This window comes from Solea solea, chromosome 20 (assembly GCF_958295425.1).
Source record: "Solea solea chromosome 20, fSolSol10.1, whole genome shotgun sequence".
Lineage (NCBI taxonomy): Eukaryota > Metazoa > Chordata > Actinopteri > Pleuronectiformes > Soleidae > Solea > Solea solea.
In genome coordinates, this window is record NC_081153.1 from 22264832 (window position 1) to 22401265 (window position 136434).

The 136434-nt window shown below is 44.5% G+C and overlaps 18 protein-coding genes and 3 long non-coding RNA genes across 38 annotated transcripts in view; 7 read left to right on the forward strand and 14 right to left on the reverse strand.

Moving 5' to 3' along the window:
* The first annotated feature begins 8928 nt into the window (after positions 1 to 8928).
* On the forward strand, positions 8929 to 9910 carry cart4 (cocaine- and amphetamine-regulated transcript 4). The gene is made up of 3 exons (XM_058619534.1): positions 8929 to 9235; positions 9366 to 9446; positions 9681 to 9910. Exons 1-3 carry the CDS (start codon positions 9092 to 9094, stop codon positions 9786 to 9788), a joined length of 333 nt encoding a protein of 110 aa, XP_058475517.1. The 5' UTR covers positions 8929 to 9091; the 3' UTR covers positions 9789 to 9910.
* Positions 9911 to 18293: 8383 nt separating this feature from the next.
* LOC131447478 (zinc finger protein 436-like) lies at positions 18294 to 20187 on the forward strand. The gene is made up of 2 exons (XM_058619293.1): positions 18294 to 18542; positions 18897 to 20187. Exons 1-2 carry the CDS (start codon positions 18371 to 18373, stop codon positions 19787 to 19789), a joined length of 1065 nt encoding a protein of 354 aa, XP_058475276.1. The 5' UTR covers positions 18294 to 18370; the 3' UTR covers positions 19790 to 20187.
* Positions 20188 to 21123: 936 nt separating this feature from the next.
* On the forward strand, positions 21124 to 24401 carry LOC131447476 (zinc finger protein 135-like). Its single transcript, XM_058619291.1, has 3 exons — positions 21124 to 21304; positions 22118 to 22957; positions 23440 to 24401. Exons 1-3 carry the CDS (start codon positions 21157 to 21159, stop codon positions 23820 to 23822), a joined length of 1371 nt encoding a protein of 456 aa, XP_058475274.1. The 5' UTR covers positions 21124 to 21156; the 3' UTR covers positions 23823 to 24401.
* Positions 24402 to 25399: 998 nt separating this feature from the next.
* On the forward strand, positions 25400 to 35972 carry LOC131447881 (zinc finger protein 850-like). Its single transcript, XM_058619957.1, has 7 exons — positions 25400 to 26043; positions 26606 to 26945; positions 27246 to 28413; positions 32031 to 32595; positions 33520 to 33544; positions 33620 to 33838; positions 34129 to 35972. The coding sequence occupies exons 2-7, from the start codon at positions 26699 to 26701 to the stop codon at positions 35697 to 35699; spliced, it is 3795 nt and encodes a 1264-aa protein (XP_058475940.1). The 5' UTR covers positions 25400 to 26043; positions 26606 to 26698; the 3' UTR covers positions 35700 to 35972.
* Positions 29822 to 32952, reverse strand: LOC131447481 (uncharacterized). Its single transcript, XR_009234046.1, has 3 exons — positions 32825 to 32952; positions 30629 to 30739; positions 29822 to 30216 (listed from the first exon to the last, which is right to left on the reverse strand). It is a non-coding gene; the product is annotated as an uncharacterized LOC131447481 (long non-coding RNA).
* Positions 35973 to 36523: 551 nt separating the features above from the next.
* On the reverse strand, positions 36524 to 41098 carry LOC131447467 (zinc finger protein 260-like). The gene is made up of 2 exons (XM_058619281.1): positions 40776 to 41098; positions 36524 to 39242 (listed from the first exon to the last, which is right to left on the reverse strand). Exons 1-2 carry the CDS (start codon positions 40780 to 40782, stop codon positions 36814 to 36816), a joined length of 2436 nt encoding a protein of 811 aa, XP_058475264.1. The 5' UTR covers positions 40783 to 41098; the 3' UTR covers positions 36524 to 36813.
* A 939-nt stretch (positions 41099 to 42037) lies between these two features.
* On the reverse strand, positions 42038 to 44104 carry LOC131447474 (gastrula zinc finger protein XlCGF57.1-like). Its single transcript, XM_058619290.1, has 2 exons — positions 43650 to 44104; positions 42038 to 43262 (listed from the first exon to the last, which is right to left on the reverse strand). The coding sequence occupies exons 1-2, from the start codon at positions 43936 to 43938 to the stop codon at positions 42169 to 42171; spliced, it is 1383 nt and encodes a 460-aa protein (XP_058475273.1). The 5' UTR covers positions 43939 to 44104; the 3' UTR covers positions 42038 to 42168.
* Positions 44105 to 44736: 632 nt separating this feature from the next.
* On the reverse strand, positions 44737 to 50828 carry cct3 (chaperonin containing TCP1, subunit 3 (gamma)). The gene is made up of 14 exons (XM_058619287.1): positions 50729 to 50828; positions 49574 to 49635; positions 49440 to 49490; positions 49282 to 49344; positions 49094 to 49190; positions 48756 to 48873; positions 48347 to 48533; positions 48043 to 48192; positions 47841 to 47973; positions 47669 to 47750; positions 47160 to 47340; positions 46819 to 47064; positions 46612 to 46743; positions 44737 to 44985 (listed from the first exon to the last, which is right to left on the reverse strand). Exons 1-14 carry the CDS (start codon positions 50754 to 50756, stop codon positions 44893 to 44895), a joined length of 1623 nt encoding a protein of 540 aa, XP_058475270.1. The 5' UTR covers positions 50757 to 50828; the 3' UTR covers positions 44737 to 44892.
* A 963-nt stretch (positions 50829 to 51791) lies between these two features.
* LOC131447472 (protein disulfide-isomerase A3-like) lies at positions 51792 to 56350 on the reverse strand. Of its 2 annotated transcripts, XM_058619288.1 has the most exons (13): positions 55898 to 56347; positions 55540 to 55618; positions 55257 to 55374; positions 55057 to 55164; positions 54839 to 54968; positions 54606 to 54719; positions 54407 to 54532; positions 54129 to 54311; positions 53934 to 54042; positions 53733 to 53861; positions 52453 to 52532; positions 52313 to 52370; positions 51792 to 52221 (listed from the first exon to the last, which is right to left on the reverse strand). In XM_058619288.1, exons 1-13 carry the CDS (start codon positions 56200 to 56202, stop codon positions 52138 to 52140), a joined length of 1623 nt encoding a protein of 540 aa, XP_058475271.1. In that variant the 5' UTR covers positions 56203 to 56347; the 3' UTR covers positions 51792 to 52137. The 2 variants fall into 2 exon arrangements, 1 of the variants encoding a protein (XP_058475271.1); XR_009234044.1 differs by lacking the exon at positions 51792 to 52221 and having other exon boundaries at positions 52352 to 52370; positions 53621 to 53861; positions 55898 to 56350.
* Positions 56351 to 56789: 439 nt separating this feature from the next.
* On the reverse strand, positions 56790 to 66912 carry gon4la (gon-4 like a). 3 transcript variants are annotated; one of them, XM_058619274.1, is made up of 27 exons: positions 66500 to 66807; positions 65875 to 66113; positions 65549 to 65769; positions 64898 to 64972; positions 64206 to 64256; positions 64067 to 64120; positions 63890 to 63985; positions 63529 to 63621; positions 63235 to 63396; positions 62507 to 62575; positions 62098 to 62308; positions 61873 to 61974; positions 61740 to 61780; positions 61520 to 61635; positions 61246 to 61426; positions 61062 to 61148; positions 60794 to 60971; positions 60552 to 60702; positions 60302 to 60449; positions 60090 to 60206; positions 59336 to 59968; positions 59146 to 59262; positions 58622 to 58813; positions 58321 to 58464; positions 58017 to 58234; positions 57644 to 57746; positions 56790 to 57567 (listed from the first exon to the last, which is right to left on the reverse strand). In XM_058619274.1, exons 2-27 carry the CDS (start codon positions 66086 to 66088, stop codon positions 57484 to 57486), a joined length of 3858 nt encoding a protein of 1285 aa, XP_058475257.1. In that variant the 5' UTR covers positions 66089 to 66113; positions 66500 to 66807; the 3' UTR covers positions 56790 to 57483. The 3 variants fall into 3 exon arrangements, with proteins under 3 accessions (XP_058475257.1, XP_058475256.1, XP_058475259.1); XM_058619273.1 differs by lacking the exon at positions 66500 to 66807 and adding an exon at positions 66357 to 66483; XM_058619276.1 differs by lacking the exons at positions 62507 to 62575; positions 66500 to 66807 and adding an exon at positions 66814 to 66912.
* A 416-nt stretch (positions 66913 to 67328) lies between these two features.
* On the reverse strand, positions 67329 to 80708 carry ints3 (integrator complex subunit 3). 2 transcript variants are annotated; one of them, XM_058619279.1, is made up of 29 exons: positions 80431 to 80708; positions 79672 to 79755; positions 79477 to 79560; positions 79251 to 79364; positions 77642 to 77726; positions 77489 to 77555; positions 77263 to 77404; positions 77043 to 77172; positions 76803 to 76900; positions 76517 to 76708; positions 76328 to 76415; positions 75872 to 75951; positions 75644 to 75735; positions 75433 to 75539; positions 74579 to 74698; positions 74265 to 74394; positions 74126 to 74180; positions 73578 to 73681; positions 73317 to 73481; positions 73061 to 73214; positions 72910 to 72978; positions 72132 to 72207; positions 71920 to 72033; positions 70876 to 70924; positions 70618 to 70785; positions 70268 to 70368; positions 70094 to 70166; positions 69592 to 69748; positions 67329 to 69501 (listed from the first exon to the last, which is right to left on the reverse strand). In XM_058619279.1, exons 1-29 carry the CDS (start codon positions 80512 to 80514, stop codon positions 69424 to 69426), a joined length of 3060 nt encoding a protein of 1019 aa, XP_058475262.1. In that variant the 5' UTR covers positions 80515 to 80708; the 3' UTR covers positions 67329 to 69423. The 2 variants fall into 2 exon arrangements, with proteins under 2 accessions (XP_058475262.1, XP_058475261.1); XM_058619278.1 differs by having other exon boundaries at positions 69592 to 69766; positions 80431 to 80707.
* Positions 80709 to 84599: 3891 nt separating this feature from the next.
* On the reverse strand, positions 84600 to 101805 carry npr1a (natriuretic peptide receptor 1a). The gene is made up of 22 exons (XM_058619277.1): positions 101542 to 101805; positions 99023 to 99743; positions 96676 to 96866; positions 96484 to 96597; positions 95898 to 96060; positions 94262 to 94356; positions 94039 to 94174; positions 93845 to 93929; positions 93455 to 93575; positions 93113 to 93187; positions 92383 to 92460; positions 92134 to 92238; positions 90991 to 91062; positions 90689 to 90848; positions 90114 to 90269; positions 89857 to 90025; positions 89531 to 89677; positions 87296 to 87419; positions 87102 to 87170; positions 86857 to 87031; positions 85677 to 85775; positions 84600 to 85593 (listed from the first exon to the last, which is right to left on the reverse strand). Exons 2-22 carry the CDS (start codon positions 99729 to 99731, stop codon positions 85451 to 85453), a joined length of 3186 nt encoding a protein of 1061 aa, XP_058475260.1. The 5' UTR covers positions 99732 to 99743; positions 101542 to 101805; the 3' UTR covers positions 84600 to 85450.
* A 1994-nt stretch (positions 101806 to 103799) lies between these two features.
* On the reverse strand, positions 103800 to 106625 carry LOC131447468 (oocyte zinc finger protein XlCOF6-like). Its single transcript, XM_058619282.1, has 2 exons — positions 106283 to 106625; positions 103800 to 105721 (listed from the first exon to the last, which is right to left on the reverse strand). The coding sequence occupies exons 1-2, from the start codon at positions 106569 to 106571 to the stop codon at positions 104172 to 104174; spliced, it is 1839 nt and encodes a 612-aa protein (XP_058475265.1). The 5' UTR covers positions 106572 to 106625; the 3' UTR covers positions 103800 to 104171.
* Positions 106626 to 107019: 394 nt separating this feature from the next.
* On the reverse strand, positions 107020 to 110228 carry LOC131447469 (gastrula zinc finger protein XlCGF57.1-like). Its single transcript, XM_058619284.1, has 2 exons — positions 109874 to 110228; positions 107020 to 109670 (listed from the first exon to the last, which is right to left on the reverse strand). The coding sequence occupies exons 1-2, from the start codon at positions 110121 to 110123 to the stop codon at positions 108100 to 108102; spliced, it is 1821 nt and encodes a 606-aa protein (XP_058475267.1). The 5' UTR covers positions 110124 to 110228; the 3' UTR covers positions 107020 to 108099.
* Positions 110229 to 110788: 560 nt separating this feature from the next.
* dnai2b (dynein, axonemal, intermediate chain 2b) lies at positions 110789 to 115165 on the reverse strand. Of its 2 annotated transcripts, none has more exons than XM_058619286.1 (13): positions 115081 to 115165; positions 114717 to 114972; positions 114124 to 114285; positions 113902 to 114023; positions 113466 to 113608; positions 113283 to 113396; positions 113053 to 113192; positions 112831 to 112953; positions 112520 to 112743; positions 112311 to 112446; positions 112091 to 112237; positions 111585 to 111812; positions 110789 to 110930 (listed from the first exon to the last, which is right to left on the reverse strand). In XM_058619286.1, the coding sequence occupies exons 2-13, from the start codon at positions 114897 to 114899 to the stop codon at positions 110871 to 110873; spliced, it is 1782 nt and encodes a 593-aa protein (XP_058475269.1). In that variant the 5' UTR covers positions 114900 to 114972; positions 115081 to 115165; the 3' UTR covers positions 110789 to 110870. The 2 variants fall into 2 exon arrangements, with proteins under 2 accessions (XP_058475269.1, XP_058475268.1); XM_058619285.1 differs by having other exon boundaries at positions 114717 to 114988.
* Positions 115166 to 115252: 87 nt separating this feature from the next.
* On the forward strand, positions 115253 to 117986 carry glmp (glycosylated lysosomal membrane protein). The gene is made up of 7 exons (XM_058619292.1): positions 115253 to 115402; positions 116144 to 116311; positions 116454 to 116552; positions 116634 to 116795; positions 116872 to 117090; positions 117189 to 117457; positions 117537 to 117986. Exons 1-7 carry the CDS (start codon positions 115304 to 115306, stop codon positions 117709 to 117711), a joined length of 1191 nt encoding a protein of 396 aa, XP_058475275.1. The 5' UTR covers positions 115253 to 115303; the 3' UTR covers positions 117712 to 117986.
* Positions 117987 to 118060: 74 nt separating this feature from the next.
* On the reverse strand, positions 118061 to 121811 carry jtb (jumping translocation breakpoint). The gene is made up of 6 exons (XM_058619295.1): positions 121623 to 121811; positions 120296 to 120506; positions 120065 to 120105; positions 119789 to 119874; positions 118492 to 118571; positions 118061 to 118407 (listed from the first exon to the last, which is right to left on the reverse strand). The coding sequence occupies exons 2-6, from the start codon at positions 120382 to 120384 to the stop codon at positions 118251 to 118253; spliced, it is 453 nt and encodes a 150-aa protein (XP_058475278.1). The 5' UTR covers positions 120385 to 120506; positions 121623 to 121811; the 3' UTR covers positions 118061 to 118250.
* A 1370-nt stretch (positions 121812 to 123181) lies between these two features.
* On the reverse strand, positions 123182 to 125557 carry LOC131447480 (uncharacterized). The gene is made up of 3 exons (XR_009234045.1): positions 125282 to 125557; positions 123379 to 124442; positions 123182 to 123295 (listed from the first exon to the last, which is right to left on the reverse strand). It is a non-coding gene; the product is annotated as an uncharacterized LOC131447480 (long non-coding RNA).
* A 364-nt stretch (positions 125558 to 125921) lies between these two features.
* LOC131447473 (gastrula zinc finger protein XlCGF57.1-like) lies at positions 125922 to 128148 on the forward strand. The gene is made up of 2 exons (XM_058619289.1): positions 125922 to 126160; positions 126779 to 128148. The coding sequence occupies exons 1-2, from the start codon at positions 125977 to 125979 to the stop codon at positions 128146 to 128148; spliced, it is 1554 nt and encodes a 517-aa protein (XP_058475272.1). The 5' UTR covers positions 125922 to 125976.
* A 3484-nt stretch (positions 128149 to 131632) lies between these two features.
* LOC131447460 (regulating synaptic membrane exocytosis protein 2-like) overlaps positions 131633 to 136434 on the forward strand; it is an 18138-nt gene continuing 13336 nt past the window's right edge. For 5 of the 13 annotated variants that reach the window (XM_058619264.1, XM_058619261.1, XM_058619269.1 and 2 more), the window contains exons 1-7: positions 131634 to 132509; positions 132737 to 132937; positions 133941 to 134151; positions 134255 to 134412; positions 135087 to 135267; positions 135358 to 135592; positions 135672 to 135953. In XM_058619264.1, the coding sequence (XP_058475247.1) occupies positions 132750 to 132937; positions 133941 to 134151; positions 134255 to 134412; positions 135087 to 135267; positions 135358 to 135592; positions 135672 to 135953 (1255 nt within the window). In that variant the 5' untranslated portion in view covers positions 131634 to 132509; positions 132737 to 132749. Of the gene's footprint in view, positions 132510 to 132736; positions 132938 to 133940; positions 134152 to 134254; positions 134413 to 134835; positions 134898 to 135086; positions 135268 to 135357; positions 135593 to 135671; positions 135954 to 136434 lie in introns of those variants that run through there. The other 8 variants (XM_058619268.1, XM_058619270.1, XM_058619272.1 and 5 more) reach the window with 3 other exon arrangements.
* The window catches only part of LOC131447482 (uncharacterized), a 12875-nt gene continuing 10778 nt past the window's right edge, over positions 134338 to 136434 (reverse strand). Inside the window, exon 3 of the long non-coding RNA XR_009234047.1 lies at positions 134338 to 134439. This is a non-coding gene — a long non-coding RNA (uncharacterized LOC131447482). The remainder of the gene's footprint in view (positions 134440 to 136434) is intronic.

Genomic DNA, 136434 nt, shown 5'->3' on the forward strand with positions numbered 1-136434 from the left:
AGTTATTAAACCCCTTCTCAAAAAACCCTAACCCTCTCTGTATTTAAAGTTAGACTTAAAACTTTCTGTTTTGATAAAACTTATCGTTAGCGCTGGCTCAGGGAAACCTGGACCCTCTCTTAGTTAAGCTGTTATAGACCTAGACTGCACTCTGTCACAGTCACTGTGTCACACTCAGGGTATGAATATGACTTTATTATATGTCATTAACCTTGTTCTTTCTCTCCCTATTAGTCTTTCCTTCCTTTCCTCTCATATCATAAGTTATTATTATGCTATAATTAAAAGTCAATGTTAATATCATTTTGATCAACAGTCTCCGCTGCTGCTGCTGCTGCTTCTTATATAAATGACATTGTATTTCTATAAACATGTCATCACTGACTCTAACTGTTCTGTATAAACTTGTAACTTGATACAGTTGGTGTGTATCTGCTCCTGGTCTCTCTCCTCTGTCTCTACTTCATCTCTCTCTTGTCCTTTCTGTCCCACCTTTCTGTCCCCCACCTCTCCCCGTCCCCTCCTCTTCTGTTAAAAGGGAGTTTTATTCTCTCCACTGCCCCCTAGTGTTTGCTCATTGTGTGAACGGTTGGGTTTCTCTGCCCTGAGATAATGTATGTTATGATTTGGTGCTATACAAATAATGTTGAATTGAATCTGCTGTTGATCATTGAGCAGAACATCGTCCCCAGGTTTCTGTTGTTGTTAGGATCTAAGGAGGGTCGTTATTAGTCCCTGGCTCCAGATGTCGGGACAATGTCCCCCACTCAACACCAAACTGAATCATTTCAACAGTGCCGTCTGCATATTTGATCATTTTGTTTCATATGTTTTTTTATGCTGTAGCGCCTTCATTAGTGCCTGCAGCGGTTTTGTTGGTCTTTTGTGATCGGTTCTAAGATTTGTAGTTGTTTGGAGATTTCCATTTGAGCTGGGTTAAGTGTGCTTGTACTGTACATATATTTCAAAGGGATTTGTCCAAATGTCTCCTTTTTGTAAAGTCAATTCTTCGTTGCTTCAGTTTTTCCAAGATTTATTGGAATATATCGCTTCTTCCATTTGGGTGAGTTGTGTTTTCTTTGACCTGATGGTGTGGTGATATTGTTTTTGTGTTTGTCAGTTTTGATGTCTTATCTCTATGTTTTTGGTTTGATAGTTTCCTAAGTGTTTTCTGAGGTTTTTGCATTCTGAGTCGAACCACACACACACACACACACACACGCTCACACACACACTCTCACACACACACACACACACGCTCTCACGCTGTCCTGATCCTCGTTCACAAACGTTGATCGCCCTTGTCGTTAAATATAGAAACCATGAGAACATGTCATTTTTCCCAGCATGCCCTGGGGCGAGGCAGTGACCTCCCTAAGGTCAGCTGTGATCAGCTGGGAGATGCATCATGGGACATCATGGGACACTTTGACCTCTGTTTATATTTGGTTAAATCTAATGATGCTACAGTGGTTTTGTGCTAAGCTATGCTAGTGTCTCACACATGATTATGCTAACATCTATGCTAATGCCGTTCAAAACAGATGCTAATGTTTGTTAAGAATGAAGAGTCTGATTTTCTCTATTTAAACACCTTAGTTTTCCCTTAATTTCCCCCGTCCCTGTATTTGTCCACGTCTGTCCCTGTATTTGTCCATGTGTTTGTCTCTGCATTTGTCCCTGCGTCTGTCCCTGTGCTTGTCCCTTATGTGTCCTTTGTCCTGCTCTTTGTTCTTGGGTGTGTTTCCTGTCACTGATGACATCACTCATGACATCACAGCTGGACATAAACAATGGCGTGTGAACTCCATTGTTTACTTCCAGCTGTGTCACAGGAAACTGTGCAGGTGTCATGTGATGGCAGTGACACATAAGTCAGGGGGCGGAGTCTGTTGTCAGGTGACAGTTTAAATAAAGTGGAGGGAGAGACGTCACTGTCTTCACTCATTCTATTAGAATAACTCTCTGTGTGTCTCTCTCTCTCTCTCTCTCTCTCTCTCTCTCTCTCTCTCTGTCTCTCTCTCTCTCTCTCTCTCTCTCTCTCTGTCTCTCTCTCTCTCTCTCCCTCTGCGTGTCTCTCTCTCTCTCTCTCTGTGTCTCTCTGTCTCTCTCTCTGTGTCTCTCTGTCTCTCTCTCTCTCTCTGTCTGTCTGTCTGTCTCTCTCTCTCTCTCTCTCTCTCTCTCTCTCTCTCTGTGTCTCTCTCTCTCTCTCTCTCCTCATGTTCTACATATGGGAACTAACTTGGCAGGAAAACAGAACACCCCTCCACACACACACACACACATAGACACACACACTCTCCCTCTGTCTGTTCATTCACTCATTCACAGCTCAGTCGTCCAGGACGTCTCTGTCTCTCTGTCTCTCTGTCTCTGTGTCTCTGTCAATCATGTCGTCTCTCAGTTTTCTGTCTCTTTGTGGAGCCTCAGTGATTCTGCTGCTGCTGACCACAGGTGAGTGTGTGTGTTCATCACTCACTCATTCATTCATGTGTATTGACTGTTGTTTTCTCTCAGATTCATTGTAAAGTCTTATTTTGAAAAGTGCTTTGATTAATTTTATTTTGATACAAATTAAATTAAATTTGACAGAAAGAATAAGAAACCTCCATTTAACAGTGAGAGGTGTTTAGCCCCGCCCCTTTGACAGCATCACTACCAGACAGTTAACCAGAGTGAGTCAGAAGATAACCAATGGTAAACCAGAGTGAGTCAGAAGATAACCAATGGTTAACCAGAGTGAGTTAGAAGATAACCAAGGGTTAACCAGAGTGAGTCAGAAGATAACCAATGGTTAACCAGAGTGAGTCAGAAGATAACCAAGGGTTAACCAGAGTGAGTCAGAAGATAACCAATGGTTAACCAGAGTGAGTCAGAAGATAACCAAGGGTTAACCAGAGTGAGCACAGTAAAACATTGAGCTGAAACATGAGAGATTTACATGTTTGATATTTTACTGTGTGTGTGTGTGTGTGTGTGTGGGAGAGAGAGCACAGCTGGTTTCTGTAAAGCTGGGATCATGTGACCCCCCCCCCCTTCAACAACACACACACACACACTGTAAGTGACCCCCACTGTTTTAATATCGTCCACTTCCTCTCCTCCTTGTGTCTTTCTCTGTTTCCTCTTTGTGTCCTTCTCTGTTTCCTTTCCTTCTTGTGTCCTTCTTGGGTTGCTTTCCTTCTTTCCTTTCATTCTTCCCCTCCTCCTCCTCTTTACTTTCTTCCTCCAGAGAAGAAAGACTTGTGGCTCCGCCCACACACTCACACATTGTTTTCATTTGTTTTTGTTCTCTCAAAACCTGTGTGTGTGTGTATGTGTATGTGTCCAGGTATTACTAATGCTGTGGGGACTTAAACCTGTTTACACAGTCACATTATGGGGACACAAATCAAGTCCCCACAACGTAAATGACTACATTTTAAGGTGAAGATATGTTTTAAGGTTAGGTTGAGGTTAGGGTTAGGATTAGGCCAGTAGTAATTGTGGTTTAGGTTAGGGTAAGTCTCCAGAAAATGAATGTAAGTCAATGCAATGTCCCCTCTGTCTGTGTCTATGTGAATGTGTGTCTCTGTGTGTGAATGTGTGTGTGTGTGTCACCTGGTTTTCATTTTCTCCTCTCATGTGATTGACAGGACATTCAAGTGATGACACTTCCTGTTTGGTAACAATTAAAATCCACCCCCTCAGTTCCCACTGTGTGTGTGTGTGTGTGTCTGTGTGTGTGTGTGTGTGTGTGTGTGTGTGTGTGTGTGAGAACATATGATTAATCATGTTTTTTTTCACGTTAAAACAAAGTTTGTTGGTTTTGCACGGCTCTGATGTCAAAGGTCAAAGGAACTTTGATGTTAGGAAACAGAATTATAAAGTCATGCTAACCTATGCTAACAAGCTAACTCCAAATGAATAAATGATTCACTTATTCACATATACTGTATATATGAGACTATAAGTTATAAATATATAACACTATAAGTTATAAATATAAAATGTGTAGCTAACATTAGCCTTCTAAAAGCACAAAGTCCAGGGATGTTAGCATAGTACAAAGACAAATTAGCATAACTCCGCCTTGTCTCCTACAGGTTCAGGACTGTGGGTGACTGTTGTTGTTGTAAACATCATGTGTTTTTTTAGCATCTCAATCTCAAGACTACGACTTCACGACTCCAGGCTACGACGACAACACGAGTCTCAGTGTCAGCTTCTTCAGTGAGTCAAACATCAACAACAATGTCAAACACCTAAAACACCATCAAACAACACCATCAAACATCAACAACACTGTCCAACACCAAATACACCGTTAAACACCAACAACACTGTCAAACACCAACAACACCATCAAACACCAACAACACCGTCAAACAACACCATCAAACACCAACAACACCGTCAAACAACACCATCAAACACCAACAACACTGTCAAACAACACCATCATACACCAACAACACCATCAAACACCAACAAAATTGTCAAACAATACCATCAAACACAACAACACCGTCAAACAACACCATCAAACAGCAACAACAATGTCAAACACCAACAACACCGTCAAACAACACCATCAAACACCAACGACACTGTCAAACAACACCATCTAACACCAACAACACGTCAAACACCAACAACATCGTCAAACATCAACAACACTGTCAAACAACACCATCAAACACCAACAACACCGTCAAACAAAATCATCAAACACCAACAACACTGTCAAACAACACCATCAAACACCAACAACACTGTCAAACACCAACAACACCGTCAAACGACAACAACAAAGTGTCAAACATTAACAACACTGTCAAACAACACCAACAACACTGTCAAACACCAACAACACCGTCAAACATCAACAACACTGTCAAACAAGACTGTCACATTAAACACCAACAATACCGTCAAACATCAACGACACTGACAAACACCAACAACACCGTCAAACAACACCATCAAACATCAACAACACTGTCAAACACCAACTACACCGTCAAACACGAACATCAAACACCAACACCGTAAAACACCAACAACACTGTCAAACAACACCATGAAACACCAACAACACTGTCAAACACCAACAACACCATCAAACACCAACACATTAAACAACACTGTCAAACACCAACAACACCGTCAAACATCAACAACACTGTCAAACACCAACAACACTGTCAAACAACACCGTCAAACAACACCATCAAACATCAACAACACTGTCAAACACCAACATGTTAAACAACACCATCAAACATCAACAACACTGTCAAACACCAACTACACCGTCAAACACGAACATCAAACACCAACAACACCGTCAAACACCAACAACACTGTCAAACAACACCATCAAACACCAACAACACTGTCAAATACCAACAACACCATCAAACACCAACACATTAAACTACACTGTCAAACACCAACAACACCGTCAAACATCAACAACACTGTCAAACACCAACAACACCGTCAAACATCAATAACACCATCAAACATCAACAACACTGTCAAACACCAACATGTTAAACAACACCATCAAATACCAACAACACCGTCAAATAACATCTTGTGGTTTCAGCTAACACCAGCTTTGAGGAGCTGGAGAAGCTCAGTGAACGATTCATCGATGAGGAGGAGGAGGAGGAGGATGAAGACTTGTCATATGGTGATGGATGGAAGGATGAACAGGAAGTGACTGTTACCACAGCAACCACCAGGCGAACCACAGAGAGCGGTGTGGTCGATGGTCGTAACGCTGCATCACTTCCTGTTTCTCTGGTGAGACACACAGACGGTTCAGGAGGCCTCTTTCGCCACCTAGTGTTGAGGAATCAAACCCACATCATCCAATATGATGAAGATGATGTTCTTTGTTTGCAGGAAATCTCGACGCTGGTTTGGATTCTGATGATGGTGATCAGTGTGAATCTACAGCAGCTACAACACACACTGTGAGACACACACACAGAGGAAGGTCAGAGGTCACTGACAGACTGTGAGCATTTCTGACCTCTGAACCATCTTCCTGTTTTTGTTGGTGGTGGAGAATCACCTGATTTGACCTTTGACCTCATCACAACGTGACCTTCATCATAAAGAAACCTGAGCAGGAGGAGAAAAAAATTTAAACTTAAAATAAAACTATTTTCATTTATTTGTTTAAAAAAACTGCACTTTTATTTTGTAATTTTTATATTTTTTTACACAAAAGATTCAAATATTTTTTCACAGCAGCAGATTTTTATAAAAGTAAAAACACGTTTTTTTACTGTGTGGAACGAAAGTTGGGGCATGTGTCTCTGTTGCACTTAATTAGGATCATAGTTAGCTTAGCATTAGGTTCATGAGTAGTTGTGTTAGCATTAGCTTGGTTGCGTTCACATTAACATAACCATCCAGTGACCACAGTTACGTCATTAGCGTAACTTAAAAGTTAGCGTACTGTTTGGTGTATACACACTGTGATGAAGTGTAAATAAATTCCTCATCTGCAGTTAACTCCGCCCTGGAAGTGGGCTGGAGAAGGGGAGTCTGGGGTGATGAGCCTTACACTGATTGGACAAGAGAGTGATCTAAGAGTTGTAAACATTTGAATGAATTTAAGTTTAAATTTCACTTTCAGTCAAATTTCCAAAAACTTTCAGTGAATCAAACAAATGTTTCATCTGTAATTTTCAGTTTAATAACATGTGAAACTGTGATGTCATCAGATTAAATCATGTTTGATTTGACTTGAAAAATCATCTTTTCCCTGTGTTTATTCTTTCTTTATTAAGGGAATCTTTAACACAAGAATAAAAATAAACAGAAGCAACAAAAAAGTCTTGTTTAAAATAAAACACATTTGTGTCGCACATGAGGATGGTGACGATGATGATGATGATGGTGATGGTGATGATGATGATGATAGTGGTGATGGTGAGGATGAGGATGGTGACAGTGAGGACGATGATGGTGATGGTGATGATGATGATGATGGTGAGGATGGTGATGATGATGGTGAGGATGGTGACGGTGAGGATTGTGATGATGATGATGATGATGGTGAGGATGGTGATGATGATGATGATGGTGATGATCATGATGGTGAGGATGATGATGGTGATGGTGATAGTGAGGATGATCATGATGGTGAGGATGGTGATGGTGATGATGAAGAAGATGATGGTGATGATGATGATGGTGGTGATGGTGGTGATGATGATGATGATGGTGATGATCATGATGGTGAGGATGGTGATGGTGATGGTGATGGTAATGATGAAGAAGATGATGATGATGGTGGTGATGGTGATGATGATGATGATGAACATGAGGTGACATCGCCTCCAGCTCCTGGTTATTTTAGTCCAGGAGGAAACTGCTGCCATAGCGACCAACACACAAACACGTGAGCAGCTGCTGTAACGATGAATCACCAGCAGAGGGAGACGTTCTTTCTACTGAGATTATCTGATATTTCAAAAAAAGATGATAAATATTTATCATCAGACGACGTTTCCACTGAATTTATTCTAAATATATTAAAGTTAATGTGACAGAAACTTTACATTTTCTCAGAGGACACACCCATGATTTATGTTCACTGCAGAGACACACACACAGACAGACACACACACACACAGACACGCACACACAGAGACACACACACTGTGTAAACATGTCAAAGGTGTCTCACATGTTACCACGTCAGTGATGTCGCAGACTCATTTATCTTGTGAAGGTCAGTGATGAAGAAGAGGAGGTCATCGTCTGTGAGTGTATATGTATATGTGTGTGTGTGTGTGTGTGTGTGTGTGTTTTGATGTGTTATCAGCCGACAGCAGAGTTTCACTGAAGGTCACAGACAGAGTAAAACACACCTTTAATCCTGCAGGTGTGTGTGTTTGTCTCTGTGTGTGTGTGTCTGTGTGCTTGTGTCTGTGTGTGTGTGGAGAAGTAAGGACAAGTACGGACAAGTATGGACAAGTAAGGACAAGTACGGACAAGTACGGACAAGTAAGGACAAGTACGGACAAGTAAGGACAAGTACGGACAAGTACGGACAAGTAAGGACAAGCAAGGACAAGTAAGGACAAGTACGGACAAGTAAGGACATGTACCGACAAGTACGGACAAGTAAGGACAAGTAAGGACAAGTACGGAAAAGTAAGGACAAGTAAGGACAAGTACGGACAAGTAAGGACAAGTATGGACAAGTACGGACAAGTACGGACAAGTAAGGACAAGTACGGACGGACAAGTAAGGACAAGTAAGGACAAGTACGGACAAGTAAGGACAAGTACGGACAAGTAAGGACAAGTACGGACAAGTACGGACAAGTAAGGACAAGCAAGGACAAGTAAGGACAAGTACGGACAAGTAAGGACATGTACCGACAAGTACGGACAAGTAAGGACAAGTAAGGACAAGTACGGAAAAGTAAGGACAAGTAAGGACAAGTACGGACAAGTAAGGACAAGTATGGACAAGTACGGACAAGTAAGGACAAGTACGGACAAGGATGGACAAGTAAGGACAAGTACGGACGGACAAATAAGGACAAGTACAGATAGAAATCAGAAATAGCCTCAGACAATTTAAAAACAGGGTGGTTCTTGTCTCCGCCCGCCCCTGCTCTGCTGCTGTATACACACAAACGCTCCCTCAGTCAGGTCTGACACACCCAAACAACGCGTACTAAACCTTTAACATCATCTTCATCCACTTCTCCATCATCTTCATCATCGTCATCTTCATCACCGTCATCTTTATCGTCGGCATCTTCATCGACGTCATCTTCATCGTCATCATCTTCATCGTCATCATCTTCATCGTCGTCATCTTCCTTGTTGTCATCTTCATCGTCGTCATGTGACTGAATTCATGAATAATGAGCAGTGACATCACAGCAGGAGGAGGAATATAAGAGCAGGAGGAGACGAGGAGCAGAGACAGAGACACGCAGACAGAGACACACAGAGACAGAGAGACAGACACAGAGACACACAGAGAGAGAGACACAGACAGAGAATTACGTAGCACAGCTTTAGTTCAGACGTCTTCACTGAAACTGGAGTTTATTTTTGAATAAAAATGTTCATGACGATGGAAAAAGTTCGCACCATGGTTTTTCTGTCCGTCTGTCTGTCTGTGATGACATCACTCTGTCAGGGTCAAAGGTCACCTTACAACAATCAGCTGGACGAGACCAACCTCGGACTGACAACCAGAGAGCTGGTGAGTGATTATTATTATCTTCATCATCATCATCACCATCTTCATCATCTTCATCACCATCTTAATCTGTTTCTTCATCATCATTATTATTATTATAATTGTGTGCGTCTCTGTGTTTGTGTGTGTCCAGGTGGAGGCGCTGCAGAGCGCTCTTGGTGACTCTGACACACTCAGTCTCTCTGTGGAGAAGAAAGCGAGCGTCATCCCGAGGGTGAGAACATGATTGACAGCTGTCAATCACACACACATTAAAACACAAGCCCAATTTTTAAAAATAAAAGACTACGTTTTTTGTTTGTCCATGTCTGAGCACAACTCTGCAGTTGTCAAAATAAAACTCTTAAATACTGTCTCTGTGTGTGTCTGTGTGTGTCTGTGTCTGTGTCTGTCTCTGTTTCTGTCTGTGTATTGTCTGTCTGTCTGTCTCTGTCTGTCTGTGTCTCAGTGTGACGTTGGCGAACGATGTGCGATGAAACATGGACCTCGTATCGGTCGACTGTGCGACTGTTTGAGAGGAACAGCCTGTAACACCTTCTTCCTGCGCTGCTATTGAACACACACACACACACACACACACACACACACACACACACACACACAGCTGAGTCTCTGCATGTTCCTCAGTCTGTATTTTTTATTAAATAAAGACTAAAAAATAAAAGCTGTTTGTCTCTACTTTGTCAGCTGATTCTTCATCATCATCATAACCATCATCACCATCATCTTCTTCATCATCATTATTATCATACAGGCAGCAGTGGAACAACATCTCCTGTGTGTGTGATGTTAAAATCATTGATTTTCTCTTTGGACTTTGGTTTGGGAGAGTGAGTGCTTGACAAAAGTCTGCCTAACAGTGAGATAAAGACGTGGAAGTGTGACGTAGATATCGTCAAGTGATTTCATGAGCTGAGTGTTTTTATTTTAAAATCTCGTTCAAAAAACCTCAACTATTCCTATTTTAGTTTTCTTTGCTAAGTGCTAATCTGCTAGCCCTAACCCTAACCCTAATCTGCTAGCTCCTGCTGAGCTACGTGCTCCTACACTTCTTTGTTGTCTTAGAACTTTTGACTGTTTTCATTAAATCTTGACCTAAAAAGAAGTGTACTTCATGACAGGATTTGAATTCACAACCTCAGGCATACAAGTCTTACTCTTATAGAAGAAGTCACAAAATGTCACAAAATGTGACAAAAAAGTCATACTATAAAAAAGTCATAGTATAGTATGTCGTCCAAAATCAAACAAAAAAGTCATACTATAGTATGTCGTCCAAAATCAAACAAAAAAGTCATACTTTACTATGACTTTTTTGTCACATTGTGGAAGACATACTATACAAGACTTTTTTGTCTCAATTTTAGACAAAATACTATAGTATGACTTTTTTGTCTCATTTTGGACGACATACTATACTATGACTTTTTTGTCTCATTTTGGACGACATACTATAGTGTGACTTTTTTGTCTCATTGTGGACGACATACTATAGTGTGACTTTTTTGTCTCATTGTGGACGACATACTACACTATGACTTTTTTGTCTCATTTTGGACGACATACTATAGTGTGACTTTTTTGTCTCATTGTGGACGACATACTACACTATGACTTTTTTGTCACATTTTGGACTACATACTATAGTATGACTTTTTTGTCACATTTGGACGACATACTTTACTATGACTTTTTTGTCTCATTGTGGACGACATACTAACCTATGACTTTTTTGTCACATTTTGGACGACATACTAACCTGTGACTTTTTTGTCTAATTTTGGACGACATACTTTACTATGACTTTTTTGTCACATTGTGGACTACATACTATACTATGACTTTTTTGTCTCATTTTGGACGACATACTATAGTATGACTTTTTTGTCTCATTTTGGACGACATGCTATACTATGACTTTTTTGTCTCATTTTGGACGACATACTATAGTATGACTTTTTTGTCTCATTTTGGACGACATACTATAGTATGACTTTTTTGTCACATTTTGGACTACATACTATACTATGACTTTTTCGTATCATTTTGGACGACATACTATACTATGACTTTTTTGTCACATTTTGGACGACATACTTTACTATGACTTTTTTGTCTCATTGTGGACGACATACTATAGTATGACTTTTTTGTCACATTTTGGACGACATACTTAACTATGACTTTTTTGTCTCATTGTGGACGACATACTATACTATGACTTTTGTTGTCACATTTTGGACTACATACTATAGTATGACTTTTTTGTCACATTTGGACGACATACTTTACTATGACTTTTTTGTCTCATTGTGGACGACATACTAACCTATGACTTTTTTGTCACATTTTGGACTACATACTATAGTATGACTTTTTTGTCTCATTTTGGACGACATACTATAGTGTGACTTTTTTGTCTCATTGTGGACGACATACTATAGTATGACTTTTTTGTATCATTTTGGACGACATACTATACCAGACTTTTTTGTCACATTTTGGACGACATACTTTACTATGACTTTTTTGTCTCATTGTGGACGACATACTATACTATGACTTTTGTTGTCACATTTTGGACGACATACTATAGTATGACTTTTTTGTCTCATTTGGACGACATACTTTACTATGACTTTTTTGTCTCATTGTGGACGGCATACTAACCTATGACTTTTTTGTCACATTTTGGACGACATACTAACCTATGACTTTTTTGTCTAATTTTGGACGACATACTTTACGATGACTTTTTTGTCACATTGTGGACTACATACTATACTATGACTTTTTTGTCTCATTTTGGACGACATACTATAGTATGACTTTTTTGTCTCATTTTGGACGACATGCTATACTATGACTTTTTTGTCTCATTTTGGACGACATACTATACTATGACTTTTTTGTCTCGTTTTGGACGACATACTATAGTATGACTTTTTTGTCACATTTTGGACTACATACTATACTATGACTTTTTTGTATCATTTTGGACGACATACTATACTATGACTTTTTTGTCACATTTTGGACGACATACTTTACTATGACTTTTTTGTCTCATTGTGGACGACATACTATACTATGACTTTTGTTGTCACATTTTGGACTACATACTATAGTATGACTTTTTTGTCACATTTGGACGACATACTTTACTATGACTTTTTTGTCTCATTGTGGACGACATACTAACCTATGACTTTTTTGTCACATTTTGGACGACATACTAACCTATGACTTTTTTGTCTAATTGTGGACGACATACTATACTATGACTCTTTTGTCTCATTTTGGACTACATACTATAGTATGACTTTTTTGTCACATTTTGGACTACATACTATAGTATGACTTTTTTGTCTCATTGTGGACGACATACTAACCTATGACTTTTTTGTCACATTTTGGACGACATACTAACCTATGACTTTTTTGTCTAATTTTGGACGACATACTTTACTATGACTTTTTTGTCTAATTTTGGACGACATACTTTACTATGACTTTTTTGTCTCATTTTGGACGACATACTATACTATGACTTTTTTGTCACATTTTGGACGACATACTATACTAAGACTTTTTTGTCACAATTTGGACGACATACTATACTATGACTTTTTTGTCTCATTTTGGACGACATACTATACTATGACTTTTTTGTCTCATTGTGGACGACATACTATACTATGACTTTTTTGTCTCATTGTGGAGGACATACTATAGTATGACTTTTTTGTATCATTTTGGACGACATACTATACTATGACTTTTTTGTCACATTTTGGACAACATACTTTACTATGACTTTTTTGTCTCATTGTGGACGACATACTATACTTTGACTTTTGTGTCTCATTTTGGACGACATACTATACTATGACTTTTTTGTCTCATTTTGGACGACATACTATAGTATGACTTTTTTGTCACATTTTGGACTACATACTATACTATGACTTTTTTGTATCATTTTGGACGACATACTATACTATGACTTTTTTGTCACATTTTGGACGACATACTTTACTATGACTTTTTTGTCTCATTGTGGACGACATACTATACTATGACTTTTGTTGTCACATTTTGGACTACATACTATAGTATGACTTTTTTGTCACATTTGGACGACATACTTTACTGTGACTTTTTTGTCTCATTGTGGACGACATACTAACCTATGACTTTTTTGTCACATTTTGGTAGACATACTTTACTATGACTTTTTTGTCTCATTGTGGACGACATACTATACTATGACTTTTGTTGTCACATTTTGGACTACATACTATAGTATGACTTTTTTGTCACATTTGGACGACATACTTTACTATGACTTTTTTGTCTCATTGTGGACGACATACTAACCTATGACTTTTTTGTCACATTTTGGACGACATACTAACCTATGACTTTTTTGTCTAATTTTGGACGACATACTTTACTATGACTTTTTTGTCTAATTTTGGACGACATACTATACTATGACTTTTTTGTCACATTTTGGACGACATACTATACTATGACTTTTTTGTCACATTTTGGACGACATACTATACTAAGACTTTTTTGTCACAATTTGGACGACATACTATACTATGACTTTTTTGTCTCATTTTGGACGACATACTATACTATGACTTTTTTGTCACATTTTGGACGACATACTATACTATGACTTTTTTGTCACATTTTGGACGACATACTTTACTATGACTTTTTTGTCTCATTTTGGACGACATACTATACTATGACTTTTTTGTCACATTTTGGACGACACACTATACTATGACTTTTTTGTCACATTTTGGACGACATACTATACTATGACTTTTTTGTCACATTTTGGACTACATACTATACTATGACTTTTTTGTCACATTTTGGACGACATACTATACTATGACTTTTTTGTCACATTTTGGACTACATACTATAGTATGACTTTTTTGTCTCATTTTGGACGACATACTATAGTATGACTTTTTTGTCACATTTTGGACGACATACTTTACTATGACTTTTTTGTCTCCTTGTGGACGACATACTAACCTATGACTTTTTTGTCTAATTTTGGACGACATACTTCACTATGACTTTTTTGTCACATTGTGGACTACATACTATACTATGACTTTTTTGTCTCATTTTGGACGACATACTATACTATGAGGGCCACACGGTGGTGTAGTGGTTAGCACTCTCGCCTTGCAGCGAGAAGACCCGGTTTCGAGCCCCGGTTGGAACAAGGGCCTTTCTGCATGGAGTTTGCATGTTCTCCCCGTGTGTGCGTGGGTTCTCTCCGGGTTCTCCGGCTTCCTCCCACAGTCCAAAAAAAAACATGCAATGTGGGGATAGGTAAATTGAACACTCTAAATTGACCATAGGAGTGAGTGTGAGAGTGAATGGTTGTTTGTCTCTATGTGTGTGGCCCTGCGATGGACTGGCGAACTGTCCAGGGTGTACCCCGCCTATCGCCCGATGTAGCTGAGATTGGCACAGCACCCCCCACGACCCTCTGGCAGAGGATAAAGCGGTAGATGATGACTGACTGACTGACTATAGTATGACTTTTTTGTCACATTTTGGACGACATACTATACTATGACTTTTTTCTCACATTTTGGACTACATACTATAGTATGAATTTTTTGTCTCATTTTGGACGACATACTATAGTGTGACTTTTTTGTCTCATTGTGGACGACATACTATAGTATGACTTTTTTGTATCATTTGGACGACATACTTTACTATGACTTTTTTGTCTCATTGTGGACGGCATACTAACCTATGACTTTTTTGTCACATTTTGGACGACATACTAACCTATGACTTTTTTGTCTAATTTTGGACGACATACTTTACGATGACTTTTTTGTCACATTGTGGACTACATACTATACTATGACTTTTTTGTCTCATTTTGGACGACATACTATAGTATGACTTTTTTGTCTCATTTTGGACGACATGTTTATACTATGACTTTTTTGTCTCATTTTGGACGACATACTATACTATGACTTTTTTGTCTCGTTTTGGACGACATACTATAGTATGACTTTTTTGTCACATTTTGGACGACATACTATACTATGACTTTTTTGTCTCATTTTGGACGACATACTATACTATGACTTTTTTGAGTTATTTGGACAACATACTATACTATGACTTTTTCGAGCGATTTTGGACGACATACAATACTATGACTTTTTTGACTGATTTTGGACAACATACTATACTATGACTTTTTTTTCTTATTGTGGACGACATACTATACTATGACTTTTTTGAGTGATTTTGGACGACATACTATACTACGACCTTTTTGTCTCATTTTGGACGACATACTATACTATGACTTTTTTGAGTGATTTTTGACGACATAGTATACTATGACTTTTTTGACTGATTTTGGACAAAATTAGACAAAAAAGTGAAAGAGAAATGAGAAAAAAAGTCATAGGTTAGTATGTCGTCAAAAATGTGACAAAAAAGTCATCCTATAGTATGCCGTCCAAAATGAGACAAAAAAGTCATACTATAGTATGTAGTCCAAAATGTGACAAAAAAGTAAAAGTGAAGTATGTCGTCCAAAATTAGACAAAAAAGTCATAGGTTAGTATGTCGTCCACAATGAGACAAAAAAGTCATAGTAAAGTATGTCGTCCAAACTTGGACAAAAATGTCATAGTATAGTATGTCGTCCAAAATTTGATGAAAATGTCATAGTTTAGTATGTCGTCCAAAATCGGTCAAAAACCACGCACACACGGGGAGAACATGCAAACTCCATGCAGAAAGGCCCTTGTTCCAACCGGGGCTCGAACCCGGGTCTTCTCGCTGCAAGGCGAGAGTGCTAACCACTACACCACCGTGTGGCCCTCATAGTATAGTATGTCGTCCAAAATGAGACAAAAAAGTCATAGTATAGTATGTAGTCCACAATGTGACAAAAAAGTAAAAGTGAAGTATGTCGTCCAAAATTAGACAAAAAAGTCATAGGTAAGTATGTCGTCCACAATGAGACAAAAAAGTCATAGTAAAGTATGTCGTCCAAATGTGACAAAAAAGTCATACTATAGTATGTAGTCCAAATTGTGACAACAAAAGTCATAGTATAGTATGTCGTCCACAATGAGACAAAAAAGTCATAGTAAAGTATGTCGTCCAAACTTGGACAAAAATGTCATAGTATAGTATGTCGTCCAAAATTTGATGAAAATGTCATAGTTTAGTATGTCGTCCAAAATCGGTCAAAAACGTCATAGTTTAGTATGTCGTCCAAAATTTGACGAAAATGTCATAGTTTAGTATGTTGTCCAAAATCGGTCAAAAACGTCATAGTATAGTATGTCGTCCGAAATCGGTCAAAAACGTCATAGTATAGTATGTCGTCCAAAATGAGACAAAAAAGTCATGGTATAGTATGTCGTCCAAAATGAGACAAAAAAGTCAAGTATAGTATGTCGTCCAAAATGAGACAAAAACGTCATAGTATAGTATGTCGTCCGAAATCGGTCAAAAACGTCATAGTATAGTATGTCGTCCAAAATGAGACAAAAAAGTCATAGTATAGTATGTCGTCCAAAATGAGACAAAAAAGTCATAGTATAGTATGTCGTCGAAAATGAGACAAAAAAGTCATAGTATAGTATGTCGTCCAAAATCACTCAAAAAAGTCATAGTATAGTATGTCGTCCAAAATAAGAAAAAAAAGTCATAGTATTGTATGTCGTCCAAAATCGCTCGAAAAAGTCATAGTATAGTATGTTGTCCAAATAACTCAAAAAAGTCATAGTATAGTATGTCGTCCAAAATGAGACAAAAAAGTCATAGTATAGTATGTCGTCCAAAATGAGACAAAAAAGTTATAGTATAGTATGTCGTCCAAAATCAGTCAAAAAGTCATAGTATAGTATGTCGTCAAAAATCACTCAAAAAAGTCATAGTATAGTATGTCGTCCAAAATGAGACAAAAAAGACATAGTATAGTATGTCGTCCAAAATGAGACAAAAAAGTCATATATAGTATGTCGTCCAAAATGAGACAAAAAAGTCATAGTATAGTATGTCGTCCAAAATGTGACAAAAAAGACATAGTATAGTATGTCGTCCAAAATGAGAAAAAAAAGTCATAGTATAGTATGTCGTCCAAAATCACTCAAAAAAGTCATAGTATAGTGTGTCGTCCAAAATAAGAAAAAAAAGTCATAGTATAGTATGTTGTCCAAAATCAGTCAAAAAAGTCATAGTATAGTATGTCGTCCAAAATGAGACAAAAAAGTCATAGTATAGTATGTCGTCCAAAATGAGACAAAAAAGTCATAGTATAGTATGTCGTCCAAAATGAGACAAAAAAGTTATAGTATAGTATGTCGTCCAAAATCACTCAAAAAAGTCATAGTATAGTATGTCGTCCAAAATGAGACAAAAAAGTCATAGTATAGTATGTCGTCCAAAATGAGACAAAAAAGTCATAGTATAGTATGTCTTCCAAAATGAGACAAAAAAGTCATAGTATAGTATGTCGTCCAAAATGAGACAAAAAAGTCATAGTATAGTATGTCGTCCAAAATGAGACAAAAAAGTCATAGTATAGTATGTCTTCCAAAATGAGACAAAAAAGTCATAGTATAGTATGTCGTCCAAAATGAGACAAAAAAGTCATAGTATAGTATGTCGTCCAAAATGAGACAAAAAAGTCATAGTATAGTATGTCGTCCAAAATGAGAGAAAATGATGATGATAATGATGAAGGTGATTAAGGCGATGATGATGAAGGTGATTAAGGTGATGCTGATGATGATGAAGAAGATGATGAATTATTGTTTATTACATTACATTACATTACATTACATGTCATTTAGCAGACGCTTTTATCCAAAGCGACTTACAATGGAATTGAGTGACAACCTGCCAGCATGTAGTAAAATGTGTTTGTTTTAAATGTAACTCAAAGGTTTTACAGTTTTTCTGTGTGCGTGCGTGCGTTCGTGCGTGTGTGTGTGTGTTTTTTGCAGATGTTCCCGGCGGCGGCCGCTGGGGGCGCAGCTGCAGCGGTATGCGTTGGCAGCGGCAGCGGCAGAAGGAGACGCAGGAGGCGGTTACAGTGAGAACATGGAGACGCTGAGGGCGGCGGTGAAGCAGCGTCTGTCCGCGGCCGCTGAAGACATTTTCAGCCTGTTTGAAAGAACCATCGCGGAGTTTGAGGCGGAAATGATTCGACAATTGAAGCCCGAACTCAACGCTCCCGGCCCGGGGCTTTTTGTCGTCGCTCCGCTGCTCTCAGGTCAGGTGTTCGAGTCCCGACGTCCGCGAGACAGGCCGGTCATCATGCTAGCCTCTGTTAGCCACCGTTAGCTAAGACGATGCTAGGTGGCTCCAGTTGTTGTTTAGCCGCTAACAGTTAACTTCAAAGAATAGTCTTTGATGTGTCATTTCTTTTTCTTTGTTTTTTTTAAATTACATTTAGCTACAGCTGACGCTGTTAGCTTCTGTGAACTACTGTTGTTAGCTACACTTAACAGAGGTTAGCTGCAGTGGCTACGGTTAGCGTTTTTTTTCTGGCTTAAATGTTTTCGTCAGTAAATCTAAAACATGAGACAAAGTGAATAAGAACTGTGTTTCTCTTCCTGACCTGCAGGTGTCAGAGAGGAGCAGGACGGGCCAGAGCACCATCTTATCAAAGAGGAAGAGGAAGAAGTGTGGACCAATCAGGAAGCAGCTGCTGTTTGTGATGTCACTGCTGTGACTGTGAAGATTGAAGAAGAAGAAGAAGAAGATGAGAATCCTAATTCATCTCATCCTCATGGTCAGAGTCACAGCAGGGAGAACCGAGAAGAACCAGCCAGAACTTCGGCTCCACTCATTCTTCATCATCGAGCTCCAGATCCTCACGTCTGCTCTGATTGGACGATGCACGCAGGAAATGAGTCACATGGACATGGCAGCAAGTTGTACCGCTGCTTGGAGTGTGGGAACGAGTTCAGCCAAAGCTCCAACCTGAAGACGCACATGAAGATTCACACGGGAGAGAAAGCGTTCTGCTGCTCGCTCTGCAATAAAACCTTCGTCCAGAAGATTCACCTGCTGCAGCACATGTCCACGCACACGGGCGAGAAGATGTTCAGCTGCGGCGTCTGTCACAAACGATTCACTCTGCACTATCAGCTCAGGAAACACCTGCGTCTCTGTGCCGGCCCCTCCTCCTCCTCCCATTTCCACACCCAGGAAGGGCCGGGGGGCGTGGTCATCGACGAGGGGCGGGGCAGAAAGAAGCAGGTCATCTGCCCCGAATGTGGCGACGCGTTTGGCTCCAAAGACTCGCTGAGGAGACACTTTCGGACTCACACGGGAGAGAAACCGTTTGGTTGTCCGATCTGCGGACGACACTTCAGAGACCGAGGGAACATGGGAAAGCACATGGTCATTCACACGGGAGAGAAACGCTTTGGCTGCGACGTCTGTGGACGCAGGTTCACCTGGAAAGTCCAGCTAAAGAAACACAAGTGTGACAGCGGGAGCGGCGCTCAGTGAACGCCTCGCGGCGCTCAGGCGTCGCATGACTCTGTTTGTTTTACGCCGCCATGTTGGCAGGAAAAATCAACTCCGTCTGTTAGATTTTACTGTCACTTTAAATCCACAGAGACGAGAAATACTGCCCCCTGGTGAACGTTTACATGTCGCAGTAAAAAAAACACGATAAAACACGTTTCTTGGCATCAGAGTTGTTAGCGACACTGACGTTAACATCCAGAGTCACAGCTTCCTGGTCGACATTTAAGGGAAAGTAAATGATCGTGTCCCTGACTTACCTTAAATACATTAAGACACTTTAACATTTTCCTTAAACTGGGTGCTTTGTCTATTTGAACCAGAACTTTATTGATTTCTTTTTGCACTCATGAGTTAAAATAAAACGTCTTCAGCTCTCAGTCAAATGTCCTCATGTCGTCCATGTTTCCTCACATTCATCATCAGTTATTATTATATTTGCTTCCAATCGTCTCTTTTCTTTAATATTATTCATATATTGAAACATTTGCTTCCCATGTCACATCTAAAGGTCTCAAATATCAAATATTTATATAAAAAAATGAACTTAGTCTTCATCCATTTCACATCTGTAGTTATTTATAATAAACGTTGATCTCTTAAATTAAAAAGTGACGACAGATGCTTCAAACTGTGTCTTTTGACAGTGTTACTGAATAATCATGTGTTCATTTACGTCAAAGTATGTAAACTGTTAAAGTAAATCTAAAGTGTTTTTTTAATTAAACCGTGTTAAAGACAATGTAATAATAATATAATAACAATGCATTAGACAGTTTTTCAGGACCAGAAAGTGTAAAATCTGTGTTCTCTTGAGTGTCCATCAGGGGGCGACGCCACTGGTTTTCATGTAAGTCTGAGTAAATGTCTTCTTCCATTGTTTCTGATGTATCCATGCAGTCTCATCGATGACCGTATACTAGCATCTGGTGGTGAAGCTGCATATTACAACACTTAATCCTGATGTGATGAGGAAATAAAAACTATGAACGTGTGTGTAAATGTAAATATGTAAATTCAAATGTTTGTTGTTCTGATAATTAAAAAATATTTTTACGTGAAGCAGTTTTTTTTAAGTATGAAAAACTTGAATAATAATGAAAAAACGCAATATAAATACATGTATTCCAACATATATAAACTTTGAATGGCAATATAAATACATTTAATTTATTTCAGCAAATGGGATAGAATTTATACATGTATATATTTAAATATACTGTGTACACACATACATTTGGTTCCGTGTGTCTGTGGTGGTGCTTTTATTTTGAAGAGTGACCTGGAAGTGATAGCTCGCCTCGCTCTTCCGGTGGAGCGTTAATGTCGGATACTGACGGTGGAAGAAAATGTCGGCGCTCGTGAGTCTGAAGGTTTTCGTGCGGCAGCGCCTCACCGCGGCCGTGGATGAAATCTGCGCACATTTAGACAAAAACATCGGCGACTTTGAAGAGGAGATGAAGCGGCGCGTGCTCAAAGAACTGTTCGCGGCGCGAGGTCTGTCCCTGCTAAGCTAAAGTTAGCTAACACCGGAAATGCGCACAAACTTACAGTAAATGCTACTGTTAGCAGCATTTAGCCGTTAGCTGCTAACAGCCTTTGAGTTACAGTTTTATTTATAAACAAAGTCATTAAATTCAACTCGACTTTAAGTAAAAAACAACAACACAAACAGCATCTTCTGTGAAAGTAGTCACATGTGATGCTGCTGATTGGACTTAACTGTTGCCATGGCGATAGCAGGATTTTACTTAAAAAAGGACTCTTAATTTTTAATTTTTAACTTCTGACTAACTCATCGTAAGAATGTCGCATGAATGTGGCACGAACGTCATATGAACGTCATACAAATGTCGGGCGAACGTCATACAAGCACTCATCATGTGAAGTGACCGACAGTCTTCCTGTCGCAGACATGATCGACCTCCTGTGGTCACTCGTACATTGTTGGTAAATGTTTAACTTTAAAGGTCCAGTTTGTGACTCTCTGTTAGTGCAGCGAGAGGCAGCACTTCCTGTTTGTGACCTTTGACCTTTGATGTTTGTTTGTCACATTTAAACTCAAACAAAATTAAAGTCATGAAGTTCAACAATGACCAAGTTTCAGAAAAACAAAAGATCTTTGTGACGTAAATGAGACGATGACTTAGTCAGCGTTCCCAAATATTGTCTTCCTGTTTAGTCTTCATGAGGAACGATGACTCAGCATTTCTTACTGCTACAGAATACAGGAGAACAATCGTTGGAAACGCTGAGTCAGTGCTCGTGAAGTGAACGTTGGTTTTGAAAGTGTCTGCATTTGTCCTGCAGACGTCCAGCAGCTGCAGCAGGAGTGGTGGGCGGAGCCAGAGCGTCCCCACATCAAAGAGGAAGTGGAGGAGATGTGGCCCAATCAGGAAGAGGCTGCCATAGCTGCTGTTCCTGTGAAGAGTGAAGAAGACGAGACACCCGAGTGGACACTGGTTCATCATCAGAGGCTCAGTGAGGACGACAAAGAAGAACCAGGCGGAACCTCGGGTCCAGGTTCTGAGGACGAGTTGTTCAAAGTCTCTGAGACTGAAGTCAGCGTTGATTGGACGGAGATGACACGAAAGGAGTCACATGGACGCTGTGAGAAAGTTCACCGCTGCTCTGAGTGCGGGAAACAGTTCAGCCAGAACTCAAACCTGAAGACTCACATGAGGCTTCACACGGGAGAGAAACCGTTCCGCTGCTCTGTGTGCGGGAAGAGCTTCGTTCAGAAGATTCACCTGACTCAGCACATGCCGACTCACACGGGAGAGAAACTGTTCAGCTGCAGACTTTGTCACAAACGCTTCATCCTTCATTATCAGCTACGCAAACACCTGCGCGGCTGCGGCGGCGTCTGTGGCGACGACGGCGACGACGGCGAATCGTCACAGCTTCATCAGAGTCACGACGACGAGATCAGACCGGGACCAACCGGGAGCTCCGGTCCAGACGGACATTTAGGACCGGTGAGTGAAGACGAGGCGTCTCATTGGTCGGAGGATGAGACGAACGTCAGCGACGATGACAAGGCGTCGCTCGGCTGTGATGACGTTCGCGCTCGACCGCACGGCTGCGATGTTTGTGGGAAACGTTTCATGTGGAGAATCCAGCTACGAAAACATATGAGACTTCACTCGGGTGAGAAGATTATTCACGTTTGACCAAATGTAGCTGCTATTGCTAACAGACTGACTGTAGAAGAAAAATGCTGCCCCCTGATGGTCACAGGTGAAACTCAAAATAGTCAAAGTAGAAAGATTTTTTTTGATCGCAATGTTAAAATAAAGACATGAAGTGATCGACTTTAAACAAGGAATCTAGGATTGTCGTTGTGTTAGCAGCAAAACAGTTTAACTATTTAGTTTTTTGTCTAATAAAAACAAATTTTTTCTTCACATAAAACAAAGAAATCTTTCATCATTAACAGAAAATAATCTACAGATGAATTCATTATGAAATGAATCGTTAGCTAGTTACAGGTTTACCTGAGTAACTTTAGCTCCACCTCCTCTGCTCTCCGTGTTATGGTTCGCGTGCTAATACCCAGCGTCTTTTTCCTTTTGCTCAGATTGTTTTGATCGCAATGCTCATCAGTGTCATAAATATCATCTCTTCCTCAGGTGAGAATCTTTGTGTCGGCGAACACGACTCCTCACAGCTTGGTGAAGGTCAAGGGTCACCGCCTGAAGTCACCAATGATGGCACCGTGAGAGAGGAGGGGCGGAGCAAGAAGAAACTGTTTCCCTGCTCCGAGTGCGGGAAAATCCTGCTGTACAAAGATTCTCTGAGGAAACATACGCGCACGCACACTGGAGAGAAACCGTTCGGCTGCTCCGTCTGTGGACGACACTTCAGAGACAGAGGGAACCTCGGTCAGCACATGGTCACTCACACGGGAGAGAAACGCTTCTTCTGCCACGTCTGCGGTCAGAGGTTCAGCTGGAGGAAACAGCTGAAGAAACACAATTGTGACGCTGAGAGCAGCTCACTCAACGCTCACTGAACACTCGGTCAGAGGTCAGTGAACACTCGGTCAGAGGTCAGTGAACGTTCAGTGAACGCTCAGTCAGAGGTCAGTGAACGTTCAGTCAGAGGTCAGTGAACGTTTAGTGAACGCTCAGTCAGAGGTCAGTGAACGTTTAGTGAACGCTCAGTCAGAGGTCAGTGAACGTTTAGTGAACGCTCAGTCAGAGGTCAGCGAACACTCGGTCAGAGGTCAGTGAACGCTCAGTCAGAGGTCAGTGAACGCTCGGTCAGAGGTCAGTGAACGCTCGGTCAGAGGTCAGTGAACGTTCAGTCAGAGGTCAGTGAACGCTCGGTCAGAGGTCAGTGAACGCTCAGTCAGAGGTCAGTGAACGTTCAGTCAGAGGTCAGTGAACGTTTAGTGAACGCTCAGTCAGAGGTCAGTGAACACTCGGTCAGAGGTCAGTGAACGCTCAGTCAGAGGTCAGTGAACGTTTAGTGAACGCTCAGTCAGAGGTCAGTGACCGCTCAGTCAGAGGTCAGTGAACGTTCAGTCAGAGGTCAGTGAACGTTTAGTGAACGCTCAGTCAGAGGTCAGTGAACGTTTAGTGAACGCTCAGTCAGAGGTCAGTGAACACTCGGTCAGAGGTCAGTGAACGCTCAGTCAGAGGTCAGTGAACGCTCGGTCAGAGGTCAGTGAACGCTCGGTCAGAGGTCAGTGAACGTTCAGTCAGAGGTCAGTGAACGCTCGGTCAGAGGTCAGTGAACGCTCAGTCAGAGGTCAGTGAACGTTCAGTCAGAGGTCAGTGTACGTTTTGTGAACGCTCAGTCAGAGGTCAGTGAACACTCGGTCAGAGGTCAGTGAACGTTTAGTGAACGCTCAGTCAGAGGTCAGTGAACGTTTAGTGAACGCTCAGTCAGAGGTCAGTGACCGCTCAGTCAGAGGTCAGTGAACGTTCAGTCAGAGGTCAGTGAACGTTTAGTGAACGCTCAGTCAGAGGTCAGTGAACGTTTAGTGAACGCTCAGTCAGAGGTCAGTGAACGCTCAGTCAGAGGTCAGTGAACGTTCGGTCAGAGGTCAGTGAACTTTAAACTGATTATTATTAAATGTATTAATTTGTCACTTCCTGTCATTCATTTTATTGTCTTTTATAATACGTTACTTTATTGTTTCTGTAATCTTTGATGTTTGTTCATTTATTGCACGACAGTTTAAATAAATAAAACAAAGGAATGTATTTATAAACAAAATCTTTTATTTAATGAAAAGACCAGACCACAGCTGTAGACCAGACCAGATCACACATGTAGACCAGTATGTCTGATGTGTCTCATTCTAGTTAAATTAATTTTTTTTAAAAGTGGCTCAGTTTTACTTTCACAGTCCTGTGCAGCGGACATTCAGACAAAGATGCTTGTGTGTGTTTTCAGTGGTTGTCGTCTGTGTCACACCAACATCCTGTGGGAAGCAAGGATAAGCATGTGACATGATGCACTGCACAACTTATCAATGAATAATACCACAAAGTCAAAAGATTACAGTGACGTAGACTTCCAATGGACAGTTTGACCCAGAAACTTAATACCAAGAACTGTTTTTTTTTAAAGGCCTGGTTTTAGACCTAATATAATTTGTTGCAATAATGAACTTCAATTGTAAAGAGTAACATTGTTTCATAAAATATTGATAGTTCTCCTGCAGAACTCCCCACGTGAGTTTGAGTTGCTGGATGAATGTGAAACAGGATACAGCAGCACGCTAACGTCTATTAGCTACATGTAATAGAGTGGACAAAATACACCATAAACAATGATCACGGGAAATAAGCCTCTGTTTACATCTACTCCATCGTTTCTGATCAAAAAAAATTATTAAGCAAAGAAGAAAACTGTTAACTGATGAGTCTTAAAGACGAGGATCTAATGAGTTAGTGGGAAGAGAACTATGGTCACACTCCAACAGAGTAGGTGGCGGTAACGCACCTTTAACGATAGTAGCTACCGCCATTAAACGAGAAGAAGAAGAAGAAGAAGACGAAGACGACGAAGTGGCGCAGAAAAGCAGTGAAACGTCCGCCGTGTATCAGCTGCGGGTGTCGCTACATGAGCGGATCAGAGGACACATGTGGAGACTTTCTGCTGCAGCAGGACACACAAGACACGGATCCTGTCCCCGTGTCCCCGCGCTGAGAGCTGCTCACCGAGCGGCTAACGGCGGCTAACAGCGGCTAACGGCGGAGTACGAAGACAGAGAGGAGCAGGTCAGAGCGGGTGATACGTGTGTGTGTGTTTAGATATATATACACACACACACACACACACACACATATGTGTATATATATATATATATATATACACACACACACATACATACATATGTGTATGTGTGTGTATATATGTATATAAACGCATACATACACATACATATGTGTGTGTATATATATATATATATATATATATATGTATACACACACACACACACATATTATATATGTATATATATATATATATATATATATATATATATATATATATATATATATATATATATTACACAGTAAATAACAGCATAAATATGTGAAGAAATCACATGTAACCTGAACATTGTCTTCACTGTCACAGGCAGGAGGTGGTTATATAGCTGCAGTTACCACATATCACCATTCAAACACGCCAAAGCATCATTCTCATGCCTTTTCTTTTTTTCCATGTGGCTTAAAGGAGGGCGGTGCACTATCGCCCTCTATGGGCCAGTCGCCCCTGGTCACAGGTTAAACGAACTTCATCATTTGTCTCTCTCTCTCTGTCTCTCTGTGTCTCCAGAGGTTTAAGGAGGACGAGGTTGTCAGTGAGCAGCAGCTCTGGAACCAGGAGAAGAAGTCCAGTCCGGACCAAGAGGAACCAGAGTGAGTGGAGATGAAAGAGGAAGAGGAGGAAATGTGCAGCAGTCAGGAGGAAGAGCAGCTTGTACTGAAGCAGGAGGCGGAGACTCGTGATCATGAGGAAAGTCATCACATGGAAGCAGACAGTGAGCAGCAGCTCCTCTCTCACAGCTCTCCTGTCGCTGAGAGCCAAGATCAGACAAGAAGCATGGTCCAATACGAGGAAGAGGTGAACCATCAGCCCACACTTTGTCCACCTGAAGTCAAGTTACAGCACAAAGGTGACTTCTCACTAAATACTAACATTAATATTGCAGTGATTTCACTGTTTTCTCCACACAACAATAGAGCAGCTTTAAGTTCACAGCCACACACTCAAGTGAAATCTAGAGTCCAGACCACAGCACTCTATGCACTTCACGCTGAGTCCACATCAAAGTCATCAGGTTGTTCAGGTCCAGGTCTTAGTCTCTTTTGATTTGGTGTCATTGAAATAAACCTGGTTTGGTTTGGTTTGGTTTGGTTTTCTCCAACCACTGGAAACAGGGTCTCCTTTAAAGTGTCTCTACTGTCTCCTGCAGACGTCCAGCAGCTGCTGCTGATGAAAGAAGTTCCCTCTGAGCAGCAGCTGTGCAGCTCCAGTGTGGACCAGGATGAGGCGCCAGAGCACCCCCCCATTAAAGAGGAAGAGGAGGAAGTAAGCATCAAACAGAAGGAGGAGGCTGAGATCATTGCTGTGACTGTGAAGAGTGAAGAAGATGAGGAGAAACCCGAGTCTTCACAGCTTCATCATCACAGTCTCACTGAGGTCAACAGAGACCACTGTGGACCTCCAGAACCAGAACCAGCCAGCAGCTCAGGTCCACGTGGTCCTGAGGACCAGACTGAAGACTCTTCTGAGACTGAAGACAGTGACGATGACGGGAAGGAGACGAATGAAGTGAGAGGAGATACTGGTGAGAAACACGAGAGCTCTCACTGTGAAGAGAAACCCTTTAGTTGCTCTGACTGTGGGAAAAGATGTAGACGTAAGGAGGGTTTGACCAAGCATAAAAAAATTCATGTCGGGGAAAAACCATTTGGTTGCTCTGAGTGTGGGAAAACATTTAGTTGTCAGAATAATCTGAAGGAACATGAAGGAAGTCATACTGGAAAGAAACCATTCAGTTGCTCCAAGTGTGGGAAAAGGTGTAGACGAAAGGGGGATTTGAAGAAACATGAGAAAATTCATACAGGAGAGAAACGCTTTTGTTGTTCTGTGTGCGGGAAACAGTTTCTGAAGAAGAGTAATCTGAAGATGCATCACACAGTTCATACAGGAGAGAAACCATTCAGCTGCTCTGTGTGTGGGAAAAGATTTAGGGAAAAGAGTCACTTAAAGACACATCTGCGAGTTCATACAGGAGAGAAACCGTACGGCTGCTCTGAGTGTGAGAAAAGATTTAGTCGTAAAACTAATCTGAGGGAACATGAAAAAGTTCACACGGGAGTGAAACCGTTTGGTTGCTCCGAGTGTGGGAAAAGATTTAGTCGTAAAACTAATCTGAGGGAACATGAGAAGGTTCACACGGGAGAGAAACCGTTCCATTGTTTCGTCTGCGGGAAAAGGTTTAGAAGAGGAAGTGATTTGATGACACATGAAAAATTTCATACAGGAGAGAAACCGTTCTGTTGCTCCCACTGCGGGAAAAGATTCATCAAAAAGAGTCACCTGAAGATGCATGAGAAAAGTCATTCAGGACAGAAATAGTGTCTGCCTACAGGGGGCGCTGCTGAGGAGGAAACAGTCTTCAACTCCTTGTGTTAAATATACAAATATAATCATGTGATTTTACTGCGTGTGTGTGTGTGCATACACTGTACACACACACACACACGTCATCTGCTCTGACTGAAAATAAAAGAAGAAAAATATTCAGTTTCAACGTCTTCAATAATTGTTTTTCAAGTGACTGAGAACAAGAAAAGGGTTTATTGTTTATTTACTGCCTGACTTTTAATTATGTTTACATTGAAGAGAAAGAGGTGAGACGACGATCGATGAATGAATGAATGAATGAATGAAACGTTAAGTTGATCAAACATTTACGATGTCAAGAATAATTCAAATACAACAGTTCATAAACGTACGTAAATACATTGATGGATCTTTTCCACCACAGTCACAGCAGGTTTTCTCCTCCATCTGAGATGAAACATGACGAGGTTCAGCTGATACTAACCTGTGACGTCATCAGACTGCTGCTCTCTGATTGGTCAGAGAGTGACATCACTGAAGAGTCATGAGTGCGACGTCAAAGCAACAATGTCCAACTGTAGATCAAAGTTAAACAGACTTGAAAATGCTGAAAACAGAGGAGTGTGGTGGAATAAGAGACAGCACTGCTCAAGACCACGTTCACTAGTATTTCACACCAACTGTTTTTACACTAGTCACTAGTTTGTTTGTGTTGCCGAGAAAACCATGACTCCACCCACACAGAGGAGGAGCTAAGAAGTCATGGTTATTAGAGAAAAATGTTTATTTCTTTGTTGGAATAATAAATCTTATTCTGTTGAAAAGTCGGTTTATTTCTCTTTCAAATGTCACATTTGTGAGTTTACATCAATAACAAACAATGATTCTGTTTGTTACACTGAAGAAAATAATGTATTCTTAGAACACACACACACACACACACAGGGATTGTATAGAATCAGAACATAGATCATCTCAGATGAGCTCACAGTGAGCAAACACTAGGGGGCAGTGGAGAAGAAACACACATTACCTTTACAAATGGGACTTTTCAACTATGTGATTTGTAGTATATACATATATGTGTATATATATATATATACATATGTGTATATACACATATGTATACATGTGTATATATACACACACGTGTATATATGTATGTATATATATACACACATATGTATACATACATATATGTGTATCTACACACATGTGTATATATGTATACATACATATATACACACATATATGTATGTATACATACATATATGTGTGTATATATATACACACACATATATGTATGTATACATACATATATATGTGTGTATATATATACACACACACACACACACACATATATATATATACACACATATATACACTCGTTTATCGAGTAATAACCCACAACAGGCGAAATCCGCTTGGTAGTCAGCTTTATTTTTTTTCACAACTCTTCTATATGTTTTAAGGCTGTAAAACCCGTCACCACACACTTTAGACACTTTTCTCACATTTCTCACTAGTTTAAACACTCTCAAAGTTCAAACCTTCGTAGATTTTAAAACATAAAAGTATTATAGAATGAAACCAAAAATCAAAACTTGTTTTCAGGCTCAAACATTTGTTTGAGAAATAAAAATATAAACGTTTTCCTAGCTATTAGAAATAACACATTTCATTTTAATGATCAACCTACGAGGACACAGAGATTATTAATAGTGACTCACGTGTATTTCACAGTTCCTCGGACGATGCGCGGCCTCTTCGTCCTCGTCTTTTTCAGGACACAGAACACAACGCGTGTTAGTACACTGTAAAAAAAGCATGCAAATTTGTATTAAAAAAAATTCAGCAAAACAGCGAAGCCGCGAAAGATGAACTGCGTTATATTGAGGGACCACTGTTTGTATATTCACACAATTACTCATATAATTATTATTTATTTTATTATTTTTACTTTTAAGTAATAGTTCAGTTAGATCAGTGGTTCTGCATTACAGTATTTTCTGTCATGCCCCCCCGCCCCGCCCCTCAAGGACAGAAATGTTTTCATTTAAAGCCTTGGTTTTTATATTTTAGACGGGAACTAATGTAATGTTCACGCCAGTAACATTAACGCATGACACGCCCAGCACAAGTCTTTCATTTTATACAAACTACACATGCATTCCACAAGTTTGATGATGACGTTAATATAGAGTCTGAGACAGGAACACAGGCTACCTGACGTCTTGCTTCATGCTCAGGCTGATGCAGAGTCGTCTGCAGCGTGCACTCCTTTCATGGCGAGGTCTCCCTTCATCATCCTCCTCCTCCTCCTGTATGTAGGTCCGTCTAAAAAATAAAAACCAGGACTTTAACATTCCAGAATTATCCCAGCTGATATGTTTATCATGAAAATACACAATGCGAGTGCGTGTCTGTGCAACACACACACACACACACACACACATCAAAGGTTTCTACCTCAGTTATGGCTAAACTAACTCCAAATGTGCGTCGGGGAGTCCCATCACGCTTCAGCCTTTTTCAGCTGACGCTCACATTTCACTCTTTTGTGCGATATGTGTGCAGAGACGTCTGCAGATGGCAGGCCTTGTTTTTCCATGTCTAAAATCATGTCAGAGTAAGGTTCCAAAGACATTTGAGCCTGGGTAAGGCGAACCACAGCTTTAACCACAGGTCACTTTGGACGCTCTTGCCAGAAAACGTCAACTTCTGGTCAGACAATATATGCATTTTTCCGTTTCTGTCTTCTAGTGATTCTAATGTTGTTAACTAAAAAATGAAAAACAAATCATTTTTTACATTTACTCCATTCCTTTCTGACATTAACAAAGAAAGAAGTCTTGTAATTCAATTTTAATGTTTGTATTTTAAAATGAAAATTAAATAACCACTCATTTGGTGAAGCCACCTGCGCTCCAAAAACCTCCGCCAAGGGGGAAACACTTCCAATATGATGAGCCAACTCCGTGACCACCACCCACTACTTTTCAGCGAGTGAGTCAACAAATAAAGGAAACCTAAGTTAAATGTTACCTAACGTTACTCCTGTAAAAATACATGTTATTGGGCGCGAGTAGTGAGCAGAGGACACGTACCATAGCAGAGCAAAATGTGTTTGTTTCTGTGTTTTTTTATTTTATTTTTATTCTGTGTACGACAGCCACTACTTAGTTATTATCTGACACAGAGTGAGGACCTGCGTGTGTGTGTGTGTGTGTGTGTCAGTCAGATGATAATTAATAATAATAATCATCATATAATATAAAATATTTTGTTTTAAATAAAACTTTGTTAAAAGATTTCAGTGTGTGTGTTCAGTACTTTTACCGTGAGAATATTGGTCACAATAACCGTGATATGAAAGTGTGCTTGTTATCGTTACATCTCTAGTTGTGGGGATAATTCAGGGACTGGGCCCCTCATTCAAGTCGAGGGTCGGATCAACACATTCTTCAGGATAATGTTCAAGCATCAGGGGTCGGATATTCCAACAAGACAAGAACCCTAAACACAGTCCAACTTCTACTAAGACATTCACACACAGGGAAAAGTTCAACGTTCTCAAAAGGTTGTCTCACCCCTGAACATCATTGAAAATCTATGGGATGTTTTGCAGCGGGCTGTCCATGCCTGAACTCACCTGGAGCACAGGCTACAGGAGGCGTCCTCACGGGCTACAGGAGGCGTCCTCAGAGGCTACAGGAGGCGTCCTCACAGGCTACAGGAGGTGTCCTCACGGGCTACAGGAGGCGTCCTCACACGCTACAGGAGGCGTCCTCGCAGGCTACAGGAGGCGTCCTCACAGGCTACAGGAGGCGTCCTCACACGCTACAGGAGGCGTCCTCGCAGGCTACAGGAGGCGTCCTCACGGGCTACAGGAGGCGTCCTCACGGGCTACAGGAGGAGTCCTCGCAGGCTACAGGAGGCGTCCTCGCAGGCTACAGGAGGCGTCCTCACAGGCTACAGGAGGCGTCCTCACAGGCTACAGGAGGCGTCCTCACAGGCTACAGGAGGCGTCCTCACAGGCGTCCTCGCAGGCTACAGGAGGCGTCCTCACAGGCTACAGGAGGCGTCCTTACATGTTTCCTGTTGATCCAATAAATGAAACGTTACTGTTGAATACTTGTGTTTCCCTGAGGTTTGTCATCAGTGAAAAGGAAGTTGCTTCTTTGAACATGGACGTGAGACGGAGACGCTACCGCTCTGTCTCCCATGTCTTAATGTCTTTATACAGATATTGTACATATTGTATAGCGTGTGTAAATAAGAGTGTATGAATAATGTTCATAAATATATGATATTATGTAAGGTGCACGTTACCATGACGATAAAGACACTTTGATTTGATGAGAGAGACAGAGACATGTGACAGTCACGTGACCAAGTTAGCAGCATGTAGCAGCGGCTAACCTTGTGAAGCTCGGGTTAGCTGGTGTCTCTGACGTGCTCCTCTCTGTCTTTGTCCTCCGCCTCACTGTCCGTCTCCCCCGCCATTAGCCACCGTTAGCCACCGTTAGCCACCATTAGCCACCGTTAGCCGCCGTTATCCACCGTTAGCCACCATTAGCCACCGTTAGCCGCCGTTAGCCGCCGTTAGCCGCTCGGTGAGCAGCTCTCGGCTCTCAGCGCGGGGACACGGGGACATGATCCACGTCTTGTTGTTTGTCCTCCTGCAGCAGAACGTCTTCACATGTGTCATCTGATCCGCTCATGCAGCGACACCCGCGGCTGACACACTGCGGACGTTTCACTGCTTTTCTGCGCCGTTTGTCTCTCACTGCTCGCGCAGACTTGGCCTGGCCGCGCATGCGTGAGTCGCTCCGCCATCTTGTTTGCGTGTGTTTATAATAACAAAAATGTTTTGTTTTTGTGATGGAAACACAGACCTTGTTCAAGTCCAGTTTTGTCCTCATGGAGACCAAAACCTGGTTCTAATGAATCTGTGATTAAATATAAGGTCAGACCTGAAATTTATCTCCACTGTGAAACTAACTTTGTTGTTGTCACAAGTTTAAAGTGATTGTTGTCTCTCTCTGTCTCTATGTGTCTCTCTGTCTCTATGTGTGTCTCTGTGTCTCTCTCTCTCTGTCTCTCTATGTCTCCAGAGGTTTAAGGAGGACAAGGTTGTCAGTGAGCAGCAGCTCTGAAACCAGGAGAAGAAGTCCAGTCCGGACCAAGAGGAACCAGAGTGAGTGGAGATGAAAGAGGAAGACGAGGAAGAGCAGCTTGTACTGAAGCAGGAGGCGGAGACTCGTGATCATGAGGAAAGTCATCACATGGAAGCAGACAGTGAGCAGCAGCTCCTCTCTCACAGCTCTCCTGTCGCTGAGAGCCAAGATCAGACAAGAAGCATGGTCCAATACGAGGAAGAGGTGAACCATCAGCCCACACTTTGTCCACCTGAAGTCAAGTTACAGCACAAAGGTGACTTCTCACTAAATACTAACATTAATATTGCAGTGATTTCACTGTTTTCTCCACACAACAATAGAGCAGCTTTAAGTTCACAGCCACACACTCAAGTGAAATCTAGAGTCCAGACCACAGCACTCTATGCACTTCACGCTGAGTCCACATCAAAGTCATCAGGTTGTTCAGGTCCAGGTCTTAGTCTCTTTTGATTTGGTGTCATTGAAATAAACCTGGTTTGGTTTGGTTTTCTCCAACCACTGGAAACAGAGTCTCCTTTAAAGTGTCTCTACTGTCTCCTGCAGACGTCCAGCAGCTGCTGCTGATGAAAGAAGTTCCCTCTGAGCAGCAGCTGTGCAGCTCCAGTGTGGACCAGGAGGAGGCGTCAGAGCACCCCCCCATTAAAGAGGAAGAGGAGGAAGTGAGCATCAAACAGGAGGAGGAGGCTGAGATCATTGCTGTGACTGTGAAGAGTGAAGAAGATGAGGAGAAACCTGAGTTCTCACAGCTTCATCATCACAGTCTCACTGAGGTCAACAGAGACCACTGTGGACCTCCAGAACCAGAACCAGCCAGCAGCTCAGGTCCACGGGGTCCTGAGGACCAGACTGAAGACTCTTCTGAGACTGAAGACAGTGACGATGACGGGAAGAAGACGGGTGAAGCATCCTCTTTAAGTGAAGACAGTGAGGACGATTGGACGGAGGCGAGTGAAGCACCGAGTTTAAAAACAGTTTCCAGTGAAGTGAGAGGAGACGCTGGTGAGAAACTCAGCTGTTCTCAATGTGCTGAAGGGTTTGATCATGAGTCGCCTCTGAAGACACACAAGGACTCTCATTTTAAAGAGAAACCATTTAGTTGCTCCATTTGTGGGAAAAGATTTAGTCAAAAGGGTTATTTGAGGAAACATGAGAAAATTCACACAGGAGAGAAACCGTTTCATTGCTCTGCTTGTGGTAAAGGCTTCACTGCAAAGAGCAGTTTACAGTTACATGAGAAAATTCACACGGGAGAGAAACCGTTTAGCTGCTCCGAGTGTAGTAAAAAATTTAGAAAAAAGAGCCATCTGAAGACGCATCAAAAAATTCACACAGGAGAGAAACCGTTCAGTTGTTCTGACTGTGGGAAAAGATTTAATCAAAAAAGCAATCTGAAGTTACACGAGAAGAATCACGCAGGAGAGAAACCGTTCACCTGCTCTGAGTGCGGGAAAAGATTTAGTCAAAAGGGTAATTTGAGGGAACATGAGAAAATTCACACGGGAGAGAAACCGTTTCATTGTTCTGAGTGTGGGAAGAGATGCAGACTAAAGAGTGATTTAAAGAAACATGAGAAAATCCACACAGGAGAGAAACCGTTCATTTGCTTTGAGTGTGGGAAACGTTTCAGACTCACGTGTGATCTGAGGAAACATGAAAAAAGTCACACAGGAGAGAAACCATATGGTTGCTCTGAGTGCGGCAAAAAATTTAGTCAAAAGAACAATTTGAAGAAGCATGAAAAAAGTCACACGGGAGAGAAACCGTACACATGCTCTGAGTGCGGGAACAGATTCAGTCGAAAGAACAATCTGAGGGAGCATGAGAAAATCCACACAGGCGAGAAACCGTTTCATTGCTTTGAGTGTGGGAAACGATTTAGAATCAAAAGCGATTTGAGGAAACATGAGAAAATTCACACAGGAGAGAAACCGTTTGTTTGCTCTGAGTGTGGGAAAAGATTTATAAAAAAGAGCAATCTGAAAACACATCAACAAATCCACACAGGAGAGAAACTGTTTGTTTGCTCCGACTGTGGACAAAGATTTAGACAAAAGAGTCACCTGAAGACGCACGAGAAAATCCACACCGGAGACAAATCACTGTGGCTGCTCTGAGCGGGGGACACGGTTCTGTCCAAACTGCTTTGAGAACTGCTTTGACATTCTTTATGTTAATAACAGGAGAACTTTATACAAGATCTGACAGAGGACAGTTCAGGACCAGAACCAGGGATCTCAGGATCATACAGAAAGTGTTGACTGTGATTTTCATAGAATGAAAGTGTTTTGTTGTTCTAATGACGTGGAATAAAGTTTTTCTTCATTTGTAAACACAAATGTTTATTTTTCATGGATCTATTACGAGTTATATATTTATTCATCGGTGTGATATTTAGATTGTTTTCATGTTGAAATGTTTTTATATTTAAATATTTAAATAACTGCAGTACAACGTTCTATTCTGTGCTAACATTTTAACCATTTTTGAGAGATTTATGTAAAATATACAGTTGTTTTTATTTTATTTGCCTTTTATTAAAAGTTAAAAAATAAAGTTTGATTAATTTATTGATATCAATTATTGATCCTCACAGAAGACAGGGGTCAGCACTGAGAATTATCTCTCCTGTTGGTGGGTGTATACAATGGCTCATTATTTGGCAGACAAACTTGGTGGGTGTATACAACGGCTCATTATTTGGCAGACGAACTGTTGGTGGGTATATAGAATGGCTCATTATTTGGCAGACAAACTTGGTTGCTGTATACAATGGCTCATTATTTGGCAGTCAGCCTGGGACACGATGTGTGGGCGGGACGATTAGCTAACATTAGTGTGAAGTTGGGGTGAAGACATGTCTCTGCTTTGGTTGGTTGTCCTTGTCTCAGTGAACGTCCATTGGTTTTCCAGTTTGTTGTCATGTGATCAATAAATGTATCATTAATATAAACTTACAACCTACAGGACTGAGTCATTTCTTCTGGTTCAACTGTTCATCACTCATATTCACCCTCACATTCACTCACACATTCACTCGTCAAAATGAACGAGAAAATTGTTATTAATCACTTTATTTAAAAATAACATTTTCAGACGTATTTACATATTTAAACACGTATATGTACATTAACATACATACATGTGTACACACGTAACCCTTCACTTCAGCGTCGTTATCACATTTTACACAGAATACACCTTTAAATGTTCTGGGCTGGTTCTGGTCCTTCAATCCTCAACGCTCTTGTCAGTCTGACTCTGGTCCAGTTGTGAGTCATCGTTGATAAGCTCCGCCTCGGCGTGGTTCTGGTCCAGTTGTGAGTCGTCGTTGATAAGCTCCGCCTCGGCGTGGTTCTGGTCCAGTTGTGCTGACTCAGCGTCACACTGGTGTCGTTTGATCTGATGATGCCAGGTGAACCTGCGGTGACACACGGAGCAGCTGAAGAGTTTCTCTCCCGTGTGAACCGACATGTGAACGATCTGGTTCCTCAGTCGTGTGAAACCTTTCCCACAGAACGGGCAACAGAACGGTTTCTCTCCGCTGTGAATTTTCTCATGAGCCTTCAGATTGTTCTTATGTATAAATCCTTTACCGCACACGTGGCACATAAAGGGTTTCTCTGCAGAACTTCCAGTGTCCCCCGAGCGTCTGAGAAGCTCCTGGCGTGTGTGAGCTCTCATGTGAGTCATCAGACTGGTCTTATAACAGAAGCACGAACCACACTCAGAGCAACCAAACGGTTTCACTCCCATGTGAATTCTCGAGTGTCGTTGAAGAGTCGATTTCCGATAAAAACTTTTCTCACACTCGGAGCAACTGAACGGTTTCTCACCTGTGTGGATTTTCTTGTGTTGCTTGAGATTGTTCTTGTGAATGAATCTTCTGCCACACACAGAGCAAACAAAGGGTTTCTCTCCCATATGAATCCTTACGTGTTTCATCATTTCACTGCGACGACTGAATCTTTTCCCACAGTGGATGCAGCTGAACGGCTGCTGCCCCGTGTGGCTTCTCTCGTGGTCCTTTAAACTGTCCCTCTGACTGAAGCTGTCGCCACACTGGGAGCAGCTGAACGGTTTCTCTCCCGTGTGAACTCTCATGTGTCTCACTGTGTCGTTCTTCCGGCTGAATCTCTTTCCACACACAGAGCAACTGAAAGGTTTCTCACCTGTGTGGATTTTCTCGTGCGCCTTCAGGTTGTTCTTATAGATGAACCTTTTGCCACAAACAGAACAAATGTACGGTTTCTCTCCTGAATGAACGCTCATGTGTCTCACCATGTCGTTCTTCCTGCTGAATGTTTTGCTGCAGCCGGAGCAGCTGAACTGTTTCTCTCCTGTGTGAATCTTCTCGTGATCGGTCAGATAACTCTTCAGGATAAATCTTTTCCCACACACAGAGCAGCTGTAAGGTTTCTCTCCTGAATGGACTCTCATGTGTCTCACCATGTCCTTCTTCCGCGTGTATGTCTTGTCACACCGGGGACATTTGAACGGTCTCTCTCCTGTGTGAACTTTCTCGTGCTCTTTTAAATCAATCTCATGCACAAACTGTTTGTCACACTCAGAGCAGCTGAACGGTTTCTCCTCGGCGTGCACCGTCATGTGTCTCCGCAGATTTCCCTTTCGATTGAAACTGCTCCCACACACGGAGCAAGTGAACGGTTTCTCTCCTGAGTGAATGGTCATGTGTTTGGTCAGACGTGATCTTTGCTGGAATTGTTTACCGCACACAGAGCAAGTGAACGGTTTCTCTCCCGTGTGAATCTTCTCGTGCTCCTTCAGCTCTTCCTTTTGGCTGAAGTTTTCTCGGCACTTAGAACAACCGTAGAGAATCACTCCCGCGTGAATCTTCTCGTGGTCTTTGAGATTGTCCTTCCTGCTGAACCTTTCACCACAAACAGAGCAGCTGAACTTCTTCTCTCCTGAGTGAGTCCTCGTGTGTCTCACCATGTCGTTCTTGCGGCAAAATGTTTTACCGCACTCGGAGCAGCTGAACGGTTTCTCTCCTGTATGAATTTTCTCATGATCCTTTAAATTGTTCTTATGGATAAATGGTTTCCCGCACTGAGAGCAGCTGAACGGTTTCTCTCCCGTGTGAATTCTCACGTGTCTCATCATTTCACTCTTTCGGTGAAAGCGTTTGTCACAACCAAAGCAGCTGAAGGGTTTCTGGCCCGTGTGATTCTTCTCGTGATACTTCAGGTTGTCCTCATGGATGAAACGTTTCCCACACTGGGAGCAGCTGAACGCTTTCTCTCCTGAATGAACTCTCAGGTGTCTCTTCAGACTGAAGTTGTGCTTAAAGCCTTTTCCACACTGGAGACAATGAAACGCTGTCAAAACACTTTTCTTTGGCTTTAAAGTGGACGTCACTTCTGTCTCCTTCCAGTCCCCGTCACTGACGTCTGTCTCAGAAGACGAATGTCCTGAGTCCCTGGCTGCTTGTGACGACTCGGGTTTCTCTTCATCTTCTTCACTCTTCACACAGGCAGAAGTTAACTGAACCACTTCTGCATTCACCTCACGTCTCTGATGCTCCTCCTCCTCCTGGTTGATGGACACTTCCTTCTCTTCCTCTTTAATGTGGGGATGCTGGTCCCCACTGGACCTCCACTGCTGCTGCTGCTGCTGCTGAATCTGTAGCTGCTGGACGTCTGCAGGAGGAAAGAAACAATTCACTGATATGAAAAAATCACTCAGTCATTTTAGATCATTTATGAACGCATGAATCTGTGAACACAGTTGTGCTGAGTCATCAAAGACATCATTCTCCAGCTGTGTCACAAATATTATTATAATAAACTTTACAGACAGACAGACGACTTTATTAATCCCTTTGGGAAAATAAAAGCTCCGACATCCACACACAGCACTGTTAAAATTAGAGTCACACTTTACAGGAGACAGGAAAGAAAAAAAACACCATAAAATATAGAAATATAAAAGATAAAATGAACTATGCATATAGTATAAATATGCATACACATATGTATATATATATATATATATATATATATATATATATATACATATATAAATGTATATATGTATATACATATATGTATATATATATATATATATATATACACATACACATACACATACATACACACACACTGACTGACTGATACTGACACTGATTGATACTGACCGATATTGACACTGACTGATATTGAAACTGACCAATACTGACCGATACTGACACTGAAAATACTGACCGATACTGACACTGACTGATACTGACATTGAAAATACTGACCGATACTGACACTGCGTGATACTGACATTGAAAATACTGACCGATACTGACACTGAAAATACTGAACGATACTGACGCTGACTGATACTGACAATACTGACCGATATTGTTACTGACTGACACTGACCGATACTGATACTGACTGACACTGACCGACACTGATACTGACCAATGCTGACTGACACTGACTCATACTGACATTAACTGATACTGACACTGACCAATACTGGCACTGACTGATACTGATACTGACACTGAAACTGACTGATACTGACAATACTGACTGATACTGATACTGACACTGACACTGACAGATACTGACCGACACTGACACTGACTGATACTGACAATACTGACGATACTGACGATACTGACCGGTACTGATACTGACTGACACTGACTGATACTGACCAATACTGACCAATACTGATATTGACTGAGTTGTGGATGAAGGTCAGGAACATTCAACAACTCATACAACTTACAGACACACTCGCTCTCACACACACACACACTGATGTCTTTGACGTGGATGTTAGAGGACAGACTGTAGCTCAACATTATTAAAACCACCGGACGAAATTAAATACCAAAATACTGAAAACAAGGGGGGTGTTCTCTGAAGACACACTGTTACCTGTGAAACAGAGGTGCTCTGGAAACACCCCCATTAGCACAGACTGTGTGAAATGAACACGACAAAAAGTCAACTTAACAGAATTTGAGTCGAACCAGAACATATTGACTGATTAATCGACCAGTCGACCGGGACTTTGCAGCCCTAATGTGTATGAGAGTGATGCACAAATCATCGAAACATTCATCAACAGTTGTTGTGCTGATATCAGCGGGGCGCACACACACGCGCGGGCGCGCCTGCACGCACACGCACGCACGCACACACACACACACAAACGCACTCACTCACCGTCCATCTCCGCCTCGGTTAGCCTCGGCTCTCAGCGCGAGGACAGGTCCGTGTCTTCATGTGTCCTCTGTCCTGTGATACAGAGACACCGCAGCTGCTACACTGAGGACATTTGTCTCTCGGGACAAACAAAGACAGTTCGCCGCATCGACACTGCGCATGCGTGTGTCTGTCCACCATCTTGGACAGCTGGGTATGGCAACACCGCTGGGACAAACTGTGGTCACGTGACGAAGGAGTGGGGAAGTGTCTTTGGCCCTTTTCAATACTCAAGAACACAAATATGTACTTGAGTAGTTGAGAAGTACGACTGGAGTACATACTCGCCAAGTACAGGAGTATGGATATTGAGAAACGGCCTTAAGTAAACACAGACACAGGAAGGGAAAATAAGATGACAATTGATGTCCCAGACAGTATTTAAATACAAATACTTAATTTACATAAAAGTACAAACATCACAGTAAAATACTCTGTGCACAGTATGTATGTATATATACATATATGTGTGTGTATATATGTATATATATATGTGTGTGTATATATATATATATATATACACACACGTATATGTGTGTTTATGTATATACAGTATGTGTGTATATATACACACGTGTGTATATATACATATACACACATATATACATATACAGTATGTGTGTATATATGTATATGTATATGTGTACATATACACACGTATATATGTGTGTATATATATATACACGTGTATATATACACACGTATATATGTGTGTATATGTATATATACACACATATATATACATATATGTGTGTATATATGTATGTATACACACATATATATAAGTGTGTATATATACACACGTATATATATTATAGTTATTTGTAGAAATGAATGTGCAAACATTTTTATAAACATGTGACATACATGTGATAAAAATCTGAATAATGTATAGAAGATTTATTTACAGTTTAAAACCTGGTTTCATTCACGTTGTACAAACATGATGATGTCATCAATAAAACATGATGTCATCAATAATCATGTATTGAAGTAAACTCATGGAGTTTCTTTGTTTCTCAGTCACAGCAAAGTAAAAAGACTGCGTTACAACTTTTTGTCCTTAAAAAGGAAGATGAGGATTTTTGCAGCGTGGTCACATGACGCACATTTGATCCACTTAAAAAGTCATGGAATAAAATCTACGATATCTACGTCACATGATCACGTCTTTATCTCACTGTTAGACTGAAGTGTGTAAACCACTCACTCTCCCACACACACACACCAAAGTCCAGGAGCTACTGGTCCTCTGCTGCCTCGTGTGGTCACTTTGTGTCACTGAGGTCAATCTGAACGTTGGATTTCTAACACTGAAGTGACAAAATAAGACATTTGAACTGAATTTGAACGTTCATGACTCATCAGCATCTACTTCCTGTTGACCTTTGCCCGGCGCGGTCGCCTGAGCGTGAAGCTTCATGTGTCTCTTCAAATGTCCGGTGACGGTGAAGCGTTTGCCGCAGACGGAGCAGCTGAAGGGTTTCTCTCCGGTGTGGATCCTCATGTGGATCTTCAGGCTTCCCTTCTGAGCGCAGCGTTTCCCGCACACGCTGCAGCTGAACGGTTTCTCCCCCGTGTGAACTCGCATGTGTTTGGTCAGGTCTCCTTTCTCAGCGCAGCGCTTCTCACAGAACGGACAGTGGAAGGGTTTCTCTCCCGTGTGGACCCTCATGTGTTTCTTCAGGTCTGTTTTCTGAGCACAAGCTTTCCCGCAGACGGAGCAGCTGAAGGGTTTCTCCCCCGTGTGGTACTTCATGTGTCTGCTGAGATGTTCTTTCACGTGAAAACGTTTGTTACACACGGAGCAGCTGAAGGGTTTCTCTCCCGTGTGGATTCTCATGTGCCGCGTCATGTTTCCCCTCCCACTGAAGTTCTTCCCGCAGAATAAGCAGCTGTACGGCTGCTCTCCGGTGTGACACCTCATGTGCGCTGTGAGCGAGCCGCTGTCTTTGAAGGTTTTGTGGCAGCCTGTGCAGGGGAACGGTCTCTCTCCGGTGTGGTCTCTCATGTGTCTGTTGAGGTTCCCCTTGAGGCTGAAGCGTTTAGCGCAGTAGGAGCAGGAGAACGGTTTCTCCTGAGCCGACGTTCCAGGATCCGTTTCAGAAGCTTCACTGTTTTTAACCTCCACACCAGACTCAGCTGCGTTTGCTTGCGTCCAATCACAGTCGCTGTCTTCAGTTTCTGTTGAATCATGAAAATTATCTTCACTCACTGGATCTGGACCTGAGTTCCTGGTTGGTTCTGGTTCTCCAGAGTCCTCTCTGTTCTCCTGTGTCTGACTCTGATCTTGAAGCTGTGAAGACTCAAGTTTCTCTTCTTCCTCTTCATTTTTCACAGAGACAGCAGTGACATCATCGTCCTCCTCCTCCTCTTTAATGCGCGGACACTCGAGGTCGTCCTGGTCCACAGGGGGGCGCCACCTATGCTGCACATCTGCAGGACACACTGAGAGATACAAACCAGACACACACTGGTTTATTCTGAGGTGATTTAATGTGTGAAACAGGAAACTGACGTTTGTAAACCACTCACTCCCCCACACCAAAGTCCATAGAGAGAATCAGTGATTTTAGCTGGCGAGGACTCGGGAGCTGCTGGTCCTCTGCTGCCTCGTGTGGTCACTTTGTGTCACTGAGTTAAGTCTAAATGAAGGATTTTAAAAGCCGAATTCACTCAAATCAGACATTTGAACTTAGTGATGGAGGCAGCAACGGATCAACAGCTCCTGTGTGTGTGTGACGTTCAAATCACTGGTTTTCTCTATGAGGTTTGGTGTGACACAAACTTGATCCGTTACTTGAATAGTTTGTGTGCAGCAGCCTGACCTCTGACCTGCTGTGTGCAGCAGCCTGACCTCGGGCTTCAGCACGGCATCGAGCAGCCTCCTCTGGCTCTGGATCTCCCGCTCTGACCGCTCCACTCGGTCTTCGTACTCCGCCACGGTTTCCTCAAACAGAGCGACGATCTCCTCCGCCGCCGCCGCGAGTCGCTCGGTGAGCAGCGCTCTCAGCGCCGGGACCGGAGCCGTTTCTTCTTCTTTGTCCACCTGCAGCAGAAAGTCTTCAGCGGCAGCGCTGATCCGCGCATGTACCGACAGCCGCAGCTGCTGCACGCCGCACATTTTACCGCTGTTTGTCTCTCACTGCGGACAAAAGACACAGAGACACCGAGGGAAGTAAACAGAGAGAGAGTTCCGCGTCGACGACGGTGAGCGAACAGCGACCTCTGCTGGACTGGAGGACGAAGACGGAATTACAGACGTCAACGTGAGGGAAGAACTCATGTGTGACATGGATTCCTCTGCGACGCGTTTGACCTCAGTAAAAGTACATAATATAAAAAAATTTACATTCAGGTCATATTTAGTATAAACATATGTACAATATGTTTGTTCATCCTCAGCTCGTTTCACTATTATTTATATACACACATATGTATATATATATATATATATGTATATATACATACATACATATACACATATGATAATAATTAAAACCTGGTGCATTGCAGAACATTTTTTTATTTGACACTAAACTTGGATTTAATAACATTTCAAATATTTGTCCACAAATGTGGACAAAAAAAAACAAATATAAAGCTATTATTATATTAATGTAATGATCAATAAGTCATGATCAGGATCATTAGGAACAATGATAACTCCACTAGACTCTAATTCATGTGTACATCACATTTATCAGTAACTTTATGAACAGATACTAAGACATCAGTGGTGAAGTGAGCGCAGGTCTCAGTGCATCACACCATCATCAGTGTCACCATGTCTCCACGTGTCCTGTGGACACTTTTACTTTTGTGCTCAATGAGAAAAAAACCTGTATTCAAGGCAGAGGGGGGCGGAGCTACATCCAGTTCTTCTCATGCATTCATGGAACAGAAGCAGAAAAGATCAACATCTGGTTCAAACTTTAACTTTATTGACTTGTTTTTTTTTTAATTACGTTTGATGAGTCTGGTCCCCACACACACACGCATTCACACACACACACACACACACACACACACACACACACACAGATAGACAGACAGACGGAGGGACTCTGACGTGGATCTACTCGGCTCCTTGTCCGCCCATCTGCTCGTCTTTGTCTTTCTTCTTGTGACCAGAGACGATGTCGTCGATGCGCAGTAACAAAATGGCCGTCTGAAAAACAACAGAAGATCTTTTATTTCCTTCTCTTCTTCTACTATTTAACACAATAACAATAAGAGTTTAGCACTGAGCGTGGCTACACTTTAGAAAACTGAGATTGACTTAATCCAGATTATGTCCACAGAGATAATAATTTCACTGCTTCAGTGATCTGTTTTCATGCAAGGTAATCTGATTACACACTAAAAGTAATAAGATTACAGCCAATGAAGAGATTGTCATTCATATAAGAAATAAAGCATCTTTTTATCTGTGTGTGTGTGTATATATATATATATATATATATATACACACACACACATATATATGTATGAATGTTTTGAAGTGCCAAAGTGTGTCTACATATATGAGAGAGAGAGAGAGAGAGAGAGAGAGAGAGAGAGAGAGAGAGAGAGAGAGAGAGAGAGAGAGAGATGCTATGTCATACCTATAACAGAGAAACTGAGCGGACCACTATGAAACTGTGTTGGGACAAATGAAACGTAAGGATGTCACAGTGGAGATGATTCATGTCACGCTGCTGTAAAGAGACAAGTTCTGGTAACAATGACAACTGTTGGCCGAGAATCTAAACGCTGTCATGGGAATCTGTCAGCTCAAACAAAACATGGAAGCACAACCAGGTGTGTTCAGTGCAGCAAGTTCATTATGTGACAGTAGCTCAGTGGTAGAGCGAGTCGCCTTTCAACTGGAAGGTTGTGGGTTTGATTCTTGACCAGTCTACATGCTGATGTGTCCTTGGGCAAGACACTTACTGGGTGTACCGGCAGCGTGTGAATGAGTATGAAAAGTGTGTGACAGCATAAATGTGCTGCACACACACACGACCAGTCACAAGCTTGGACACACATCCATCTCCACCTTTGACTGGTAGGGGATGGACGTGCGCCCAAAACTTTGACCGGTAGGAGATGGACTTGCGCCCAAACCTTTGACCGGTAGGAGATGGACGTGTGTCCAAACCTTTGACCGGTAGGAGATGGACTTGCGCCCAAACCTTTGACCGGTAGAAGATGGACGTGTGTCCAAACCTTTGACTGGTAGGAGATGGACGTGCGCCCAAACCTTTGACCGGTAGGAGATGGACGTGTGTCCAAACCTTTGACCGGTAGGAGATGGACGTGTGTCCAAACCTTTGACCGGTAGGAGATGGACGTGCGTCCAAACCTTTGACTGGTAGATTGATACAAATGATTGGAACATCAAGGAAATGAAGCACACTTGATAACATGATGAGCCACACCATCGTCCCCTGATGATCCGCCTCAGTCACTCTGCTCAGTGTAAACGACAAATGGTCCCTCTGGAGTGAAACGTGTTTTTTAGATTTGCACCATCAGCTGATGTCTCATTTTATTCTATATTTAACCTGCGCTCTGTTATTTTTATTCCAGAAAATAAGAACAGGAGAGAAACTGTGTTTAGAATTTAAAGAAATTCATTTAAATAAATAGACTTTTAGTGTTGATTCTACATTGATTCCATGATTTTATATCAATAAATATCTGTTAGAAGCTTCAGGTTTATTTTTGTGTTTAATTACAGAATTTTTTTTTAATCGATTGACAGCCCTAATATATACATATGTGTGCGTATGTGAGGTGAGCGACCCCTGACCTCCACAGCAGTCTTGTAGGTCTGAGCTTTGACGGCGAGTGGATCCCAGATGCCCAGAGCGGTCATGTCACACAGAGCGCCGGACTCTCCGTCCACTCCCCAGCTAACACTGTTGTCCTGCGTGTGTTTGGCCTGGACAGAAGACAGATGTCAGCGTTACACACGGCTCTTTCAATAAAGTTCTCACTGTGTGTGAATAAAGTTTACCCTCAGAGAGGTCAGCACTCGTATGGCCGAGGCCCCGCAGTTCTGGATCAGGGTTCGGGGAATGACCTCCAGAGCATGGGCCACGGCGCGGTACGGCCACTGTTCGATCCCCGTCAGAGCACGGGAACGCTCCGTCAGACGCTTCGACACCGCCATCTCCACAGCGCCACCGCCTGGCAACAGGAAGGGGTCCAGCAGCACGTTACGACACACCTGCATGGCGTCCTGAAGGTTCCTCTCCACCTCCTGATCACACACACACACACACAGGTCAGAGGTCATGTGACAGACAGGGAGGTCAGGGGTCATGTGACAGGTCAAATGAAAGGAAGCGTCCTTACAGCCAGGATCTCTTTGCTGGCTCCTCTCAGCAGGATGGTGCAGGCTTTTGGATCTTTACACTCTGTGACGAAGGTGAAATACTCATCACCAATCTTCTTCACCTCAAACAGCCCCGCCCCCAAACCCACATCTTCCTCACGCAGCTCGTCAGTCCGACTAGCAATACGAGCCCCGCACGCCCTGAGACACAGAGAAAAAGAGAGAGAGGTAAAGACTGACCACTGACTCTCTGGACTTTAGTGTGAGAGAGTGAGTGATTTACAGAAGTCTATGTCAGACTGAGATAAAGACGTGATCATGTGACACAGTTTAAATATGAGTTGTTTATTTTTGTTTACTTCAGTTCCTGGATCACAGTCGTTGGTTTAAAAGGTTACTAAAATAAAACCGCTCACAGCGCCATCTGCTGTTCAGCATGGTCAAATGTTAGAGTTTATCTCTACAACATGTTTACATGAGGCTAACTCCAGTGACATCATCATTTCCTGCTCAGTACCGATTGGCTCACCTGGCGATGCGGTTGTTGTCCGTTTTCCTGATGCGGCGAATAGCTGTGATGTTAGCCTTCATCAGGTAGTGCTGAGCCAGATCTACACACACACACACACACACACACACAGGTCTGTCAGGTTAGCTCTGTGTGTGTGTGTGTGTGTGTGTGTGTGTGTGCGTGCGTGTACCTGAGATCCCCTTCTCAGTGAACAGCAGGTCTGGTTTCAGACGGATGATGTCTTCACAGATCTGTTGAATATAATCTTCCTCCATCTGCAGAATGCGAGCGAAGTCTTCCTCTTTACTGATCTCGATGTCCGTCTGCATACAGGGTCAGAGGTCAGCTGCTGTGAGTGTGTGTGTGTGTGAGTCAGTGGTTGCTGTGGTTACCTGGCTCTCTCCCTTCTTGTACTCCAAAGAGCAGTCGAGCAGGACGATACGCGGCTCTTTGATCATGCGTCTCATTTGTGGGTGAGTCACGTCTTTGTTGACCATCACTCCTCTGAGGACGCACGAGTCCTCGATAATCCCGCCCGGAACCTGACATCACAACAGTACCACAAACACGTTAATGACACGTCAGCAACGTTATGAAAACATAACAATAATATTACAATCTCTTCCAGGCGATTCCAGAAGAACAGACAGAGTCCGGAGGCGGGACAGCAGGAGACGTCAGTGGGTGGAGTCTTACCTTCTCCACCTTGGCGTACTTCTTGATGTCGATCTCTTTGCGTCCGTTCTCCTCGAGCTCCACGGTGCGGACGGCGTCCAGCGCGATATTGCAGGCGAGTTCGGACCATCGGCTCAGAGCTTTGGTGTTGATCGCAGAGTGAATGATCTTCAGCATCATAGATCGATCCGACGTCTCCACAGGAACACTGCGGAGGTCACAGGTCAAGTTACTGACTGGGGAACAAAATAACTCATAATTGTTGTTGTTGTTGTTGTTCCTTCAAATGATACGTAAATCTGTCAACATCTACGAATCGTTTACGTTTAATTCATAGGAAACACGTGAAATCATGATGCTAACAAATGACACGTTACATTACAAACACATGAGACTAGGACTGTGAGGTGGACACAGAGTGTGGTCAGACCTGATCTCCTTCAGAGCGTCCAACATGTCCTCCAGCGCCTGTCTGTAGGCGCCGATGATGATGGTTGGATGCATCTGCTGCTCCAGGAACTGCTCAGCTATAGACAACATCTCACCAGCTGAGACACACACACACACAGGGAGACAAAGACACAGAGAGAGAGACACCACAAGGCAGAAACACAAAGACAGACAGAGGGAGACAGAGACACAGGGACATAGACACAGAGACAGTTAAATCCAGTTCTGTTTTTTTAATTTCCCTGAACATCACCCAGGAATTGGGTAACAATGTGGATTGGGGCGGGCCTCTACAGTAGCTGACTTCCTGTTTCTCACCAAGGATGATGACGGAGGTCGTCCCGTCTCCGACCTCTTCGTCCTGCGTGCGACTGATCTCGATCATGGACTTGGCTGCCGGATGCTGGACCTGGATCTGTTACCATGGAGACAGTGTAGTGATGACATCACTGACACAACAGAGGTTCATCAAAATAAAAAAAAACATCCCATAATCCTCCTCTGACCTCTCTGAGGATGGCGTTTCCATCGTTGGTCATGACAATTCCACCGGTGGGGTCGAGCAACATCTGTGTGCGCACATACACACACACACACACACACACACAGGTCAGTTCACCTTCAGTTGTTCTTTAGCTCAGTGATGAAGATGATGACGACTCACCTTCATCATGGCCCGTGGGCCGAGGCAGGTCCGGATCACATCAGCGATGGTCTGAAACAAACAGTTTATTTACAAATTGACTTAAAATAAAACATTGGTGTTTTATTTCCTGTTAAAGACTTTATTTTTTTTACCTTCGCAGCATTGATGTTTCCTGTCTGGACTTTACGTCCCGACTCTCTCTTCACGTTCTGGTCTGAAGACACACATTCATCCATTATTCAGCTATTCATCCATTTCTAAATCAATCAACGATAAATATTTAGATCTACTATCTGACATTTTTCTGCTTCTTAAATGGGAATATTTTCTACTTTCTGTCATTTTCCATCTTAAACGAATATTTTCTACTTTCTGTCATTTTCCATCTTAAACGAATATTTTCTACTTTCTGTCATTTTTCTGCTTCTTAAATGGGAATATTTTCTACTTTGTCATTTTCCATCTTAAACGAATAGTTTCTACTTTCTGTCATTTTCCATCTTAAACGAATATTTTCTACTTTCTGTCATATTCCATCTTAAACGAATATTTTCTACTTTCTAATTTTTCTGCTTCTTAAATGGGAATATTTTGTACTTTCTGTCATTTTCCATCTTAAACGAATATTTTCTACTTTCTGTCATTTTCCATCTTAAACGAATATTTCCTACTTTCTGTCATTTTTCTGCTTCTTAAATGGGAATATTTTAGACATTTGAGGACGTCATCATTTCCAGGTTGCAAAAACACTGATCAATATTTTGATCAGTGCATCACGTGTCTATGTGGTTCAGATGATTTATCTATTAATGGAGAAAATAATGGTCAGATTAAGTGACGTAAATAATCTCTTAAATATCAGTGTCAGATTATTTTCGCTAATATTCCGGCTCTTTGTCTTAATCTGGATTTAACGGATATGTCTCAGTGAGGGCGGGGCCTCAACAAAACATCCCATCATAAACATGATTAAGATGATGGAAGCTAACATTAGCTGTTACCATTAGCTGCTCACACATTGAGGCACTCTGGTTGTTTTGGTCGATCATAAACGCGGTTAACGATAAAAGAACAAACGGCTAACAGACTTTTCCTGCTGAGTAACGTTAGCTTAGCTTAGCGCGTCTACAATGCTGTTGCGCTGATGCTAACGGTTAGCCGGGAGGAAGCACGTGCTGCGCCGGGGCCGCAGCGGCGGAACAAATAGTCACGAACCGGAGCCAGTAACGGCACCGGGCCACCTCCGGGAGCCGGAAAACAGTTTACCGGGGTGAAGTGAGGCATGAGGCCGCGGAGGAAACACTTACTGAGCACTAAGACCTGCTGGCCGATCATTGTTGCGCTGAGAGTCGCTGCGCTGCCGCCTAGAAGCTTCTGGTAGGGACGGGCGGAAGGGGAGGGGTCAGTCTGCAGAGGCGGTAAAGCGAGAAACAGTAACCAATGAGGTGAGAGGGTGAATATGATTGACAGATGTCTCCACCAATCCAGTCAATGAGCGACGCCTCAGCCTTGTATGGACAAAGACGATTTAGGTTTTTAATAATTTAACCTCTTAAATGACATCGCGACTTTCTGACTCAGCTGTTTTACTGGTGAGCCAGCATGAATCAGCATTTCCAACGATAACATGCCTGTTTAGTTTGATTGGAATCTTTTTAATCGGCGGCTTTTCTGCTTTTTATGAAAGGTGTTCCGTGTTTTTTCCCTTAGTAAAGGCAGATCAAAGGTAAAGAGAACACATGAAAAACATGACTCAGCATTTTCACACTGTAAATACATATTCTTTCATATTTTTTTTATAACAAATAACTTTCTGCTGCAGGTTCCAGAATCTGTGATTCTTAATATTTAACACCTCGAAAACCACTCACTCTCCCACACCAAAGTCCTTAGAGAAAATCAGTGATTTTAGCTGGTGGGGACACAGGAGCTGCTGGTCCTCTGCTACCTCGTGTGGTCACCTTGTGTCACTGAGGTCAAACTGAACGTTAGATTTCAACACTGAAGTGACAAAATAAGACATTTGAACTCAATGATGGAAATCACAACTGCTGAAAATCACTCATTTTCTCTGTGGACTTTGGTGTGGGAGAGTGAGTGGCTTACAAACATCTGTCCAACAGTGAGATAAAGACGTGATTATGTGACGTAGATTGTGTGTTCTATAAAAAAGACTCAAATCTGTTTTTGCTTGTGGGTCTGTTGGCAGACATTTTGTTTTCACGGAGTGAGCCTCTGGTTCTCAGCAGCAGGGGGCACTCACAGCACCATCAGCTTTGACTGTGTCTCATTATCTTTGTACAAGAACAAATAAAACAACTGTCTCAAACACCAGTGACTGAATAAATAAATGACCCGGACAACAGGGAATGAAAATAAATAAAATTCACACTGTGATTTATTTTCAGGATCAGGTGATCAGTCAGATGATGAATCGACAGTAAAAAAATAAAAGTTCCTGTTATTTTCGGGCAAAAGGCAACAACTGAATAAATAAAGTATTGGCACAGACGCAGATGTTAATTAAAGCATTGGTCAGTGATTTGTGTTTTGTTTTGCTCCAGTTTTTCTTGTAAAAAACATAGTAAATAAATAAATAAATAAGTAAATCATCGCAGAAACGTGCGATCACTCCATCACATGACCACAGTCAGCGTGGTGAAAGGTGTTCCATGAAACCAGCGATGCGCTCTCATTGGTGAATGAAAGAACAATGTCAGAGTTCGTCCCTTGAGGCGTCGGCCACTCGACTGCGACTCGTCTTCACAAACTTCAGGAAGTCTTTTAACTCTCGACCACCCTGTTAGTAAAAAAAACATGCAACTTTAGCAAAAACATCTTTTATCGCAATAAAGATCGCACGTCGTCCCACACACACAGTCGTGTGTTACCTCGTAGCGAATGGGCTCGTCTTTTCTCCCCATCGGAGCAAAGTAAATGGTCGGAAATCTGCGAAAACAGTCAAAAACAAACTTGTGACTTAACGTGAAACGTGGTTTAATGTTTTCTCGCAGAGAAAATCCTAACTCACCCTGGGACATCATAGGCCAGCGGGACGTCGTTATCAACGGCATTCATCTTTGCGATGACGATGTTTGGATCAGAAACGAGCTGAAACAAAAAAAATCGTGAGCTAATCGTATGTTTACGTCTTTGATTTGACGTGATTTAATCGTACGTTTAAGTCTTTGATTTGACGTGATTTAATCGTACGTTTATGTCTTTTGATTTTATGTGATTTAATCGTATGTTAATGTCTTTGATTTGACGTGATTTAATCGTACGTTAATGTCTTTGATTTGACGTGATTTAATAATACGTTTACATCTTTGTTTTGACGTGATTTAATTGTACGTTTACGTCTTTGATTTGACGCGATTTAATCGTACGTTAATGTCTTTGATTTGACGTGATTTAATAATACGTTAATGTCTTTGATTTGACGTGATTTAATAATATGTTAATGTCTTTGATTTGACGTGATTTAATAATACGTTTACATCTTAGATTTGACGTGATTTAATAATACGTTTATATCTTTGTTTTGACGTGATTTAATAATACGTTTACATCTTTGATTTGACGTGATTTAATAATACGTTTACATCTTTGTTTTGACGTGATTTAATAATACGTTTACATCTTTGTTTTGACGTGATTTAATCGTACGTTTATGTCTTTGATTTGACCTGATTTAATCCTACGTTTATGTCTTTTGATTTTATGTGATTTAATCGTACATTAATGTCTTTGATTTGACGTGATTTAATCGTACGTTTACGCCTTTGATTTAACGTGATTTAATCGTACGTTAATGTCTTTGATTTGACGTGATTTAATCGCACGTTTACGTCTTTGTTTTGACGTGATTTAATCGTACGTTAATGTCTTTGTTTTGACATGATTTAATAGTACGTTTACGTCTTTGATTTGACGTGATTTAATCGTAAGTTTACGTCTTTGTTTTGACGTGATTTAATCGTACGTTAATGTCTTTGATTCGACGTGATTTAATCGTACGTTTACGTCTTCAGAACCCGTACGATTTGTGGGTTTCCGAACTGTGTGTGAGAAATAAATCTTCATAAAGACGCACAAGTTATTCCCGCCGTACTTGTTCTGGTTGCCCTTTCCAGAGGAGTTTATTGAGCTGAAAGGATCAGTTTAGTAAAAATCTGGACAGTTGTAAACTGCCGTACCAGCAGAGTAAGCAGCGTCGAGCGGAGAACGGTGATCGTGAAGGACCAGAACCGGAGACGTATACTTTTGTCTCGTAGGATTTGTCGGGAAAACACTTGCCGATGTTCATACTTTGATAGCGAGCTCTCTGAAAACGGGCTCCAGTTTTTTACAGTGTGGACAGGACGGCGAGTAGAACAAGATCACAGCATCTTTATCACCATCGTTGATGATGTCATCAAACGTCTCAGCAACCACCACCTGCAGAAGTCAGAGACAGAGGTCACTGAGAGGTCACTGAGAGGTCACTGAGAGGTCACAGAGGTCACTGACCTTGACAGGGGCAGAGTTCCTCTCAGGTGCAGGTTCAGATTTAACGTAGCGTTTGAGTCGACCGGCGAAGTAATCGTCTAAAAACCTGGCGAGTGACTGACCGTCTCTCCTGAAACGACACGCGATTGGTTGAGGAACTGTGATGTCACAGAGGTGAGACGTAATAGGATGCCAGTGTGGGCGGAGCTTACGTACGTGAACTCCTCCCTCATGGTGAACTTGTGGCCCAGTTTGGTTCGGACGGTGACGAACGGCAGGTCTCCTCCGTCCTCCGTCCCCAAACCAAAGTCGTCCTCCAGCTCGGACAGGAAGTCCTTCTTATTGGCTACTGAGAATGTCAGGCCCCGCCCACTGTACTGAGACACCACCTTCATAACCCTGAGACACAGGGGAAGAGCTTACACAGCTGCCTGTGTGTACACATGTGTATGTACGTGTGTGTGCACGTGTGTGTGTGTGTGTGTGTGTGTCACCTGTTCCTCCAGTAGTTGGACACGCGGGGGTTCAGGTGATAATCCAGCTCGTAGTAAACGGTCAGCAGGTCTCGGACTCTCAGTCGTTCTCTGTTCTCCATCGTCATGTGAGGACACAGACCGTGACTGCAGACAAGTCAAAGGTCAGGTGATGGGGGTCAGTCAGTGAGGCAGAGTGAGGTCAAAGGTCACAGCTTACATGTGATCTCTGATGAAGCGTCGCAGCGAGCTGATGGTCAGGTGATCAGAGAAGACGACCACGCTGTCCTCAAACTTACTGCTGAGTCTGGGCGATCGAAACAACAACACACTCCTGCAGAGAGAGAGACAGACAGACAGACAGACAGACAGACAGACAGACAGACAGGGACAGAGGTTCCGTATCAGTATGTGGGTCTGGATCAGTATGGGCTTCTGGATCAGTGGACTCACTCAGACTGGACTCCATGCTCCGCCCCCAGCCTCAGGTCGGTGGTGTGAGCGAATCGGAATTGTTCCCTGAGCAGCGCTGCAGCTTTAAGGAACTCAGAGAGACGAGAGCTGTCCTCACCTGAAAACACACCTGAGACACACACGGGGGCGGAGCCTATATTTAAATATATGTGTACAGTAAAAAGAGGCGGACACAGTGAAACGTGACGTCATCGTACCAACGACACTGGGCTCGTAGTGACTGATGAACGTCTGCAGGTCTGAGTGAGTCCTCAACAGAACTGAGTCTGGACCGGTCTGCTTCTTCATGTACTGAGAGATACCGTCTACACACACACACACACATCAGTAACACACACACACACACACACACACATTAGTAACATACAAACACACACACACACACAGGTGTGTTTACCTGCAGTGCGAGGTCCGTCATAGGGGGCGGAGTCTCTTCCACTCCTGAAGATCTTCAGAGTTGGATAACCAGAGACACCGAAACGTCCACAGGTCTCTGAGTGAGCGGTGCAGTCCACCTGAGACACAGACAGACGAGGACGGACAGGTTTATGTGACGTGTTTTTCCTCACATGTATGTGTATATGTACACACACACACACACATACAGTATGTATATATATATATATATATATATATATATATAATATGCTAAGTGATGCTAACAATGATGATGACGTCACCTTTGCTAACTGGACGATTCCTTTGAGTCGACTCGCTGCTCTGTTAAACTCTGGAGACAACTTCTTACAATGGCCACACCTGAGAGGAGGACAGAGGAGGACATAAGGGGACACAGGGAGGAGAGAGTGGAACAGAGGGGGACACAGGGATGACAAAGGAGGACAGAGGAGAGAGGACACGGGGAGGAGAGAGGAGGACAGAGGGAGGGAGGAGAAGAACAGACAGAGAATGAATGAAAACAAAAAAATACGGGGGGAAGTGAAGAAGAGAAAAGAGAAGTAAAGGAAGTAAGGAAAGGAGACGTGTTGATTTTTCTTCACATTATAAAGCTAACGATGCTAATGCTAACACCGTTACCATGGTGCGTAGAATTTCACCAGCATGGTCTCGTGCTCCGTTGCCAGGTAGTCGAAGTCAGCGTCCCCGAGCTCGAGCACGTCCCCTCGCGAGGACAACGCCGCGGGAAAAGTGGACAAGAAGAAGAAGAAGAAGAAGAAGAGGCGGATAGCGGCCGCCATTTTAAAGAGAAAACACGAGAGATTAAAAAGCGAAAAATGTGAAAACAAACACGGAGACGTTTCAGAGCGACAGTCACACACAAAGAGCACTTTCCGGACGGAACTTTCAAAATAAAAGTACCGTTCGTCAAAGACACTGAACATACAAGTGTTCGTTGAGTGAGCACGCGCACATTATCAAAGAAAACATAAGCAACGGAAACAAGTGCGTACTTCTCTTACGTCTGCGTAACATCAATAATTCTCATGTAAAATATTTCACTACGTGAGATCTTTTCCTTGATTTCCGGTATTAGATTGAAGAACTGGTGCTAACTTGACTACACTCTTCTCTCTCTCCACCCGTCAAAAAAAGAGGCGGGGTCATAGGGAAACACCGGAAAGCTGCTCTGTAATTGGCCTCCGATCCGACCTGTCAATCAAAACAACTTTCAGAAGTGTTTGAAAGATAAAAGCATAATTTTACATTTAACTTTCTTAAATTTGACTTTTACTTAAGCGTTAAATGAATCTTTCAGCTTTCTTGATGCATGGTTGTATGAGGAACTAGCATTTAATCCATGAAACAAAAGAAAATAAAAGCACTGGAGGGCCACACGGTGGTGGAGTGGTTAGCTTGCCTATCGCCTGATGTAGCTGAGATTGGCACAGCACCCCCGTGACCCTCTGGTAGATGATGACTGACTGACTGACTCTCACGAGACACAGGAGACGTGGACATGTGACGGAGATATCGTAGAAACTTCAACTCTTTATTTTATATGAAGGATCATTTTAATGACATCAGAAAATAAACAATTTAACAAAGAAAAATTCAATTCCAGTTTTTTAAAAACATGGAAAATTAAACAAACATTCATGTATTACATTCATGCATTCATTCATGAATAAATTTTCTATAAAACCTTCACAGGACATGGTTTAATCCAGATGCATTCTGGGAAATCTCCAAAACAATTATTGTTGTTTGGAGCTTCTTTTTTTTTTAAAGTCACATTGATTTTTTTAAGTTATCGCAGTGATTTTCATTCTTCATTCACTGGTGGAAAATGACAGAGACTCCACCCACAACCCCCCGCCAAAGTGGGTGGAGTCTGATTGAGGTAATGTACATCAAATAAATAATAACGACTATAAAAATACAAACCATCGTGAGCTCTGAAGACCATTCTGAAAAAGTTCCAGGATAAATGTCTCGTTTACGATCGCAGAATATTTTCACAAAGTCAGAGTGACCTCAACAACGCAGTCAGCGTCACTCCCACTCCCACTCCCAGTTCCGACCTCCAACTTCCAATGTTAATGGAATGCAGCATCTTCGGACACGAACCTCCGAGAACTCGGGAATAACTCAATAAAACGCATTCAAGGCCAAAGATTCTGAGCTGTCCAGTTTAATCCAGTTCTGGATCAGACAGCTTCCTGTTAGCTGATTGGCTGTTGACCCTCTGAGGAACAGGAAGTGGACTTCTGGAAAAGACTCATCAGATCGTGGAATCGCAGACTCACCTGGAGGAAACAAGAATTCACTTCAGCTGCTCAGTTTTTCTGAAATCTACCAACCTAAAGCCCCGCCCTATTTCACCTGCTGGGCAGTCCTATTTCCCAGGTGGGCGGAGACCTGTGTGAACGTCTCCCTATTGGCTCCTCTCTGCTGACAGGCCGTCAGAATGGCACGGTCTGCCTCGCTGGAACAGGAAATGACGTGTTACAATGAAAAAGATCAATATTTGTGACAGGAAGAGGCGGAGCCTCATGTCTGTGCTATACTTTTGTTTGCATCCGTAGGTTTTCAGAAGAAAAGTGACAATATTATAATTATTATGAATAAAAACACATTTACATTATAACGTTCAAAAACAACCACGTTAATAAGGTTTTTAAAACATGACTAACATTAAAAAATCAATTTTTGACGTGAATAATTTAACATCAGTAATATGGGTTTTTGTTCTGACCGAGTCCAGACCACAGCATTTTCGTTTGGCTCCTCCTCTTCCTCTCTGCCACTTCCTGTCTTACTCTCTTCAGGAGCCCAATGACCAACTCTCTTCCTGTTCTTGTCAAGAGGATTCTGGGAAACCGAGTCCCCCTCTGTTGCTGCGGGTAACGAGGCAGGGTGGAGCTGCTGGAAAAGTTGGTGCAGGTGGGGGTGGAGCTTAAGCAGAGACGAGATCTGACAGGAAAAAAAAAAAAAAACAATCAGGGGGAAAAAAAACTGATGTGTTTATCTGCTTTAACAGGTCAAAGGTCACCGTCTACCTTCTCCATGTCTGTAGGCGAGAGGGTGGGGCTTTCTTGCAGCAACGACACCACCTGCTGGTACAGGGACGAGCTTTTCCCCAGAATCTGACCCAGTTGCCGTAGAAACCGGCGGCTGCTTTCAAACAGCTGCTGCTCCATCAGCTTCACCACAGAAGAAGAAGAGTTAACACAGGTTCCGCCTCTTCCAGAGTGAGGTCACAGTGAGGTCACAGAGAGGTCACAGAGAGGTCACAGTGAGGTCACAGAGAGGTCACAGTGAGGTCAGTGAGGTCACAGAGGTCACAGAGAGGTCACTCACCAGTCCACAGCTCTGCGCCTGCTCGCGGTTCAGGAAGGCGGCGAAGTCTCTGAGCAGCTGAGGCCACGGATGCAGCAGACGCCTCAGTCTGTCGTACACAAGGTCCGCCCCCACCGCCCCCGCAGAGACTTGATCCAGGACCTGAAGCAGCTGCTGGGCGACGCCTGGACACGCCTCTACTGCCTCACAAACCTGAGCAGGAAACAGGAAGTAGTTTATGAAAAGATCGCATGTCAAAGGTCATTTTGTTTGTTTAAAGAACAAAAACTAAAGTTAACACTGTTACAATAAACAGCACTCCTGGTGTTTTGGGGCGGAGCTTTAACTGGGATTTAAGAGGAGGGGCGGGACATATGTAGCCGCTTATATTAATAACATACGTGTTGTTTTTACATGTTGCTCCCCTGGTGGCACACACACATTAATGCTTCACTTTCATCAACTCAGTGACGTTTTTATCGCAACATGTGACGAATTCATCGTCTCTTCCCTCGATTACACGTTTATCGTGCAGTTATTCTTACTCTGTGAAGATAATCCCGAGCAAACGCCTCATCGTCCGAGTGCCGCTGATCATCTTCCTCAGGCTCCTCCTCCACCTCAGGCTCCTCCTCCTCACTTCCTCCTGACGACAGTTTCTCCTACAAACGTTAATCAGTAACATGGATCAGTTCATCCTGATGTTCAGATTGACAAAGGAGTTTTCTAACTCACCTGCAGCTGAACGTCAGAGCGGCTGGTCGCCCCTCCCTCTTCACGCTCAGACGCCACCTCCTCGCGGTCGCTCAGGTGGTCGTCGTCGGTGCTGGACGATGATTCAGACAGAGCCAGAAGAACCTCGCTCTCCTCCTCTTCTCCCTCTTCCTCGTTTGTGCTGATGTCATCGTCTTCCTCCACCAGCTGAGAGGAGGGAGAGCCTTCAGGAGGAGGGGGAGGAGCCAATGTCTCTGTGGCACTCCTGGTTCCTCCTCCATTCACGGAGAGTTTGTGTTTCCTCCTTAGGCCCACGAGCGTCTGATAGTGACTTTTGATTTGCTCTGTGGTTGCCAAGGAGATGGTGGAGGTTATGATGATGTCACCACCTGACACCAGTGCGGAGGAGTCAGTGGAAGGAGGTGGGAGGGGCTGCTGCAGCACAACGAACCCAATGCGTTTGAAGTCGAAGTGTTTGGGGAGGCGGGGCGGATACTTTGTCCCAGGAGGGAAACTGTAGCTGGAGGCGGAGCGAAGGAAAGTGTAGTGACTCTGACGGGGGCGAGTCAACTTGCAGGTGGGAGGGGCCTCAGGGGTGGAGCCAGGAGGGGCATTGTAGCGTTTAATGGTTGGATAGATGACAGGAAGGCTTCGCTGTGAGTGAGGAAGACTTTTTTTTATTTAACATGTTCATATCATGTTATAACACATGTTAATAACACATTCATGTGTAATAACATATGATACATATGATGTATGATGTAATATTACTCACCACCAGCCACATCGGCATGATACTATCCTCTCTCTCCACTGGGGGGCGCCGCTCTCCGGGACTGAGGGGACGACAAGCTACAGGCATCGTCCACAACACTCGCTGGTACCTGAACACCTGCACAACACACACACTGTTAGCTTAGCATTAGCCACAGGGGTACAGTCAGAGGTGGTGTGTGTGTGTGTGTGTGTGTGTGGTGGCTGCGTTACCTTGACGATGTTGTCGGGGACACCAGGTCTGCAGCACTGCAGGATTCTTCGTCTCACCTGGACCAGAGTCTTCCTCAACAGGAACTGAGACACCAGCTTTGGTGGGTCACATGACTTGTCCATGTTCCTGAGACCCAGGACCAGGAGGCTGAGATCACACACACACACACACACACACACAGACAGACACACGATGACACACACGTTTCAGAGTGAGTGAGTGTGTGTGTGTGTGTGTGTTCATATGTACCAGTCCTCAGCTGCAGTGAAGGCTGCTGTCCTGCGGGGGCAGTACAGAGCCGGGTCCAGACTGGCACACGGCAGCAGCTCCGGGTAAAGAAAGACCGGACGAGTGGAGAAGATCCAGGCAAGTTCAGGAGGCATGACAGGGTGAACACGCACTGTCACACACACACACACACGTGAGAGACATACACACACAGATACAGAGGTGTGTCTTTTCCCATCATGCCTTTGGGCAGCTGAACTCACTGTGTCCTCTGGCGTCAGGTGGGTGGAGCCTGGTCTGGTAGCTGATGGGACTCAGCCTGAGCTCCTCCAGCAGCTGCAGCGCCCCCTGCAGGTTTGACGACCTGAAGCTGCTGCAGAAACCAGGACAAAGTGAGGACATGAGGAGCTCTGTCCTGAGAGCCAGGACGTCCAACTCCACCTGAGAGACAACAAGAGACACACTCTTCACTCTTTAGTTCTATTCAAGAACAAAAGCCTCATGATGTGTGTGTGTGTGTGTGTGTGTTACCAGGAACTGTCTGGTGGTCTCAGCTTCACTCTGAAGTTTGGACACAGGTGAGGTCAACAGGTGAATCTGAGTCAACAACTGGACGTGCTGAGAGAGAGAGAGAGAGAGAGAGAGACACTGTGTCATCATGTGTCCAAGTACTGTCTGTGTCTGTGTGTGTGTGTGTGTGTGTGTGTGTGTGTACCTGTTGTAGCTGCTGCTGCAGGTGTCTCTTCTGTGTGGCGTCCAGCTTCAGTGTGTGTGGTTCAGGTGTGTGTGTGTCACACAGTGCGTGTGTGTGTCGTCTCTTCCTGATCCAGGACAACTTCTGCTTCACTGTACGCAGCTCTGTGATTGGTTCATGCTCCTCACTGTCACTCAGCGCTCTGTGACATCAGCACACACACAGTGAGTGTGTTCGTGTGTGTGTGTGTGTGTGTGTGTGTGTGTGTTCACGTGTTGGTGTATGCGTTACATACGTGTTGTGTTCCTGAGACGTGTGTTGTGTCTCATGACTGTTTTTGTCCTCCTGTGTCTCCTCCTCTTCCTCGTGGCCTTCATCATCCACTTCCTGTCCTGTAAGGTCTTCTTTTAACTGACACACACACACACACACACACACACACACACACACAGAGTTAGTGAGTTCATGGTCACATGACTGAACAAACGTGACTGAGGTTGTTGAGTGAGAATCACCGTTTCAAACAGCTCCTCCATCAGCTGATTCACCTCCTTCTCTGTATGACAAACACACCATCATCATCATTATCATCATCATCATCATCATCATCACGTGTGTGTGTGTGTGTGTGTGTGTGTATACACTGACTGGTGATGCGGACAGCCTTGTCGTCACGGTAATCCTCCAGGTCAGGTTCATCGACGTCGGCCAGGAAGTTGTATTCAGGGTCATCATCATCATCACCTTCCTCTGAGAGAGAGAGAGTGAGACAGAGAGAGAGAGACAGGATCTCATTTGTGATTTATACATTTTTTTGGTCCTCACAAAGCAACAAATACAAGAACACACACACACAGACACACACACCCTCACCTTCATTGTCTACGTCTGTGGTCATCAGTCCTCTCAGCCAATCAGTCCAATCCCTGTCCTCGAGGGCGGAGCTGGAATCGTACATGTCAGGTGTGATATCAGGAGCTTGGAGCTCCGCCTCCAGTCTGCCCAGGGGGATGTCACGCAGGGGACGTTTGGACCGAGTCCGGTACGCCATGAGACCAACTTCGTCCTCCGACTCAGACAAAGGCTGAAAATAAAAATGAAATCAACAAAAAACAAGAAGACAGAATCAGTCGCAGCTAACCATGCTAACCTAGCTTTAGCACCCCACACAGCAACAGAAGCAGCAGAAGTGAAATTGTCCACTTTGTCCCTCCATCACCGCTCACCACGTTAGCTTAGCTTAGCTGCCCACAATGTTAAAATTGTGTGTAGTTGTGTGTACTTTAACAGTCTCTCTGAGGTCCAGGTTCTCAGGAACCACTGACACAGGCCCCACACTGAAGACCTGACCCTGGTAAACACAGATACCATCTTAAGACAAGCTTCTTATCAGTGAGGAGAAAAAGACAAACATGAAGAAACACATAAAGATACAAACAAAACAGGAAAATGATAAATAACTACATCTACAGACTGTTCCTAAAGATCTACCAACTGTGTCTCAAGATCTACCAACTGTGTCTCAAGATCTGTTCCTAAAGATCTATCAACTGTTTCTAAAGATCTATCAACTGTGACTAAAGATCTACCAACTGTGTCTAAAGATCTACCAACTGTGTCTGAAGATCTACCAACTGTGTCTAAAGATCTACCAACTGTGTCTAAAGATCTACCAACTGTGTCTGAGATCTACCAACTGTGACTAAAGATCTACCAACTGTGTCCGAAGATCTATCAACTGTGTCTGAGATCTACCAACTGTGACTAAAGATCTACCAACTGTGTCTGAGATCTACCAACTGTGTCTGAAGATCTACCAACTGTGTCTAAAGATCTACCAACTGTGTCTAAAGATCTACCAACTGTGTCTGAGATCTACCAACTGTGACTAAAGATCTACCAACTGTGTCCGAAGATCTATCAACTGTGTCTAAAGATCTACCAACTGTGTCTGAAGATCTACCAACTGTGTCTGAAGATGTGTTAAATGTGTTTCCGAGGGTTCTCTACCTGATATGGTTCCATACACACAGCCAGCTCCTCCTCCACAGCATGAAGTTTCTCCAGAAAGGTGCTGTCAGTCACTGCTTTGGGAGGCAGTGCTTTGGGGGGAGGGGGAGGGCCCATGGAGACAGACCTCCCCTTCAAAGTCCTGGATCGACTATGAGAAGTCTGAAGAAGAAAGAGGGGGGAAGAGTGAAGTCTCTGATTAGAAACATGTCGTCATCTGACCAAAGATCAACAAAACAAAACAAAGAAGAGTTGGAGTTCAAAGGTGGACAACAAATGTCCAGAGAGGTGCACCTGCCAGGGACTGCAGCTGTCCTCGTCCCCTCTGCTCAGACGACTTCCTCTGGGAGAAGAAGCTGTGCTCTCCATGTCGCTCTCCTGGAACGTCTGCAGGTCATCGATAACCAATCAATAACCAGTGTTTGTACATCAGCCTTCCTTTCTAAACTGAAAGTTCATCCATTCACTGCGTTCATTTAAAACCATGAATTCTGTTTGTGAACGTCTGACGTTTTTTTAACGTGATTTAGAAACAAGACAAGTTTAAAACAACAAGACAGTTTGTGATCGGACACGAGCCCACAACCACGGACCATGAGAGACTGAACCAAACTAAACTGAGACGGAGCCTCAGCCAATCAGAGCATAGTCTCACATCTTCAGCCGTCTCATCGTCGTCTTCCTCGTCAGGACGATACTCTTCATCAGAGGAGTCTTCTTCAGCCAGAGGGATGTCAACAAACTGAGGAGGCTGAACACAAACCAACACACTGTTAAATATCAAACTTGTCAGATTGTACACAGGAAAATAAAGGTCGACCTCTGACCCCACCTTGTTGACGTCACTGGTTTTCTTGATGGGAGAGATGTTCCAGGCAGGAATCACCTGACAGGAAACAGGAAGTGTCACGTTGTGTGTTTGTTTTTAAAAGTGTGTAAACATGATCAGGCGTATTAATCCATTAACTCACCACTCCTTTCTCCACCACCTCTTTAAACTTAGACCGAGTCATTTTAGGCTCCTGCAGGGACACAAACACAGGACTCAGCGGGAACACAGACACGCGACTCAGCGGGAACAGACACGCGACTCAGCAGAAACACGGACACGCGACTCAGCAGGAACACAGACACGTGACTCAGCAGGAACACAGACACGCGACTCAGCGGAAACACGGACACGCGACTCAGCGGGAACACAGACACGCGACTCAGCAGGAACAGACACGCGACTCAGCAGAAACACGGACACGCGACTCAGCAGGAACACAGACACGCGACTCAGCAGGAACAGACACGCGACTCAGCAGGAACAGACACGCGACTCAGCAGAAACACGGACACGCGACTCAGCAGAAACACAGTCACGCGACTGAGCAGAAACACAGTCACGCGACTCAGCAGAAACAGACACGCGACTGAGCAGAAACAGACACGCGACTGAGCAGAAACACAGACACGCGACTCAGCAGGAACACAGACACGTGACTCAGCAGGAACACAGACACGACTCAGCAGGAACACAGACATGCGACTCAGCAGGAACACAGACACGTGACTCAGCAGAAACACAGACACGCGACTCAGCAGGAACACAGACACGTGACTCAGCAGGAACACAGACAGACTCGGCTCTGATTGGACGCCAGTGACAGTGACTCACAAATGCAGGAACGGCCTCTGTCTCGTTGATGGCAGCTTTCATCATCGCCACCACATGTTCGTTAGTGATGACCTCCTGTGGGTCAAAGGTCAACAGTCAAACTTGAAAACAACTGATCAGATCTTTATTTATGAAACAAACTTGTTTCATTATACACACACATATACACATATATATATATATATATATATATATATATATATATATATATATATATATATATATATATAGGGATGTCAAATTATCAAGTTAATTAATTAATTACAGTCATATTGAGCACGCATAGTTGGGGTCAGAAAACTCGGCCTGGAACTAGTAGAAGTAGTAGTCCTAGTACAAGTTAGTACAAGTAGAAGTGGAACTAGTCGACAGGTTACTAGGCTTGGAATGTTTGTATACAATGAAAGGGTCTATACGGACCCGATGTTTTATGTTATTTGTATTTTCTTATTATTTGGAGTTTGAAAAAACACACATATATATATACATACATATGTATGTATATATACATTATATATATATATATATATACATACATATGTATGTATATATACATTATATATATATATATATATATATATATATACATACACATATATACATATATAATCTTAATCTACTGATCAGGTGTGTGTGTGTGTGTGCACTCACGTGGATGATGTTCTTCACGTTCACTGTGGTCAGATTATGTTGCTTAGACTTTGTCGCCAGCGATTGATCGAGCTGTCTGTCAATCTCCACCTCCTCCTTTTCGTCGCTCTCTGAGGCTCCGCCCACCTGCTCATCTTCCTCCTCTCCCATCAGTTTGCCCCTCCTCCTCCTCCTCCTCACTGTTCTCCTCCTCGCTGTCTTCACCTCCAGCTGACTGTCCTCTGACACACACACACACACACACACACACACGCAGACACAGTCAGACCGATGGAGTGACATCACTGATGATGTCGTGTGTGTGTGTGTGTGTGTGTGTGTGTTACCCATGGTGATGATGAGGCTGGAGTCAGTCGTATCTTCCTCCACCAGAAGATAACCTTCCTCCTCCTTCTCCTCGTCCTCAGCTTCACCTCGCAGCAAAGCATGATGGGAAAGGAGGTGAGAGCTGGATGCCGGCGCCCCCTGGCTGCAGGTGGAGGAGGGGGCAGGGTTTGGTGAGGACGGGCTGAGTTTGAGGCGTTTGCGAGCTGGGTTCATTGTGGACGACCATGACCTCTGACCTCTGCAGAAACATCACATTATTATTAGTATTACTATTATTATTAATAATAATAATAACAATAATAAAAAAAACTGTTTACAGTGTGAAGTCTGAATAAAGATCTAATAAAGTTAACATTTTAAATAAAGGTTATTGTTTGTAGAATAAAGTTTATTACCACAGTTAAACGAACCGCAATGACGGTAATAAAGTTTCTGATATTAAATGAATAAAGATTGTTGTTGTCACGGTTTCACCGTTTACATTTTAAATAAAGTATACTGGGTTATCTGCTTTTCCTCAGTCCCGGTTCACCGTTGTGTCCTGTCCTCAGTCCCGGTTCATCGGTGTGTCCGTGTCCTCAGTCCCGGTTCATCGGTGTGTCCGTGTCCTAAGTCCCGGTTCACCGGTGTGTCCGTGTCCTCAGTCTCGGTTCACCGGTGTGTCCGTGTCCCCAGTCTCGGTTCACCGGTGTGTCCGTGTCCTCAGTCTCGGTTCACCGGTGTGTCCGTGTCTTCAGTCTCCGCTGTCTCCTCTATGCTGCTAATATGCTAACAGCTAACCATGCTAACACTGCCTGGCTCTGCTGTTAGCAGCTAACATTAGCAATAAAGAACCGGGTCCCGGTTCCGTTTCCGGTTGAGTCCGTGGACTCAGAGCAGTAAATCCTCACCAGACCCGGTTTAAAGACAGAACGTTTGTACAAAGATCGTTCACTTACCCGCCACAACGATCCCACACTGGACTTCCGGCTGTGCGTAATGACGTGTACGTGACGTTGACGTCTCTGACCGCCTCATAATTCCTATGGAATAACAGACTAAAGAGGTCTTTGTAAACTCGTACTAGAACCAGTTTGTGGATGAGATTCAATGGAAGGTCTGGCTTCTGTCTGACCGATATTTAATGACCGATAAAGTGAAAGAAATCTCGTTGATCTCTTATTCTTACAGTAATATATAAAAAACATAAATGTGTGATTTGTTATTTTAAACATTTGGTCACATGAGTCACTACAACACTGACACGTTGATGTTCAATTAATGTGTTTTCATGGATTTTAACATTAACTTTGAGAAGTTGTTTTAAAACGTGACGTTTGACAGACGGAGACGCTTTATGACGTCACTCAGGATTATTCATCCGCTTTACTTTAATGAGTTCATAAAGTATTTAATATGTTTAATCAAATACTCACATTTAAGATGAAAAACTGAATTTAAACCATCACAAAACCAACATTTATAACATTTTATTTCACTTTAAAAGAAATGCACAGCGCGGGAAGGTCATGTGACCTGCAGAGGTTTCCATGGTGACGTCAGCGGGCCTCGCTCCTCCGACCTGCGGGACTCCAAGCCTTCAGAGCCGCCGCGGGTTTTCTCAGTTCCTTCATCACGTGAACACCGAGACTTTTTACCCGGGACCTGCTGCTGGGACCAGGACCAGGACCAGGACCGGGGTCCTGCCGCTCCTCGGTGTCAGTCACAGTCACCGTCACCGGCTTGTTCCGGTGGAACAGGGATTCCCGCCGGCGCGTGCACGGGCTTGCGGTCAGTACGGCGCGGAAACCGTAGGGTGTGGTCACCTTGTCCACGTGCGGCAACGACATGGCCGCGCGGGTCGTCAAGTCCGTGTCCGCGGACTCTGCCGCGGCGCGGCGTGGGGTCCTGATCCGGGGAGGCAGGCGGAGCCGGAACCGGGGCGAGGCCGCAGGGGCGGGGCTTCCACGCGGACTGTCGTCGTCGTCATCAGGTTCTGACAGGAGCCTCATCCGGCCTGAGGAGCCACGGTGAGGAGAGAGCGCGAAGAGCGGACTGCAGCACGGGATGATGAAGGTCGGGATCCGCTCTGGAGTGAGAAGCAGAGTCCGTAGAGAAGATCCGGATTTAATAGCCGACATGATGCTGACTGAGGCTGCGGAGACAACAGAACAACCACAGTCAGACCAAGTCCTGGACTCTGAGAACAAAGTCAGAACCACAGATTTACATTCCTGTTCAAAGTGTACTGGTTCAGTCAGACCAGGGTCAGACATGAGGATCAGTGAGGTCTTCTTACCTGAGTCACATGGTCTGAAGTGAACCTGGACCTGATCATGTGGTTTTATATGAAGCTGCAGCAGGTGGAGCCAATCACAGTGATGAGGCTCCACCCACATGTATGTTAATCATGTGACACATGATGTTCGTTATTATCCTTTATAACGATGTTTGCTGCCTCGTGTGGTCACTTTGTGTCACTGGTTTCCTCTGTGTGTGTGTGTGTGTGTTGTTGAGATGTCGGGCCCGTTTCAGAAAGCAGGTTTAGTGAAAACTTGAGTTAGTTAACCCTGAGATGAGGGAAACTCTGACACTCGTCTCATGTCCTCATTCATACAGTCGATATCAGAACAAGTATCAGAGCATTCACCTGCCACATTAATGACATTTACGTCTTTCAAAATATCGGAATCCCAATCAGATGTTACTTCCAGTCTGCGAACTATACCGCGGCTTCCGGGGGATCACGTATATTGGAGGACGGACGCTTGCACGTGCCTCAGAGCAAGGACTTGTGGCATATTTCCACCAGCTCTACTCGCCTCGGCATGACACGGTTTAAGTTGCATCTCCACTACAGAAAAAGTACTTAGTCAACTCAACACATCCATGATGACAAGTCGGAATGTCTACTCGTCTTAAGTCAGCACATACCAACCTAAACCGTGTCATGCCGTGCCAAGGTGAGTGTGTGTGTTATTGTGATGTCATCAGTCACCTGTGTGTGTTATTGTGATGTCATCAGTCACCTGTGTGTGTTGTTGTGATGTCATCAGTCACCTGCTCTTTATTTATTTTACAGATTTTATTTCTATTTCATCAAAAGTCATAAAAGTTCAGACAAACTGATGAAAAAAAAAAAGGTTTTCAACCTCACTGGTAAAAAAAAAACAAAAACAAAAAAACAGGTGAAATGACACCTGTGAGCAGCATCAGGCCCCGCCCCTGTCTCCCCAGCCCCACCCCCTCTGGAGTGAACACGATAACCTGAAAGAAACATGAAGAGCTTGTGGAGCTTTTACTGCAGCGGGACAAACGGGTGAGAGAGTGAAGGGGGCGGAGTCTGTATTAAAATCTTGTCGCTTGGTTCCCAGAGTTCATGGCTCTCCTGTTTCCTCAGCCACACAGTGACCTTTGACCCCGTGTCCATGGAAACAAGTCTCGTCAAATGGAAATCAGTTTCACCAAACGGGATTTAAACGTCTCAGAGTCCCGCCCACTCCCCCCCTGGGGCGGGGCTTCTTCCAGTGGTCAGAGCGCGGTCTCCGTGCTGACGTGTGATGGGTTGATCAGTCGCTGTCCGAGCCGACGGCCGACGATCCTTTCCTCTTCCTCTTGGGAGCTTTGGGCTTCGAGTCTTCTTCCTCCTGAAAGACAGAGAGTCAGAGGGTGGGTGTGGCTACAGAGCTCAGGACACACCCAGTGTATGTATATGTGTGGGTGGGAGCGGAGCTTACTGAAGCACTGCTGGAGGCGCTCTCCTCCTCATTGTTGGTGGGCGGAGCCGGTCCTTTCCTGGAGCGCGGCGAGGAGGCGGGAGCTTTACGCCGAGACTTGGGCGGCTTGGACTGCGATTCTTCGTATTCTTCGGCCAACGCGAACAAGTCGCTGAACCTGCAGGAAGTGATGCGTCTGATGATGTCATCGGACAAAGTGTATGTGTGAAAATTATTACAATTCACCAAAGTTCACTCATTATTATTGAAATAAAACTGTTTCAATGAGAAGGGGTGGAGCTTTTTGGGAAAAACAACACACGAAAACTTAAAAATAAATAAATCAGAGCTCCCCCTTGTGGCCTTTAAATCACCAGGACTGAATGATGACACAATTTCACTCATTCATGATTATAATGATGATATAATTTCACTCATTCATGATTATAATGATGATATAATTTCACTCATTCATGATAATAACAATAATGATATAAACTCATAGTTAAAGATTAGTTCTTACCTCATCTTGTGAGCTTCATCACAACTCGCCTGAACGTGCTGAAGAGCCTGAAGAATCGGAGTCTGACTGAAGACTGACACACACACACACACACGTTAGTGATCAAAAATCAGTCATGTGACAGACTCACAGTCGTCATGTGACAGACTCACAGTCGTCATGTGACAGACTCACAGTTGTTTTTGGTGTTGCTCAGACTCAGTCTCAGATTGTCCATGTGTTCCAGGATCTGCTCCAGAGTCAGCTGAGCCAGTTTACTGCTGGAGCTGCGGAGACTGACACACACACACACACACACACACACACACACACACACAGTTACTATAGCAACCATCACTGTGCTCTCACACTGTTGTAAAAAGCATGGGTCAAAGTTCATCTGTGTCTCTCACCTGTGTGTCTCACCTCTGTCTCTCAGTGTGTGTGTCTCACCTGTGTGTCTCAGTGTGTCTCACCTGTGTGTCTCAGTGTGTCTCACCTGTGTGTCTCAGTGTGTCTCACCTGTGTGTCTCAGTGTGTCTCACCTCTGTCTCTTGCGTGGCTGGTTGTTGTTCTTGATCAGTTGAGCTTTGATGTGTTCTCCCAGCGTGTCGTCGTATTTGGACGCCCAGTGTCTCAGAATGCTGGTGGTGAAATGGTCCTCGGGGTGACAGGGACGACTCAGGACCATCTTCACCATCTCCTCAGAGGGCCTGAGGACACACAGGACACACATGTCAGCGGGGACACAGATTCCTGTAATGTATTTGAAGGAACAAATGTTTGTCTGTCGTTGTTTTTACTTTTCTCTCCGAAGCTGCAGCAGCAAACATGACAAGGCCTCAGGATGTTCTGTAGAGACAGAGACACAAGAGTCAGAGACATGCAGAGACACAAGAGTCAGAGACATGCAGAGACATACAGAGACACAAGAGTCAGAGACATACAGAGACACATGAGTCAGAGACATGCAGAGACACAAGAGTCAGAGACATGCAGAGACATACAGAGACACAAGAGTCAGAGACATGCAGAGACATACAGAGACACAAGAGTCAGAGACATGCAGAGACACAAGAGTCAGAGACATGCAGAGACACATGAGTCAGAGACATACAGAGACACATGAGTCAGAGACATGCAGAGACATACAGAGACACAAGAGTCAGAGACATGCAGAGACACAAGAGTCAGAGACATACAGAGACACAAGAGTCAGAGACTTGCAGAGACACAAGAGGCAGAGACATGCAGAGACACATGAGTCAGAGACATACAGAGACACAAGAGTCAGAGACATGCAGAGACATACAGAGACACAAGAGTCAGAGACATACAGAGACACATGAGTCAGAGACATGCAGAGACATACAGAGACACAAGAGTCAGAGACATACAGAGACACATGAGTCAGAGACATGCAGAGACATACAGAGACACAAGAGTCAGAGACATACAGAGACACAAGAGTCAGAGACATGCAGAGACATACAGAGACATGCAGAGACATACAGAGACACAAGAGTCAGAGACATACAGAGACACAAGAGTCAGAGACATACAGAGACACAAGAGTCAGAGACATGCAGAGACATACAGAGACACAAGAGTCAGAGACATACAGAAACACATGAGTCAGAGACATACAGAGACACAAGAGTCAGAGACATACAGAGACACAAGAGTCAGAGACATACAGAGACACAAGAGTCAGAGACATACAGAGACACAAGAGTCAGAGACATGCAGAGACATACAGACACAAGAGTCAGAGACATGCAGAGACATACAGAGACATGCAGAGACATACAGAGACATACAGAGACGTGTGTGTGTGTGTGTGTCACCTTTGTACTTAAGGTGCTGCAGGATGGGGATGATGGTTTCCAGAGGAATACTGTGAGCCAGGAAGAGCTGCCACGTACTGTACTGTTCAAAGGTTTCCCAGTCCAGAGACTGAACTGAGAGGACAAGAACAAGACAGAGACAGATGAAGAAGAGGTTCAGTCATCGTCACCATCATCAGTTTAACTCTTGTTGTTCTGTGTTAGTTTCTCACTGAGGATGTTGAGAACCGAGTCTTTCCTGAACATCACCAGGTTTCCCATCATCACATGACACATCAGCTCCTGTAACTACACACACACAATAAAATAATCGTGATTAATGTTATTTTATATCAGCTTTATAATAAAAACATCAGGTTTGTAAAGCACTCACTCTCCCACACCAAAGCCCATAGAGAAAATCAGTGATTTTAGCAGCGGGGACACAGGACCTGCTGGTCCTCTGCTGCCTCGTGTGGTCACTTTGTGTCACTGAGGTCAATCTGAACAAAGGATTTCAAACACTGAAGTGACAAAATAAGACATTAGAACTTAGTGATGGAGGCAGCAGTGTGTGTGTGTCTGTGTGTGATGTTCAAATCACTGATTTTCTCTGTGAGGTTTGGTGTGGGAGAGTGAGTGCTTAACAAACTTCAGTTACCTGTTGGAAAAGTCTGTCTCAGCAGGGGGCGCTATTAAGCCCTTAAACCCTCATGGTTTCTTTAAATAATTTTGTCTAATAACGCATATTTAAAATTAAAATGTAATTAAAAATGTTGTTTTTTATTCACAACACATCATCATTGAAATCCATTTCACTTTTTTTCATCCACTTGTCATTTGAAAATAAAATTAAAAACCTTTATTGTTGTGTTTTCATTCATATTTGTAGTCTTTATCATTTATCACCACTTGACTCACTTCCCTCCGTTTGGCATTGATGTAACATTCCTAGTAATCCAGCAGGGGGCAGTAGACACAGAGTGTGTCTACAGACACACAGAGTTTTACCTGCGTGGAGTCGATGACAGCGACGATCATGTTGAGCAGCTCACCACTTCTTAATGTTTGATCTGGAAACTGAACAAACACACAGACACGTGAGTGTGAGAGTGTGTGTGTGTGTGTGTGTGTGTGTGTGTGTGTGTGTGTGTTTGTGTACCTCAGAGTATATAGACGGTGTGAGGTAACACAACAGTCTGATGTCATCTTCCTGACACGCCTTCATGTCCATCATCAGACACGTGTGCAGGTCGCCGAGCGCCGTCGCCTGAGCAAACATCTCGTACAGAACCATCTTCCCGTTCGCCGCTTTGCTGTCAACACACACACACACACACACACACACACACACACAGATCAGACGACCGCTGGTGATGATGTCATCAGTGACATCATCACCAGCAGCTGCGTCTCACCTGGCTTTGAGGTAGTACAGCAGGTGATATCCGATCTTTGGCTGCTTCTGGTAAAGTTCTGCCAACATCTCCAGAAGAACAGAGAGGCCGCTGTTGTCCTCCTGCATGGTGACCAGGTTCCTGAAGATCAGACACACGGGTTTACACACGGACTCCTCCAGGGACCTGAGAGAGAGAAAGAGAGAGAAAGAAGTGGTCAGGGATCTTCAACACTGAACACAAAGAGATATCTCTGCATGGTGGAATTCAGACAGCTCTTACTCCTCAGTGATCTCCTCCGGCAGGACGTCTCCTCTGAAATGATCTTTGAACAGTTCAGCAAGACAAGAAGCCAGAGCCGACATCTGTTCTGTGTCAAAGTCCTCCTGAAACAGAACATCAGAGAAGATCAGAACATCAGAGAAGATCAAGAACATCAGTGAAGATCAAGAACATCAGGGAAGTCCAAGATCAGAGAAGATCGAGAACATCAGAGAAGATCAAGAACATCATAGAAGATCGAGAACATCAGAGAAGATCAGAGAAGATCAGAACATCAGGGAAATCCAAGAACATTAGAGAAGACCAGAACATCAGAGAAGATCAAGAACATCATAGACAATGGAGAACATCAGAGAAGATCAAGAACATCAGAGAAGATCAGAACATTAGAGAAGATCGAGAACATCAGAGAAGATCAAGAACATCAGAGAAGATCAAGAACAACCCTGTTGGAAAGTCTGTCTCACATTGAGATATGTGACTAGGTGTAAATGCCTCATACTCTTTAAATGTCCTCTGCAGAAGTGTGGACAACAGACAGAACTCACCTCGAGAATCAGCTCCACGATCTCCTGCATCACCTCACACTGAGCCTCTGTGTCGCTGAGGACAGATCAATAAAAGTGATCAGTCATCAATAATGAAGAAGATGATATGAGGACCTGAAAGAGGACTGCATGCTCTCACCTGCTCTTCTGCAGCTGCAGCACCTTCTCCTTCATGGTCTCGTCTAACTGGTCGAGCCAGGGCGTCATGTCAGCTGGTTCCTCCATCACAGCCTCTTTGATCGGATGAAACCTGAACTCACGTTTCTTTCCTGCACAGAGACACATGAGGACACATGAAGACACATGAGGACACAAGTACACACAAGAAGACACAAGTACACACAAGAAGACACATGAAGACATGAGGACACATGAAGACACAAGGACACATTAAACTGGTTTAAAGTGACCCAGATTAAACTGGTTTAAAGTGATTGTTATGACTTTCATCACCTTTGTTGTTGATTTCCTCCTCATCGTCGCTGAAGGCAGCCTCAGTGTTGTCATAGCAACCCTCCTCCTTGTCCAACACGTGGTTGTCCATCTCTAAAGACACGTTCTCCTCCATTTTCACTGTGGGACACAGGGACATTCAACATCTGTGTGTGTTGCAATATGGGGTTACGTGTCTTGCCCAAGGACACGGCGGCATTAGGGGTGGTTAATCGCCCATTTCCAGATTCAATTTGGACTATTGAAGTCACGATTCGATTGTTGCCGATTACTGATCTTCCATTTAACATCAGTCAGCTTCTGAATGATTGGACTTCTCACAGTTTAATAATCACACTCTGATTATTGTGACCTGGCTGCCTCCACATGTTGCCAGTTTTGCCGCAGTGGTTGCAAAGCTCGCAGACAACGCTCTGTCGACATGTTGTGAAGACTGTTGCTGGTTGTTGCTTTTTCTTCCTCCATTGTTCAGGCATCGCACTCACATCTCGCTCACCTCAGTTAGCACCTGGTTAGCACCAACACACTTGCTGCTTGCTGGCTCTGTTACACAGTGTCTTGTTATGACAGTTCACAGCTCCACCTTGTGGTTAAATCCTGTATGACAGCCAGTAACAGGAGGACTCGTCTGGTTTGTATTCCAATTCGAAAAATGTAAATAATTGATCTTTGGAAATGTAATCGTCGACTCATAATCGTCAATAATATAATCACGATTAACCTATTATCTATCCCTTTTACCAGCCCTAATCGGCATGTAGACTAGCAGAGCCGGGAATCGAACACACAACCTTCGAGTTGAAAGAGCACTCACTCTACCACTGAGCCCTGGTGTGTGTGTGTGTGCGCGTTACCTTCAGTTGGTGGTGAGGGGGCGCTGCAGAACTCAGGGAATCTCTCTCTGAGCATCGATCGAAGTTCTCGGTCCAATTTGGGATTATCAAAGAGTGGAGCGAGGTGACTGAGAGACAGACGACAGATCAATAATCCATCATCAATAATCCATAATCCATCATCAATCATCCATAATCCACACTCCACAGAATGAGTGTGTTTGATTCTTACGCCAGCACTCTCTTCTCCATGATGAAGGTGAGCGAGTTGCAGACGCCCTGACGGACCTGAGACTCCAGAGGAGGAAAGAAGTGAGGGATGATCTGAGGAGGGAAGGAAATGAGGACGGACACAAGGAGAAAAGGGAGGGAAATGAGGAGCAGATTATAAAAATGTTAATTTTCAACTTACTTTGTTTGTTTCATGTCGGTTGTGTGTGTGTGCGCGTGTGTGTGTTACCCTGCACATGAAGTCCAGCAGTGTGGCAGTGATGGCAGGATGAGGCTTCATGGAGTGATGCATCACCAGGATGGCTGGTTCTGAACAACAACAACAACAACAACAACAACAACAACAACAACAACAACAAGACAATCAGAGATGGCCGACTTCACACAACAAGCCTCTGTTCAAGCCTTTCTTCACTGTAAAGACTCGTCTACGATCATCAAGCAACTCAGGGCGTGAACAGAAGGTGGCGTCGTAACAAACAAAAAGACTTTTAACTAAATGTCAACTTCACTTCTTTCAAGGATCCATGACTGTTTAAAAACTTTCAAGGGCCTTGAAAAAAACTTTATGGGATCCCTGGATAATATCACAATATGATAATATGAGATGTTCTAACTGAAAGGGCTGTGATGTCATGTGACTCATGACTTCAGGCGTGTGTGTGTGTGCGTGTGTGCGTGTCACCTATATTCATGATGCTGTCTTTCTCTGGATTGAAGAACAGCCAATCATAGAAGAGCGCCAGTTTGGCGTTGGAGGCCGCCACATTTGACTGGAGACACAAATTCATCCATTCATTATTAGTTATTGATTTTCTTTTTTAAATTCGTTACAAACCCAGAGTTTGACTGCCAGAAACCCCGCCCACTTTACCGTGCAGGTGGTGAGCAGCCAGCCAATGATAGCCCAGCGAGGCAGGATGTCAGAGCTCAGCACCTCATTGGACGGATGGACGACGCCGCAGATGTAACGGATGAGGTCGCAGCGCAGAGACTGGCTCTCTGCTGTGGACAGGTACTGTTTCTGGAACCAGTCCTGGTACCGCTTCTGCTGCCCGAAACGCACCTGAACACAGGTGGACACACGAGGGCGGAGCCTGCTTCAGTCTCCTTACAAACAACACACGTGTGTGTGGGTGTGTGTGTGTGTTTGTGTTTACCCTGGAGGTCATGAACAACAGCTTGGTCTCCATGTCCGGTGTGAGTCGACAGGCCAGGAACTTTCTGGATGTTCGAGCTGTGAGCAGCTGGAGGACTCCTGGCACACGCACACGCACACGCACACGGTTATCTCACTGTCACAACAATCATCATAAATCTATAACAAATCTACTTTTTTAATTAGAACAGAGAGGACTGTGGGTAGTCAGTGGTGAACAGAGAGGACTGTGGGTAGTCACCAGTGAACTGAGGACTCAGGACTTGTGGGTTGTGCAGCAGGTCTCTCCACAGCAGCTCCATCTCTGGGATGCGAGCGACGTACTGCAGCAGACGAACCAGATCTCGACCGATGATCACACACTCTATGAACTACAGACACAGAGACACTGTGGTGGTCAGAGTCACCTGCAATTCAACACCACTCCCTCCCTCCCTCCCACCCTCCCTCCCTCCCTTCACCTTCTCTCTCAGCATGCTGATGCAGAAGTCCACCTCCTTCTGCCGCAGAGGCAGCAGGTTTGGAGTTCCATGGTCCACAATCAGGCGCAGGTAGGTGTAGACGGACATGGCGATCAGCATCCCGCTCTTCAGCACCCACTCCCTGCACAGAGGAAACAACAAGACTCACAGCCCTGCAGTGCCTTCAAAATAAAAGCTTAAATCCAGACTGTGAGGTGAAACGTACTTCTGGTCCAGCAGGATGTCCAGGACGTTCTCAGCCAACCACATGTTCTTAGAGGAGATGTCTCCACCTGCAGGTGAGACACAGTATCAACCACACCCACTCTGATGTGTCACATGATGAACCGATGAATGCGAGTGTGTGCGTGTTTCTGACCTGCGATCTGTTTCAGCAGTGTCATGACGACACCATCTGCTCCGATCACCCCGCTCTTCACCAGCTCTCTGACCAGCCACACCAGCTGTACACGCGTGCACACACACAGACATGCACACACGTGCACATACAGACACACACACAGAATGAATACACTGTAGCTAACAATTTTTCACATGATTACATAAACTGTGTGTCTGTGTGAGTCCATGTGTGTGTCCGTGTGTGTGTGTGTGTGTGAGTGTGAGCGTGTGAGTCCGTGTGAGTCTGTGTGTGTGAGCGTGAGTCCATGTGTGTGTGAGTACGTGTGTGTGTGTGTGTGTGTGTGTGTTGCCCTGGATGAGAAGATGGTCACATTTGCTTTAAAAGCGAGACCACTATCAACTAAACTGAACCTCTCCATGTGGTTTCCAGGCAGTCATGCTCCCCACTGTATACACCGTGGCAGTGAACGAACAGTTGAAACCATGTCTCACATCCTAAATGGTTGCCATGTTTACAGGGGGCTTTACATATGTAGGCATGACAGAATTGTGGATTTGATATCAGCAGATGTCTCTTCTGTGTTCAGGTCTTTCATCGTGCTGTATAAGCACTCTACCGTAAAGCCTGTGTAATGTTGCCTCAGTGTTTTCTAATGTTACAGCTAACACCCCTGATGTTATTGTTGTTGATGAAAAGCACAGAGAGGTGCTCGTTCTGGAGGTCGGCTGTACCTTTGATTACAGCCTCGAAGTGCTAAAATATCGGCAGCTGAAGCAGACCATCTCTCAGCTAGGCTACAAATGTAAACTGTCAGTCTTTATATCTGGTAGTCTGGGGCATGTGCCGGCCTCTCTAAAAGAAGAGCAGTTAGCGAGGTACAGCTCAGTATCAGCTATTATTGGAAGAGACGATGTTTTCTGTACCCTTGAATGACGTCTGCCTCATATTTGACCTGTAGGTCGTCATGTGTGTAACTGTGTTCAGCCGCCCAGGCGCTCTGTGTATGACCAACTCCTAATGTGTGTTTGTGTCCCTTGTGCAAGAAATCCTTGTACCTTTTTTTATGTGGGCATAAATAAATATGTGTGCATGTGTGTGCATGTGTGTGTGCGTGTGTGTCAGGGCTGGGCGATATACCGGAAGTAAGAATTATACCGGTATATTTTTGAAAGAGATATGTAGTTGAGACAATATCGCCATACCGGTATATTATATATTATATTTATGTCGCTTGCTATTTAACAAAGCCGTACTACGTAGTGTTGTCCCGTCCACGCTACACATCATAACCGACATTTGAACGAAAACGTGGCGGACGCGGTGGAGAGTGAGCAGTTTGTGGCTAAGAAAAAGAATAATGGAGCTGTTATTTTCCTGAATAAAATGTGTACTTTTATTTTTCTTAACCATCTTCGTTACTCGTTAATACAAAATACAAGTTGAGCTGGTGATGTAATGCCTGTTAGCTGTTAGTTATTTTGGCTCCAAGTGGAATTAAAACACACCAGCGGCTCGTTGTTTACTGTGTCCGACACCGAGGCTCTGGTCTCCGGGTTTCTGTTGTACACACCGTACGTGTGTGTGTGTGTGTGTGTGTGTGTGTGTGTACCTACAGTCAGTTTACCTGTGTTCTCGGGACGTCGTGCAGCTTGAGGAACTTCTCCATCAGGATCTGGTTGATCTTCACGAGGATCACGCTCATGCCGTCTCTGTTGAGCAGAGTCAGGTCTCTGTAACACTGCCCCCCCCACCCCCCACACACACACACACACACACACACACAGAGAGTGATGTCAGAGTGATGTCACACACTTTAGTCAGACATGAACGATGCTGCAGTGACGTCTCACCCTCTGAGCCTGCGTCGCTTCTGTGAGGACCAGCGTGAACAGACCCAGACAAACCTCTTCATGCTGCTGTGGACCTTTACACACCTGACACAAACAGGAAGTTCAACCAACAAACACACATTACAAACATCTACTGTAAACAGAGCTAAACAGACAGGTGTGTGTGTGTGTGTGTGTGTGGGTGAGTGTTCTTACATTAGCAGTGAGGGCGTCGTTGGCCTCTCTCTCTGACATCCCATTGGTCAGCGACTGGACGATCCCAGCACAGCGCTCCAACCTCTACACACACACACACACACACACACACACAATACTATTATTATTTATAAAACTTATTAACCACCCTCGATTAGATTGAAGAGAATGTGTGTTTCTTTTACTACAATAATCATATTATATTCTTTAAATGTACATAAATGTGTTGTATGACATCATCTGACCATGTTAGTCAAGTAGACACTAAATGTTTATGTTCAGTTCGTAAAGTTTTTGTGACGTCAGGAGTGTCCGATCACCTGTTACGTCATAAACACGTCTCATCTGTCCTCACGCCACCGCCTCTGACATGAGAAACACGGGCATGGCGCATGCGCACCTGTCACTTTCACATCCATATGTTTACGTAGGGTTAGCATGCTAGGCTAACTCACAGTGGCTCGAGCGCTCAGAAGTGTTTGAAATGGCCTCAGTGACGTCACTCTTAGCTCAAAAACACCTGACACACGTCACCTGTCACACACACACACACACAGTTACACAGGTTCCCGGGCTGCTCTGCTGCTAACGCTCGCGCTGCTAGCCTCGTCCCGTTAGCCCCGCTAACTAGCCTAGCCTGTGTGATAAACAGGTCCCGTGTCTTTGTTTTAAAGTAAACTCTACTGTGACAGAGCTGCTGGTGAAGCGGTTATCCCGGGTTACTTTAGCCCAGAGAGCCATTAACCCGGGTCAGCATACCTCCTCAAGCTCGTCTTTGGCGTCCAGCGGGGTGGACACCAGCAGGCGGCCCTGCGGCTTCGCCTTTGCCGGTGCAGTCTCCATCTGCTCCCGCCGTGCCTCGCCGGGCCCCGCGGTGCAAAGAAGGGCTATATTCAGGGGCCTTTTTCCGGGTGTTAGTGTCGGTGAACGGGAGTGTGACGCAGCCTCCGCGGGACACAGTGGAGTCGTGAAGCGGCTTTTTCACACTTGTTTCGGGGCGGCGGAGACTCTCGGTCCCGCTCTGTCCGAGCAGCACAGCAACATATCGGACATCCGTACCGACAGCGCAGCGGGGGCTGAGCCACAGACCCGCCGACCAATCATGTAACTGAGGCTGCTGAGTGAAGAGAGCTTCGGCCAATGAGAGCCGAGGACACCCGGAGCCACACCCCTTCCTGCGTCAGTGTGTTAGAATCAGTTGTGATCGTCTGTAAACACAAGAAATCATGATAAATAAGTCATTATCATCAAGTCAAACATCACTAACGAGTTCATTACGTCAGGGATACGTTCTGGATAATTTATTTAAATATACAACAATGTGAGTTTTATGATTTTATCACACGATTGTATTTATAAGTAAATCTGCATATATGACTGTGTAATAAACGTCTGAACCACCGGTGTGTGAGTGAATCGACTTCATGTTATTTGTTTAGTGTATCGTTGTATCTACTGCCCTCTGTGGTCAAACACCAGCTACTGCATTTTGAAATTGCTGTTAGTTATGTCAAGGCCCATTATTATTTTCGTCTGTCCCACATCCGTCCTGTCCCAGTACTTCCTTTAGAGGGCAGTGCTGAGTAACAGCAAACATGGCGACTGTCAAAGAGGCGTCAATAATAAAATAATAATGACTTAGATTTATAAAGCACCTTTCACGAAACCCAAGGTCGCTGTACAGTTGAGAACAGAGAAGAAAACAAATAGTCAGGTGGTAAAAGCTTTAAACAGAGATTTAAAGGAGACATATTATACCCTATTTCCCCAAGTTAAAATAGTTCCCTGGTGTCCTAATGAACATGTCAGTGACATGCTTTGGTCAAAATACCATAAGGACGAAGCACCATAGCAGTTCAATAACCCTGCTAAACCCGCCCCTTTCAGAACGCTCGGTTTTGTGCATGGTCCCTTTATATGCAAATGAGACACAGGCAAACACACACCCACTTCTTCCAGGGGGTTTCTGATTTGTCCTTTTTACTGCGCTCACTCACTCAGCTTGTGTTCCCTCCGCTCCTCTCCCCCTCCCTCCACTAGTTCTCTGACAATATCAACATGGCAGCGTGCGCGGAAAACAGCGAGAGTGCTACTGTTCTTGCAAGCCGAACAGTGCCGAACTGTAAATCAGTTAAAAACACTTAGGGACAGCACCGCTGATCGCCAGCAGCGAGCTGCATAAACTGCCGCTGTATGTGACTGTATCAGACTGAGTCATTAGCTTCATATATAAAATCCTCTGAGGCTGGAAGTTTGTGTAAAACACTGTGCTCCACTGTGCAGCCACCAACAGCACACTTGTCCCTCCGCGTTGACATAATACCGCTCTTCCTCCCTCGCCTGCACTCTCGCAGGGACAAGGTGGAGCTAAGGTGGAGCTAAGGTGGAGCTAAGGTGGAGCTAAGGTGGAGCTCTCGAAGTAAACTTACTGGTGGGTGGTAACATTTGCGGTTAAATGCGCATGCTGCCGTCATAAGCGCAGGGAATTCAACATCGAGTGTTTTATCGCCTATACTTACACTAAGGGGGACCACGAAAACATGACGGAGTATTATTTTTCCACACTTTGGCGACTGGTAGGGCCTCCAGAGTCCCAAATATAAGTATTGAAATGGTTAAAAAGTTGATTTTGTATATTATGTCCCCTTTGAAAAACTCCAGAGTTGGTGCGTGGCGAATAGCACAGAAGGCATTTGGTCCGAGTGAGAACCTTAGCAGCAGAGTTCTGGACATGTTGGAGACTGTCCAGGGTTTTCTTCGGGACGCCAAACACAACGGCATTACAGTAGTCCAGGCGTGATGTGATGAATGAATGGACGAGGGTCTCAGCGACAGAGTCAGTGAGCGATGGCCGGAGTCGGGAGGTATTTTTGAAGTGAAAAAATGCAGATTTTGTGACAGATTTGATGTGTGTGTCCAGAATGACACCCAGGTTACAAACCTCTGTGGACAGTGAAGTGGTGATGTCGTCAACAGAGAGGACCAGATCTCCCACCTTGTTGAAGAGAGACTTTGGACCAACCACTATCAACTCTGTCTTCCGGCGGTTTAGTTGGAGCAGGTCAGAGGTCAACCAAGACTTAATGTCCTGTAAACAGTCGATTAGTGATTGTGGAGGGAGCTGAGTGGATGGAGATGTGCTGAGGTAGAGTTGAGTATCATCAGCATCGCAGTGGAAGTTAAGACCATGGTGGCGTATAATCCATGGTCTTAACTTCCACAAGTAATTGGACCTTTAGTCCACTGTTGGTTGTGTCACTGGTATAATCCCAGACTCCTCCCCCTTCTATAAACGCTGCAGCCGTCACTTCTCGTCTCACTGAGACCCTCTCACTAGCAGACCACGCCCCCTGCACTCCTCCCCACTCTCCCGTCCCTCCTCCTCCCTCCTTCTTGGTATCAGGCTCATGTTTAAAGGAATAGTTCAGCTTTTATAATAAAGTGAGCGACTAACACATAGAGTAGTTGTGTTGCATTCCAGTTGCACTCACAAATGGGAAGTTCCGACTGGAGTGTTCCAGAGCAGAGAAGGAGAGTTGGAGTGAACGAGAACTCCAAGCTAAGATGAAGAACAAGAAGAAGATGAGAAGAACCGACTGTAAACTGTCAGTGTACAGCCTGCCCGACATTATCATCATCATCATCATTATTATTAGAAGAAGAAGAACTGACTCAGCATCACGACACATCCTCTCTGTCTTTACAACATGCACAAGCATGTGGGTGTGGTTAGGGGAGGGGCTTGATCCTGCTTGTTTTTTCGCAGTGTTGTGACTCCGCCTTTTTTAAATTCTCCTCTTTTTCTTCTTCTTGTTCTTCACAGTGATCTTCACTGTTTGACGGCAGTGAGTCAGGAACGTTTCACTTTACTACCTTTATCTTTGTTCAAAGACATCAAAGCACTCTGACTCTGGCACACACACACACACACACATTCCTTTGATGACTTTGCCGCCTGTCAACCACACAAACAGAAATTCCTTGAATTAATGTTGAGATGATCACGTCTTTATCTCACTGTGAGACAGACATTTGTAAACCACTCACTCTCCCACACCAAACCTCATAGAGAAAACCAGTGATTTTAACACCACACACACACACAGGAGTTGTTGATCCACTGCTGCCTCCATCACTAAGTTCAAATGTCTTATTTTGTAGAATTCGGTTTTTAAAATATTTCATTTAGATTTAAATAAGTGACACAAACTGACCACACGAGGCAGCAGAGGACCAGCAGCTCCTGAGTCCCCGCCAGCTAAAATCACTGATTTTCTTTCCTTTGGTACTTTGGTGTGGGAGAGTGACACAGTGACACATATATGTATATATATACATATATATACATATATGTATATATATATACATATACATACACATATACATATATATGTATGTATATATATATACATACATACATATAATATATATATATATTATAATTATGGGTTAGGGTATACAATCACACTACAATAATCTCCATCTCTCTCTTTAACTTAAATAAACCTTTTAATCCAGATCTGATATAGGAGCTCACTTACATATCAAATTTCAGCGTGAAAACTAATAATAACAATAATAATAATAGTAATAATAATAATAATAGTAATAACAATGTTTATTATGTAGTATTTTCTAAACAGCTGTTACAAAGAGTATGTCACAAAAAAAGACATTAAATATCAGTGAAATGACTTCAGTCAGACCTGGACCTGTGAGGACGTCCACCTCAGCATGTCCTGCTTTCACTGTGACTCTTTTCTGTCCAAGTGTCTTTGAAAAGATTAAATGATGAACACGACCTGCATGTCTCTGTAGATGTCCATGTAGATGTCTCTGTGAACTGTCTCTGTAGATGTCTGTAGTTGCTGTCCTCTCTCTCTCTATTGTCAGTTGCTGTCCTCTCTCTTCTGTCAGTTGCTGTCCTCTCTCTCTCTCCTGTCAGTTGCTGTCCTCTCTCTCCTGTCAGTTGCTGCTCTCTCTCTCCTGTCAGTTGCTGTCCTCTCTCTCCTGTCAGTTGCTGCTCTCTCTCTCTCCTGTCAGTTGCTGTCCTCTCTCTCCTGTCAGTTGCTGTCCTCTCTCTCTCTCTCTCCTGTCAGTTGCTGTCCTCTCTCTCCTGTCAGTTGCTGTCCTCTCTCTCTCTCTCCTGTCAGTTGCTGTCCTCTCTCTCCTGTCAGTTGCTGCTCTCTCTCTCCTGTCAGTTGCTGTCCTCTCTCTCCTGTCAGTTGCTGCTCTCTCTCTCTCCTGTCAGTTGCTGTCCTCTCTCTCCTGTCAGTTGCTGTCCTCTCTCTCTCTCTCTCCTGTCAGTTGCTGTCCTCTCTCTCCTGTCAGTTGCTGTCCTCTCTCTCTCTCTCCTGTCAGTTGCTGCTCTCTCTCTCCTGTCAGTTGCTGTCCTCTCTCTCCTGTCAGTTGCTGCTCTCTCTCTCCTGTCAGTTGCTGTCCTCTCTCTCCTGTCAGTTGCTGTCCTCTCTCTCCTGTCAGTTGCTGCTCTCTCTCTCCTGTCAGTTGCTGTCCTCTCTCTCCTGTCAGTTGCTGCTCTCTCTCTCTCCTGTCAGTTGCTGTCCTCTCTCTCCTGTCAGTTGCTGCTCTCTCTCTCCTGTCAGTTGCTGTCCTCTCTCTCCTGTCAGTTGCTGCTCTCTCTCTCCTGTCAGTTGCTGTCCTCTCTCTCTCTCTCTCTCTCCTGTCAGTTGCTGCTCTCTCTCTCCTGTCAGTTGCTGTCCTCTCTCTCCTGTCAGTTGCTGTCCTCTCTCTCCTGTCAGTTGCTGTCCTCTCTCTCCTGTCAGTTGCTGTCCTCTCCCAGCAGCCAGTACGTCCTCATGTGACCTTTGCCCTTCACCTGGATTTCTCCTCGCAGCTCTAAGGTGAAGCCGCTGAACTCGTGCAGAACCTGACGAGTCACCTCTGACACGTGAATCTTCAGAGCTGCAGAGAAACATGGTCATCGTCAGTGACAGCGCCCCCCAGAGGCAGCAGAAGAAAAACACGTGTGTGTGTGTGTGTGTGACCTTCTCCGTTGGACTCCATGCGTGACGCGGTGTTGACCGTGTCTCCAAACAGACAGTACCTGGGCATCTTCAGTCCAACCACACCAGCACACACTGGACCTGAACACACACACACACACACACACACAGTCATGACTCATGATTGACTGTGCTGTGAGCGCCCCCTGCTGCTGAGAACCAGCCTGACGCACACACCGTCATGGCTGCCAGTGGAGACACAAGGAAGAACAGATTTTATCCACTTTAACCAAAGACACATGAAATAAAATCTGTCACGTGATCGCGTCTTTATCTACGTCACGTGATCACGTCTTTATCTGCGTCACGTGATCACGTCTTTATCTGCGTCACATGATCGCGTCTTGAACTGCGTCACGTGATCGCGTCTTTATCTACGTCACGTGATCGCGTCTTTATCTACGTCACGTGATCGCGTCTTTATCTACGTCACGTGATCGCGTCTTTATCTACGTCACGTGATCACGTCTTTATCTGCGTCACATGATCGCGTCTTGAACTGCGTCACGTGATCGCGTCTTTATCTACGTCACGTGATCGCATCTTTATCTACGTCACGTGATCGCGTCTTTATCTACGTCACGTGATCGCGTCTTTATCTACGTCACGTGATCGCGTCTTTATCTATGTCACGTGATCGCGTCTTTATCTACGTCATGTGATCGCGTCTTTATCTACGTCACATGATCGCGTCTTTATCTATGTCACGTGATCGCGTCTTTATCTACGTCATGTGATCGCGTCTTTATCTACGTCATGTGATCGCGTCTTTATCTGCGTCACGTGATCACGTCTTTATCTATGTCACGTGATCACGTCTTTATCTCGCTGTTAGACAGACTTTTGTAAACCACTCACTCTCCCACACCAAACCTCATAGAAAATCAGTGATTTTAGCTGCAGGGACACAGGAGCTGCTGGTTTCTGCTGCCTCGTGTGGTCACTTTGTGTCACTGAGTTAAGTCTAAATGAAATATTAGACATTTGAACTTAGTGATGGACGCAGTGGGATCAACAACTCCTGTGTGTTTGTGTGGTGTTAAGATCAGGGATTTTCTCTATGGGGTTTGGTGTGGGAGAGTGAGTGGTTTACAAACGTTTGTTTCCTGTTGGAAAAAACCCTGGACCAGCCCTTTACTGGCTCCTGTCATGTGACACACACCGCTGTGAATGCCGATGCGCAGCAGCAGCTGCTGCTCGGGTCGATGTCTGATCCTGAAACTCTTGACAGCGTCCAGCAGAGCGAGAGACATGCGGGCGACCTCCCGACCGTGGAGTTTACCGTTCCTCACCGGCAGACCCGACACCACCATGTAGGCGTCACCAATGGTCTCCACCTGGGGGCAGCGTGGAGAGAGTGTTCACATGACACACGAGAGTGTAGCACTAACGTAGGTTAGCACATACCTTGTAAACGTCAAAGTTGTCGATGATGGCGTCGAAGCAGGTGTAGAGGTCGTTCAGCAGAGTCACCACCTACAGGAGAGACAGAGAACAACACGTCAGAAACGCTTTTATTATTATTATTGTTATGATTAATATTATTATTATTATTATTATTATAATATGTATATCATGTGATGACCATGTGACTCACACACCTGCAGTGGCGTGCTCTCAGCAGAGAGCGCCGTGAAACCAACGATGTCACTGAAGTAAATGGTGACGGAGTCAAAAGCTTCAGCCTGGACAGTTTCACCTCGTTTCAACTGTTCAGCAACAGAACTGACAACACACAGGATTACTGCAGTAATACTGCAGTAATACTGCAACAGAACTGACAACACACAGGATTACTGCAGTAATACTGCAGTAATACTGCAACAGAACTGACATCACACAGGATTACTGCAATAATATTGCAGTGATACTGCAACAGAACTGACAACACAAAGGTTTACTGCAGTATAGATGCAGTATAGTTACAGTGATGCAGTATTACTGCAGTATAGATACAGTGATGCAGTATTACTGCAGTATAGTTACAGTGATACAGTATTACTGCAGTATAGTTACAGTGATGCAGTATTACTGCAGTATAGATACAGTGATGCAGTATTATTGCAGTATAGTTACAGTGATGCAGTATCACTGCAGTATAGATACAGTGATGCAGTATTACTGCAGTATAGTTACTGTGGCAGTATTACTGCAGTATAGATACAGTGATACAGTATTACTGCAGTATAGATACAGTGATGCAGTATTACTGCAGTATAGTTACAGTGATGCAGTATTACTGCAGTATAGATACAGTGATGCAGTATTACTGCAGTATAGTTACAGTGATGCAGTATTACTGCAGTATAGTTACAGTGATGCAGTATTACTGCAGTATAGTTACAGTGATGCAGTATTACTGCAGTATAGATACAGTGATGCAGTATTACTGCAGTATAGTTACAGTGATGCAGTATTACTGCAGTATAGTTACAGTGATGCAGTATTACTGCAGTATAGATACAGTGATGCAGTATTACTGCAGTATAGATACAGTGATGCAGTATTACTGCAGTATAGTTACAGTGATGCAGTATTACTGCAGTATAGTTACAGTGATGCAGTATTACTGCAGTATAGTTACAGTGATGCAGTATTACTGCAGTATAGTTACAGTGATGCAGTATTACTGCAGTATAGATACAGTGATGCAGTATTACTGCAGTATAGTTACAGTGATGCAGTATCACTGCAGTATAGATACAGTGATGCAGTATTACTGCAGTATAGTTACAGTGATGCAGTATCACTGCAGTATAGTTACAGTGATGCAGTATTACTGCAGTATAGTTACAGTGATGCAGTATTACTGCAGTATAGTTACAGTGATGCAGTATTACTGCAGTATAGATACAGTGATGCAGTATTACTGCAGTATAGTTACAGTGATGCAGTATTACTGCAGTATAGTTACAGTGATGCAGTATTACTGCAGTATAGATACAGTGATGCAGTATTACTGCAGTATAGATACAGTGATGCAGTATTACTGCAGTATAGATACAGTATTACTGCAGTATAGATACAGTGATGCAGTATTACTGCAGTATAGTTACAGTGATGCAGTATTACTGCAGTATAGTTACAGTGATGCAGTATTACTGCAGTATAGATACAGTGATGCAGTATTACTGCAGTATAGTTACAGTGATGCAGTATTACTGCAGTATAGATACAGTGATGCAGTATTACTGCAGTATAGTTACAGTGATGCAGTATCACTGCAGTATAGATACAGTGATGCAGTATCACTGCAGTATAGATACAGTGATGCAGTATCACTGCAGTATAGTTACAGTGATGCAGTATTACTGCAGTATAGTTACAGTGATGCAGTATTACTGCAGTATAGTTACAGTGATGCAGTATTACTGCAGTATAGTTACAGTGATGCAGTATTACTGCAGTATAGTTACAGTGATGCAGTATTACTGCAGTATAGATACAGTGATGCAGTATTACTGCAGTATAGTTACAGTGATGCAGTATTACTGCAGTATAGTTACAGTGATGCAGTATTACTGCAGTATAGATACAGTGATGCAGTATTACTGCAGTATAGATACAGTGATGCAGTATTACTGCAGTATAGATACAGTGATGCAGTATTACTGCAGTATAGTTACAGTGATGCAGTATTACTGCAGTATAGATACAGTGATGCAGTATTACTGCAGTATAGTTACAGTGATGCAGTATTACTGCAGTATAGTTACAGTGATGCAGTATTACTGCAGTATAGATACAGTGATGCAGTATTACTGCAGTATAGTTACAGTGATGCAGTATTACTGCAGTATAGTTACAGTGATGCAGTATTACTGCAGTATAGTTACTGTGGCAGTATTTGGTAGAGCAGAGCCTCGGCCTTGCGTTTCTCCTCGTGGTACGCCTGCGTTCTCTCCTCCACCAGCTCCTCCAGGTTGTTGGCGTACTGCTCCATCCGAGACAGGAGGTTGTCCAGGATGTTGGAGCCGTAACCTCTGAACAGAGAGGTCAATACTGTACATTATAGGTTAAAGGTTAAAGGTTAAAGGCACAGTTCAGGTGTTCACTCTCACTCACACTCTCACACACACACACACACACACAGGGTTTGGTGTGTGACACACACACACACGCACGCACACACACACGCACGCGCACACACTCACACACACACCTGTGTTGTTTCCTGAGCAGGATCTTGATGGTGTTAAAGTCGGGTCGTTCGCTGGACTCCTCGCTCCAGCATCGCTGCATCAGGACGCCAAGCTCCTCGCTGTGACTGTGGAAGCAGAGGGAGGGGCGGAGGGGCGGGGCTTCACCCCGCCGCACGGCCTGGACAATCTCTGTGGAGAGGGGGCGGGGCATTATTATTCATTGTTCATTTAAATTGATGATGGAGTCTTGAGACGTGACAGAGCTGTGACCTCTGACCTTTAGGCGTGAGTGTGTGCGCGTCGAGATAGAACACGCCCCTCAGCAGAGCCACTTCCTGTAGGATGATCCCAAAGCTGTACACGTCTCCTTTCTGCGTCCCGCGGGGGAGGGGACACTGTGACCTCAGCAGCTCAGGGGCGGTCCACAGCTTACCTGTGTGAGGGGGCGGAGTCACAGACTCACAGTATCTCACTGTAGTAGTAGTCTCACGCGCGTGTGTGTGTAGTCTCACGTGTGTAGTACGCGTGCGTGTGTGTGTGTGTGTGTGTGTGTGTGTGTAGTCTCACGTGCGTAGTATGTGTGCGTGTGTGTGTGTGTGTAGTCTCACGTGCGTAGTACGCGTGCGTGTGTGTGTGTGTGTGTGTAGTCTCACGTGCGTAGTATGTGTGCGTGTGTGTGTAGTCTCACGTGCGTAGTATGTGTGTGTGTGTGTGTAGTCTCACGTGCGTAGTACGCGTGCGTGTGTGTGTGTGTGTGTAGTCTCACGTGCGTAGTATGTGTGCGTGTGTGTGTGTGTGTGTAGTCTCACGTGCGTAGTACGCGTGCGTGTGTGTGTGTGTGTGTAGTCTCACGTGCGTAGTACGCGTGCGTGTCCTCAGGACTGCTGCAGCTGCGCAGACTCTTCAGTCCGTAGTCTGTGATCTTCAGGACAAAGCGACTGTCCACGACACAGTTGGACGACTTCAGGTTACCGTGGGAGATGATGACGCTGTTGTGGATGAACGCCATGCCCTGCACGCACACACACACACACACACACACACACACACACACACACACACACACACACAGGTGATTCAGAGCCCCCTTGTGGTCATATTTAAAAACAGGTGAAGTCACTGTTCCCATGGAAACAAAGATGTGGTGTTGTTACCTTGACGATGTCATTGATGAGTGAGTATCTGAACATCCAATCCAGAGTAATGCTGTCACTCTCCATCAGGTCCTGCAGCATGAACACATGAACAAGTGAACACATGAAAATATGAATATGTGAATACATGAAGACAAGAACAAGTGAACACATGAATACACACATCAGGAGTTTCAGGTGTAATCCCAGGATGAATCCATTAATCAACTTTTTAAGAAAACAAAGATGAAAGAGTGAAACATATGACAGCATGAAAATTGAACACAACGACGACGTGATTCTAGATTTCATTTAAAAAAAGAGTTGTGTTACACTTTGTCATGATGACAACATTAATGTTCATCCTGTTTCATATGATCACATGAGACACATGATGATCACATGAGACACAGACAGACACAGAGACATGGTTGAAGCGTGTCTATTAGCTCTGCCTGGGGCCCCACAGTTACTTGTCACGGCCCTGTCAGTAAACGTGTGATGTTTCCTGAGTTTTCATGTGTTTACATTCATGTGTTCATGTTTGTCTGTGTTTCTCATCAGTAACGTGTGTGTCAGCAGGGGGAGCTGTGGTTGACCCTCTGAACCCACAGCGCCCACACTGAGCCACCTACAGCTGCATGACTGCTGTTCTCACGTTGCTAGGTTACAGCGCTGACAGGCTGATGATGTATAACTGGGCGAGTGTTTGATGTATGAACGAATGTTGGAGGACACGCAGCTGAGAGATGATGAAGGGATGAAGGGATGATACTGGGCAAAAAGATAGAAACAGGACGAGAGAATGTTTTTAAAGAGGTATAAATAATAAACTGTATAATTGACTGAGAGAAGGATAAAGTGGTCAGAGGTCAGAGGTCATGAAGAGGTGCAGAGGGTTCCTGCCAACATGGCGGCGTAAACAAAGAGTCATGTGACACTTTTTCACCCAAGAAAACAAAGAGAAACTGGGAAGAGAAGCAATCAGACGAGAGGAGGAGGACACACAGGAGGACACAGAGGAGGACACAGAGGAAGACACAGAGGAAGACACAGAGGAGGACACAGAGGAGGACAAACAAAGACAAAGAAGGACGAGAAAAAAACAAAGAAAGACAAGGACAGACACAGTTTGATCAGCTGTTTTTGGTGGAGGTGCAGTACCTGCAGACTGCCTCTAGGACAGTACTCTGTGATGATGCACATGTTGGGCGTGTCCACGCAGGCGCCGATGAAACGGGTCAGGTGCTCGTTCTGGACGTCCCGCATCTGCAGGGACAGACGCACGCCGTGGTTTAACGTGCAGACGTACAGACACACCGCTAACAACCAACCAACCAGCAGACAGTGAGCTGAGGGGGCGGGGCTTAGTGACAGGTGATGAGGTCAGTGTGAAACACATGAACGTCTTACATGTTTCAGTTCAAACAGAACTTTCCGGGTCAGTTCAATCCGTTTCTTATTGATGTATTTGATGGCAGCGAGGTTTCCCTGAGGAGACAGAACCAACGGGGTTATGACATCATCATGACATCATCACTGACATCATCACTGACATCATCACTGAGATCATCACTGAGATCATCACTGACATCATCGTGACATCATCACTGACATCATCATGTTTCCCTGAGCAGACAGAACCAACAGGGTTATGACATCATCATGACATCATCACTGACATCATCACTGACATCATCGTGACATCATCACTGACATCATCACTGACATCATCATGTTTCCCTGAGCAGACAGAACCAACAGGGTTATGACATCATCATGACATCATCGTGACATCATCACTGACATTATCATGACATCATCACTGACATCATCACTCACATCATCATGACATGATCGTGACATCATCACTGACATCATCATGACATGATCGTGACATCATCACTGACATCATGACATCATCGTGACATCATCATGACATGATCGTGACATCATCACTGACATCATCATGACATGATCGTGACATCTCACTGACATTATCATGACATCATCACTCACATCATCGTGACATCATCACTGACATCATCGTGACATCATCACTGACATCATCATGACATGATCGTGACATCATCACTGACATCATCATGACATGATTGTGACATCATCACTGACATCATCACACCTTGTAGTATCCAGTCTTGGTGTAGATCTGGAAGTTTCCCTCCATGGTCATCAGGGAGCCGTAGTTTGATCCTTTCTGCACAGAAACAAACAAAATGAATCCATGAATAAATGAATCCATGAATAATGAAACCATGAATAAATGAATACATGAATCCATGAATTAATGAATACATGAATCAATAAATCCATGAATCAATGAATACATGAATTCATGAAAACATGAATTCATGAATCAAAAAATCCATGAATAAATGAATCATGAATCCATGAATCAATGAATCCATGAATCCATGAATCCATGAATGAATGAATACATGAATCTTCCTGTTTGTTCTGGTACCAGGGACAGAGTGAGTCGGCTCCACGCTCTCTTCAGGACTTTGTCCAGGTTACACATCTGGACGTCTTCCCAGGACACTCTCCACAGCTGAGCTGCCAGCTCACTCTCCAACTTCAACTTCCTGTTCCACACAACAGGTGAGACAGGTGATACAGGTGAGACAACAGATGAGACAACCACTCACTCTCCCACACCAAACCTCACAGAGAAAAAAAGTGATTTTAGCCGCTGGTCCTCTGCTGCCTCGTGTGGTCACTTTGTGTCACTGAGGTCAGTCTGAATGAAGGATTTTAAAAGCCGAATTGACAAAATGAGACATTTGAACTCAGTGATGGAGAGTGAGTGAGACAAAGACGTGAACTGTCCCTTTAACAACAGTGTGAGCCTCACCTGTAGATGAAGATGGTCACGGTAACGATGATGATGAAGACGAAGCAGATCACTATGGCAACCATCTGATGCATGGACACTGTACCTGGAGAGAAGACGAGGACGTTAGAACAAAAAACACAGGAAGAACATTCAGGTGAGGGGGCGGAGCCTGGATGAGCTGAGTGTGTGTGTGTGTGTGTGTGTGTTCGTACGTGCACGGCAGGCCGGTTTGTCGTTTTTGAAGCCACACTCTGGGACGTCTGGAGGTGGTGACCCACCTGGCCACTGGAAGCTCCGCCCACTCTGCATGACCAGCTGTTTTGTGCTGCTGTTGTAGACACACACCACCTGAACACACACACACACACACATCTCTGGTGGGTGTGGTTATAGCTGCTGTGACATCATGATGACATCATCAGTTGGGTGTTTTACCTGAAACTCTCCAGAGTCAACGTCCGTCATGTCCCATATGGCAAAGTCGGTCTGTCTGTCCCCGAACGTGTCCATCTCCACCACACCCATGACTCCTGCACACACACACACACACACACACACACAGAGCTTCAGACTTTATGATGAAGTAAAACCTTGTGTTTCCTGACATCAACATTGTGACATTAGCAGGGTCAAAGGTCAAAGTGGAGTGCTGAGTCAGCAAAAACTGTGTGTCTGTATGTGTGTGTGTATGTGTGTGTGTGTCTGTATGTGTGTGTGTATGTATGTATGTGTATGTTTCTGTCTGTGTGTGTGTGTCTGTATGTGTGTGTGTATGTTTCTGTCTGTGTGTGTGTGTCTGTATGTGTGTGTGTGTGTGTGTCTGTATGTGTGTGTGTGTCTGTATGTGTGTGTGTGTGTGTGTGTGTGTGTGTCTGTATGTGTGTGTGTGTCTGTATGCGTGTGTATGTCTGTATGTGTGTGTGTGTGTCTGTATGCGTGTGTGTGTCCGTGTGTGTGTGTCTGTATGTGCGTGTGTGTGTTTGATCTCATTAGTCCGGCTCGTCCAGCTGAGCCCGGGTCATCATTCTGTCACTTCCTGTGATGGACGGCCACTTCCTGTGGATGTTTGTTCTCCACACCTGAACCCTGCTAACGCTCCCAATGTCCTGAAGAACGTCTTCAGGGACAAATGGACAGTAGAGAGGAGACGGACACCAACATACAGTCCTGGTGATTTATTCTGCATCGTTACGATGATCACGTGTGTCTCTGTGGACACTCAGTCATGTGTCTCTGTGGACACTCAGTCATGTGTCTCTGTGGACACTCAGTCATGTGTCTCTAACACTTTTACAGCTTCAGTCTGGTCTGTATTTGTTTGTCCACTTGATGAGACGTCTCTGGTGTCTGTCCACTTGATGAGACGTCTCTGGTGTCTGTCCACTTGATGAGACGTCTCTGGTGTCTGTCCACTTGATGAGACGTCTCTGGTGTCTGTCCACTTGATGAGACGTCTCTGGCGTTTCATGTTTTAAAACAGAAACGTTTTTACAAACTTCAGCTCAGACGTCTTTCTGTCTCTGCTTTTTATTTCAGTCCACAGGGGGCGCTCTTACAGCAGAGGACACGTCCCCAGACGGGTGAGGGACGCGTGGGTTTGTGAGAAACCAGCTTCTCTCACCGCTCCATCCATCAATCACTCTGCTATTAACTAACAAGGCCTGAGCGACCAATCAGGAGCCTCGCTGCTCTGTGACGTCACCATGGGAACGAGCGACTGGCATTTCCTTTCGTCAAACACACACACACACACAGAGTGTACCAGCTGGTTGTGGTTTAGTGGGGACATGACGACATGAGGACAGGACGTCTGGGACCAGAACCACAGACCACATTGGGAAAACCACAGCGAGCACTTTGTCTCACTGTGAGACAGGAAACCACTTACTGTCCCACACCAGTCCAGAGAGGACAGACGGACACAGGACACACAGAGACAGGAGACATGGACACAGGAGACACAGGGACACAGGAGACACGGACACAGGAGACATGGAAACAGGAGACATGGACAAGAGACTGCCCTGCTGCTGTGAGGACTTTACAGAAGACATGCAGGTGTCCTCCTCACCTGGGAAAGTTCTGTTCCACATCCTCCTGGTCACCAGGTCCTCTTTAGGCCTGTGGACTGGACCCAGTCCTGGTCCCGGTCCTCGCTGCTCAGCCAGAGTCTCATTGAGAGCGTGAGCGTAGAGCATGACTCCATCATAGAAGCCTCCAGCGATCAGATTATACTGAAACACAACAACACGCTGTTATTAGAGATCCAAGAAACAAGCGAGGCTTTAATAATCTCACTTAAATCCAACTAAATCCACGTCACATGATCACGTCTTTATCTCACTGTGAGACACACACACACACACACACACACTCCCTCACTCTCCCACACCAAAGCTCACAGAGAAAACCAGTGATTTTAGCTCCTCTGCTGCCTCGTGTGGTCACTCTGTGTCACTGACGTGAACGTTGGATTTCAAACACTGAAGTGACAAAATCAGACATTTGAACTCAGTGATGGAGGCAGCAGTGTGTGTGTGTGTGTGTGTGTCACAGTGAGATAAAGACGTGATCATGTGACGTAGAGATCGTGGACTTTTGTTTGTTTGTTGTTTTTTTAACAGTGCTAACGTTGCTAACAGTGCTAATGTTGGTACCAGAGAGTCCTCGATGGTGAAGTTGAACATTTCCTTGGCGTTGACTTTCAGAGCGTGAACAAACTGCAGATACTGAGGATTCTGCGGCTCCATGTACGTCAACACCTTCACACTCTGAAGACAAACACAACTGCGTCAAACCTCTGCGTCTCAGAGTCTGTGTCTCATTAAACATCCGGAAAAGTCCCTCACCCTGAACGCCAGTCGGGCAGTGACATCATCGTGGTCTCCTCTGAACCAGGGTCTGATTGGACTCCGCCCCCCCAAACCCTCAGCAAACAGGTCAATGAAGAAGAAGGCGTATTCCTTTAAATCCACACCCTCCTTCCAGAACTGGACCATCAGAGTCCTCAGGATGTCCCAGGAAGAGCACAGGTAAACCACTGAAGGAGACATGAAGAAGAACAAGACATGAAGAAGATGGTTCTGTCTCTTTGTCTTTGGTTTTTGTCTCTTTGTGTCTCTGATTTTGTCTCTTGTGGTTTTGTCTCTTTGTCTCTGGTTTTGTCTCTTTTGGTTTTGTCTCTTTGTGGTTGTGTCTCTTTTGGTTTTGTCTCTTTGTTTAGTTTCTTGTGGTTTTGTCTCTTTGTCTCTGGTTTTGTCTCTTGTGGTTTTGTCTCTTTGTGTCTGATTTTGTCTCTTTGTGGTTTTGTCTCTTTGTCTCTGGTTTAGTTTCTTGTGGTTTTGTCTCTTTTGGTTTTGTCTCTTTGTCTAGATTCTTGGGGTTTTGTCTCTTTGTCTCTGGTTTTGTCTCTTGTGGTTTTGTCTCTTTGTCTTGTTTCTTGTGGTTTTGTCTCTGGTTTTGTCTCTTGTGGTTTTGTCTCTTTGTCTCTGGTTTTGTCTCTTTGTGGTTTTGTCTCTTTGTCTAGTTTCTTGTGGTTTTGTCTCTGGTTTAGTTTCTTGTGGTTTTGTCTCTTTGTCTCTGGTGTCGTCCTCAGGTCTGACTTGGACATTCTACAAACTCTGTGTCCAGTTTCGTCCTCTGAGGTTAACTGTCCCAGAGTGATGACGTCACAGCTCAGCTGGTCAGTTGCCATGGTGATTATCACTACTCCGCCCCTCCTCGCTCGTTATCAGCAGCAGATCAGATGTAATGTGATATGTTCACACACACACACACTCATAATTACTTTAAGTACATTCATGTGTTGCTGGTGGCAACAGATGGCCCCAGTTAGACGACAGAAGCAGTTAGTGTGTGTGTGTGTGTGTATGTGTGTGTGTGTGTTCTTTTCTCTTTGCGTTAACTTCGATTCCCACGATACTTTTCTTTAACAGTGAAAAAAGAACAAAGATTTGTTGATCGTATTCCAAGCTAGTTATTGTTAGCCACTGTTAGCATTACTAGTCACATGGGTTTTTTTTCACAGTGACGCGTTCACACGTACAAATGTAACCGTTCTACATGAGAAACAAAAACCACAAAAATGAAATTAACTTCAAAATAACAGTGTGTTATAGACGACTCGTCAAAACACACAAGCACACTTAGTGTAGAACATACCATAATACTAACAACGCACACACTGACCGTGGAACATACCATAATACTAACAACACACACACACACACACACACACACTGACTGTGGAACATACCATAATACTAACAACACACACACACACACACACTGACTGTGGAACATACCATAATATTAACAACATGCTAACAGTACATTACATGTCATTTAGCATTTAGTCATTTAACAGTAACGTCGATAGTTAAGATGGCAGATGATTTTATACGTAAAGATCATAAAGAGACAGCGGTGCTAACGAGCTAACCAGGTGGCTAGCCAATACATTTCCCTGACAGTTTTAGCAGTGTTTCATTTGGAGTGAATGTAGCATCAGTCCAATGCTAATTGACTGCTAGTTTAACTGTGTTTTAATGTTATTACAACTGAAAATTATATATTTAAAGCTCACTCAGTAGCTTGCTGGTGAGCTAGTTACTCCAAAAAACCAGATCTGAGGGTACAGCTAATCATGCTTCGACCCTGGAACACGTTAGCTAGAATGAGAATGAGCTTTATTTGTAGTACTGTGAAGCTACACCTGCTATTAGCAATGACTGCAGCTAGCCACACCTGTAGTTAGCTACGACTGCACTTAGCCACACCTGCTGTTAGCAACGACTGCAGTTAGCAACATTTGCTATTAGCAATGACTGCACTTAGCCACACCTGCTGTTAGCAACGACTGCAGCTAGCAACATCTGTTATTAGCAACGACTGCACTTAGCCACACCTGTTGTTAGCAATGACTGCAGCTAGCAACATCTGCTATTAGCAACGACTGCAGCTAGCCACACCGGTAGTTAGCTACGACTGCACTTAGCCACACCTGCTGTTAGCAACGACTGCAGTTAGCAACATCTGCTATTAGCAACGACTGCAGCTAGCCACACCTGCAGTTAGCAACAACTGTAACGTCACGTGATGTCATGTGATGTGAGGTCATGTCATCTTTAAAAGAGGAGGAGCAGGAGACAGGAGACAGGAAGTTGAATAAGGAGGACAGGAAGTGTGACCTCTGACCTCTGCCGTTGTCTCGGATCATCTGAACCACCGTCTTGTAGTTGACGTCGGCGTCGATCACGTGATCTCTGATGGACACATTGTGGTTTCCCAGCACCGTGTAAAGCCCTTCTGCGGCGAAGTAGCACGAGCGGTCGTCGTTGGCGTCTTTGTTGTCGCTGAACACGAGCATGGCGTGCTGCCGCCAGCCCAACGTCTCCTGGATGCTGGCGCCAAACTCGCCCAGCTTCTTGTGGGTGGGGCCTGTGTTGGTGACCGCTGCGTAGTGCTCAAAGCCGATGGCGCGGGCGCCGGCGGTCACCATGGGAACGCCCCAGTGTGTTGTGAAGCGAGCGACGGGTGAAGAAGAATAATCGCAGCCGGGGCCGATGAACGCCCAGGGGTCGTTCGACATCTTGAAGTCGACGGCGACCAGCGGCGCCATCGAGTCCGAGCAGAAACCGTCACGGTTCTCTGAGCTGCCGTTAAGAAGGCGGAGCTTCAGGCCAGGCAGCAGCCACGGGTCAGAGTTCACCCGCTGCACCGCCTGCTGGAGCGCGGGCGCCACGCGAGGCCACGCCCACGCATACTCTGTGTTAGTCATCGGTAAAATGGCGGCCAGAGTCACTTCCTGTAGATCCTCGGTGGTGTTGTCAACAGAGGGAGAGGAGTCAGCTGACTGTGTGAGGAGGAAGAGGAAGAGGAAGAGGAAGTGACACGTGGACGTCATGATGGAGACGAGCTGCAGGGAAACACAGTTCAGATCATCAGTGCTGACTGTGCTGTGAGCGCCCCCTGCTGTAACAAAATCTACCATCTCTACGTCACATGATCTTTATCTCACTGTTTGACTGACGTTTGTAAACCACTCACTCTCCAACACACACACACACACACACACACACACACTCACTCTCCCACACCAGAGTCCAGAGAGAAAATCAGTGATTTTAGCTGCTGGTCCTCTGCTGCCTCGTGTGGTCACTTTGTGTCACTGAGGTCAATCTGACTTTATAACATTATTTAATCACATTCTAACATTATTTAATGACGTTATAACATTATTTAATCACATTCTAACATTATTTAATGACGTTATAACATTATTTAATGACGTTATAACATTATTTAATGACGTTATAACATTATTTAATGGTGTTATAACATTATTTAATCACATTCTAACATTATTTAATGACGTTATAACATTATTTAATCACATTCTAACATTATTTAATGACGTTATAACATTATTTAATCACATTCTAACATTATTTAATGACGTTATAACATTATTTAATCACATTCTAACATTATTTAATGACGTTATAACATTATTTAATCACATTCTAACATTATTTAATGACGTTATAACATTATTTAATCACATTCTAACATTATTTAATGACGTTATAACATTATTTAATGACGTTATAACATTATTTAATGACGTTATAACATTATTTAATCACATTCTAACATTATTTAATGACGTTATAACATTATTTAATCACATTCTAACATTATTTAATGACGTTATAACATTATTTAATCACATTCTAACATTATTTAATGACGTTATAACATTATTTAATGACGTTATAACATTATTTAATCACATTCTAACATTATTTAATGACGTTATAACATTATTTAATGACGTTATAACATTATTTAATGACGTTATAACATTATTTAATCACATTCTAACATTATTTAATGACGTTATAACATTATTTAATGACGTTATAACATTATTTAATGACGTTATAACATTATTTAATCACATTCTAACATTATTTAATGACGTTATAACATTATTTAATCACATTCTAACATTATTTAATGACGTTATAACATTATTTAATCACATTCTAACATTATTTAATCACATTCTAACATTATTTAATCACATTCTAACATTATTTAATGACGTTATAACATTATTTAATCACATTCTAACATTATTTAATCACATTCTAACATTATTTAATGACGTTATAACATTATTTAATGACGTTATAACATTATTTAATGACGTTATAACATTATTTAATCACATTCTAACATTATTTAATGACGTTATAACATTATTTAATGACGTTATAACATTATTTAATGACGTTATAACATTATTTAATCACATTCTAACATTATTTAATGACGTTATAACATTATTTAATGACGTTATAACATTATTTAATGACGTTATAACATTATTTAATCACATTCTAACATTATTTAATGACGTTATAACATTATTTAATCACATTCTAACATTATTTAATGACGTTATAACATTATTTAATCACATTCTAACATTATTTAATCACATTCTAACATTATTTAATCACATTCTAACATTATTTAATGACGTTATAACATTATTTAATCACATTCTAACATTATTTAATGACGTTATAACATTATTCACACTTTTACTCCTCTTCGTCTCATAACAACAACAATAACTTACGTTTATTTGATAAGGATTTTCTCTTTGAGCTGAATCAGCTGAAAGTGTTTCTGATGCTTTTTACCTGCTCAGGTCTTTAGTCCCGGTCTCAGGTCTTCAGCCCCGGTCTCAGGTCTTCAGTCCGGGCTCAGGTCTTCAGCCCAGGTCTCAGGTCTTCAGTCCGGGCTCAGGTCTTCAGCCCCGGTCTCAGGTCTTCAGTCCGGTCTCAGGTCTTCAGTCCGGGTTCAGGTCTTCAGCCCCGGTCTCAGGTCTTCAGTCCGGTCTCAGGTCTTCAGTGCAGCAGCTTCATGTTCCAGATGAAGAACAAAAATAAGAAAGAAAAAAGATGAAAAGAAAAACCTCTCTCTGTCTCTCTCTGTCTGTCTGTCTGTCTGTCTGTGTGTCTCTCTGTCTGTCCCGGATCGTTTCCCCTTGTGTCTCGCGGTGTTAGTCTACCACAGAGACAGAAACCGTGTCCAGATGTCCCGGTAATGTCCCAGGTTCAGAGTCGCTGCTCTCACCGTCACTCACCGAGCAGCACTGGCGGGCGCGCGCATACGGGCACTTTTTCTGGTGGCGGGTTGTGTGTGTGTGTGTGTGTGTGTGTCGGGGTGTGTTGTTCATTTCAAAAAGTGTTCGTGCACGTGCCTGAGTTTGATTCGTGATTGTGTTAAAGGTTCATTTCATTGAGGGACTGCGGCGCCACCTGGTGTTCAACTCAGTAAATCTGACACACACACACACACAGCCTCCATCACTAAGTGTGTGATTTTAGTGATTGACCTCAGTGACACAAAGTGACCACACGAGGCAGCAGAGGAGCAGCAGCTGATTTTCTCTGTGGACTTTGGTGTGGGAGAGTGAGTGTGTGTGTGTGTGTGTGTTTGTGTGAGTGGTTTTTAAACAGTCAACATTAAACCTGAATCTCTTGAATTCTCTTTATTTTTGATGTTTGTTACTTTAAAGCCTGGATTATTCCAGGACCTTTCACTTATAACTCTGAGTTTGTTCAGCCTAAATATAAACTAATCCTCTGAGATCAGTGTGTGTGTGTGTGTGTGTGTGTGTGTGTCACATTATTTATCAGGAAGAAAAATGTTTAAAAAAACATCAACGATAACAGTGTGTTAATGTTTAACAGCAGCATGTGATTTATTCTGTGGATTCAAAATCAATCTGACGTCATGACTTTTGTTCTGATGTCAGATTCTGTGTGTTTGTAAAGTTAATGGATAACACACACACACACACACATATACAAAGAGTGTGTGTGTGTGTGTGTGTGTGAGAACAGGATACACCCGGTTGACCAGGAAATCACTTTGTTACACACAAACACAAACTCTCCCTCTTTGCACCTCTTCCTGGAAATGATCACCTCCCACCTACACACACACACTGTCAGTCACACACACACACAGTCAGTCACACACACACACACACACACACACATTGTCGTCATGACAACAGTCCGGTCTCTGCTGTCAACACCCACTCACGTAAACGATCAATCGTTACTGAGAACCATCCCAAGGAGGCGGAGTTTCTTTTATGACTTGCGGTTTGAAATCCTGCAGTGACACAAACTGACCACACGAGGCTGGTATCTTCCAATCAGAGCCTGGTTGCAGGTGAACTTCCTGTTTGTACGACGATCAAATCCTGAGGCTTCGTTAACGAGAGTTAGGATTCTGCTGGGAGACGAAGACGTATTCACACGTGAACACGGAGCAACAACGAGTGAAAGTGTAGCTCCATGTTTCTGTGACCTTTGGCAAACAACGCCCTCCAGAGAGTACGAACCCTGCGCGAGTACGAAATCTTCACGAGTACGAACCCTACGTGTGTACGAACTCTATGCGCGTACGACCTCTGCACTCCTGGTGTCGGCTGAACGCTAGCTCTTTCCTGTGGAAGTGGACGATCACGTCCCTTTGGCGCTGAAGCGTTAGTGGCTTCTCGTGGACGCTCAGTACTCCCACCGGCCTGAAGAAGGCGCAACAGACGCTGCAATGGAACACCAAGCTCCTCCCACAGGTGTCAGAGAACTCGCAGATGTACGATTTCTTGCCGCTGTGGATCCGCCCGTCGGTCAGTTCCACTCACCTGTCCTCTGGAGTGGGACCTGTGGGCTCAGCGGCGCCTCCAGCAGGCGGTTCTGTCGCTGCAGCTGATTCTCCACCTCCACCAGAAGAACTGGACCTTCAGCCGGAACCAGCAGGAAAAAAACTGGCTGTATTAATATGAATAATGATGAATACATGAGTGAAGTACTTCTACTTCATTTGAGTATTTTAATACTCAAATACATTTTAGAAAATAAAGATTTCTGAAAGAAAAGAGTTTGAAAAACATGTTTTTAATTAAACACGTAAAAAAAAAGAGTTAACAGATTATTAAAGGGACAGTTCAGGTTTTTAGAAGTTTGTTTTTTATCCCATGAAGAAAAGAACGAGACAGCGATGACATCAGCGATGACATCAGCAGCTGCTGGTCCTCTGCTGCCTCGTGTGGTCACTTTGTGTCACTGACGTAAATCTGAACAAAAGGATTTCAAAATAAAACATTTGAACTGACTGCCGGACGCAGTAAACGACAGTTTGTTTATGTTTGTGTGAAGTTTGGCTCGAGAGCGCCACCTGTGAGTTCACCGGAGACGAGGTCCATAAAAACCGCTTTAAACTGGACCTGTTCTCAGACCAAACGCTCCGTCTTCTACAGCTGCAGGAATCCCGAGTCCGAACCGTCTTTTCTCTGCTGCTCCGAGTCCTGTTCCAGGTCCAGTTCGGTCTCGGCGCCGCCCCCTGCTGTGTGGACTTTGAGGTGCCCATTGAGCGACCTCTTGGCCTGGAAGCTGCGTCCACAGAACCTGCAGGAGTACGGTTTCTCCCCGGTGTGGATGAGCAGGTGTCTCTTCAGGTCCACTTCCTGCATGAAGCCCTTCCCACACACCTGACACAGGAAGCGCCGCTCCTTGTTGTGGAAGCGCACGTGTGTGTCCAGCGTCTGCTTCTGCGTGAAGCCCTTGCCGCAGACGCTGCAGGAGAACGCGCGCTCGCCCGTGTGGATCTTCAGGTGCGTCTTCAGGTTTCCGCTCTGGTTGAAGGATTTCCCACAGAAGCGGCAGCTGAAGGGTTTTTCTCCGGTGTGGATCCTCAGGTGCATCAGCAGCGCCGCCTGCGCGGGGAAGCACTTCCCGCAGATGTCGCAGGTGTTTTTGACGTCGCGGTGGCTGCGCAGGTGGGCGGCGAGGTTGGCGGCGGACTCGTACTGGCTCCCACAGAGTCCGCAGCTGAAGTTTGGATCCTGAAGGTGAGTCTCCACGTGCTTGGCCAACAACTTCTTCCTGCCAAACGTTTCCCCGCACACTTTGCAGACGTGAGACTGCGACGAGTGGCAGCGCTGCCTCGGCACCTGCGTGACGTCCGCGTGCTCGCTCTCCATGTGCTGCCGCAGGCCGATCTTCTTCTTGAACTCCTGCGCACAGACGGCGCAGGCGTGAGCCGCGGCGCCGCCGTGCGCCTGCATGTGGCGCTGCAGAGACGTCATGTGAAAGAAGGCGCGGCTGCACTCCTGACAGCGGAACGCTCGCTCCTCCGTGTGCACGCGCATGTGTGACGTCAGGTTTCCCTTCTGACTGAACATCTTGCCGCAGACGCTGCAGCTGAACGGCTTCTCTCCCGTGTGCATGCGCACGTGCAGCTCCTGCGCCAGAATGGACGCGAAGCTCTTCCCGCAGAAGCCGCAGGTTTTGCAGCGCTCCCGGTGCTCCTGCAGGTGAACCCGCAGCTCGACGGCCGAGTCCAAGCGCTCGCCGCAGTAGCCGCAGCGGTGGTGGGGGTTTTTGGCGCAGACCTGGAGGACGTGTTTGAGCAGGTAACCTTTGCCCTGCAGAGCGCGTCCACAGACCAGGCAGCTGAACCTCTGAGGCGACCGCTGACGCCGGCGCGCCAAACGCTTTTTACGCTCGTGACTGGCGAGCGGCGGACGACCTCTTTTCTTTTTGTTTGGAGATCTGGGAGGAGGTTTCTGTTCGGCCCAGTCGTCGCCATCGTCCGAATCATCGTTGCTGTGGACGACTGAGCTGGGAGGAGACTCAGGAGGCTTTTCAGAGGGGGAGGGGAGCCGAGGTGGGGCAGGTGATCGTGGAGGTGATCGTGCACAGAGAGCTTCGCTGTCACAGTTGTTCGCTTCAGTCCGGTTCAGTTCTGCAGCGCCGGGAGAATGAGCATTGGTCTGGTCCAGGATCAGGGACTGAGGCAGATCTGAGGAGACAAAACACAACAGTGATGTCACATGATGGAGGTCAAGGGTTAACCATTGGTCAGTGAATTGAGTTTTACACCAGCAGGGGGCGCACTTCAACTCAGCAGAAGTAAAGGGAGACAAACGTAAGGCCAGATAATAAGGTCACAGTTATAGTCATCTAAAAAGATATGATCACGTCTTTATCTCACTGTGACACAGACACTTGTAAACCACTCACTCTACCACACACACACACACTCACTCCCCCACACCAAAGTCCATAGAGAAAATCAGTGATTTTAGCTGGCGAGGACTCGGGAGCTGCTGGTCCTCTGCTGCCTCGTGTGGTCACTTTGTGTCACTGAGTTAAGTCTAAATGAAGGATTTTAAAAGCCGAATTCACTCAAATCAGACATTTGAACTTAGTGATGGAGGCAGCAGCGGATCAACAGCTCCTGTGTGTGTGTGTGTGTGTGTGTGTGTGACGTTCAAATCACTGGTTTTCTCTATGAGGTTTGGTGTGACACAAACTTGATCCGTTACTTGAATAGTTTGTGTGCAGCAGCCTGACCTCTGACCTGCTGTGTGCAGCAGCCTGACCTCGGGCTTCAGCACGGCATCGAGCAGCCTCCTCTGGCTCTGGATCTCCCGCTCTGACCGCTCCACTCGGTCTTCGTACTCCGCCACGGTTTCCTCAAACAGAGCGACGATCTCCTCCGCCGCCGCCGCGAGTCGCTCGGTGAGCAGCGCTCTCAGCGCCGGGACCGGAGCCGTTTCTTCTTCTTTGTCCACCTGCAGCAGAAAGTCTTCAGCGGCAGCGCTGATCCGCGCATGTACCGACAGCCGCAGCTGCTGCACGCCGCACATTTTACCGCTGTTTGTCTCTCACTGCGGACAAAAGACACAGAGACACCGAGGGAAGTAAACAGAGAGAGAGTTCCGCGTCGACGACGGTGAGCGAACAGCGACCTCTGCTGGACTGGAGGACGAAGACGGAATTACAGAAGTCAACGTGAGAGAAGAACTCATTTGTACGAAGGAGTTTTAGCAGGGAAAAAAAAACAGCCCAAAAAAAGTAAACAGCCCCAAAAAAATAAACAGCAAAAAAAGAAAGGAACAGCCAAAAAAAATAAACACTAAAAAAAAAAAAATAAACTGCCAGATTTTTTTTTCTTGTGCCGGATTTTTTTTCTTCTTGTGCCGGATGTTTTTTTAGCGCTGGCCATAATACTCCTTCGTACATATGTGACATGGAATCATCTGCAACGCGTTTGACCTCAGGTTACAAGTTAAAGGGAAATCATTGACGTTTGAATAAAGGAGTTTGTTTATGATCACTTTTATTGATCAGTACAAAAATAAAGTGACTGTATAAACTGTTTTAAAACATGGAAAAAAACACAGCTTCAGACAGACCTGATATTAAAGGGACAGGGTTCTCACACCGCGGTTCACAGCAAATTCAAGGACCAAATGTGCTGACTCAGCTTCAGACGGGAGGACAACTTGTAAGAGCGTCTTCGTCCACTTTTATTGTGTATAAGTGATTGTCCTCAGGACATTTGTCTTTGGTCATTTTCTCTCTGTGTCTTCACTTTAGAGACACTGTCCACTGTCCACTGTCTGTCGGCGACGGCCTCGTCTACGAACATCAAGGAACACAGGGCGTGAACAGCAGGTGGCGTTCACTTTTACCTAAATGTCAACTTCACTTCTTTACTGCACAAAATTCAAGCACTTTCAAGGACCCATGTTTATCAAAAACCTTCAAGGGCCTTGAAAAAACTTCCAAATCACAAAACTTCAAGGACCCTTGGGAAGCGTGTGTTCAGAGCATGATCACGTCTTTATCTCCCGCGCTGACACCAAACCTCAGAGGTGAGAAGTAACACGCTACATTTACTCCGTTACAAGTACTTGAGGAACATTTTGGAAAAACTGTAATTTTAGGAGTACTTTTATTGTTTTATATAGTTTTATATAGTTATATTGTTTTATTGCAACACACTTTTACTTGAGTATATATTTGAAGAAAGAACGGAACTTTAACATCGTTCCATTTAATTTTTTTATTTTTATGTGTGATCTATTTCTCTCCCTGTTGCCGATGGCTGACAAAATCCTGCCAATCAAATGCAGCCAGTTGAGTCACATGACAAGTGTTGTCAGCTAACCAATACTTTTACAGTGCGGCGTGTTGATGTAACATTCTCACTTTTAAAAAACCCTGAACTTTCAACAGTTTTCAGACCTGCACCGAAGTCCAGACCAGTTCCTGAAGTTGTCCAGAGAGTGGAGCTGTTTTTAAAAACACAAAAGTGACTTGACTTTTTCCACACAATTCGTCTTAAAATGTCTTTCCTCTGTCCTGTCCTGTAGTGGGCTCCTGTTGTCCTCACAGCTGAATGAAGTTGCTGTGAACTTCCTGTGGTTTCTGCGTCACAGACGAGTGTTTGGGACCCAGGTCTCCGGTGTGGACCTTCATGTGCGAGTCCACCGAACGCTTCTCCTGGTAGCTCTTGCCGCAGACGTGGCAGCTGTACGGTTTCTCGCCGGTGTGCGTCAGCATGTGTCTCTTCAGGTCGATCTTCTGGACGAAGCCTTTGCTGCAGAGCTGACAGCCGAAGGGTTTCTCCTTCTTGTGGAACCGTTCGTGCGTTTCCAGCGAGATCTTCTGGCGAAACCTCTTCCCGCAGAGGCTGCAGATGAACGGCTTCTCACCCGTGTGGATCCTCATGTGCGAGTCCAGGTTGCCGATTTGGCGGAAGTTCTTCCCACAGACTCGGCACGTGTACGGTTTCTCACCAGTGTGGATCCTCTTGTGGACATCCAGGTGCTGGCTCATGGTGAACTTCTTGCTGCAGACGTCGCAGGAGTAAATACGGGGCTTTCCACCCGTGTGGCTCTTGATGTGTCTCCTGAGGACCGTGTTCTCGATGAACGTCTTCCCACAGAACTCGCAGATGAACGGCCTCTCGCCGCCGTGCAGCTTCATGTGCCGCTCCAGAGACCCTTTCCTGGGGAAGTCCTTGCCGCAGTCTTTGCACTGGAAGGGTTTCTGTCCGGTGTGCGTCCTCATGTGGATCTCCATGTCCCTGAAGCTGGCTCCGCAGATGTCGCAGATCCTGCTGCTTTCTCGGTGGCTCTGGATGTGGATCTGCAGACTCTCTGGCGACTCACACTGGTCGCCGCAGACGCCGCAGAGACACTGGGGATCTTTGGAATGAGTCTCGGCGTGTCGGACAAAGTTTCCTTTGTTGTGAAAGGCGCTCCCGCAGACCTTGCAGCAGTGAGACGGACTCAGACTGGGTTTGGAGCGTCGGCTCCTGGTGGTGGACACGTGGCTCAGACTGTGCTGCCTCAGTTCGGCGCTCTTTGAAAACCCTTCCCTGCAGACGCTGCAGCTGAACGGCGTCTGTCCGTCGTGGACCTTGGCGTGACGCTCCAGTGACCCGGCGTGACTGAACTGTTTGCTGCAGACGCTGCAGCTGAACGGCTTCTCCTCCGTGTGGATCCTCAGGTGCGTCGACAGGTTTCCTTTCTGGTTGAAGTGTTTTCCACAGACGTGGCAGGTGAACGGCTTCTCTCCCGTGTGCAGCCTCAGGTGCGTCTCCTGAGCTCGGATGGACGGGAACTTCTTCCCGCAGACGTCGCAGGTCCTGCTGCTGTCGCGGTGACTTTGGAGGTGGAGCTTCAGAGCGGCGCTCGACTCCAAACGCTCCCCGCACAGACCGCACTGACTTCCAGCCTCCTTTAAGTGTTTCTCTGCGTGTTTCATCAAAAAGCCTTTTCGGTCAAAGAGCTTCCCGCAGACTCGGCAGCAGAGAGACGTCGTCTCTTCATCGTCCTCCTCCTCCTCCTCCTCAGCAGGACCGTCCTCTGGAGATGCTGCTCGCCGCTCTGGTTCAGAGACGGATGTTCCGGGAGGAGACTCCTTCAGCCGGACTCCGAAAGACAGACACAACTCTGCAAACATGAAAACATCACGTCTTTAATCACAGTGCGCGCGCACACACACACACACCCACCGTCTCCAGTCACGTGACTTCAAACAAACAAAAACAGATGTAAATTTTCAACTCTCCATGGAGTTTACATTTATTTAATTAACTATAATCGTGACATTTCACATGGTCGAGTCTGTGTGTGTCTGTCTTGTGGACACTCACCTGTCCCCTCTGCTCTGTCCCCGGCCTCCTCGGGGTCTCTGTCCCCGGCCCCGGAGGCTCTGAACGCGGTGAAGATCTCCTCCACGGCGGCGGTGATGCGCTCGGCCACCAGCCGCTTCAGGTGCTGGGGCTCGGGTGGCGGAGCTCCGGTGAGCAGGCGGAGGATGTGCTCTGCCGCGGCCGCGAGCTGCTGCTCCACCGCGGCCTTCAGGCTCGGGTTCTCCGCGCGCCTCCAGCGTTTCTTCGACATTTTCCGCGAAACAAAGAGCGCAATGTAAACAAAGCCAGGTCACTTCCGGCTTCCCCGACCTACGCGGCGTCACTGCGTCGTGACGTTTTTGACTCTTGTGACGTCATCGTCATCGTCCACGCAGGGAACGTGGCCGCAGAACCAGAGGTGCTAACGCTAATGCTAACCACCGCTATCTGCACGTGAAGAAAAAAACACTCGTTTATTGATAAAAAAGAAAGAAAGAAAAAAAGTAAACGTTTCGCCGAGTGGTTTTGTTGTGACGTCATCGCTCTGACGTCATGGTTTTTATTTGCATTTGTGCATAAACTTCCAGGCTCATGGGTTAGAGTTAGTCAACATTTAAATGAAAGGGAAAGAACAGCATCACAGCAAATAGAACAATATTAAAATAACAAATAAAAAATATAATCATAAAAAAGTAAAAGAGATATAGAAAATAAAAGATTATACAGAGAGGTGGGATACAGTACTAAGAACATTGTGTGACACATAAATAAATGTGATGACGTTGTTATTCATATACATATATATGTACTGTATATATATATATGTATATATATATATTTATTTTACTTTATTCCATAACTTAAAATTCAAAATGTTAACAAATTAGATTTTGATTCAGAAGAAAAAGATTAAGACATTAAAACTGAAACTGTCAATAAAGTTGGACATTTGAAGTTTTTTTTTTTTTTTATCTTGATCAAGCGTGAAAACTGCACCAGATCCAGGTTTTGTTCCACATTAAAACTCTGAAGTTTCTTGGTCGTCTTTCACTTCTTTTTCTTCACAAACGTCTTTTTCCTGAAAAACAACATTTAAATGTTTATGTTTTCATTGGTCTTTATTTTATCCACTTAACTCAAGACTGTGATCTCTGTGTCACATGATCGACACGTCACGCAGATAAAGACGCGTCACGTGATCGTGTCTTTATCTCACCGTTAGGCAGACTTTTGTAAACCACTATCCCACACACACACACACACACACACATACACACACTCTCCCACACACACACACACACACACACACACACACTCTCCCACACACACACACACACACACCCACACACACACACGCACACACACACCCACACACACTCACACACACGCACACACACACACACCCACACACACGTACAAACACACACACACACACGTACACACACACACACACTCACACACACGCACACACACACTCTCCCACATACACACACACACACACACGCACACACACTCTCCCACACACACACACACACGCACACACACTCTCCCACACACACACACGCACTCTCCCACACACACTCTCCCACATACACACACACACACACACACTCTCCCACACATACCCACATGCACACACACCCACACACACACACACACACACACTCTCCCACACACACGTACACACACACACACACAAACATTATATAAGACTGGAGCTAACTGTGATCACCTGGTTTTCTTTCTCCTCCCTCTCCCTCCTCCTCCTTAGCTCCGCCTCCACCATATTGAAGAAGTTGTTCTCGGTGTTGAGGATCAGCTGATCGGGAGTCTCCTCCCCCTCCTCCCGACCTGTGACCTCCTCCTCTCGGCTCTGTGCCGAGCGACTCCTCTCCTTCAGACGGAGCTCCTTCTGTCGAGCCTCCAGGATTTTCTCACGCTTCGTCTCACGCTCAAACATCTGGAGACAAACGTCCACAATTTATGAGGTCATCTCTAGGCCACGCCCACAGCAGCATTGATCAAAATACCCTCTGTTGTCTGTCATGGCAGACCAGCAGGTGGCGATATCGCGGAAACTGAAGGAAGAGAACTCTACAGTTTATACTTCTGACTCCGCCCACTCCTGCTCAAAAGTTACCTACTGCAGCTTTAAGTGATGACGTGTGGTGTTTGTTGTTGAACTTTGACCTTTGTCTGATGAACAGTTAAAACGCTTGTAAGGGACGTGGTTCTCACCGCAGCCAGCAGACTCTTCTCGTTCTTCTGGACGGTGGACAGACCGGGACACACCTCCAGCAGCGTGGCTCCACCTTGCTGAGAACCGCACGCCACCAAGCGTCCGTGATGGTGAACACTGAGACTGAACAGAGCCTCGTCACACACCTGAGGACCAGAGACACGTCAGTGTTAGTGGGGACACAGACACCACGTGTCCCTCCCAGGGAGACTCCAGCACCTTGACACTGAGCGCCGGGTCGTTCTGTTTCAGCAGGACGTCCCAGGCGTCCAACACGCCGTCCATCTTCACCGTGAAGAAGACGGACGGTCGGACTGGACTCCAGCACGCGTCCATCAGGAAGGACATCTGATATCTGTGGGAAGAACATGTGTGAAATCTGGAGTTTGACACAAACGGAGCAGGACATCAGCGTGTCTCAGTCCTACTTGGTCCACATGATGGACGATTCCTTGATGTCCTCAGACCAGATCCGGGCGGTCCAGTCCCCCACGGTCAGGAAGTTTTTGGGGAAGAATGGGTTCCTCTGCAGGGCGTGGACGGGTCCATGGTGACCGTCGTACGTACAGACGATCTTCTCGGCCGGAGTCTTTGCTTTCCTGTTACAGGAGACGACCACGCCCTGCTCCGTCCCCACCATCAACTTAGTCGGCTGCAGAGACATGGAGGACAGAAACAGACTGAAGTCCACATCAGACCACAATCTCACAGTAGATGTGGTCATAAAACCTGATCTCACCATCGTGGCTTCAAACTCCAGAGAGATGGCTCCTAAAGCTCGGTCCAGGTTCCCCTCCCTGCCCAGGTCCAGAACCAGACGCTCTGTGGGCTCACTCATCTTACGGATGTCCCACCATAAAACCTGAATCATCCGTGGACACAGATCAGTCTTTCGTCAGGTGATCTGTGTCGTGTTGGTTCTTGGCCAGCAGGGGGTGTGCACAGATATAATAATTCAAACCTGTCCGTCGGTGGATGCAGAGAACGCGTCTGTCCCAGTCTTGGACTGAAGCCAGATGATTTTGTAGACTGGGTCTCTGTGACTCTGCTCCACAGAGGAAAACTCCACCGGGTGGCCTCCTCTCCGGGTGTCCCAGTACGCTAAAACAAACATACCCACATGTGATGAATGTCACTAGAGACAGAAAAATGTCCCCAGTCGGGACCTGAACGGTCTGGACCTGGACTCACCGATCTGTCCGTTGTAGCTTCCACCCACCAGAGTGTGCGAGTCTTTGGGATTATAGTCCAGACAGACGAGTGGAGACGTCGGCTTCAGCGCCATCTCTGGTCTATTCGGGTTCTCTGAAACACCAAACATCCATGTGAGCTGGACTCGGTGCTGCTTTCAAGTCCAGCTGCGGTCTCACTCACCAATGTCCCAGATATACGAGTCCACGCTCACGTCTTTGCTGCTTCTCTGGAACTCCAGGCAGGAGTAGGCGGCGGCCAGTTTCCTGCCGCTGTCCGGGTGCCAGGACAGACCGGTGACCATACGTTTGACCTCATTAGGATCTCTGTGCAGACAGGAACAATCAATCACAACGACCGATCACAGCAAACCAATCGCAAACCAATCACAACGATCAATCACAACGGCCGATCACAACGATCAATCACAACGATCAGTCACAACGATCAATCACAACGATCAATCACAACGACTGGTCACAACGATCAATCACAACGACTGATCACAACGATCAATCACAACGACTGGTCACAACGATCAATCACAACGACTGATCACAACAATCAATCACTATAACGGAGCGATCGATTGCTGTGATCACTGTGTCGATCAGTGCACCTGAAGACATTGATGGTTTTGGCGAACGTGGTCTCCTGACTCTCGTCCTCTTGGTCCTCGTCCTCAAAGTAGTCCTGGTAAAGGTCTGTGCTGTTGTTCTGTCTGCTGCAGTGCTCCATCACCTGATGACATCACAAACCAGGTTTATCTGCTGAGTAAATCTAACCAAGGTCTGTGATGTGGACTGATGTAGACTGTGGTGTGGGCTGAAGTGGATCTTACACTGCCCAGCTGCAGGATGCTGTTGATGTAGCCCTCGTCCTTCTCCACCTTCTTCCTGAAGCGAATGGTTTGTTCCATCTCGGCGGGGTTGATGTCTTTAGGCCACCCCCCCTCCACATGGTTCAGTCCACAGCTGCTGGACTCGAAACGTTCTGTGTTCACCTGGACAAACAGAACCAATGCTGACTCTCAACAAACTAGCACCCGGTCCTAGCCCTGGTTCTAGTCCTGTTCTGGTCCTGGTCCTGGTCCTGGTCTGGGTCTTAGTCTTAGTCTTAGTCCTAGTCCTGTACTGGTCCTGGCCTTAGTGCTGGTTCTGGTCTTAGTGCTAGTCCTGTTCTGGTCCTGGTCTTAGTCCTAGTCCTGTACTGGTCCTGGCCTTAGAGCTGGTTCTGGTCTTAGTGCTAGTCCTGTTCTAGCCCTGTTCTTAGTCCTGTTTCTTAGTCCTAGTCCTGTACTGGTCCTGGCCTTAGTGCTGGTCCTGGTCTTAGTGCTAGTTTTCTGGTCCTGGTCTTAGTCCTAGTCCTTTACTGGTCCTGGTCTTTGTGCTTCACTCATTCATGCATTCACTCATTGCTCCTTTAAATGCTCACCTGGTGCTCGGACATGTCCCTGCAGACCTGCAGCGCCCCCTCTCGGGGTCTGCGGAGGATAAATCTCTCCGTGACGCAGGGATCCGGCTGAACGTCCACCAGCAGGTCCGCGGGCCGGTCCGTGAACACACACTGACGGCCGAAGTGCGCGCGGAGCTTCGTGTACACGTGCACAATCTCCATGGTCCGAGGTGACGGGACCGTTTGTCTGCGTCTGTATCCTAGCAACGGGTCGGGGACGGGGCGTACCCGTGTCCTGGCAACAGAGGAAACTTTCAAAACAACTTTATTGCACAACCGGCGGGCGGACAGAAAGGAAGTCACGTGGAGTGTTCACGTGACTGTTTAAAACACGTTTATTTACTTTGTTATGAAGAAACGATTATAAACCACGGCCCCTCTCGTGACGTCCGAGTCCACAGAAGCTGAGAAAACTCACGTGAGAAGTCACCATGGCGACGTTGATCGTGAATTAACGGCCGGAACAGCTTTTATCACGTGACTCAAAGGGGCTGGGTTTCCGGCACAGGTCAGCTGACAAAGGAAGCTGTAAATCACGTGACTCGAGGTTGAGAGTGAAAACAAAGATGGCGGCGGTGACGGTGAAGACGAGACGAACGTTTTTAGTGATTTTTCTTTTTTTCTCTCTTTTTTCTTCTTCAGGTCAAAGTTCGTTCACGCGACAGGTGAGGCTTTTATTTTGAAACGTTCTGTTCAAACAAAGTCCAACATTTGTGACGAAAAAATGAAAAAAATAAATAAACCGGGACAAAAGTGAGGAAACGAAACTTTGTTTTTCAGATTAAGAGTCCGAGAGGTTTCAATAATTCTGATAAATGGGGTTGATTTTCTTTTGAAATGTAACTTTGATTTTGTTTTAACTTCCTGTTCAACATTTGTTTAAGAGAATGTTTCTCAAACTTAATTTAATTTAAACTTTAGTCTTTATTTAAGATTAAGAGTTTTTATCGTTTAAAGTAAAATGTAACAAAGTTTTGTGACTCCACATAAATATTTAACTTTAATTTTTAATTGTCAGACAAATAATTATATTTAATAATGAAATCAGTTTCTGTTTTAAGACAGTCAGAGAAAAATAAAATCAAAACAAGACAAAAGTAAAATACAGAGTTAATTCAAAGTATTTTTACTTCAAATCTGTTACTCTAAAATCTTTTTTGTAAATAATTCACTTTAAATTGACACAGTTTAAATATTTTACTCGAATGAGTTTTACATTTAATAACATTTGAGTCGTGTTTGTTACAGTTTGATCAATTATGAATTATCTGCCTTTGATCAGTCATTTATCATCTGCCTTTGATCAGTTATTGATTATCTGTCTTTGATCAGTTATTGATTATCTGTCTTTGATCAGTACTTGATCATCTGTCTTTGATCAGTCATTGATTATCTTTCTGCTTCAGTTGACTGTGCAGTTGAACCCTGGCTGGAGTGCACCGGCGCCTCCTGGTGGTGATCTGCTGCACATCAGAGCTGTGGGAGACAATGACACGCTGCACTTCCTGTTCTGCAGCCAGGGGGCGCCTACACTGCTGCTTGTCCACACCAACTCCTCTTCTTCTTCTGTCAAGGTCAGAGGTCACATGACCAATCGCCATAATACAGGAAGTAGTCGTTTGCTTAGCAACAGTGAAGTCGATTTAGTTTTCAAAATAAAAGTCTCAGTGTGTGTTTGAACTGTTCCTAATTTTCTGACCGTCTGTCTCCTCTCAGGTCGACTGGACACTGTTTTTGGCTCGAAACACCACGGGCAGCCTGAGGGTGGAGCCAGAGAGCAGCGTCCTGTCCAGCACTGCGCTCGTCTTCAGCAGGGTCAGAGACGTCCACCTTAAATCAGCCCGTCCATCTAAAATCCACACACACAGGAAGTGAACATGTCTCTGTCTCTCTCAGTTGCTCGAGTACGATGACATCAACGACACGGCCTCGATGACCTCTGACCTCTTCCCTCCGTACGAGCTGCAGAACCTGGGCTGGTCTCGTGTGAACTCGTCTGACCCGTTTGCTCCTCTCTGTGGATCCGTGGTCAACAGCAGCGGCTCCATCTGCCTGCAGGTCTGTCACCATGGTGACGCCCATCACACGATCACGTGATCATTTTATACATTTCACTCAGAAATATTCTCTACAGTTGTCGGCGTTTGAGTCTGAGGGGCGTGACCAGAGCTGGCCCCGCCTCTTGCACACAGCTAACTCCTCCCAGCTGGGGGTGTGGCTTGACGGTGTGTCGCCAAGAGCGGCTCGTTCCAGGTTCATGCTGGAGCTGCAGGCGGTGGGCGGAGCTTATCCTCTGAGCAGAGTGGACGTCCATCAATCAATCGACGACGAGTTCACGCCGTCCATTTTCAAGGTTAAAAAAAAAAAATCACATTTCATTTCAACAAATAAACTTCAGTGATTGATTCTGTCCACGTCTGTCTGTCCCTTTCTGTCCACGCGTGTCCATAGGCGTCCCACTGGGTGTCTTCGGCGAACGGCAGCTCTGAAGTCGTGGGTTTCGTGCGTTGGCGCTCCGTGGCGTTTCGTCGCTCTAAACCAGCGCTGGAGGACGCCACGCCGTGCCGTAACTCCGCCCCCCGTCCACAGAGCAGCGAGGCGGCAGCGGCGGCATCCGGTCTGATTCGAGCGTTTTACTCCAACATCGAAACGTTTGGTCTGAACGTGAGCTTCGGTCTGGCGGGAGAACCATTCTACAACAGCACGCGCCTCCTGTCCTGGTGCGACGCCTCCTCCTCTCTGATTGGATGTTATCAGTTTTTCTTTCTGCTTCTTCTAACATGTCGCTCTCTCCCTCAGGACGCTGCTCGTGGGCGTCGGCTCTCCTCCCGTCGACTCCTTCTCGGCACTCGTCGTCGCCATCATGGCGGTCGGGCTGGGAGCGCCGGTGCTGGTCCTGTTAGTGGGCGGAGTCTGGATCTGCACGCGCAAGAGAGCGATGGAGCAGACGGCAGCCTACGAGCCAATCAACTGACAGCTGAGTGTCAGAGACTTTAGACTTGATGATGTCATCCGTCCAGGCGACCAATCAGAGCGAGGTTTGATTCTTTTTTGTTTTTTAAAAACCTTTTAAATCTTTTCATTTTTTTAATGATAGCGTTTTTAAAGTCGTACGACAGAAGTTTCCGATGTTTTGTCGTCTTTCTCATATGAAGTTAATTTTAAATAAGTCGCACAATCGTACGACGCTTTTTTACTGAATTTTTATTTATTTAAATTTGAGGTTTTTTGTTTACAAAAACATTTACAGATTTACAATAAAACATCGTAAAGAAACGCGCTTACGCGGCGGTTACCAATCAGAACGCAGCATTTGCAACACCTGATTTTTTAAATTTCATTTTTATTTCAAACACAAATGTTTTTCTGTGAAAACGTTGTCGTCTTCTGTTGTTTAAATAAAGTTCTGAACAAAAACAAAGTCCGGTTTCCTGCAGGTTCCTTCAGTCCAGACTCAGATTAAAATACTGCAACAGGGTTAAAAACCACTCCGTCCCGGTTCAAGTCCTGGTCCTAAATGGACTCGATCTGTCGGCGGACTTTCTCGGACGCGAGGCGGTCGAGCCAACGCTGGCGAACGACCACGAGGACGGCGAAGAGCAGCGTCAGAGCCAACATGGCCGCCTCGAACTTCCAGAAGAGATGGTCCTCCATCACTGCAGAGCGACAGCTGAGGGGGCGGGGCAAGAGCAGGGGTCAGAACACACACACACACATACACACACACACACGGACGGACAGGTGAAAGTTTTACCTCTTATGCTCTTCTTTGTTGGACTTGGTGCAGTTCACTCTCTCCACGTATCCTGTGAGCTCACAGGACGACCACGACTTCTACACACACACACACACACACACACACACACACACACACACACACACACACACACACACACACACACACACACACACACACACACACACACACACACACACACACACACACACACACACACACACACACAGGTTCAGTGAAGTGAAATACCAGTGAACGTGGTTTTCAGACTCGTGTTCAACACATTTGCAGATGAACGTTAATGTTTTTCGGTCTTTTTCTCTTTGATCTACAGTTGGACCTGAAAGATCTCGTTCAATCATAACATACACGACCTCAGGTCTGTACACGGACAACATCGTGGAACAGTTCACACAATGAGCGAACACTAGGGGGCAGTGGAGAGAAAAATCTCTGACAGAACCAGACTCAGATGTGCAGCATCTGCCTCGACCGGTTGGTGTGAAAGGACAAATGGAGACAGAAGAGAGAGACGAGGAGCAGAGACACAACAACAGGACAGTTATGGCGTATTTCCTGTGACGGGACTCTGACCAATCATGGCATAGTACCTACTACTAGCACACTTGGAACCTCACCATCGTGGAAACGCTAATTAAACCGTGCTGTGCGAGGCGAGTAGAGCCGGTGGAAATGTGCCAGTGATGACATGTTTATACAACTATGATGTCATTTATATAAGCAGCCGCAGAGACTGTTGATAACAATTATATTGATACAGACTTTAATTATAGCATCATAATAATGGTGATGATATGTATGATAATTGTAATAATTATAATACGATAATAATAATGATAATTATTATTATAATAATGATCATAACTAATTACAATAATTATAATATAATGATAACAATAATAATGATAATAATAGGATGACTTCTGTCTCTACCTCACCTCTCTCTTGTTCTTCCTCTCCTCTGTCCTCCATTTTCCTTTCACCCCAACCAGTCGAGGCAGATGCTGCACATCTTCTTCTGCTAAAAGAGAGTTCTTTATCTCTACTGCCCCCTAGTGTTCGCTCATTGTGTTGGGTTTCTCTGCTCTCCCTGATGTTGTCTATGTACAGACCTGAGATCATGTATATTATGATTTGGCACTGTACAAATAACATTGAATGACTCTTCAGTGATGACTCTCTGACCAATCAGAGAGCAGCAGTCTGATGACGTCACACGTTAGTATCAGCTGAACCTCGTCAGGTTCTACCACTGGTGGAGAGAGAAGCGTCATAAAGTCGTGTAAACACTCACCGTCTGGAAAGCATTGCACTCTGAACACGCTGTGGTCACTATAAACTCCTCCAGCTGCCAGCAGGGGGCAACTGCAGGTTTCACTGCTGCAGGAAAAGAGGAGAGGTCAGGGGTCAGCTTCTTAAATGTGAATTTTTTCCTGCTTTCTTTGCTGTGATGAATTTTAAAGGTTTGACAAACACTGATGAACATTCTCTGACATTTTCTGAAAAACAATGAATGAATGAATGAATGAATGAATGAATTCATGGAGAAAATAAAAAGATTAGTTCAAACCTGCAGTTTTATCTTCACTCAGCAGGGCGGCTCCAAACACTCTGAAACAACAACACAAGTTCTGGTTCTGGGCTGAGGACGTGGTTTGTTCAAAAATGACCTTGATGTTTGTGTTATTTCGGTTTCCTGCTGCACTGACAAGTCTCAAAACATTGTTTCAATAAATCCTGATTTTTTACAGACAAACTGAAGAGTCAGAGTGACCTCTGACCTCTGCGCACACACACTGACCTGAGGGACACGAGGCCCCAGAAAAGAGCGTGAAGTACAAGGATTCGAGGTCGACAGCACACCACGGGAATCCGACAGTCGCTCTCCATCAGTCTGCTCCTCCACCACGACGTCGCCGCTGCCACACTGACCGCTGACACTGACCGCTGCTTCACTGCTCACTGCCCGTTTCCATGGTGATTCCACTGAACCAACTCAAAGCTGCTGAAACCTGAGAGAGAGAAATAGATCAATCATCAATGAATCACAGTACAAAACCGCTCACTCTCCCACACCAAACCTCATCAAGAAAATCAGTGATGTTAGCTGCGGGGACACAGGGGCTCTGCTCCTCTGCTGCCTCGTGTGGTCACTCGCTCTGAACACGGGATTTCAGTGTTTGGTGTGGGAGAGTGAGTGCTTTACAAACTTCAGTTAAACACATTCTTAAGATAATGATGGAATAAAATCTCTGTCAGTTTAAGTCTATGATATCTGAAAATATCACGCGTTATCACTGTTATTATTACTGATATTATCACCTGTTATCACTGTTATTATTACTGATATTATCACCCGTTATCACTGTTATTATTACTGATATTATCACCCGTTATCACTGTTATTATTACTGATATTATCACCTGTTATCACTGTTATTATTACTGATACTATCACCCGTTATCACTGTTATTATTACTGATACTATCACCCGTTATCACTGTTATTATTACTGATACTATCACCCGTTATCACTGTTATTATTACTGATACTATCACCTGTTATCACTGTTATTATCACCTGTTATCACTGTTATTATTATTTTTTATTATGTTATTATTAGAATGATGTTTTTATGTTACTTTAGTTTACTTTGGTCTTCTACTTAACATATATATTTTATTACTTTGTATATTTTGTAAATGTTTACACTTGTAAATTCGTTGTCACAAAGACAATAAAGAACATTATGTTTTCATTTGTTGCCCTGCACATATTTCATGATGTTTTTCTCTTATCTTATTTCTACACTGTTGTTTTTGTAAACTACTGTAAAACTACCAATGAATAATGATCTTATCTTAAACCGCTTGAATCAGCTGACAAGCGACTCATCGATCGATCGATTCTTCTGCTCTCATAACAAACGCCTGGACTTAGCACGGCTCAGCTAACAGGCTAAAATTAACAGCGACAAAAACTTCTAACAGGAAAAACACACACGCGCGCGCATACGCAAACACACCAGGATTTCGTGTGTGTGTGTGTGTGTGTTAGCCTGCTAATGCTATCAGACTCTCTGTATGCTACCGTTAGCTTAGCTTAGCGCCAGCTGTGAACACTCACCCATGAACCGCCGCCATTTTGAAGATCGGTGAAGAAAAGAAGAAGATAAAATGGAGGTTTAAACACAAAGTGACCGTTTTTTTCCGCTGAAATGACGGAGACGCGATGAAAACACAGCCGCTGTTGCCGGGACAGTGAGTCCACGGCCCGAGGACACGTCCAACACGGATCTTTAACACGGTCCACACACTTCCGGTACACTTCCTTCACAATAAAAGCACCTACCCGCCTCTGATTCTAACGTTGATTTATTTTTTTTTTAAAAAAAAGTTTTTATTACGTCTTATTTAACACAAAATAAAACAACAAAAACACTGAATGCATTTATTCATTTTGAATCACATGTTCAGCTAATGAGCGAATGAATAACGTTCATATAAACGCGCCAAAAACACAATAAAACGTTATACATGTTAAGTTTTTTAAAACTTTATTCTGACATTTATTGTGAAGGTCTACGTGCGTCACTTCCTTTTTCTCTTCTCGCTCGCTCTCGTGTGTTGGAAACGTAAACGTCGTCACAGCGTCACTGCAGCGCCGCCTAGTGGCCGCTGCTTTACATTACAGGATAAACAGATCAAATGTATTTTATTTTTTAATATTATTATTTAATGAATCATTTTCTTTCACAGATGTAAAATACGTTGTATATTTTTGAATGAAGTTATAAATAATAAATAAATACATTTTATAATGATTCACTTGATTTGCTAAATACATGTGGAGGATAAAGCGGTAGTAGATGAATGAATGTGTGTTTATACATTTATTCATTTTGAATCATATGTTCAGCATATGAGTGAATGAACAAAGTGTTCATATTAGTGCTGTCAGTTAAACGCATCATTAACAGTGTTAACGCAATCCCATTTTAACTGCGTAATTTTTTTTTACCGCAAGATTAACGTTCTTTTTGGCCGAGCAAACTTTGTCCATTTTTTCACATGCTGTTGCAACAACTAGTAACGTTAGAAAAACTACAACACCACACGGGATCTAGCTCGAGCAGAAACAACACACACTTGCACACGAGAGTAGTAAGCTAACGTTCCGTTTTAATATGAGAAGAAATAATGGGACAAAAAGAAATCAAGGGACATTTAGAATAGATAAAAATGTTAACTATGAATCTTTTAATTGTTTGACAGCACTAGTTCATATAAATGTGCCAAAAACACAATAATATGTTATACATGTTAAATATATGAAACATTTAAGATTCCTTTCCAGCGAATCAGCAGGGGTTCTTATTTTGAAATGCCCCAAAAAAGTAGCAAATGTCGCAGGTAAACTTCCTGTTTGGTGAAGATAGTTTGTCATGACAATGATTGTCCACCAGGCAGTGCCTGTCAGTTCAGTGACTGTGGACAAAGACGTGTGGACACCTCGATCCGCGTGGACAACGACACACCTGACCAGCCCGATTCTTCAGGCTCCGCCCCCACCAGCAGAACTTCTCCAGGTTACACTGAGACAGTGATACAGATTCACACAGAGAGACAGAGTCAGACAGTGAGACAGAGACAGACAGTCGTGTCCATGGAAACGTGATCTTTTACCAGGACGGTGACTCTGCGTCTCTTCAGACGTCGACAGAGTCCGGGAAGTCGAGCGACGTCATTTGTCATCGCAGATCTGACAACGTTTGACCCAGAGGCCACGCCTCCTTCATTCTGATGGACAGAACAATAAATAAATAAATAAATAAACAAACAAACTTGTTAATTTATGCTGTGAGGTTTTTCCCAGCACGCACCTGTTCTTCCTGCAGTGGACGCATCACACGTGTGACGTCAGGTAAATGACAGTCAACTCTGTGCAACAACGAGACGCAGCAGAGCAGCAGGAACACAGTCAGCCTCATCAATCAACCAACCAACCAATCAATCAATCAACCAACCAACCAAACAACCACCCAACCAACCAATCAATCAATCAACCACCCAACCAACCCTCCAGTCAGAGCCTTGCTGTTTCTTCTTCTGTGTAAAAACGAAGTTCAGCTCCAGACGGAAACACAATAATCCTCTTAGTCTGCTTTAGTTTGGTCACATGACCAGACAATGACATCACACTCATTTCCTCCAATCACAGAGTGACTTGTCACAGCTGCAGCTCAGGACAGTTTGACCCGGTAACAGATGACGTTGTCAGTTTTTCTGATACTTTTATAAAAAGTTGAATAAACAAAAGTGAACAAAATGAATTTTCATGCTTTCATTCATGAAGATTTGACATCACGTCTGAAATCACAATCATTCAAATCACTCACGGATGAACAAGCTCCGCCCCCTGTTGTGTGTGTGTGTGAGCGTATGAGTCTGCAGCTGAGACTTATGGGTAAAAATTCTGCCACAGGCGACACAGCCATGTGCTGAGTTTTCAGACTGGACCTGCTGTTGTGGCTTTTCCTGCAGTCAGAGAGTGTGACTGACTGTTGCTGCAGCTACAGCTGAGTTTCCTCTCACTTCACTGGAAACTGTTTTTAAAACTGGTGCTTCACTCGTCTCTGTCCAATCGTCCTCACTGTCTTCACTTACAGAGGATGCTTCACTCGTCTCCTTCCCGTCATCGTCACTGTCTTCAGTCTGGTCCTCAGGACCCCGTGGACCTGAGCTGCTGGCTGGTTCTGGTTCTTGTGGTCCACAGTGGTCTCTGTTGTCCTCAGTGAGACTGTGATGATGAAGCTGTGAGGAATCAGGTTTCTATCACTTCCTCCTCTTCCTCTTTAATGTGGGGGTGCTCTGGCGCCTCCTCCTGGTCCACACTGGAGCTGCACTGCTGCTGCTCGGAGGGAACTTCTTTCATCAGCAGCAGCTGCTGTAGAATCAGAATCAGAATCAGCTTTATTGGCCAAGTATGTGAACACGTACAAGGAATTTGACTCCAGTTTTATCCTTAGCACACGCTGTACATTCAACGTAAAACATGAACATACATAAACATCAACATAACATAACATACATTCAACTGGAAAGAAACAGGACAACAAAGAACAATCATTTAAAAGATGGGTATAAGTGAATAAAGAGGTCCAGTCTATTTTTAATATACATAGGCATATTATATTAATATATTTATGTTATATTATACATAGACACTTTAAACACAAACAGTGACGTGTGAAACCTTCACATACGTGAAGATCATCCATCTTCTCTGATGTTCCTGTCACTCTGCTTTTATTTTGAAACCACCAGTATCTTCTTCATTACAGCTGTTTTTGATTTATTTTTAAGGTTGATTTCCTTAAAGAAACGTGAATAGAAACGGTTTCTTTTTTAACTTTAAATACTTATGTAAATAAATAAAATACATACATGTGTCTTTACTTTCAATGAAATGTATGAAAATTCAGAGCAGTGAAGTAAATATTGACAAAGTAACAGCCTTTAAATCCTCACACACACACACACTTCATCATGATATAATATTAGATAGAATATCTATATATTGATCACATGAACATATGTGTTTATATTCACACCTGTGACTTCTGTTTAATTATAACTTCCGCTTTAATTAAAGTTGAATTAAATTAAATAAAAATGAACACATTCTCAAACACTTTCAGTCACGTGACTAAACGCTCTCACGTGACCCACGACGGTCATAGTGACCGGTGTTCCTAATAAAGTGACCAAAACAAACAAGTTTACCTGACATGTTTGCCCCGCACACACCCGTCTGACAGCAGCTAACGTGCTAAGCTAACAACGGGCGTAGATAGCAAAACATGAGTCATTTCCTGTGCTAACATCGTCTTCTTCGCATCTTTAAAACGCGCATTTCCTGTCATTCCTGTTTCCGTGAAAACGTTTATACTTTTTTTTTTTGTTTTGACTATTTATTTTGCCTTTTTTTCCTTCTGAGGGACGATGGACAGGAAGTTATGTGACCCAAAAGTAAAAGCAAATACTTCAAAATAAAAGCCAAGAGGATAGTCGAGAAACAAATAATAGCCAGACAGACAAAGTGATGTTTACCCCCGCTACCAGTAGGTGGCAGTATGATAGTATTTAACTGTATGCCTGGTTTGCTCATAGGCCTATAATTGGAGAAGGGTCTATTTATTTATTTATTGAAATACAGTTACATTACAAAAGTGAAGAAAGAAACATATTACATTAGTGAACAAACAGAGCAAAAACAGGAGAAATAAAACTTTGCCAGGGGTGAAAACGTTTATACTTCGTGAAGACGGCGTGTTTGTTCGGTACGTTCTCAATAAAGTTTTGAAAAAAAAAAATGGTTTGACTGAGTGGTGTTGCCGTAGCTGTGTGTGTGTGTGTGTGCGTGCGAGCGAGCGAGCGAATGACCTACGGTTAGCTTAGCCTGTTAGCCGAGCTCAGAGATGTCCCCGTCCCCGTGTCTGTCTCTGTCTCTGTCTCTGCTGAGACACGGTGTGCAGCAGCGCCTCGCAGCGGCCGCGGAGCAGATTTTCGAGTTGTTTGAAAAAGCCCTCGCGGAGTATGAGGATGAATTCACTCGTTCACTTCAGGAGGAAACCGTCTTCAGACGTCACGTTCACACTGAAGGTTTGTGCGTTTACGACACTGTCGACGGTTTTTGTGATTTTTGTCTGATTTTTATGATTCCATGTCTTTGATGTGCGCGCGTGATATAACGCTTCACGAGTTCACGTAAATAAAAGTTTTACTTTTGTCCCTGAAAAATAAGAACCAATGGCAACAGAGAATTTACAGATGTTTGGTCAATAAAAGTTAATTTAGCTTGACTTGAAGAGGTTAATTTATACATTTATAAAACAATTTAATGAAATTACAGATATTTTAAATAACTTATTGCTTATTATTTCCTCCATTACTCGTGGAAATGATGATGATCAAGAATGTCGCGTTTCTGATTAAGTTTGAATGACTTTCTTTGTTTTATGGAGCAAGGAAAGCAGAAAATATTCACATTTAAGAAGCAGAAAAATCACAGAAATTTAATGATGATTTATAAATTACTATTTAATTAATTTAATCAATTAGCAAATTAATAAAGTAATAATTATCCATGAATCGAATTAGATTCAAATGAGCTGATAAATGTTATGATTTAAAAAATGAAAACATCTGTAAATAAAAGTTTATAAGAAATGAAATCTTTTCAAGTGTCTATATGTTTTTATTGTTTGTTTTGTGTGTCAGTGTCTGCAGGTGTCCAGCAGGGGGCAGTGAGAAAGGATGAGGTGGAGCCTGAATGTCACCACATTAAAGAGGAACAGGTGGAACCGTGGACCAATGAGGACGAAGACGTGACCGAGTTCAACTTCAGTCCCGTTATCGTGAAGGACGAGGACAGACCTGAGCTTCATCAGAGTCTCACTGAGGACAACAGAGATGACTGTGGAGGACCAGAAGCAGATGGACATTTAGTACCAGTGAGTCCTGAAGCAGCTGAAGACGTTTCTGCCACTGAAGACAGTGAAGATGACTGGAGGACGAGCAGGAAACGAGCAGGTCTGAAGAAACGTAAAACACATGTTTCTGTCGCAGAGAAACCGTTTGTTTGCACCGAGTGCGGGAAAGGATTTAAGCTGAGGGATCATCTGAAGGCACACGAGAGGATTCACACCGGAGAGAAACCGTTCGGCTGCTCCGTCTGCGGCAGGAGATTCAACCAGAAGTCAAACCTGCGGAGACACGCGGTCACGCACACGGGAGAGAAACCGTTCGTTTGCTCCGTGTGTGGAAACAGATTTCGCCTCAAGGACAGTCTGAAGTCACACCTGAAAATCCACACTGGAGAGAAACCGTTCGGCTGCTCCATCTGCGGGAAAACATTCAAACAGAAAGAATATTTAATGGAACACACGGTCGTCCACACGGGCGAGAAACGCTTCGGCTGCTCAGTTTGTCACCGCAGTTTTACCTGGCGTCATCAGATCAGGAGCCATCAGTGTGTTAGAGACTTATCGCTGCTTCACCAGAGTCTCACTGAGGACAGCAGAGAGGACTTTGGAGGACCAGAACCAGCCGGAAACTCAGGTCCAGATGGACATTTAGGACCAGTGAGTCCTGAAGCTTCAGGGGCGTTTGCAGCTGAAAATCTTTCCGGTTCTACGGACGGTGAAGACGATCAGAGGACGAGCAGGAGACGAGCAGATCTAAAGAAACTGAAGCCAAATGTTTCTGCTGCAGAGAAACCGTTTGTTTGCACCGAGTGCGGGAAAGGATTTAAAGTGCGGGCTCATCTCAAGGCACACGAGAGAATTCACACCGGAGAGAAACCGTTCGGCTGCTCCGTCTGCGGAAAAAGATTCAACCAGAAGTCAAACCTGCGGAGACACGCGGTCACGCACACGGGAGAAAAACCGTTTGTTTGCTCCGTGTGTGGGAACAGATTTCGCCTCAAGGACAGTCTGAAGTCACACCTGAAAATCCACACTGGAGAGAAACCGTTCGGCTGCTCCATCTGCGGGAAAACATTCAAACAGAAAGAATATTTAACCAAACACATGATTGTCCACACGGACGGAGACGGGACGAGAGGGGCGGAGCCGCCAACCAGCAGTTAGGAGAGGCTGTGTTCATAATTTAATATTTCAACGTAGACGTCTTCAGGGCGGGACTATAAGCATTAGCATTAGCAAGTGTTTTGTGTTTTTGTCGCCCCCTAGTGTCGGCGGCACTGTGGCGTTAACAGAAGCTTGTGGACACTCTGACTCCGTGTCTCGTCCAGAGCGACGTCACTCGCAGTAAAACTACAACGTGTGCAATATGGCCCCCAAGTGGCTGTTTGATCCAAAATGGCCGCCATTCCTGTTGTTGTTTGGGTCAGAGGTCATGTGTCCTGACCTTTCACGCGTGTTATTAAATGACTTTTCATCACAAACGTTTTTTGTTAGATCTCGTGTCGCCCGGTGACATGACCACGCTGCACACAGGAAGTCATTTGTTTCGCTCGCAGACGGAGGTGACGGTGGTTTGCTTCCGCCCGGCTCTGCTGCCGTTTACACACAAACGCTCCCTCCGTCTGTCACAATGACGTACTGCAGCTTTAAGTGATTATTAAATCATCTGACAACGATTTTGACAAGTTATTTTTAGAAGACATTTGATCTGTGTATATTTATTAATAAATATATATATGAATAAATGAATTTTTTGTGAATGAATGAAAATGTGTGAAGTTCTGCACGTCACCTGTGGAGGCAGCACCTGCGTCTCCTGATGACAACATGGCGGCGGCTCAAGGACCAAGAGTCTAAACCTGAAAAATTTGATCTTTTAAAAGATAAGACCTAAAATATTACAACTATAATGGTTTTGATATCATCATTTATTTATTCAAAATAACATATATTTGTTCTGAAAATGATGAGAAATAAAATGTGTTTATTTTCACCTCAACTTCCAGTGCTTTTATTTTTCACCTCAACTTCCTGTGCTTTTATTTTTCACCTCAACTTCCTGTGCTTTTATTTTCACATTTTTAAACAAATCAATTTTAGAAACTAAAGCGTCACGACGATCAGCTGATTTTACTACAATAACAAATGTAAACAAAGGGTTTAAATCATTTGTATTTGTTTTTCCAAAGTAAAGGCAAACTTAATGACATCATTTGTAAATCAAGTGAGTAATAAATTACAAATAGAAAACTTTGATGGATGATGACTCGACGAGAATCAAAGTAAAATTGTGTGAAAAAAGATCCATATTTTCAAAATAAAAGCGTCAGAGTCTGGAGTCTTTCAGCCTCTTTTTCTGCCTCCTGTCCCAAATGACTTTTTCAAAATAAACCTTCACAATGACAGCCTCTGTATGTATGTGTTACTATGTCAGAGTAAATGAATCTGGAACAAAGTAGAAAGTCCTCGTTCTATGAGTCCTCGCCAACCAATGGTTGATTTGGATAATTGACACCTCTATCGATCACAGTCCCCTTAGAAACACCAATGATGGACCAGAAGGAAGTAAATCTGAAGATAGTATATTGAACGAAAAACACACACTGCACTCTAAAAGCCTGTCTTTATGTGAACAAGTGTGGAAGTTCGCAGACATACGCCGTTTCCCTGTTTTTCTTTGACTTGTGTTTAGTTGGTAACGCTGGTCGTCTTCTTTCTTCTTCCCGTCATTTTGGTAAACTACATGTTAGGATCGGTGCTTCCTGCTGTGTGCAGAGATCGTACAGGCGGCTCTCGTATGGAAGAGGTGAAACACACAAACATGACGGGGGCGTGGCTGAGCAGCCGCGGCATCAGTAGACGGTTCCTGTTCACTCGGACCGCAGACTTAACGGACGCGTGACTGGCGCGCTTATGCTTGTCACGCTCGTGATGTGTGGGGAACCGCTGGAGGCAGACGCCGCAGCTGAACTGCTCGCGTTGGATCCTCATGTAGCGTCTTCAGGGCCACATCGTGGCCGAAGGTTTTCTCACACTCGGAGCAGCTGAACGGCTGCTCCGAGTGTTGGTGGATGTTCACGTGGGCCCTCAGGTAGTTCTTACTACTGAAGGTTCTGCCGCACTCGGAGCAGCTGAAAGGTTTCTCCCACGTGTGGATCCTCATGTGTTCTGTCAGGTACCACTTTCGGCTGAAGGTTTTGTCGCATTCCGGACACGTGAGTGACCGTTGGCTCTGCGTCCAGTTGTCCTCGCTAACTTCAATCTCAGCAACAAACAAACAGTCATTAACTGGACCTGAGGTCCTGGCTGGTTCTGGTCCTGAGGTCCTGGCTGGTTGTGGACCTCCACAGTGGTGACACTGGTGTTTCTTCAGCTGATAGTGCCAGGAGACTCTCTTGTCACAGAACCTGCAGCTGAACAGTTTCTCTCCCGTGTGACCCGCCGTGTGTCTCTTCAGGTCCAGTTTCTGGACAAAGCTTTTCCCGCACTCTGTGCAGCTGAACGGTTTCTCTCCCGCGTGACACGTCAGCTGTTCCTTCTCTGTGAACTTCTTCCCACACTGCGAGCAGTTGAAAGGGTTTCTGCCCCGTGTGCGTCCTCATGTGTCTCGTCAGATGTGGACTGCGGCCGAAGTTTTTCCACACTTGGGGCAGCGGTATGTTTTCTTACGCCTTGCGCCACCTGCTGGGATTCTGAGGATTTTCAGGGGCGGAGTTTCTCTCGTCTCCGTCCACGCGTCAGTCTTTGAGTCTGCAGCGTCATCCACTCTGTCCATGTGGAAGAATCCGTCTGGGTTTACGTCGCAGATGGATTCTGACAGACTGCACCATAGCTCCTCCCCTTCCTCTTTAATCTGTGGGCACTCTAAATCCTCCTGCTCCACCAGGGGGCTCCACTGCTGCTGCTCGTCTTCACCAACAATCACTTTGTGGACGTCTGGAGGTGAAACTGATAGACAGACGGACATGAGCAGAAACTCAATAAACGTTTTAATGATGAAAATATTCATACAATAACAAAAATGAATTCAAATGGTTCTGAAGAGCGCCCTCCTGTGGTGAGAACCAGCTCAAGAACACAGAGACTCAATGTGATGAATGAATGAATGAATGAATGATCTACAATGAATATTTTAAATATTATCCTACTCTGTTACATGCATTTGTTTGTTGTATTTTAAATACATTTTTTAAACTTTCTCTCTTTTTTGTCTCTGCTGTAAACCACTCACTCTCCCACACACACTCACTCTCCCACACACACTCACTCTCCCACACACATACACACACACACACTCTCCCACACACACACACACACTCACTCACTCTCCCACACACACTCACTCTCCCACACACATACACACACACACACTCTCCCACACACACACACACACACACTCACACACTCTCCCACACACACACACACTCTCCCACACACACACACACTCTCCCTTCGTCTTTCGTTCTGTCCACAGAGACACGAGAAGTTGTGTTTTCACAGAGTGAAAAAAGATATGAAAATAAAACCAAAAACAAAAAGTTGCAAATTAATAAAATACATTTGAACTATTACTTTAATTCTATTGATGTGACGTCACGTGACCGGAAGGTGACGTCGACCGACAACAATAAACGTCATCACCAGCGTTAGTTTCTTTGCAGCTAGCATTAGATCGTTAGCTTAGCAGCATTAGCTCGTGTTCTCGCGGCAGAAACAAATCAAACCTGTTTTTCTCGTCGCGCGTTTTCCGTCGCCCACAGTCCAGAGCGGATCCATGTGGTCCTGCGGGTCCTGGTCCTGGTTCTGGTCCTGGTTCAGTTCGCATACTGCTCGCGGTTCACGACCAGCTGCTTCTCTCTTATACAACCACGTCACTTCCTGCTTTACTTTCGAAATAAGAGGCCAGGTTGATAAAAACCCGGAAAAGAATCCATGAATGTGTCACAACTATGACACATAGTTGCGTTAAATATGAAATGAAATGAAATGAAATAAAACATTTCACAGAAATTAAACAATTATTAGATTTTAACTGTTTATTGTTAGATAAAAGGAACACAATCTATGAACCTATTTATGAATAAAAAAGGATTATTTTAATATATTGTTGTTATATTATGTGTTATTCATGTGCTATTATGTTTGTTTTTGTATTTTAGTATGTAAATCATGTTAATGACGCGCCCCCTGGCGGCCGCCGCGCGTCTTCACCTGTGTGTTTCTATCTTGGGCCGCTGCTCTATGTTTAGCTCCGTCAGCAGCTGATCTTTGTTGTGCGTAATGACGTCACTCCTCCTCCTCTGTGTCTGTCTATGGAGGATTTATTTATTTTCTTCTCTTCGTCTCCTCCTCCATTAACAGCAGCAGCAGCAGCAGCGGGGCCTCCGTCACCTCAGCAGCCGCAGCAGGAGCCTGAGCGCCGGCCACGAGAGCAGAGCATGAGCGCGCAGAGACGCCGGGAGCCGCCGCCGCTGAAACCCGGAGGAGGCGACATGAGAGCGGAGTGAAGAGGCGAGGAGACGCCGGTGAGAGATGGATGGATGGATGAACGGATGATGGATGGACGTGTTGACGCTGTGATGGCGGACGCAGGTGCAGATTCAGCGGCTCTTTGACCGCTGCTGTGTCCGAACGTCGGAGCGAAGCATCTCCGCGGCTGCAGCTGCGCTCTGAGCCGCTGGATCTACCTGGATCCTCATCCTCATCCTCATCCTCATCATCACTTATCAGACACTGCGTCTTTCTCTTGCAGCGGCTCACTCAGGATGTCTGGGCCGGCCGGACCTGCACAGCCCGCCGCCGGGCCCGGGCCGGGATTAGGGCCGGGACTAGGGCCGGGACCAGGGCCAGAGTTGCCGGACCTGAGCCACCTGACAGAGGAAGAGCGGAGGATCATCCTCTCTGTGATGGAGAGACAGAAGAAGGAGGAGGAGAAGGAGCAGAGCATGCTTAAGTAAGGGGGGGGGGGGGGTAATCAATAATCATTGATCCCTGACTGAGCTGATGTTAAAGGGACAGTCTGGGGTTTTCTACACTGAGGTTGTTTGAGGATTGATTTAAAACACGTTTTTATTTGAACCATGGCTCAGATTAAAGAGTTGAACACATCACGTGACAATGATGTCATAACCAGGGACAGAGGTGTCAGAGTGAGATGATCACAAACATAGCCACGCCCACTCACATCCTTACCAAAGCAACTCATGAAGATCATTATCGATGATATCCAAACCTCAGTGTCGCCCATCCCGGCCACGCCCCTTTCCCCAAACCTCACTCACTTCACTGTTTCAAACTAAAGAGCCAGAAATCCAAATGTTCAAAACCTCGACTCCTCCAGGCCACAAGGGGGCGCAGACTGGACCAAGTTTTGCCAATTTAATAACCAACCCGTCAATGCATCGTGGACCAATCACAGTGAGTGTTTTTCTAGTCACATGACTCACTGGATCTTTGTTGCTAGAGCTAATGCTAAGCTAACCCCTCTCCTGGAGCTAATGCTAAGCTAACTACGTTCATAGTAAAGTGTGTCAATGACAAAAGTTACGACGTTGCACAACCTCCTCTCTCACTTCCTGTACTTCCCCTTCATGCCCCGCCCCTCCCTCTTCTACTGGTCTTGCTAGCTTGACTGAAACACATGTTTTTTTGATCTTGAGCGACTGACGTACGTGATGTGAAGATGCTAAACATGCTACTATGAATTCTGCAATGCCAAATCTGTGGGACATTTGGATTCAGCCTTAACCTCATTATAGCTACTTCCTGTTTTTGCCCCGCCCCTCCGGTGAGTCCACTTCCATTCAGCTGATTGTCGCTGAACCCGTTGTCAGGGTTCATGTCGCAGTCGTGACGCAGCAGGCGTTTCTGCTGAGTCATGTTTACGTCAAATATCAAAATTGTTACGGTCACATGATCACGTCAGAGTCCCTTTACCTTCCGTCTGCTCCACACAGGAAGTTGCATCAGCAGTTTGAGATGTATAAGGATCAGGTGAAGATGCTGGGGGAGGAGCCTCAGGCGGCTCAGACGGCGAGGGCGGAGTCTCCCATCTGCGGCATTTGTCGCAAGACCAAATTCGCTGACGGTTGTGGTCGAGTGTGTTGTTACTGTCGGAGCCGCTTCTGCGCTCGCTGCGGGGGGCGTGTCCCTCTGAGAGCCAATAAGGTAAAAAACATAAATAAAGATTTTATATTGTTACATCATCATTAGCAAACATCACTGATGCTTTGTTGTTGTTGTTGTTGTTGTTGTTGTTGTTGTATTTCAGGTCATGTGGGTGTGTAACGTGTGCAGGATGAAGCAGGAGATGCTTACTCGCTCGGGCGAGTTTAACTCACCCATGTCTGTCGACCACACCCAGCACGGGGTCCCACACCCACCGACGCAGGGGCCGCCAGTCGCCACAAGCAATGGAGCCACAGAGCGGTGGGTGTCAGTGACATCACTTCCTTCCTTGTTGTTACGGCACAAACAAACAAAGAGAAGACAGAGTGAAGGTTGACCTTTGACCTCTTCAGATGTCTTTAAATTCAGACCCAATGTTAATGAGTTTGGTTTGTTGTTAATTAGAGAGTGAGAGCACACACACACACACACACACACACACACACAGTGTAATCAGATTAACAGATTAATAATCCCCCAGTTCACAGAGGATTAGCGCTGCTGTATTTAGCATGCTAACAGCACACACAAACACACACTGTTGTAACTTCCTGTGTGGGTGGAGCTAGACAATAAGAAGATAAAGAAGCTAAGAGGTGGAGGGAAGTTGGAGGGGGAGGAGTTTTATGTAAAGTGGGTGGGGCCTCAGTTATGATCCAGATATTAGATATAAACCTGCTGAGTGTGTGTGTGTGTGTGGGCTGAATGAGTCGTTATGAAGCTTCAAACATTCTGAAAGAAAAACTGTGAGAGAATTCATCTTTTTATTCTTTGTTTGTTTGATTGTTTGTTTACTGTTGATTGGTTAAAGGTTTACTTTCGTTTTTTTAAACATTTAATGTAAACTGTTAAACTGTGATGATTCTGTGTAGAACCAAGTGTGAACGGTCCAGCTGCTCCTGCTTTCTGATTGGTTCATTGTGTGTGATTGACAGGAGGCGGAGCCCTGTAGGGTCACATTACGATGGCGGGGGCGGCCGCATGCCTCGCTCACCCTCTGACCTCGGTCTGGACCGCTGCACTCACTCGCTGCGGGGTTTCCATGGCAACGGGGTGGAGGAACTTCGAGGACCGAGGCGAGCGTTCAGAGACGCTCGAGGCCGCTGGCACTCACAGGTGACACGGACACCAAAGTCTAAAAATCTAAATCTAAACTCATTCTGCTCTGACGATAGTGATTTGGGTCTTTGTGTGCTCCTGGATCAGGACCACCCTCTGGACCAGGTTCTGGACAAGCATGAGCTGCAGCGGCGACAGGAGGAGGAGTTTCAGGCCCGTTACCGTAGTGACCCAAACTTGGCTCGTTACCCGGTGAAGCCGCAGCCAAGTGAGGAGGCCATGAGGATGTTAGCTCAGGTCAGCAGAGTCCGACACCAGCGCCGCCACAGTGACGTCTCCCTGGCAACCGCAGAGCCCGAACACCTGACCCCAAGACACACAGGTGGGACCTCAGCCCACGACCGGTCAGCGTCTTTGTGACGGCCGTTCAGTCTGACAGGTTTTCTTTCTTTTTTCGTCAGTTCTCCGACATAATCGACCACAGGGATTAATGGGATCGGGAGGTCAGAGGTCATTCTCTGTTGACCACGCAGGTAATCGCTTAAGCCCCACCTCTCCCCGACGCAGTCCGTTACCGCAGCAGCACCTGGACCCGAGCTCCGCCCACAAAAGGAAGTCAGCCAATGAGGGCTCAGTGCAGAGGGGGCAGGGCATGGGGAAGATGCACGTGATTGGCAGCTTCAGCAGCTCCGAGGAGGATTTGGTGACCACGCCCGACTACACCAGCTGTGATGAGCCTGACCGTACGTAGCTGTACATGCTAGCTAGCTGGCTACATGAGTTGATGTGGCTACAAGTGCCGATATGCTACCAGGCACTTTGTTAGCATCTGTAGCATGTGTTGTGATACATCACAGTGTCATCTGTTTACTGGTAACCATGGAGATTTTTACCACGCCCACCTGTGTCTCCATTGTAGTAAGAAAGTAGCCTTTGTTTTGGACGTGTGGACAGCATCCTGTCTACAGTTTACTCCGCCCTCTACTGCTCAAAAAGAGTATTTCACTTTTACTGTGCGATATGTGCAGTTATTTTACAGTTACACTTATTTTACAGTTGGAGCAGGTGAGGAAGAACAGAATGACACTGAGATTCTCTCTCTCTGACAGTAATTAGCTCAGAGTGATAATCCTCTTACAGCTGAATCCTGTGGTACAGAGTTTTTAACCTGCAATCCCCCCAACAAACACCAGAGGGTTCAGCGTGAAAGTCTGACTGTTCTTT

Excerpts from the sequence above, each read along its gene's own strand:
- glmp (XM_058619292.1), top strand. The coding sequence starts at position 115,304 with ATGGCGGCGGTGACGGTGAAGACGAGACGAACGTTTTTAGTGATTTTT. Across the intron at positions 116,312-116,453 it reads CCTCTTCTTCTTCTGTCAAG|GTCGACTGGACACTGTTTTT; the intron begins GTCAGAGGTCAC and ends GTCTCCTCTCAG. Across the intron at positions 116,553-116,633 it reads CTGCGCTCGTCTTCAGCAGG|TTGCTCGAGTACGATGACAT; the intron begins GTCAGAGACGTC and ends TGTCTCTCTCAG.
- gon4la (XM_058619274.1), bottom strand. The coding sequence starts at position 66,088 with ATGAACCCAGCTCGCAAACGCCTCAAACTCAGCCCGTCCTCACCAAAC. Across the intron at positions 58,814-59,145 it reads CTCGGGATTATCTTCACAGA|GTTTGTGAGGCAGTAGAGGC; the intron begins GTAAGAATAACT and ends TTTCCTGCTCAG. Across the intron at positions 57,568-57,643 it reads GAAATAGGACTGCCCAGCAG|GTGAGTCTGCGATTCCACGA; the intron begins GTGAAATAGGGC and ends TGTTTCCTCCAG.
- cart4 (XM_058619534.1), top strand. The coding sequence starts at position 9,092 with ATGTTCATGACGATGGAAAAAGTTCGCACCATGGTTTTTCTGTCCGTC. Across the intron at positions 9,236-9,365 it reads GACTGACAACCAGAGAGCTG|GTGGAGGCGCTGCAGAGCGC; the intron begins GTGAGTGATTAT and ends GTGTGTGTCCAG. Across the intron at positions 9,447-9,680 it reads AAGCGAGCGTCATCCCGAGG|TGTGACGTTGGCGAACGATG; the intron begins GTGAGAACATGA and ends TCTGTGTCTCAG.
- dnai2b (XM_058619286.1), bottom strand. The coding sequence starts at position 114,899 with ATGGAGATTGTGCACGTGTACACGAAGCTCCGCGCGCACTTCGGCCGT. Across the intron at positions 113,609-113,901 it reads AAAACCATCAATGTCTTCAG|AGATCCTAATGAGGTCAAAC; the intron begins GTGCACTGATCG and ends CTGTCTGCACAG. Across the intron at positions 113,193-113,282 it reads AAGCTACAACGGACAGATCG|CGTACTGGGACACCCGGAGA; the intron begins GTGAGTCCAGGT and ends TGTTTGTTTTAG.
- jtb (XM_058619295.1), bottom strand. The coding sequence starts at position 120,384 with ATGGAGAGCGACTGTCGGATTCCCGTGGTGTGCTGTCGACCTCGAATC. Across the intron at positions 120,106-120,295 it reads TGGGGCCTCGTGTCCCTCAG|AGTGTTTGGAGCCGCCCTGC; the intron begins GTCAGTGTGTGT and ends TTGTTGTTTCAG. Across the intron at positions 118,408-118,491 it reads AACAAAGAAGAGCATAAGAG|CTGTCGCTCTGCAGTGATGG; the intron begins GTAAAACTTTCA and ends CCGCCCCCTCAG.
- LOC131447469 (XM_058619284.1), bottom strand. The coding sequence starts at position 110,123 with ATGTCGAAGAAACGCTGGAGGCGCGCGGAGAACCCGAGCCTGAAGGCC. Across the intron at positions 109,671-109,873 it reads GGACAGAGCAGAGGGGACAG|AGTTGTGTCTGTCTTTCGGA; the intron begins GTGAGTGTCCAC and ends TCATGTTTGCAG.
- LOC131447881 (XM_058619957.1), top strand. The coding sequence starts at position 26,699 with ATGAAAGAGGAAGAGGAGGAAATGTGCAGCAGTCAGGAGGAAGAGCAG. Across the intron at positions 26,946-27,245 it reads AGTCAAGTTACAGCACAAAG|ACGTCCAGCAGCTGCTGCTG; the intron begins GTGACTTCTCAC and ends TGTCTCCTGCAG. Across the intron at positions 28,414-32,030 it reads AGTCATTCAGGACAGAAATA|CGGGCTGTCCATGCCTGAAC; the intron begins GTGTCTGCCTAC and ends GATGTTTTGCAG.
- LOC131447474 (XM_058619290.1), bottom strand. The coding sequence starts at position 43,938 with ATGTGCGGCGTGCAGCAGCTGCGGCTGTCGGTACATGCGCGGATCAGC. Across the intron at positions 43,263-43,649 it reads CAGGCTGCTGCACACAGCAG|TGTGTCCTGCAGATGTGCAG; the intron begins GTCAGAGGTCAG and ends TGTATCTCTCAG.
- LOC131447468 (XM_058619282.1), bottom strand. The coding sequence starts at position 106,571 with ATGTGCGGCGTGCAGCAGCTGCGGCTGTCGGTACATGCGCGGATCAGC. Across the intron at positions 105,722-106,282 it reads CAGGCTGCTGCACACAGCAG|ATCTGCCTCAGTCCCTGATC; the intron begins GTCAGAGGTCAG and ends TTGTCTCCTCAG.
- LOC131447478 (XM_058619293.1), top strand. The coding sequence starts at position 18,371 with ATGGAGACGCTGAGGGCGGCGGTGAAGCAGCGTCTGTCCGCGGCCGCT. Across the intron at positions 18,543-18,896 it reads CGTCGCTCCGCTGCTCTCAG|GTGTCAGAGAGGAGCAGGAC; the intron begins GTCAGGTGTTCG and ends CCTGACCTGCAG.
- LOC131447473 (XM_058619289.1), top strand. The coding sequence starts at position 125,977 with ATGTCCCCGTCCCCGTGTCTGTCTCTGTCTCTGTCTCTGCTGAGACAC. Across the intron at positions 126,161-126,778 it reads ACGTCACGTTCACACTGAAG|TGTCTGCAGGTGTCCAGCAG; the intron begins GTTTGTGCGTTT and ends TTTGTGTGTCAG.
- ints3 (XM_058619278.1), bottom strand. The coding sequence starts at position 80,514 with ATGGAGACTGCACCGGCAAAGGCGAAGCCGCAGGGCCGCCTGCTGGTG. Across the intron at positions 77,405-77,488 it reads GACATCCTGCTGGACCAGAA|GGAGTGGGTGCTGAAGAGCG; the intron begins GTACGTTTCACC and ends TCCTCTGTGCAG. Across the intron at positions 70,925-71,919 it reads GCAGCACCTTAAGTACAAAG|AACATCCTGAGGCCTTGTCA; the intron begins GTGACACACACA and ends CTGTCTCTACAG.
- LOC131447472 (XM_058619288.1), bottom strand. The coding sequence starts at position 56,202 with ATGTTCAGTGTCTTTGACGAACGGTACTTTTATTTTGAAAGTTCCGTC. Across the intron at positions 54,533-54,605 it reads CGCTTCATCAGAGATCACAT|TCACGGTCTGTGTCCTCACA; the intron begins GTAAGCTGTGAC and ends ACTTGTCTGCAG. Across the intron at positions 53,862-53,933 it reads GGAACTCTGCCCCTGTCAAG|GTGGTGGTTGCTGAGACGTT; the intron begins GTCAGTGACCTC and ends TGACTTCTGCAG.
- LOC131447476 (XM_058619291.1), top strand. The coding sequence starts at position 21,157 with ATGTCGGCGCTCGTGAGTCTGAAGGTTTTCGTGCGGCAGCGCCTCACC. Across the intron at positions 21,305-22,117 it reads AGAACTGTTCGCGGCGCGAG|ACGTCCAGCAGCTGCAGCAG; the intron begins GTCTGTCCCTGC and ends TTTGTCCTGCAG. Across the intron at positions 22,958-23,439 it reads ACATATGAGACTTCACTCGG|GTGAGAATCTTTGTGTCGGC; the intron begins GTGAGAAGATTA and ends TCTCTTCCTCAG.
- cct3 (XM_058619287.1), bottom strand. The coding sequence starts at position 50,756 with ATGATCGGCCAGCAGGTCTTAGTGCTCA. Across the intron at positions 49,636-50,728 it reads CCAGCAGGTCTTAGTGCTCA|ACCAGAACGTGAAGAGAGAG; the intron begins GTAAGTGTTTCC and ends GTGTGTCTTCAG. Across the intron at positions 49,345-49,439 it reads GCCCACGGGCCATGATGAAG|ATGTTGCTCGACCCCACCGG; the intron begins GTGAGTCGTCAT and ends GTGCGCACACAG.
- npr1a (XM_058619277.1), bottom strand. The coding sequence starts at position 99,731 with ATGACGTCCACGTGTCACTTCCTCTTCCTCTTCCTCTTCCTCCTCACA. Across the intron at positions 90,270-90,688 it reads CACGCACGCGTACTACGCAC|GTAAGCTGTGGACCGCCCCT; the intron begins GTGAGACTACAC and ends CCCCTCACACAG. Across the intron at positions 87,171-87,295 it reads CTGAGAGCACGCCACTGCAG|GTGGTGACTCTGCTGAACGA; the intron begins GTGTGTGAGTCA and ends TCTCTCCTGTAG.